Raw genomic sequence first — 144,179 nt, forward strand, 5'->3', positions numbered from 1 at the left:
TTGGCTAATTATTTTTTGGTGATTATCCTGTGTATGGTAACATCTTTTGTTTTGTTTTATATTCCAGAAGAAGTTGGAAATCTAACATGAAATCTCTCATATGAAAAACTTTGGTATCAGTTTTTAAAAATAGCTGGATGTTGGGAATATGGGAAGCAAAAATCTACATCTGAGAGTAAATTAGCCTGCAGGTCACTGGTTTCAGGACTTTGTTATAAAAGTTCTCTGAACAGTCAGCTTCCCCTTGTCATTCCGTGCCCCAGAGAAATTAGAACTCCATGACTTTCTGAGTGTCCCTAGAATCAACTCAGACCAAAGCATTGGTAAATAATGTAGTTTCTACTGAAGATTTTGAAGAATAGAAGGAGAGGGGGTTTAATGTATGTTCATACATTAAAACACAAGAAAAACTATAGATTACAGATCCCCCATTATACACATTCCTCCAGTCTTTTATACTGCTGCCCTGCTTGGGAAGCAGAATGGTTTTCCCTCTTCCTCTCTTCACACAGGACTCAATAAAACAGGCTTCTTTCTGTTCCCTTCCCTGATTGTCTTTGTTGTTGTTGTTCAGTCATTAAGTTGTGTCTGACTCTTTGCGACCCCATGGATTGTAGGCAAGCAGGCTCCTCTCTCCATGGGATTTCCCAGGCAAGAATACTGGAGTGGGTTGCCATTTCCTTCTCCAGGGGATCTTCATGACCCGGGGATTGAACCTGAGGCTCCTGTACTGGCATATGGATTCTTCACTGCTGAGCCACCAGGAAAGCCCCTGATTCTCTTAGAGTTCTTCAAATTCCACTCCCCTTTATTAAGCAGGGCAGTCCAGTTTCATCCCATACATAGGCGTCTGGGGCACTCAGCAGTGGTAGTGGTGGGTGCTGCTGAGACGGATAGAAGTCCAACAAATACCATTATCTGGATATTGAGCACTCACAGCCCGTGCTTTCTGGTTTCTTGTAGTCCACCCCGCCTCCTTCCTGGCTTTTGTTCTTGTAGCCGCAGCTATAATTGCTGCTCTTCCTACATCCCCTGGCCTGTGCCGTGTCGGTGCACACTGAGCTTGACTTCCCATGGCAGCACCAGCTTCTCTTCTCACCGCTGTCTCCCACTGCTGCAGATGGGCAGGCTGGGGGTGTCTGGCGAGTAAGACCCCTCCCTCCACCCCAGGCAGGACACATGATGAGAGTTCGTATTTGGAAACACCAGCCCCTCCTTACTCAGGTGGAAGGAGTATGAGGCTCTTCTCAAAATTCCTCAGTGGGCTTGAATTCCAGTTGCCTATCCTGGTAACCAGTTAATGATGACACCTTGAATATCTCTCTTCCTTTTCCTTGTCTCATGTTTTTATTGATGTTTCCCTGAATTACTTCTTGTTATGTTCTGATACCCACCTCTAGGGAGGTTCCCAGGTGGCTCAAGTGGTAAAGAATCCACCTGCCAAAACAGGAGCCTCAGGAGATGCAGGTTCAATTCCTGGGTCAGGATGATCCCCTGGAAGAGGGTATGACAGCCCACTCCAGTATTCTTGCCAGGAGAATTCCGTGGACAGAAGAGCGTGGTGAGCTACAGTGTATGGTTGGACGTGACTGAGCATATACTCATGATCCACCTCTAGACCTACTTCCGGTGGAACCTAAACTGCAATGCGGGAGACCGTGGTTCAGTTCCTGGGTTGGAAAGATCTGCTAGAGAAGGGATAGGCTACCCACTCCAGTATTCTTGGGCTTCCCTGGTGGCTTAGCTGGTAAAGAATCTGCGTGCAATGTGGGAGGCATGGGTTCGACCCTGGGTTGGAAAGATCCATTGGAGAAGGGAACAGCTACCCACTCCAGTATTCTAGTCTGGAGAATTCCATGGACTGTATATCCATGGGTCGTAAAGAGTTGGACATGATTGAGTGACTTTCACTTTCACACTAAAATAACCTCAAACCAAATGCCACTTTAATGAGATAAATTAGGCTTGGAATTTAGTTCTTAGCAGTCTCCAGAGAAGACATATGCATTGCCAGCAGGATGCTACTGTGTTTGGTACTTAGACCCAGCTCTTCTCTGACTCACTGGAAAGAAAAACGTACTCTGATAATAGCCTGCCCTTGATCACGGGCCTGGATGTTAGAAAAGGATGTTTTTCTCTCTGGAAGTTTTGGTTCAGCAATTCGAATTTTAATAAATGGTGCCAACCCCTGTTTTTCTGACAAAATTAATTCCCAGGAATCCCACCCCAACTTAAGGTAGAAGATAATGATGTTCTGGGCAAGGGGAGGGTTTCCTCTTTAAACTCTTTCACGGCCGTCTTCTCGCAGCTTCAGGATGGGCTGCACTAACGGTTTTCTGCTCAGCTCTATTCAGAGGCCAAGTATACTCCTGAGCCTAGTGGATGCATATGAAGTAGTTCATTATTCCTTGCTTAAGGTTTTCTGTCTGCCTCTAAATCACCTTATTGGTGATTCAACCACCCCCAGGAAATTTGCTTCGGGGAAGACATTTAAAATTTTCTAACCGCTGACCAGGGAGTGGCTTACTCACGCAAAGGATACAATCTATTCATGCTGACTAGGCTCTAATGCAAACATTATAAAGTATTCATAAGCTTCCCTTTGCCTCAAAATAGAACCCATTTCTCCATTTGGATAAGGTATGAGAGCTTTAAATGCCTCCACCGTGAATCTGCTCGTTTCTGGGTTCTAATTTTTTCTCTCTCCTCGGAGGGTGACTCTGGTGCACTCTGCTTTTCTTGGCCATCTGTCCGTTTGCATTTACTCTTGCCTTGTCTCCCTGTCTCACTTTTCCCTTCAGCCTTGTTTACATCGCTTTTTCCGGAGGGGTACTTGCGGAGTTAACTTCCCAGGGAAAAAAAAAATTAAATATTCATGAGAAAGATAGTGCAGGCTTATGGGATCTGGAAGAAGGCAAACCGAATATATAGTAAATGAAAAAATTTAAACATGTTAATTTTAATAGTTGAACAAGCACTGGCATGTCTGTAGCCCCTCACAAGACGTAGTCTCCTGGATAGCCTGTGCTATACTTACTTTAGTCATGCATGATTCTTCAACCCCCTCTGTCATTAAATTAGAATGTGATTACCTCCCGCAGCCAAAATAGCTCCCTTTGGTACTAAGTAATATAATTTATTTCATAAATAGGATCAAAACACCTTTATTAGATGGTGGTGACTGGGGAAAAACAGCATTTTATTAACATTTTAGTATTGACTCTATTTTATTACGTTTAATCAGAGTGGGATTTTGACAGCTACTGGGAGATGTATTCTAAACTTTCATCTGTGCTTCAGCTACCTTACTTGAAAGATGCTTGTTTTCTCTTTTAACACAGAAACCAGACTGTTGGTGACAGATTCTTTTCAAAACCACAAGGGCTGCATGTTGAGTTTGTCTGGGATCTGGGTCCCTATGGCTTTCTTTCTCTTGGTAGGTTCACGTGAACAGGGTCACAGAGAGCATGATGTGCAGAGCTCTGGGGAGAGGACCCCTGAAGATAACTTCTCCCCACTTCCCTTCTTCCCGTTCTTTTCTGTTTTCCACAAATATTTATTTAACACCTGAGTATCCAGCAGTCAACAAAACAGACATCTTCCCTTGTGGGTCTGGAATATAGGAAATAGACAATTAAAATAAAGCCACGTGGGCTGTGCCGTGGGGCACGTCCCTCGTTCAGCCCAGGTGTTCTGGACCTGGTTTCTGGGTGAGTGCTGCGTGAGGCGCCACCTACAGCTTTCCCCGCGTGGTGGCCGGCAGCCATGTTTAGTTGTTCTGTCACGGTTTTCCCTGGGGATGACAAAAATAGAATATCACCTCATTTCTAGTTGATGGCATACTGTGAAACCTAGAGGAGACATTAAAGGTCATTAAAAAAAACCCAAAAAGAACCACTGCCACTTACCAGAGAGATGATCTTGGTCATGTTATTGGGCTTCTGCATCCCAGTTTTTTCTACTATAAAATGATGATAGTACCTGCCTCCATGGGTTGTCATGAGGGTTAAATAAGTTGTTATTTTTGATAGACCTCCAGTAACGCTGCTGGCATGCAATAGGTGACATCCACACGGTGGTGTTTTGGTCTCATCTCCTGCACAAAGCTTGAGCTTTTTTCTCTGTTGGGTTGGTTGGCCAGTTTCTGCTAAACGGCTCTGCTGATGAAAGTCAGCGCCTTCTGAAGGGCCTTGTGAACCTTACCTGTTTGTGCCCTTTCTCGTGTAGAGCTGACATCTGTCTTTCACTCACGTGGCTTCTACCCCATGGCCTTTCCCCTTGGGGATCAGTTCAGAGGAATTTCAGTTCTTCTTCCACATGATGCCTTCCTGATATTTGGAAAGTGTACACCATTGGAGAGTATTTTTCACTAGGCTAAATATCCCAGGTCCTACAATTTTCTCTCAAAAGACCTAGTTTGTGAGTTAGTTCTAGTGTCCTCCCAGGCTACTGGAAGGACACACACCAGATTCTCCTTCATATTCTCCTTCACACATCCAGTGTGGCTTGGGGTGTCCTAGTTATCCCAGGTGCTCGCCTTGGATCTATTTTCTCCGTATCTATTACCTGGCATGGAATGGGATGTCTAGATGTGAATGAATAGCCCACAGAGTACTGCCTACAGTACACAGGTAACAACATGCAAGAGCCCCTGCACTCATAGAGCTGCATTCTCGTGATGAAGACAGATAATTCTGTTTCCTGTTTGATGGACAGGGAGGAGGAGATCACAAGTGGAGAAGGAACCAAGCATGTGACTATCTAGGAAGGAGTGTTTCAGGCAAAGGGAAGAACATATGCAGCTACCCTGTGGTGGGAACCAGCTTAGCCATCAGATCAAGCAGCAGAAAGGAGGTGCCTATTGCTGGAGTGGATGCGAAGGAGGAGGAGAGTCCAGTAGACAGCCATCTAGATTTCTGCTCATCAAATGGGATCCCAGTAACAACTCTCCTCTTGCATCCAGAAAGTTTAAAGATTCTCAGGGTTGGAAGGGACATTTCCCAGATGCTTCCAGTATCTCTTCTCCATATACTCATATTCAGCCTTCACTCAAGCTGTACTTAGGTTCTTCAAGATGCCCTCTGTGGCGGTGTTATAAACACTAACATTGTTTTAAAAACATGCAGATACCCATATGTAACTATTGCAAAAAATTTTTTTCCTGATTTGCTCTCCTGGAATTCTAGCACCATGTTCCCTCACACTTCTGTTCCTTTACTCAGTGTTTTCTCTACTTGAAACTCCTTCCAATTTACTCTTTGTGTTTTTTTATACTCTTCATGGGGTTCTTGTGGCAAGAATACTGGAGTGGTTTGCCATTCCCTTCTCATTGAAAAAGACCTTGATGCTGGGAAAGATGGAAGGCAAAAGGAGAAGCAGCAGAGGATGAGATGATTGGATAGCATCACCAACTCAATGGACATGAACTTGGGCAAACTCCAAGAGATGGTGAAGGACAAGGAATCCTGGCATGCTGCAGTCTGTGGGGTCACAAAGAGCCGGATGTGACTTAGAGACTGAACAGCAACAACAAGTGCATATTCTGTAAAACCGAAGGGGAGGGCACCACACCTCTGAGAGGGCTTTCCCACTCTTTGTATAACCACACTGACGCTTGGATAGTTAGAGGAGTCTGCTATTCTTTCAGTACCTGTTCAGATTTCTGGATTAGCCATGTATCACTCTCTTGAAATTGCTTACTTATTTCCTTATCTCCCTCCACTAGTCTTAAGCCTCTTGCCAGAAAGAGATGCATCTTGTGCTAGTAACTGTAGCATTTAGCAAGGTGCTTGAAACTTAGTTCCTCAACCACATCCTTGCTGCATGATGGCTTATTGAGCATGAACTAAAACATGCCCTCCAGGATTTGTCTAGCCCACTATTTCTCAGTGGGAGAACGATTTGCATGTTGGGTAGTAGAGTTATTTGTTGGGTGGGGTCATCCCTTGCCTTGCATCCCGTCCCCTTCACTGAGTGCCTCCGTGAATTTCCCAGCACTTCCTAGGGGGCAGTGGTGGCCGCAGTTGAGAACCTTTGCTTGCCCCTTAACTTACTTATTCATCCAAGCCCTGTGACCAGTCTCCGTGTTTGAGTCACACTAAGGCAGAATTCACTGCTGCTTGTTCGGCCCATCCTCAGTCATCTCTGTAGGACACTTCTTCCTGTTTATATCAAAATGTGCCTCTCCTTGTTACAGAACCAGACTTGGGTCTGCTCTCCTAATCTACTGACACTGGATTGTGGTGGAAGAAAGTGCAGTGTTTATGGTAAGGTGCTGTACAAGGAGTCTGGGACAGGTAGTACTCAAAACACCCAAACTCCTCAATAGGTTTTAGCAAAGTTTTTCAAGGCAAGGTGAGGGAGGGGTGGCCCAGGGTGTGTGATCTGTTAGCACTCAGTTCTCTGATTGGTTCATGGTGAGGCAACAGGGTGGTATCACAGGGGTGAACATTATCAATCTCTACACATCAGTAGAGGGGGGGAGGTTCATGGCCATCAAGTAGTTAATTCCATTTAGTTGCTGGTTTTCTCATCTGTGAAACAACAGTAAGTGTGCATCAGCTGCTGTTAGTGAGCTAGAGCAGAGGATATGGGCAAGGGCTCTGTCTGGGGAAGGCCCCATAGGGTCCGACTCAGTTACATCCTAACTTCTAAACATTGATTCTTGTATTATTGTCTAGTGTACTACAGAACATGCCCAGTGTTTTTCTTTTGTGATAGCCTTTCAACCATTTGGAGACATTTTTACTGCCCTCCATGCATTTACAATTTTTCCTTTCTCTGAGTGAAACAGTACAGATTTTTTTGGACTGTTCCCTCTGACGGGCATTTGAGTGATCTCAGCTCTTTGTGTCAGTATGCATTCACTTTGACTGTCAGGCTATAATATGTTTACTCTGCTTTCATGTTTAGTGTTTTCTCCATTGTTTACAACTCAAGCAGTGATAGACCTGCAGGGTTTTGTGTGGGTAATATTTTTAAATGCAGCAGGTCACATGGATGTAGCTGTAGCAAACGCTTCTTTGTAAAATTGATTGTCTCTTTCTAGGCTTCTGGCAGGTGGCAAAATATTAGCACCTACTGTGTATGCAGTGCTGTGCTGAACAACACAGAGGACAAAGAGAAATGTAAACCTCCACTGTTGTCAAGAGGATAATGAACTCGTTAGAGCAGTTTACAAACATGGAAAAGTTAAAACCAGTGGTATATCAGTAAATGGTTAGCAACTGACTGTGCATGTTGGGAGTGGAGGGAAAGCCCTGATCTGCGTTTGCTGATTTCCCTGATGAAAACTCTACTGTCATGATCGATTGCAAGCTGCCAGTATGATGTCATAGCATGTGGAGTTGGAAAGAGAAGCAAGTAACCCTCATTTTAGACTATTTCTTCATATGCATATAACAGACATTCATAATGTGGAGGGCATTGGTCATAGTAAAATACAACGCAAATAGCTAAACTCACTGCAGGTGGTGACTGCAGCCATGAAATTAAAAGACGCTCCTCCTTGGAAGAAAATCTATGACAAACCTAGGCAGAATATTAAAAAGCAGAGATATCACTTTGGCAGCAAAGGTCCGTATAGTCAAAGCTATGGTTTTACCAGTAATCAGGTACGGTTGTGAGAGTCGAACCATAAAGAAAGCTGAGCGCCAAAGAATTGATGCTTGCAAACTGTGGTGCTTGAGAAGACTCTTGAAAATCCTTTAGACAGCAAGGAGATCAAACCAGTCAATCCTAAAGGAAGTCAACCCTGATTATTCTTTGGAAGAACTGATGCTGAACCTGAAGCTCCAATACTTTGGCCATCTGATAGGAAGATCCAACTCGTTGGAAAAAAACCCTGATACAGGAAAAGATTGAAGGCAAACAGAGAAGGGACTGCAGAAGATGAGATGGTTAGATAGCAACACCTACTCAGTGGACATGAGTTTGAGCAAACTCTGGGAGATAGTGGAGGACAGGGGAGCCTGGTGGGCTTCAGTCCATATGGTCACAAGAGTCAGACACCAGTTAGTGACTAAACAACAAGTAGAGGGAACCATACCTGTGAGCATCCTCTGGCTTGTCAAATCATCTATTTACACACCAGTGTTCATAATTATAGTCATCAACTAGTTGTTTCAAATACTCCTGGCACTTAAACATTGCCATCTACTTTTCAGTGATGGACCAAGCACCAGAGTATGCTTTCCCATGGCTGTCGTTGGGTCTTTTGGAAGATGCATGCTCATCGCTTCAGTCATGTCCGATTCTTTGTGACTCTATGGACTGTAGCCTGGAAGGCTCCTCTGTCCATGGGATTCTTCAGGCAAGAATACTGGAATGTGTTGCCATTTCCTTCGCCAGGGTATCTTCCCGACCCAGGGATCAAACCCGCATCTCCTACATGTCCTGCATTACAGGTAGATTCTTTACCACTGAGCCACCTGGAGAGCCCCTTTGGGGAGATGGCAAGTGACAAAAAACCGAGATGAAATTAAGTTAATGAAAAGTGACATTTATTGGTCACAAAACTGAAAGTACAGAGATAGGTTGAAGGTCAGGCACGTCTGGACTCAGGAATTCCCACTCTATTCTTCCATCTCCTCTACAGGTTGGTACTCTTATAGGCAGGCTTTCCCTTGGTGGGGCAAATGCATGGACTCAGTTCATGCCTATGTCCTCACCATGCTAAGCCAGGCAGAAAAGAAAAGCAGCTCTTTCTCCACAGTCTAGGAAACTGGGATCCTCAGGCCATATTTGTGTTGGCCCTGGCTGGGCTGTACCTTCATCAGTGGCCTACCCATTCTGGCCCAGAAGATGTTCACTTAGGAGAATTACATAAGCTGTACATATTGGTACTTAAAATACACACTTATATCCGACATACGCATACACCCATGAAACCATCACCACATTTAGAAAACAAGCATTTCCATCTCCCCCGAAAGGTTCCCTAGTGCTCATTTGTCATGGTGCCCAGTGCCCTTCATTCCTTCTGCAGACAACTTCTTGAATGTGCTTTCTACCACTACAGATCAGTGACTTGTATTTTCTAGAATCTTATGTAAAAAGGAGAATATAGTATACTTTTTATATAAGTTTTTCTACATGGTGTAATGGTTTTGAGATTTCATCTATGTTGGATATATCAATACTGTGTTCTTTTTTGTGGCTGAGTAGCATTCCAGTTGCATGGATATACTCTGGTTTGTTTTTCTGTTCACTTCCTAGTAGCTGTGTGGGTTGTTTCTAGTTTTTATGCTGTTAACAGATAAAGCTGCAGTGAACATTCATGCACATCTCTGTGTGTGAACATATATTCTGACTTATTTTTGTAATATCTAGGAGCAGAATACCTCAGTCATATGGCAGGTGTTGTTTAACTTTATAAGATGTGGATAGATGGTTTTCCTAAGTGGTTGTACCATTTTACATTCCTGCTATCAGTGCATGAGAGTTCCAGTTCTTCCACTTCTTGGTCCATTGTATGAAAATGTATGTATAGTCATTTTTTTAAACTTTATTTATTCTAATGTGTGCGTGTGCTTTTTAAATCTACATTTTCCTGATAACGAGTGACACAGTCTCATTTTGACGTCGTGTCTTGCTTAGAGATGATGGAGACGCAAGAGACTCAGTTTTGATCCCTGGAATGAGAAGATCCCCTGGAGTAGGAAATGGCAACGTGCTCTGACGTTCTTTCTTGGAAAATTCCATGGAAAGAGGAGCCTAGCGGGTTACAGGCTGTGGGGTTGCAAAGAGTCGGACACAACTGACCGCGCACACACAGATGCTAAGGCTTTCCTGTTGGGTAAAATTTCCCTGTATATAGACTAAACTCCCTTGAACTCCCTGGGCACAAAAGATGTTATTTCTATGTAGAATAATGACAGTCCAGTCATACAGCATGTCTCTTAACTTATATTTGTGAAACTTTTATAAAGAAACTAGTTAGAGAGAATCTCTCTCAACATTTTTTGATTCTTAAAACTGTTGCTTGAAATCCGAGTAGTTTAAAATAATGTAATTTTAGCAGACTAGAGCTGACCTTCCTTTCTTTATGTGATTCAAATTTTACAAACTAGAAATTTATTAGGAAGTCTGTCTTTAGAAATAGTCAAGGCAAAATCTCAAGTATCTTCTCTCTGGAAAATTCTGGACTCGCAGCTGGAGATAAAATGACATAGTGAGGGAGAGGAAATTTGCATTACTGTCAAACGGTGCAGTTATATTTCTGGATCTGCTCATATTCACACATGTGCAATATCAAGACTTTTTAGAAATAACCACTTGATTACTGTGCTTTCCTCAGTTCTGATGCTGTATCTCCCTTTTTCTAATCTTAATTGAATGCTTATAATTAAGTCAGTATTTTCTGGTGCACATACATGCACACAAAGCTCTAATTTGAAGGAGAAAATCCGATTATTTGTCTTTGTTTTCCAGTTTCCAACTTCCTGGCATTCACATCAGAGGCCTGCCTTTGAATGGTGTTTCTGAGGCAGTCATCAATCATTATTTTCTGTCCAGCAGTCTCTCTACTCACCTCCAGAATCAGTGGTGTTTCTCAGGTGGCTGCCCTGATGGCAGAAGGAAGGAGGAAGAGAAAGGACGAGTGGAGTCAGGAGTGTTTTTTAAAAACAGACTTCAGGGCTATGCTGGCAGTGTGTTTTAAAGATTGCACCTAAGTTTTGGTAAAGTTATGGTGATCACCTCTAACACGAAGTGTCTGGTATGTGGCAGCTGTAGGGCTAGGTTATTTACTGGCATCCTCTGTTTTAGTGAGGGTGAGTGGTGGCTCTAGCCCCTTGTTTGTGGATGTGGAAGTTGAGGTTCAAAGACTTTTATTTTTCAAAGGTCATTGTGTATGTCTTGGTGGAGCCTGGGTTTGAATCTGGGCCTGTGTGTTCTATAATACATTTTAATCCCTACATTGTACTGACTTGACTGGGCTCAACACTTACTGCTTTATCAGAAAATATGGAAGAAGATCCATTTTTATCGTCTTGGAAATATTTGCCATTCATGTCTCTAAAAAGCTTGTTTTATGCTGGATGAGTGAGGAGAATTTACGAAAAATGTGCTAAGCACTTTCTGCATCCGTACATGTTCCACTGAGGGTCAACATAGGCTGGCTTCCACTGAAATAGTCCTAGAAAGAAACATCAACTAATACTAAGATGAGGCGGATGTGAGCCTTAACAAATTCCCCCACTTCCTTTTCCTCTTTTTCTAGTTCTGGATGCCTTTATGCCCTCCTGATGAAACTAGAATCCTAGTTTTGGAATTGCCCTTTTATTGAGACCTTTGTGTTCATTTTAGATGTCATCTTGACTTGGTAACAGGGAGTAGCGCCCAGATGGTTGTCAAACATTATTCCAGGTGTGTTTGTGAGGATGCATCTCGGTGACAATAACATTTGTTAATAGATGGAGTGCTGGCCTTTGCAAAACTGTGCTGACCCTGCAAATACTAGGATTTGTCAGCCTCTATTAGTGAGCCAGTTCCTGATAACAAGTCTCTACATTATATGCACGTACACTGTGTTGATTCTGTTTCTCTGGAGAACCCTGGCTCATACAGACCGTTAATGTGTTCCTGTACATCAGCAGTCCCCTACTTTTGTGGCTCCAGGGACCGGTTTCATGGAAGACAGTTTTTCTGCCAGGCGAGGAGTGTGGGGTTGGTGGACAACACATGAAGGTTCCTGGTTGGCCCATAGTTAGCCTCTTGATATGCAGTCCGGTTCCTGACTGGCCGTGGACTGGTACCAGTCGATGGCCTGGGGGTCGGAGTGCCCTGCTCTGCATAACTCCGTGCTAAGTGATCATTCCGTCTACAGGTCACCAGAAAGCATTTCCCACTCTCCCGGCTCAGGGAGGAGTGAGGTTGGTCCATTCAGCTCTGTCAAAATCTGATAGTTATGTTGCAGAAGGAAGGACCGCCTTCCAGGGGCCGAGGCAGGGTGGGGGGCTCTTGTCTTAACACTGGGCAATGAACCGTGCGAGAAGACACACCTGCTGTCAAGAGACTTTATTGGGAAAGGCGCCCAGGTGGAAATCAGGAGTGTTGCTCTATCACCTGGCACGCAGTCCCATGTTTTAAGGTGATAGAATGAGTTTCTCATTGTCTCTGCCCAATCACTCTGACTCAGATGCTGGGGGCGCGCACATCACTCAGCCAAGATGGAGTCCAGTGAGGAGGATTCTCCTAGGCTGGTAGGACATGTGAACTGGTGTCTCCTTTTGACCTTTCCAAATTCTTCTGGTTGGTGATGGCTTGTTAGTTCTGCGTTCCTTACCAGGGCCTCCGGTTGTAAAATAACTCAAGCAGATGGTTACTGCGGCACCTGGCCAGGGTGGGCGGTTTCAGTCAGCGTGCCCCCTAACAGACCTTCTCTTTCCAGCTTCTGCCCTTTCGTCTCTGGAGCTGAGAGTATCTAGGACATTTTAAGGCTGTCACGGGAGTGAGTTTTCTCAGGGACTGCATCCGGGGGGCTGAGCAGAGACTCTGGGTCTGAGTGGGTCTCTGCGTGCAGTGCTGGTGGGGTCCCCGAAATGGCAACAGGCAGCACCCTGAGGCCCAGGCAGTGTCTGCAGCTTGTTCCGGGGAGCTCATGCCGTCTGTAAAGGTGGCCGTGGTTCTCACCTGCAGGGTCTCTCCAGGCGCACATTGCTTTCCCGAATGCCGGTCTCCAGCTTCTGCCCAGAACGCGGTTCTGTTTTCTAATCCTAGGTTTGTTTGTTTGACGCCCCCTCCTCAGTCCCTGAAGAGTTTTGTTGTTCAGTCACTCAGTTGTGTCCGACTCTTTGTGACCTCATGGACTGCAGCGTGCTAGGCTTCCCTGTCCTTCAGCTTCTCCCGGAGCTTGTTCAAACTCCTGGTTATTGAGTTTAGGCTTTTGGAATGCAGATGCAGGAAATGGCTCCATTTTTCTCTGCTCTCTGTGTCCCCTGAGGCAATGAGCACAGGCCGCCTGGATCAGAAGGAAACCCCGAAGGAAGGGTTAAGAAGGAAAGCTTTCGAGGTGGGTGGAGTCAATTAACATTTCAGAAATACCATCTCCACCTCTGATTTAGGCCAAAAAAGTGACCAGCTCCTTTTCCTCCTCCCTGCCCAGGGAAGATCCTTTACGTTTTTGGAATGTGGTGTTTACATGAACTCGGTTTCCTCCAGGTCTAACATCTCCAGTTCCTTTCTTCATTCTTTATTCAGCTATTCGTTCTCATGTGACATCCGTTTAAGTCTCTTTCTTGTCCTGCCTGATCACTTTCTTTGAATGAGCTTCATTTTGCTGTTTTAAGAGTTTTGACTGAGCCTGGGCACCACCTGTGGCCTGAGCAGGCTGCGTGCATAATTTCAGGTGATTTCTGTTTTAGTGATAAAACCACACTCCTACCCCCAGTACCAGTGTCCTTACATGTGTGTATTTACACACACACACACACACACCACCAACCCCCCACCCCCAGTACCAGTTTCCTTGCGTGTGTACACAAACATACAGGCACACACATACCCTCACAGCCTCCTGCTGTAAGAGCAAAAGCAGATACTGTGTATTTTCCTGCAGCTTCACTTGGTCCTCAGAGTCTCTAATGGGTGGGGAGGCAGCTTGCAGCCCCCCCGGGAATACTGTCCACATAAAATTAGGTCCTGCAGAATCTAAGAATCTAATTTTACCCTGGGTCCAACTCACTTTATATTGTGTCTTTCATCACCATTTAAAAAGAACTTACATACTCACTAAAGATCTCTCTGTATAATTCTTCCACTTGAGAGCATATTTGCAAACTTTTAAGCTCTGCTGGTTGCCGAACCAAACTTCTTTCGGGGGGTTCCATCTTCAGCTGGGAGCAGTCAGGGAGCAGGCTTTCTGAGCTGTGTGTCTTCCTCTGCTCCTGCCCATCCCGGAAAGTGCATTTGTTCACAGTGCAGTGGAGCACATTACTCTTATTACAGGGATAGTGGCGAGGTTGGCGTCATGCATTATGGAGCACTGGTAGACCTGGCTTTGCCAAACAGCCCAGAATGTAAAGCTTTTTTTCCCCTCATATTTTCCCCACCCTAAATCCCTTCATACCCAGGGTTTAAGAACTTTAAAATTCTGATGAGAGTTTTTCCAGAGGAAGGTACACCAGGGCATCTCTGTCAGTGTGAGAGTAGACCCACCACCCACTTTGGAACATGCAAGATGGAACACTCAGAGGGCCAATGGCCCCGTGATGTATGAGAACCCTGACCCACATCCTCCACAGCAGTTAGCCATTAAGGTCAGGACTTGGTCAGTGACTACCAGCTCCTCTCTTTTTTGCCCATTTCCAATTCAGGATCAATCAGAGAAGGTCAAATATGCTTTTCGAACCAATCAGTTAAGAGGCTCTGATTCTACTTAGCCTACCACCAGATTTCCCATGCCAACAGCCTCCTATCAAAGCATTTCTGAAGCCTTCCCTTTTTTATTACAAGGCTGTCCATGGCCTGCCTGCCTGAGTCTCTGCTTGTATGCTGGTGATGGTGTGTGACTCCTTGCTATACCCAGCCTGTGTTGGTTCTCACTGGGCTTGTCTTTTTTGTACACATTTTATCATTTAATCCTTTGTCTCCATTGTTCTGATGATGCATAGAGGGGATAAGTAATCTGCATAAGATCCAACCACTGCTAAATGATGGGTCAGGATTTGAATCTAAGCCCCCTTGTGGCTCAGCTGGTAAAGAATCCGCCTGGAATGAGGGAGACCTGGGTTTAATCCCTGGGTTGGGAAGATCCCCTGGAGAAGGGAAAGGCTACCCACTCCAGTATTCCAGCCTGGAGAATTCCATGGCCTGTATAGTTCATGGGGTTGCAAAGAGCTGGACATGATGGTGACTTTCACTTCACTTCAGGCTCTTATTTTGTGTTTAAACGGGTACCTCTTGCTGGCTCTCTGAGCACTTAGCAGCCGAGTGTTGGTATCTGCTGTCAGATGGAGAGGAATTGAGATTTGTTTTTTGTTTTGTTTTTTTTTTTTTAATATATGTCTATTTTAGGTCTTCAGGCCACAGATGGGTAGCTGATCACCAGCCTGGTGCTCCCCTATGATGTAGACTTGTGAAGTGCTGTTCAGCTGGGAGTGCCTTTTCCAAGGCTCTCATGTCTAGCTGAGGTTATGTGGCAACTTCTGGCTAATGAAATGTCAGCCTAAGTGACGTGTGTTCATTTGGAAGAGGAGGTTAAGTTGGTAATATGCTGTGTCCACACTCTCTTCCACATCCTTCCATGTAAGTCATGTGCTGGTCATATCACAGATGGGAGCAACAAAATTTGTACTTAAAGCAGATCCACCCAGGAGGGCTGCCAGACCAAGGATATTCCACTGGACTTGGCATAAATGTGAAATAAATGTTTTTTCTCTGAAGTCATTGAAGTTTGGGGGTTCTTTTAACAGTCAGCCTATTGTGACTAATACATTTCTCTTAAAAAATACTTTTAGGGGGAGAGTTAAGCACTCAGATCACTTTCGAGAAGCAATTAGATTCCATCTGGATCAGTAAAATGTCCACGCTGATGTTTTTTGTAAAAGCATGTGTAGACTTTTTAGCTCGTAGAGCTTGAAGTGCACAGTAGACTGTTGTATGAGGAGCTGACATTGAATACAATTGATTGCAGCCACACCAGGAGCAAGACAGATGAGGTAAATAAATTATGAATTCCGGGGGAAAGGAGCTCACCGTGGCTGCTGTTTCATTTCCCTCCTAACCCCCTGTGAGTATAAACATGCTTATAGATATATTTTATTAATCATTGTTTTGATGTGTTTGGATTTTGCAAGTGGCTATTGTAGCTAAGGGATGTCTGGACACCCCTCTAGCTAATCAGATTAAGGACATGACTGCCGTGGTGACAAACCAGTGGATGTGTGAGAAGACAAGTGGAGACACCCTCCCATACCGGCACTTGTAACCAGCTGTTTGTTTAAAATACCAGCTTTAGACCTCTTTCCAACTGTGCTTTCCTCACTTCTGGCTACAAATGATGGACTTTAGACTGCAAATTGCATGAGAAATATTTAACAAATAGATATCTTTCAAGGAACATCAGAATAAAACACTTCAAAATTCACTTTATGCTGCTTCGAAGAAAGATAGCACTGATAGGATATCTTGAAAGAGCCATCACTGCCAGAACCTTAAAAGACTTGTTCATTTTATAGAGATGGGGAAGCAAAGCATCTGTATCATTAATAGCAGCATAGGCTCTGCATGTACGGAGGACAAGATAGGCTTTGCATGAGCTCAGACATACCCCCACATGTTTCTCTGTGTGTGTGTGTGTGTGTGAGCTCCTGGTTTATTTCTATCTTGTTCTTCATAGGATGTAGATAGTGATCACGACAAGTCTCAAACTTTGGTTCTATTCAAAAACCACACAGTGGAGTCTGACCCAAGATCCCAGGAAACTTGAGATCGCTTTTCATTCTGATAGTCCTTCCTAGACAGTCATCTTGTGGTGGTACCTTTTGCTATGGAAATTTGTTTCATTTTTCTGTTCTTCTGGCTCTGCCTTCTTTACCACTTGCCTGTTTTGATCATTGCTACATCTCCAGCACCCAACACCCTGCCGGGCACAGAGAATACCTTCAGTATTTGTGGAATATAGTCAAGCATGAGCAAGGTGACAGGAGATGACAGAGGTTGGGAAAGTCTGAAACATTTAAACAGAAGATGGGACTTGGGATAAGGTGTGAAGGTTGGACAGTTGTGACTAGGTAAAGAGGAGCAGAAGTGTTGCAGGTGGGAGATGGAACACACCCTGGGTTTAAGTCTGGGAGTCAGGAATGGTTTCAGTATGTTTTTCAGAACAGTAAGGAAACGTTGGGGAGATAGGGTTGGCAATGTGGGAGATGTGCTCCATGGCTGAGTACTGCTTTCAGATGCCAAGGCTGAATATAAGTATGGAAAATTCATCCAGAGTTTTAGGATAGTCTTGTCTTCACTCAAAAGTTGTTGTAAAATGTCTTTTGTGAGTTAGTTTTACTAGTTATGACCACACACTTTGAATCCTGTTTGCATGTTTGGTTCATCTGCATGGAATTCTCATTAATACTGTACATGTAAAACCAGACTATATGAGCATTTATTGGTTTCGTGTTCCCAGAGAAAAGAATGGAAATTCATTTGTCACTCAGCCTTTGTACTTTCCCATCCCTAGCCCCAGGATGGAAGATTCTTGAGTCTAAAAGTATTTCCTGGAATGGATGAGATTCTGTCAGACATACTTCATGGACCAGCATTCAGTCACTTGGGTTCTGGATTGTCCAGCCTGGGGAGAGCTGGAGGAGCAGGGCTGGGTCTTGCATCACTCTGATTTTTTTTTTTCTTTAATTTTGTCACCATATTTCCCCAGCTCATTAAAAAAAAATATATATATGATTAACTTAATTAACAGTATGACATTTTCATGTATTCTTTAACTTTATTCTAGTTCTAATATTCACAGTGTTTAAGTTCAGATCAACAGATGTTCAAGCCTATATGAGAAAAGACTGAAAATAGATTATCTTTTAATATCATCAGCTAAATTATTTTTAGGAGTAAAAAGTTAATGTTGTTATTTAGGTGCTCAGTTGTGTCTAACTCTTTTGCACCCCATGACTATAGCCCACTAGGCTCTATAGTCCATGGGTTTCCCAGGCAAGAATACTGGAGTAGGTTGCCACTTCCTTCTCCAAGGGATCTTCCCAATCCAGGGATTGAACCTGTGTCTCCTGCATTGGCAGGCAGATTCTTTACTGTTGAGCAACCAGGGAATACTGGGATTTAAAAGCCTAAATTTCCACTGTTACTGTTAATTTAGTCATATGACCAGTTGCAGCAGTTTCTCCAGCTCAGCTCCTTATGGTCAGAGAAAAAGAAGCTTTTCATTGGTCACTCTCCCATAAAGTGCTTACTTGTGAAGTTGGGAGTCTTACCTCTCTGACATTTTCTTCTTACACAGGAGCAGAGGAGTAGGTAGTCTGGCTGCCTCAGCTCAGCTGTTTTGCTCACTTAGGAAGACTAATAAATCAGAATATTCTTCCACCTCAGTCCTTAATAACAATAACTACTAGCAATTAATAACAGTACTAACTAATATGTATTTCAGTCGTCAGTCAATGACTCCTTTCAGTCATGTCCAACTCTTCAGGTCACCAAGGACCGTAGCCCGCCAGGTTCTACAGTCATGCCATGGAGAATGCCATGGGATTCTCCAGGCAAGAATACTGGATCGGGTTGCCATTTCATCCTCCAAGGGATCTTCCTGACCCAGGGATTGAACCTGCATCTCCTGCATTGCAGGTGGATTCTTTACCCACTGAGCCACTAAATGCTTAGAAGCACACTAAATTGTTCAACTATATTACTTTATTCTCCAAGAACCAGAAGTTTTATGATCGTTAGATCTAGAGAGATTGCCCTGAGAATTTAGGGAATGTGCCCAGTGTTATTGAGCCAGTGAGTGATTGGGTTGCCTGTGGATTCCTGGTATGTTTTGATCCAAACTATAATCACTATCTAATGCTAGCTTTTGCCTCCATTTAAAAAAAAATATTTATTTATTTGGCTGTACAGGAGTCTTAGTTGTGACATGCAGGATCTTTAGTTGACGCATGTGGGGAGCTAGTTCCTTGACCAAGGATTGAGCCCAGGCTCCCTGCATTGGGAGCAGAGTCTTAGCCACTGGACCATCAGGTAAGTCCCTTTGCCTCCATTTTTAAAGGCAATGATTCTCACACATATTTAGACTAAAGTCTTCTTCACAGGTTTCTGTTAGACCTCCAAGTTTAGATAATCACAGACCTAACTTTAAGAGATACTGTCTGCAGAGATTATTCAGGTAGAACTAGGAACTACAAGCAGAGAAGGCAATGGCACCCCACTCCAGTACTCTTGCCTGGAAAATCCCACAGATGGAGGAGCCTGGTAGGCTGCAGTCCATGGGGTCGCGAAGAGTCAGACATGACTGAGTGACTTCACATTTACTTTTCACTTTCCTGCACTGGAGAAGGAAATGGCAACCCACTCCAGTGTTCTTGCCTGGAGAATCCCAGGGACGTGGGAGCCTGGTGGGCTGCTGTCTATGGGGTCACACAGAGTCGGACATGACTGAAGTGACTTAGCAGCAGCAGCAGCGGCAACCCCCAAATCCCCAGCTCACTCTGGGCTCTTTACTTATTTCCTGTTCCTTATTCTTTATCCTATTGAAAGCTTCCTGCCTTCTGTCCCATTTTGCACTTGTTTTGGAGGACTTGCAGTTCCTTGGAGATGGAGACTGATCATGAAAGGTCAGAGTTTGTTCTTATCACCTAAATTATCATCTTTAATAATTTTTAACAGAGAGGAGGACATAGCAATAAAGGGGATTTTGTGGATGAACTTGAGAAAGAGTGAAAGTGAATGGTAGAGTGTCTTAGGGAATAGAAAACAGGCTGAGACTCAAAGAAAAAGTGTTAGTCACTCAGTTGTGTCTGACTCTTTGTGACCCCATGGACTGTAGCCCACTGGGCTCCTCTGCCTATGGGATTTCCCAGGCAAGAATACTGGAGTGGGGTGCCATTTCCTTCTCCACAGGATCTTCCCCACACAGGGATTGAACCCCTATCTGCCACACTGCAGGCGGATTCTTTACCGTTTGAGCCAGAGACTACAGATAACTGTTTTTCCTTTCATGCTGAGGAATTTTTGTCTCATCCACAGAGACTGATCATTTTCAGAGCATTACAGGCCTGGGATGTGGCAAATCAGGGGTGGGGAGGTCATCTCAGTGTCCCTATCACAGTTGTAACTGGAATAGCTGCACATTATGGCTTAAATGTAATGTTTAGTCTGGATTAAGGATCTGGAGCTACCCCGTGTGCTAGGGCGGGGCAGTGGCCGAGAGGGCCGGGCTGCGACAGCGCAGGAGCAGCCAAGAGGAGCTGCCCCACGCCCAAGGTCAGGGGCGGCAGCCGGGAGGAGTAACCCCACATCCAAGGAGCGCTGGCTGCGTGGGCGCAGGAGGGCCTAGAGGAGCTACTCCACGTTCAAGGTCAAGAGGGGCGGCAGTGAGGAGATACCCCTCGTCCAAGGTAAGGAGGAGAAGCTGTGCTTTCCTGGAGCAGCTGTGAAGAGATACCCCACGTCCAAGGTAAGAGAAACCCAAGTAAGACGGTAGGTGTTGCAAGAGGGCATCAGAGGGCAGACACACAAACTGTAATCACAGAAAACTAGTCAATCTAATCACACTAGGACCACAGCCTTGTCTAATTCAGTGAAACTAAGCCATGCCGTGTGGGGCCACCCAAGATGGGCAGGTCATGGCGGAGAGGTCTGACAGAATGTGGTCCACTGGAGAAGGGAATGGCAAACCACTTCAGTATTCTTGCCTTGAGAACCCCATGAACAGTATGAAAAGGCAAAATGATAGGATACTGAAAGAGGAACTCCCCAGGTCAGTAGGTGCCCAATATGTTACTGGAGATGAGTGGAGAAATAACTCCAGAAAGAAAGAAGGGATGGAGCCAAAGCAAAACAATAGCCAGTTGTGGATGTGACTGGTGATAGAAGCAAGGTCCAATGCTGTAAAGAGCAATATTGCATAGGAACCTAGAATGTCAGGTCCATGAATCAAGGCAAATTGGAAGTGGTTAAACAGGAGATGGCAAGAGTGAACATCAACATTCTAGGAATCAGCGAACTAAAATGGACTGGAGTGGGTGAATTTAACTCAGATGACCATTATATCTACTACTGTGGGCAGGAATCCCTCAGAAGAAATGGAGTAGCCATCATGGTCAACAAAAGAGTCCAAAATGTAGTACTTGGATGCAGTCTCAAAAATGAGAGAATGATCTCTGTTCATTTCCAAGGCAAACCATTCAGTATCACAGTAATCCAAGTCTGTGCCCCAACCAGTAATGCTGAAGAAGCTGAAGTTGAACGGTTCTTTGAAGATCTATAAGACCTTTTAGAACTAACACCCAAAAAAGATGTCCTTTTCATTATAGGGTACTGGAATGCAAAAGTAGGAAGTCAAGAAACACCTGGAGTAACAGGCAAATTTGGCCTTGGAATATGGAAGGAAGCATGGCAAAGGCTAATACAATTTTGCCAAGAGAACACACTGGTCCTAGCAAACACCCTCTTCCAACAACACAAGAGAAGACTACACATGGACATCACCAGATGGTCAACATCGAAATCAGATTGATTATATTCTTTGCAGCCAAAGATGGAGAAGCTCTATATAGTCAGCAAAAACAAGACCGGAAGCTGACTGTGAGCTCCTTATTGCCAAATTCAGACTTAAATTGAAGAAAATAGGGAAAACCACTAGACCATTCAGGTATGACCTAAATCAAATCCCTTATGATTATACATGGAAGTGAGAAATATATATAAGGGACTAGATCTGATAGGTAGAATGCCTGATGAACTATGGACTGAGGTTCGTGACATTGTACCGGAGACAGGGATCAAGACCATCCCCATGGAAAAGAAATGCAAAAAAGCAAAATAGCTGTCTGGGGAGGCCTTACAAATAGCTGTGAAAAGAGAAGCGAAAAGCAAAGGAGAAAAGGAAAGATATAAGCATCTGAATGCAGAGTTCCAAAGAAGAGCAAGAAGAGATAAGAAAGCCTTCCTCAGCAATCAATGCAAAGAAATAGAGGAAAACAACAGAATGGGAAAGACTAGAGATCTCTTCAAGAAGATTACAGATACCAAGGGAACATTCCATCCAAAGATGGTCTCGATAAAGGACAGAAATGGTATGGGCCTAACAGAAGCAGAAGATATTAAGAAGAGGTGGCGAGAATACACAGAAGAACTGTACAGAAAAGATCTTCAAAACCAAGATAATCACGATGGTATGATCACTCACCTAGAGCCAGACATCCTGGAATGTGAAGTCAAGTGGGCCTTAGAAAGCATCACTATAAACAAAGCTAGTGGAGGTGATCAATTCCAGTTGATCTCTTTCAAATCCTTAAAGATGATGCTGCAAATGCTCAATATGCCAGCAAATTTGGAAAACTCAGCAATGGCCACAGGACAATGGCCACAGGACTGGAAAAGGTCAGTGTTCATTCCAATCCCAAAGAAAGGCAATGCCAAAGAATGCTCAAACTACTGCACAATTGCACTCGTCTCACATGCTAGTAAAGTAATGCTCAAAATTCTACAAGCCAGGCTTCAGCAATACGTGAAGCATGAACTTCCAGATGTTCAAGCTGGTTTCAGAAAAGGCAGAGGAACTGGAGATCAAATTGCCAACATCTGCTGGATCATCGGAAAAGCAAGCGAGTTCCAGAAAAACATCTATTTCTGCTTTATTGGCTATGCCAAAGCCTTTGACTGTGTGGATCACAATCAACTGTGGAAGATTCTGAAAGAGATGGGAATACCAGATCACCTGACCTGCCTCTTGAGAAACCTGTATGCAGGTCAGGAAGCAACAGTTAGAACTGAACATGGAACAACAGACTGGTTACAAATAGGAAAAGGAGTTCGTCAAGGCTGTATATTGTCACCCTGCTTATTTAACTTCTATGCAGATTACATCATGAGAAATGCTGGATTGGAAGAAGCACAAGCTGGAATCAAGATTGCCGGGAGAAATATCAATAACCTCAGATATGCAGATGACACCACCTTTATGGCAGAAAATGAAGAGGAACAAAAAAGCCTCTTGATGAGAGTGAAAGAGGAGAGTGAAAAAGTTGGTTTAAAGCTCAACATTCAGAAAATGAAGATCATGTCATCTGGTCCCATTGCTTCATGGGAAATAAATGGGGAAACAGTGGAAACAGTGTCAGACTTTATTTTTTGGGGCTCCAAAATCACTGCAGATGGTGATTGCAGCCATGAAATTAAAAGACGCTTACTCCTTGGAAGAAAAGTTATGACAAATCTAGATAGCATATTGAAAAGCAGAGACATTACTTTGCCAACAAAGGTCCGTCTAGTCAAGGCTATGGTTTTTCCAGCAGTCATGTGTGGATGTGAGAGTTGGACTGTGAAGAAAGCTGAGCACCGAAGAATTGATGCTTTTGAACTGTGGTGTTGGAGAAGACTCTTGAGAGTCCCTTGGACTGCAAGGAGATCCAACCAGTCCATCCTAATGGAGATCAGCCCTGGGTGTTCTTTGGAAGGACTGATGCTGAAGCTGAAACTCCAGTACTTTGGCCACCTCATGCGAAGAGTTGACTCATTGGAAAAGACTCTGATGCTGGGAGGGATTGGGGGCAGGAGGAGAAGGGGACGACAGAGGATGAGATGGCTGGATGGCATCACTGACTCGATGGATGTGAGTCTGAGTGAACTCTGGGAGATGGTGATAGACAGGGAAGCCTGGTGTGCTGCGATTCATGGGGTCGCACAGAGTCGGACACGACTGAGTGACTGAACTGAATGAACTGAACTGAAGGATTTTATAGATTTAAAGCATTGGATCAAAGTCTGTTATAGGCCAAAGAATCCCAAGAAAACTTTAAGGCAAGGAATTGATGTGAGGCAGTACTTGAAAGGGTAATGTTGACCGCAAGGCTTAATGAGGACACCCGTCAGGAGGCCAGGATGAGTCTTGGCTCTGGATGCCCACTGTCCTGTTGAGTTTCCAGCTGTGATGAAAACATCTCATAACTGTGCTGTCCAGAAGAGAAGCCAGTGGCCATGTGTGGCTGTTGAACACTGGAAATGTGGCTAGATTTGTAAAGGAGCTGGGTTTGCAATATTACTTTTATTAGTGTAAATTTAAGTAGCCATGTATGGCAGGTGGCTAGCATATAGGACATTCCCAACTCTAGATGGATGATGTATCGCCCGAAAGAATGTAGCCCTCCCTGCACCTTGATTTTAGCCCAGTGAGACCTGTGTCACATTTTACACGTACTGAACTGTAAGATAATAAATTTCTATTGTTTTAAACCACTGAGTTTGTGCTACTTTGTTATGGCAGCAATAGAAAAGTCCTAGTTATAAACCTCGAATGGCGTCGTTAAAAGGGCTTTGGGACAGTCATTAATTCGGACTACAAGTCGCCAACTGAGACAGTTTTTTTCTTTTTGAAAGTATATTCTTTGGTGATCTAAGTAGTCTGTGGTCATTACAGGAAATTTGGAGAAAGCACAGGACATTATAAAGAGGAAGAAAGCAGGTAGCTACATGTTCTGTTCTGGAGGCAGATACTAATAATATTGGGTGATAGTGCCTCGTGGTTTTATATTCATATTTTTATGATGATGGTGATGATTATGATCTTAGAGCTGTTGAACAACTACTATGTGTCAGGTCCTGTTCTAAACCTTTTTGTAATACTTAGTCATTTACTCCTCATGACAGTCTGTGAGATAGGCAGTTTTCACACTGCACAGACAGAGAAACTGAGGCAGGGAGATACATATGCATGTATGATACACCTCATATCTATATGTGCTTCTGTCTCAGGTTCTGAGTTTCAGGGCACAGCTTAATCCTGTGCTTTACTGTCTATATTTTGAATATGCCATTTTTAATCTTGATTTTTTCACTTAGCCTTTAAAAATTTTCTCATGTTATTAACAACTGCTAAGGACAAACATGGTTAGCACAAGTGTTACCCTTTTGGAGCCACGTGCATATGTGTGTGTTAAGGCACTTTAGTCGTGTTGGACTCTTTACGACCCTATGGACAGTGGCCCACCAGGCTCCTCTGTCCATGGCACTCTCCACCAAGAATACTGGAGTGGGTTGCCATGCCCTCCTCCAGGGGATCTTCCCGACCCAGAGATCAAAGTCCTGTCTCTTATGTCTCCTGCATTGGCAGGTGGGTTCTTTACCACTAGCGCCACCTGATGCCAAAATATTTACAGTGACCTTCTTTATTACGAAAGAAAAGACTAGTACAAATAGAAATCCTGCTGCTTAAAGGTGAAATTAGCAGGCTGCTCCCTTATGAATGGAGGTGAGGAGTAGGGGGCAAGAGTCTAGTAAATTTGTAAATTCATTTACTTGGAATGTGAAGTTAGTTTTCCTTTAATTTGACCCATTGTTGGATTTCCACCAACATCCCCTTCCCACATGCCTGTTTTTCATGTAATGCAACTGTACTAAATGTTGCCAGTCCACTGAGATTTATCTTAACAACTTGTATGTGAGGGGGAAAAAATGTCCCCCAGGGAGGTATAAAATTGATCAGAACAGAGATATGCAAAGTTATCTTTAAACAATCAATATAGAATCTGGGCCTCTAAGATGTGACCGAGGAAAGGAAGAGTTAGTCAGAAGCTTCTTCATCAGCCCTGGGAGAACTGAGAGGGGAGTGTCTGGGACACCCACTGGCAGGCCCAGGGCAGCGCCTCACAGGTTGGAGGGAGCTTTATTTAGCTAACGGCCTCTGAAGGGACTGGCCTCTTTGCAAGACAGATGCATCAGGTTATTTTAGGCGATGGAGTTAACATCAGCTCATTCTCTTATTTGCATATCCACCCAACAATTTCTGGTTAAAATTTGGCTTCTTAAATGGGTCTACCAATAGGAAGAGATTTCTCTGGTCTTGTTGTCACAAGTATTATCAGCCTGTTACAATTGTGTTTACCATTATAAAGTGAAAGGTAAGGGTAGTGGTTCTAGAAATGATTCCTAAGTTTGGTTAAATCAAATATACCTCTCAGATATGGGTCCATTCTTGGCAGGCTGACGAAATCAGACCCCGGAAAGTGCTTGCGAGGCCCTGTCTGGCCCTGAACCAGCAACTCACCAGGTCTTCCCCTCTGTTACCTCCTTTGACTTTTCATTGACTAAGGTTTGGCTCCCGTGTTATTTAAGCAATTGCAGTGTACATTTGTAGTAAAACAACAGAAGTACAGTTGGGATCTTAGTAGTTACTGCAAAAAGATGCTAAGGTCCAAATAAGAACAGTTTAATTAGAGAAGGATATAGATGCTGCTGCTCATAATGACGAATATCATTAATTGGGGACTTAAAATTGGGTCAGGCATTGTATTATACAGTTTAACTGAATTATTTCATTTACTTCTAACAACCCCCTGAGGAAGGTACATTATTATATACAATTTACCACTGGGGAAATTCAGGGTCTAGAAGTCTAATGACTCAGCCAAGGCTAGACATTTGGTATAAGTGGAGCCAGATTTGCAAGTCCAGGAAGGTCAAGTCTTTGCTCCAACTCTTAGACATAATGTTCCACGGAGGAGCTGAAAGGAGGCTGTGGAAGAGAAGCTAAGGAGAACTTGCATTTCAGCTTCAGGAGCTGATGTTCCTTGTTTCTTTGTGATCCAGGTACAGGCAAACCTTGGAGATAGGGCAGGTTGAGTTGCAGACCCCACTAGTAAAGGGAATATCTGCAATAAAGTGAGTCACAAGAGTTTTTTGGTTTCCCATTGCATCCAAAAGATATGTTTACACTGTACTGTAGTCTATTTAGTTTACCATTATGTCCTAAGAAAACAGTGTACATACCTTAATTAAAATTAAAACACTTTATCGCTGAAAAATGCTAACCATCATCTGAGCCTTCAGTGGGCTGTAGTCTTTTTGCAGTTATAAAATGTTAAGGGCCACTGATCACAGATCACCATAGCAAACATAATAATAAGAAAAAAGTTTGAAATATTTTGAGAATTAACCAGAATGTGACACAGAGATAGGATGTGAGCAAATGCCAACGAAAAGAAGATGCCATTAGACTTGCTTGAGCAAAGTTGTCACAGACCTTCAGTTTGTAAAAACAAACAAACAAAATATCTGTGAAGTGTAATAAATGCCTGTATTTGTTGTTATTGTTTAGTTGCTCAGTCATGTCCAACTCTTGTGACCCCATGGACTGTAGCCCACCAGGCTCTCTGTCCATGAGATTTTCCCGGCAAGAATATGGAGTGGGTTGCTATTCCCTTCTCCAGATGATCTTCCCCATCCAGGGATCGAACCTGCCTGTTCTGCATTGGCAGGAGGATTCTTTACTGCTGAGCCAAATGCCTGTATATTATTAACTTTTCCTTCCAGCCAGTCAGGGTTTGATTCCATTCATGGCTTACCACTTAGGAGAGAATCTTCTAAGAGAACTAGATGAGAATTGAAAGAGGCAGGGACATACTGATGAGGAAGGGGTCAAAGAAGATACATGTGTGCAGAAAAGATAAAAAATTTAAGAAGTGGTGAACATAGCAGAAAAAAGGGGGAAAGTGAGTTTGACCACTCCTAACCTTATTGAGGGAGGAAAAAAAGAGTAGATCAGAGTCAGTTATTAGAAAAATCTGTGTTTCTGTCTGGCCAGGAGGTGAGGGGTAGGAGAAGTGTGCTCAGCTGCCTGTCAGTCTGTATGTTCCCTGGTTTGTAACTGCAAGTCCTTGCTCTTGCTTTTGAGCTCTTGAAGGGTTTTATTGCTTTTATAAACTACTAGCTCTCTTCTTTTAGGGGGAAATAACAGATGGTCATGTTGGAACTGAGCTTTTCATCTGAATCTTCAAAACCTTTTTGTACACAATTTATGAGGTTCACTTCTTTGCAAATTCAGGGCTTTCTTGTAGCTTTTCCTTTTGAGATGAGCCACGAGAGCCTCATTTTGTTGGGCATTGCCTATTAGCAGCAAAACTCCTTTCTTATTTAATCAGCTTCTCCAAAGGAATAAGGCTCAGTCCAGATACGTTCTATTTATAAGGGTGAAAAGATTTTGGCGGTCTGACTAAAAATAACATGTGGAATCTGCCACCTGGGTCTCCCTTCCATATTCATCCTGTGTTTTTATGCTTTTTTGCTCATGGAGTTCAAGCTGACAGGTCAGCCCCTGGGCGTGTGGAAGATACTTGACTGGGTCAAGTGTTTGCGGCTGAGGTATGGAGACCACAGCAGTGCTGCCGAGAGGCTGACCCCGACCTGGCTGCATGTTCGGGAGGCCAGGCTGCCAAAGCCCCAAATCTTGGTCTTTTGGAGTTCAGAATGTACTGAGGATTGTTGCATCTGCTCTCTGTTGAGTGGAAAAATAGATAGGAGTGAAATAGTATTGCCTATGAAAAAAACCCTAGGAAGTGTATGTTTTTTCATAATTACTAAAAATCTGAAAAATAGTTGGATACACACTAGGCTCAGAAAACAACCAACCAAACCAAACCAAAATCAACTTTGCAGAGTTAAGCACATTCAGAGCTCATTTTGTTCTCCAAGCTAATTTCCAAAATCACTTGGAATTAATACCGTTCTGATATATTATTCAGATCCCTGAGTCGACCAGAGATACTTGCAGCCAGCTTTTGTGCAGTCTCTGAATACTGCCTAGGCTTGAGGATGGCAGGATGGTTTAGTGGCTAAGAACCCAGGCTCTGGAGTCCAACTTTGGGTATCATGTAGGGTTTGACACTTAAGAGCTGTGTGACTTCGGGTTAATGATTCAGGTCCTTTAAGCCCTTCAGATCTTTTCTACTGCAAAGTAGACATAACAGGGATCTCTAGGGTTGTTACAAGGGTGAAGTCATATACATAAACATATGCATATATACACCCACATACACTTGATCCTTGAACAATGTGGAGGGCTGAGGATGGTAACACCCATGTGGTCAAAAGTCTTCCTGTAACTTTACAGTCTGCCCTCTTGATGTGTGATTCTGTGCCCACAGATTCAACCAACCTCAGTTAGTACTGTTTGTTCAAATTTAGTGAAAAAAGAACCTTTGTAAGTGGACCCATGCAGTTCAGATTTGGGTGGTTCAGGTGTCAACTGTATATGTGTATATATGTTGCATAACATATATATGTGTATATATGTTGCATAACATATATATGTGTGTTATTAACATATATAAAGTGTTGGCATATAGAGTATAGACACAGTAAACTACAGCTGTTTTGTTGTTCAGTTGCAGACTTTGCTCCTGTGTTATCTTTGTGAAGGAAGAAATACTGTTTGTAGGGTTGGGGACTGCTTGCTTTAATTATTTTGGCTAAAGGGAGAAGACTAAGTCTATGGTAAAAATCTCTTCTGGAAATTCTGTAAACTGCCCTTCCGTTTTGAAGAATCATGAAGGGATCTGAAAAATCCGGCATTAAAGAAACCTATTTAAATTCTTATATGGTGATTTGATCACTAAAACCATTCCCCACCCCCCACCCCCCCAGTTATATCTATTAATGTCCTGTGGATTCACTGCTTTGCAAACACACTTTAGGAAATTCTGATCAGTTGATATAGCCATGGTCTTGAACAGAGAAATATGTCTTTGAACCCTTGTTCTACCCTTTTCTGCCTCTCTGTCTCTGGTAAGGCACCGAACTTGGCTGTGTCCTATTAATTGACTCAGCTTGGATGTTCTCAGCCCCAGGACCTTCAGTTCCCAGAACACTAGGTAAGAAACACTTCCTATCTGTGCTCCTAATAGGTGCCATATTAGAAGCCAAAGTAAAAATCAGGTAACCTGATGCTGTCTTCATTTAATGTGAAGTTCCTCACTTGTCTCACCCTCTTCCTGGCCCTGCTTATAATGCCATGAACATGCATCTCTCATATGATAATAATTTATTTATATGTGTCTCCACAAATAGAAAGCTCCTGGTGAGTCAAGGCCATACCATATTAATCTTTATATCTATGACACTTAGCACTGGCATGAAGTCAGTTTTTAATAAATGTGTCTCAGACTAGAATGCTCTTCCCCTGGAGATGCACTCCTTCACTTCCTTCATGTTTCTGCTTTAAATATCATCAGAGAAGGCTTTCCTGTAAGTTGCATCACCCGCTTTACCACCTCAACATGTATGCCTTACGTCATTTGATTTTTCTTCATAGCACTTCTCATGATCTGACATCTTTTTATTTTTTTATTTTGTATCTCTCTGGACTTAAACCTTGGTCTGTTTTTTTCATGTCTGCATTCCTAATGCCTAGGATAGTACCAGGTATATAACATAATAAATATTGGCTGAATAAATGAATTGCTGAAGCAGTGAAGGAATGGATGAGTAAGTTTCTTTGTCCTTCATTGCCTCTTTTGGCAAATGAGAATGATGCAGCTGTCCTCATCTGCTGATAGGACTGAACAAGAATGTGCATGGGTGGCACTTAATATAGTGCTGTGAGCATTGGTGATATTTGATCAATGTTTCTTTGATAAACCTGAATCTAACTGAATGTGAAAAGAAAATGGAAATTCATATGAGGGTACTGGGGGGCTAATGATAACTTTTGTGCCAGAGTTTTCCAGTACCACAAAGAGAATGCTAGATATCATGATGCCATTTATTGAGTAGTAATTTTATAAACAGAATACTAATGAAACAAGAGTCACACGCCTTCTCTGAAATAGAGTGTATGTTTAATCAGAGACTGAGATAATGGTTTCTTATCCTACGGTTCATCCTCTTATAGGACAGTTTCGTGAGACGACCTTAGGTATTTAGACACTAGCATCCGAGCTTGAATTCTGGCTCTGCCATTTAGTGAAAGTAGGTGATTTCAGAGAAGTCACGTACCCTCTTTTTGAGCCTTAGCTTCTTCATTGGTAGGAGAGCGTTGTTATAAATAGCCGTGTCTCAGATTTGATGTAAGAATTGCGTGTGCTCATTTTATACAACAGTGAGTGTTGCTGCTGCTCTTACTACTGCTATTACCGTGATTGCCACTGCCGCTGCTACCAGCGCTACCACAACGACTACTGAGCAGCAGCCACCGGGAATTTCCAAGCCGAGCTGTAAGGGAAAAATGTTACCCACTATTTATATCTCTCATAAACTTTTATCAGGTCTCAAAGTCCAAAGGGAAGCTGGAACCAAGACCAATTGCAGTCACTGATCGTATATACTGACAGAACCTGGAGGCTGCTATTGCCACCAGTAAGCCACCCTTCAGGGCCTGTGACTCTGATCTCCATGCCCCCTTAGGACTCTGCTGCTTTCTCAGGGAGGTCCCAGCACAGTCTGACTATCTTTTGGACCATGCCCCTTAGCGAGCAAGAAGGTTGTTGGCTTGCACATGTAGATCTACAGATGTTGCATGTTGCTGGTTTATTAATGCTCCATTTCTGTTTCCCATGTATGTGTGTGTTTTTCAGAAGGTAAGCAAGCAACTTTGCGTAAATCAGTCTTTCCTATTGAGCCAAAACCATTTCAAGAAAAAGTTTGGAGGAGTGACCTCTGCACCACTTGGAAGGGGTCAGTAAGATGGTGGGACCCTGAACAGAAAGCAGAGTCCAAGGAACTATTCTTGAAAGTGGGTCATGGATTTTTAAGTGTATGTAAAGATTCCACAGCTAAGAAGGTGTGTTTGTTTAATGCTCTGTGTTCCTGAGGACTTGAAAAGAGCTAACAGCTTCTCTTGGGAGCTTTCTCTTGCCCACCTCTGCTCCCTTTCTTTCACTCTTCCTTCATTTCTTTTTGGAGAGATCACAGCAAACGTGTGTCTGTGTGTGTGTGTGTGTGTGTTCTCAGTAAGCAATGGAAAGAAAAGATAGCCCCCTTAAAATAGAATTACTGGGAACATATCTCCTTAAAAGAAGCTGAGATAACAGATTTCATTAAAACTGCACTTTAATGAAATTAAAGGGAACTCTATCATTAAGATATGTTTGCAGAAGGTAAGTAGAAAGTGATTTTAATTATTGAATGTTTCTAAATATATCCACCCACTCCTCTCCAGCCAAGTCATACAGATCTGGGATTCTAGGAGAAAGGATACAATATCGTTGAAGGGTGACTAGAGACATTCAAACTGACCATGGTTTGGTAAGGTCTCTGGTTCATTCACCAAAACAGAAGCAAAACTAGAATTTTCAACCTGCAGAATAAAGTGATATTTTGAAATATGATAACTGTGCTTATTTTCTGCTGAATTGGTCATGTTCCTTTTCGGGCACTAGTGAAGTTTCCATGTTTCCTCTCTAGGATAAATTTGTTATAGCCTATGTGCAGAAGTATAGGCTAGACAGTGTTCACATTTCAGGATTCATAATTGGATGCTGCAGTTGCAAGGCACAGATACACCTCCTTACAGTTCTGGAGATTTTGGGTTTTTTTGAGTATCCTGTTTTCCAGGAAGTCAAGCCCTAGGGGGTGAGGAAATCTCATGGTGAAACCGCGGTGGCCAGAGTCATGGGCTAGTAGGTTAGAATGGCTGCAGGAGGCGCCCAGGCAGATGTGGGCAGGTTCAGAGAGTTCCCACGCCTTCGTGGTCTGGAGTGCAGAGCAGGATGTCGTTTGCAGTGGCGTGTAGCCTGCAGTGGTGCGATGTGATCTGAGAGCTTGGAGCTGCAACAGGACGATGGTCGTGAGCACCAGATGGGAGCATGTGTGTCTTAGCAGATGGGTGACCTGAGAGCATGATCTTGGCTTAAGAAACATCCCTTCAGAAAAGAGTCCTCATCTCATGAGTGTGTGACAGTTCTAAGTGCTGTTTGGGAAATGATGGATAATGATTCAGTAAGTTGATTTAGGTAAGTTGAATACAGTAGAACCTGGAATGCTTGGCATGAGATTTTGACTTGGTACATTTGGCAACTAGGAATGATTGCAGTTTTCCTGGAAGAGGATTAGCATGGAAAAAAAAATGCTTACATTGGAAGAATGCAAAAAATATCGTGCTCAGTTGTATCTGGCTCTTTGTGATCCCATGGACTATATAGCCCACCAGGCTCCTCTGTCCGTGGAATTCTCCAGGCAAGAATACTGGAGTGGGTTGCCATTCCCTCCTCCAGGGGATCTTCCTGACCCAGGGATCAAACTTTGGTCTCCTGCATTGCAGGCAGAGTCTCCAGGGAAGCCCACAAACATTTAGATTTTTAAGGAAATGACTGGATCTTACACATTTTGAAACCCCTGGTGCCTAAAGTCTGGCACACAATTGCTGCTCAGTAGTAGATGCTTGTTGATGAGAAAAAGAGCAATGCTATCTCACAGATATCCATATGGATTCCTGAAGTTTAGGGTGATATGAGAAAGGTTTTGTTTTTTTTTTCCTGGTGAGAAATTATTACCCCATAAAATAAAAACTGAGGGGAAATGTGCAACATCTCTATGGCTTCGACTTGTTCTAGCCTGAATGTCAGAGGTAATTTTGCTGACTTTTCAACTCTAAGATGTATGTGACTTACTTAACTTTATTATTCAGAGGAAGAGTGTTTAAAAATCCCTATAACTAGCCATGAACAGACACAGAGGAACATTAAATGCCTATTGCTAAGTGAGAGGAGCCAGTCTAATTATACTGTGTAGTTCCAACTATCTGACATTATGGAAAAGGCAAATCTATAGCAACAGTGGAAAAGAAAAATCAAAGGTTGGGCGGGGAGAGCAGGAAGGTAATATATGTGGAGCACGGAGAATTTTTAGGACAACATTCTGTATGATACTGCAGCGGTGGATTCATGGTGGGTTCATGGTAGTGTACATTTGTCAAAACCCGGACAACTGTATAAACCCAAAGAATGAACTAATGTAAGCTATGGACTTCATTTAATCATAATACATTCATTCATCAGTTGTAAATAATATGTTGCACTAATGCAAGGTAATAATAGGGGAAGATAATGTAGGAGAATATCTGTATTTTCTGATCATTTTTTTCCGTAAACCTAAAACTGCTCAAAAAATTCTAACAGTTATTTTTTTTAAACTGTAAATCATCAAGACATAGAGGAATGAGGTATCTCTTAACTTGAGGGCCTGTTTTCTTTCTAAAATGTTAGAACTGATGCACTGCTCTTTCTTTAACTAATTAGAAAGGAACTAGGAGGAATTGAGAAGAGAACCATTATTCTCCTCTATCAGACAGAAATAAAAGTGAATTGTAACCATCAGTTCCTTTCTGCACACTCCAGGCTGGGAGATACAGGAGAAAAAAGATCCTTCTTTGACTTTTCTCCCGGGTAATTGATGGCTTATGTTCTTGGCAGTTAAAAGCAACAGACATGTGAGTGGGCATATGGAAATCAAAGGGCAGAATGTAGTTGAGTCCAGGCCTCATTCAACATTTTACAAAAGCAGGAAGTCCAGCATTCAGAAGGAAATGGCAAACCCTGTTCCCGTGTTTGATCGTGCCCCCTTCTCCCGCGTTTCCCGGGGTTTGTCCCGGGGATGTGTGCCCCCTCATGTGGGGGCACATGTTGGTTCTTTTGGTGCCACCCCGGCCTGCTTTATAATGCCAAGTGGTATTTCTAGTTTGTATTTCATTCTTATCCAGCTATTAGAGCGGACCTAGCCTTCTGTTGAATTTTTCTTGTAACTTTGTCGGAAATTGAGCAGATGGATTTGAATTCCTAATTTTCCTCAAAGACATGCCAAGTACTTGTTCCTTTGTCCCTCATTTTCCCCTTGACCAATTCCTTGTGGCTTGCATTTTTCCTCTTTAAAAGCATCTCACTCATGAGTCTTGTCTCTCTGTGTCCTTTGGCATCTCGTCGGTAGCTAAGTTCTCTAGAATCCGCTCCCCTTTTGTTTTCATACATTATCCTGGTTTCACACACCTAGGATATGTAGGGGTACACACAGATATTACCACTGAAATAATTAAAAGTCACATTAAAATGCTGAAATATTTATACTTCTTGAGATTGCTTATGAGAAAGAAAGACATATTTGTCTAGTGTTTTATTGAATACTATGACCAGTTAATTTGCAGAGTGTTTAAGATAAATTATCTCAATTTAACCTCATTGAATCTGCTAATGGGAGAATCTAATAGTTCCATTTTATGGAATAAGGTAGTGCGACTACAGAACAGACTTGCCCAAGGTCAGTCACCAAGTAAGCAATAGAGCTGCAAGCAAATTCATTTTATCCTATAGTCTTCTTTTCTTATAATCAAAAGAGCATTGGCTTTGTCTATGAAGGCTTTAGGTTTCAATTTTTCCTTTTGGGGAACAGGGATGTTCTTTAAGTTGCTTACCTAAACCATTGTGTTTTTGTCTTATAAAATGAGTATGATGTTAATTTACTTTCAGTAGTGCTCTGAGAATTAGATAATGAAGGCAAGTTCCTTGCAAGGGGACTGATATGCAGTAATTTTTGGACTTCAAATTTTTTTATATTCAAGTTATTCTTTTTAATGATGATACTGTAATTTATCTTGGGGCAGAAACCAAACTGTACTAAGTTAAGGCATATAAATTACCATATGTTGCTAGATCTGTGTCCTTAAATTTTTGCCCATGTAGGTCTCTCCTGACATCTACTATTCCATTGTCCAGCCCTGTGGCAGGAAGTTTATTTGGAGACCTGATGGTTTTGTTCCCTTTTCTTGGAGGCCATGTTTTTCTGGTCAGCAGCTTCCTATACAATTTAGTGCCAGCCTTTCTCCTTCCATTGGCACAACTGTCTGAAACCTTCCTGCCAGACTGATCTATTTTCCGTCCTTAGTGAGACTGTTTTTTGGATTAAAGGTCAGCCATCCACACCTGCACCCGCCTGGGCAAATAGCACTGTTACATTGACTTGTCTTGCCGTCTTCCTTCTGCTTCTCCTATTACCAGTCAGATATTAAAGCCTTTCCTGGGCGGGCTGCTTCCCTGCCTCTGCCATCAGTTTAGGAGTTGAAGTGCAGACCCAAAATTATCAAAATAAAACAAAAGTAATAATGAACAACACAAGCAAGCAACCTGTGACCTTTCACTCTATAACAGATGGCATATATGATATTTTTAATTCAACACATGTTAAAATTCCTTTTTTGTTGTAGTGTAGAGTTGCTTTTCTTTTTTATTTTCTTTAAAGAAAATCCATTTTCAACCTTGGAAAGTCTTTCTTGTTTCCAGGAAACAGAATCTAGATCAATCAGTAACAACTTAATGGTGTGTATGTGGAGGGGCTTGTTGCTGGTAGGTAGTTTCCTGTATTTTGGTACTTTATTTGTATCAATTCAATATACATGGAACAAGTATCTGAATGTCTGTGATGTGCCGAGTGAAACTTGCATGGCATTGGGCATGAATTAGCCACATGGAAAAGCAACAGGGAGCTGTGGGTGGGTGGGCATGAGAAAGGAAACATAAGGACGCTACACTTCAGCCCAATGGGAGGCCAGCTTCTAGTCCTAATACAACCAGGACGTTTTAGTTCCCACTAAAGAGCCAGCAAGTGAAGATCACCCCACTCCCAGCAACCTCTGTGCCCCAAAGAACACGGGGTAGCCGGGTAGAGAATGCTTAGAGAGGGAGATGACACAGAAAGGCATCTAGCAAATAGTATTGCTGGAGAGCAGTCTCCTTAGAGGTATTATGGGCTTGGTTGCCGATTTAAACCCTGAACTTTGATCACTTGCAGAGACGGATTTGCAATGAGAACTCTGATACAATGAGGCGGTGTCCTCCTGCCCTCTGATAGGATGAGACCAGAGAAGGAGTGCAAAAGCCCATCAAGCATCCAAATTGGACCAGCCACATGTCTTTCTCAGGTTTGCTTGGCTCGGGGTTCACCAATGGAGTTAGATGTATGGAAATTGAATTTTGTTGTATATTAACTATGTTTAAACATGATGAACAAATGAAAGCACTCCTCTGGGTTTTGTGATTGATGGCTGTTTAGGCAAAGATGTGGTCCAGCCTGTGCATTGCAGTCAAGGGCCCACAAAGGGCGAAACCAGACTCCAGCCACTGTTTATGGATTGCGGTTTATCCGAGCGGGCTTCTGTTTCCTGCACCATCTGACACAATAGCCCAGTAAAGAATATGAAAGACCAAATCCCTGCCGTGGAAGAGCTCACAGTATAGGGGGAGCCAGGATACATTAAAATGAAACAAATACACGGAATTATTTATATTTTATTATCAAAGTAATGCATGTTCATGGTAAAAGCAAGAAAAATATTAAAATAGCAGAGCAGACTCTGATTTCAAATTACAGTCCACTATCCTGCCACTCAACACTCCCCACTTCAGCCTCACTACCAGAGACAGCCTCTTCTAACTGCTTCAGTTTTTAGATCTTCTGGTAGTTGGGATCACAGCACTAAAACCCATATGTTGATAAACATCCTATATTATCTATTCTTCCCCCTGGCAATAGCATTTAGCACACCTCCTCCCTTCCTCTTTTCCTAATTCCTTATTGTATTACTGTGTTTGTATTTTATACAGATTATTTTTATAGCTCTTATTTTTCTATTCCATCATTTTTTGATGGAATCATCTTTTGTTTCATTCTTTCAAGCCTCCTTCATCCGTTGCCTAACTCCATTGTCAGAGCCTGAACTTTTACAGCGTAAGACTGATAAATTTTACTTTGTGTTCCGTAAGGAGACTTGAGTCCCCGAGCTTTGTATGTAAGTTATTTAAATAACAAGGTAAAATTCTTCATAGTGAAGTGCAATGGCATAGTCTCGTATTATTCTAATTACTTGACCAATTCTGAGACCTGAGAAATCAGTCAAGGTAAAATAGTGGAGAACGATTCATGAAGGCATTCGGACATATTCTGAGTCTTGAAAAAATGTGGAAGATAGGCAGAGAGAGGTGGAAGGTGTGGAGAGGAAAGAGAACAGGACCTGCACAGAGTCAGCATACTCAGGTGATGGGCAAGTGACAGGGCTATATGGAGAAGATGATTTCTTTTGGTGGATAAAGTTGGAAAGGTAATTTAGAACCAGATGGTTGGCGATGAGCCTCAGTCTGTCTGCTTCCCCAAAGTTGTAGCCTACACTCTCCCTGCCTCCACTTCCTGCTCGCTCTCTCTCTGCAACCTCTTTCAATCTGGTGCAAGCCCACACAGCTCTGTTAAAATTGCTCTCAAAGACCACCAGAAACTCATCTAATAGTTCAGTCTTAACCCACATCCTCCTTTATGTCTTTGTGGGATTTGATGCAATTGGCTGGTCCTTCTCAGCCCCTCTGTCCTGTGACGCCGCATTCTTCATGTTTTTCTCCTGCGCCTCTTCCTGTTCTTCTGTGGTCTCTTTCAGTGTGTGTTCTTTGCGGGTCTGTTGGGTTTCTGCACTTGACCCTGTCTCTCTCCATCGGCTGTCCTGTTCACTTTTATCTTCCGTGTGCTTTGATTCCCTGGTCTCCAGCTTTGATTTGCTTCCCATGTTCCAGATTACTTCAGGTCACCACTAGTCTACTGAGCGTCTCAATCTGAATGATCATTCAGAACTTCCACTCAGCATGTGCAAGACTTACACTGTTCCCTTCCATACCAGTGCCTCTTCCTATTTGTTTGTTTTTTTTCCCCCTTTTATCTTCCTTATTTCTGTCATTATCCTTTAAGTTAGCTGGATTCAAACCCTCATGAGAGCTCTAGATTTCAGCCCCTGACCAACTGGTCAGTGACTGGCTTCTGTCAGTGTTCGACCTCTGCGTTTCCCTAGCATTTCACCCCATCTTTGTATTCCCAGTGATATAACCCTAGCAGGGCCCCCGCTGGGTCATAGCTGTGTTGAGGCAATGTCTCCTCAGTAGTTTCTGGTCCGTCACCGTTTCAGTCAACCCTTCACAATAAACCCATCTAGGATAGGTTAGATCGTTTTATCCCTTGCTCAGAACTTTCAGTGTTCCCACTAATCAGCAGAATAAAGGTCTCATGCTTTTCTTTCTTTTTTTTTTTTTTATCTAGATTGGCCATTTAAGATCATCCATGTCAACCTTTCCATCACTGTCATCCACTCTTTGCTGTCATGAAACCAACCCATGCTCGAGCAATATTAGATTCCTCAGTTTTCCCGCAATGTACCTTTCTTCACTCCACTGCCTGAATTCCTGATCTGAATGCTTGACATCTTTCACACAAAACTCAATTCAGTTGCTGCCTATGTCACAAGCCTTTCCTGTGTATCACCACTCTCCCTGCCATCCCACCTCCCTTCCATTGGGATGAAATGATTGCTTCTATTTCTTTCATAGGAGATACAACATTTTTCTTTTTTACTACTCAAGTCTTATCCAGAATAAGACAGTATCTTTATATGGACTGTAGCCCTCCAGGCTGCTCTGTCCATGGGATTCTCCAGGCAAGAATACTGGAGTGGGTTTCCATTTCTTTCTCCTGGGGATCTTCCCGATCCAGGGATCAAACCCACGTCTCTTGCATCTCCTGCACTGGCAGGCGGGGTCCTTACCACTAGTGCCACCTGGGAGGCCCACTTTTATACCACCTCCACCCTTTTCTTGTTTCTGATAGGAGTTTGTTATCTGAGATAATTAGAAAGTCAGTGTTTTAATGAGAAAGACATGCCTTTTGAGGATCGAGTATCTAGTCAGAGCATGGTTCATGTTGACCATTTTATCTTAAGTCACTAAACTTCTTACGGTTCTGTAAAATGGAGGTAATATTTGTTTCTTCAATTCCTCTGGGAACCAATGAGTTAACATCTATGGAAAGTCTACCATTCTATGTTTCTTTTCCCTTTAAAAGAGTTAATAGTTACAATTTTTCCTGAAATACTTTCCACCAGCCTGTAAGATGGTGGTCCATTTTACTATAAGATGGACATTACTCACCAGTTCTGTTCTACAGAGAGGAGGACTATGAGAAAAGGACACAACAGACAACTATCTATTATCTAAATAGATATTCTGTCTCTTAAAAGGATTAATATCCCCGAAGAAGGATTTGTCCTGAAATTTTTGTCAAGCACACTGTAGTACTTAGAATCATTGAGCCAGGCCCAGAAATTCCCCAATTGCCTCAGAGTCTCTTTCAAACCAGGTGGATTCCTGACAACCAGGAAGCTGAGACAGGGCTTTTCAGGCCTCTCCCCATGGACAGAGGAGCCTGGAGGGCTACAGTCCAAGTGCTCAGTCAGTCATGTCCGATTCTTTGCAACGCCAAGGACTGTGGCCCACCAGGCTCCTCTGTCCATGGGGACTCTCCAGGCAAGAATACACCCTCCTCCAGAGGATCTTCCTAACCCAGGGATCAAACCCAGGTCTCCCTCATTGCAGGCAGATTTTTTTTACCATCTGAGCCACTATAGGGTCACACAGAGTCAGACATCACTGTGTCTGGCTAGGTATGCCCCTAATCACCAGAGGGTGCTCTACAGAGGCAGTGAGCCGTAGCAATGGAAAGACATGGAGGAGACATTGGAGCCCTGGGTTAGAATCTCTAATTTTTTACTTTAACCAAGTTGTCCATCATTTTAGAACATGAAACACGGATAATACCCGCTTTGCATAATTGTTAGGCTGAAATGAGGTCAGTGAAGGAGAGACCAAGCTCTAGCACGGACATAATGTTTCTTCGTGAGGTCCCTCTTTCTGTTCTTCTCCACCTACCCTTCCCTCTCAACACTGAGTCTGCTTTCTTGATCTGGGTCATGAGAGGCTTCCTGCAAGGTGACTGTTGATCAGAGCAGGATGGTATCCCTTGACCTGTTTCAGGGTCCCCCAGATCTCTAGGGGTTGTCACTCTAAATATAGCTTTTGGATGAACAAGGAAATGCAGCCAGTCAGCAGCAGCTCCTGGTGGCTTCACAAAAGCAGTTGTTGGCAGGGAGCCCACAGTAGGAGAGCATGGAGACAGGAATAGTACTCAAGGCTAGTTCAGGGCTCTTTCCGCTGGTTTCTGCTGCCACTGCACATGTGGCACAATTGGGGATTCACTCTCCTCTTTTCTGCAGCATAGTCACAGTCTCTAAGCAGGAGCTGAATTTTGGGTCCTCCTAGAAAAATCGTTTTCCTTTGTTCAATAAAGTGGCACATTAAACCCATCTTATGTACAATTCCTTTGTTTACCATTCCCGAATTAGAAATATTGATTGCAGGCTTTTCAACTTGATTACCAGGTTGACCTCCTGTATCCAGTCAAGTGGATTTTGTATAAATCACCACCACTGAACTGAGACTTTAGACCTCTTGAAAAAGCACAGATTCTGCTTTAGCAGACACTTGCTCAGTTATTCTTCTGGTTACTTTTAGGCATGGTTGCTGCCTTGCCATGCTTTCCCCAACTACTTAGCTCTATTGTAACTGATTGCATAGATGTAAGGTATCATGTTAGGTATCATCTTAGACCTAAAGTATCTTCCCTGAGTCAGGAAGATCCCCTGGAGAAGGGAATGAGAGCCCACTCCAGTATTCTTGCCTGGAGAATCCCATGGACAGAGGATCCTGGTGGGCTACAATCCATAGGGTCTCAAAAAAGTCAGACAGGACTGAACAACTAACACCAAGATACCATATTCCATTGCATCTGTTTCAGTGCTTAATTCATTAGTCTCCCCTAAACAGAAAAGGGGAAGTATCTGTTCCCTCACCGACTGGCTGGTGGCAGTTGATGTAGGTTGTTGCCTTTCTGTGTCCAGGTTATCCTCCAAATAGCCTTGTGAGGCAGGCATTATAACTCTGTTTCACAGAAGAGGAAACTGAAGTTTAGAGAGACTGTTTTACTTGACCAAAGTCATCCAGCAATAAATCGAAGGCCTCTTTATCGCACAGTATCAATCATTTTACCAATTAAAAATATTAAGTATATTTTACTTAATTATCAAAGCACTTCCCTTGTGACTCAGCTGGTAAAAAATCTGCCCGCAATGAGGGAGACCTGGGTTTGATCCCTGGGTTGGGAAGATCCCCTGGAGAAGGGAAAGGCTACCCACTCCAGTGTTCTGGCCTGGAGGATTCCATAGACTGTATAGTCCATGGGGTCGCAAAGAGTTGGACACAACTGAGTGGCCTTCACTTTCATACTGTACTTAATTGTTACTTCTTAGTAGGATCAGTCAATCACGTTGATTCAGTGCCTGCTACTCCAAAGGGTGCTATAGTCCCTGACCAGGCTCAGTCCTGAATTTACCTCAAGAAAGGCTTTTATTACCCCATTCAGGCTAATGTACTGACAGTCCCCTCCACCCCATAATCTCCCCCCTCACCACCTGTACTTTAGCATCTCCACACTACACTGTAATTGCCTGTTGGTCAGACCAGCCCCTTAGATTGTGAGAGACCTAATGGAGAAGTGGGAATGAGTCCTCTTCATCTGTCTGTCCTAACAGAGGGCACAAGAACTGTGATACAGTAGCTGTTCAGCAAAAGTTTATTGGCGGAAAACCGAGTGCTCAGAGAGCCAGTCAGGTTTTAGGGTGAATAAATTTCAGATTATTTAAGTATAGTTGGGCCAACAGGAATTTAGCCCGAAGTATGAGGAAAGAGAAATGTCTCCTTGAATTTTTTGAAACTATAATGAAACCACAGATGCCCATATGGAAAAGCTTGTTGAATTTTTTTTTAAAGTAGAGTTTTATGGAAATATGTGAATGCAAAGTTCACATTGCATCATTCTCTATCTGACACCTTCTCTAAGGGAATGTTGGTATGTTCCACCAATCAGTAAGCATTGAATGCTAGACAATCTCTGGGAGAGACTGGGGAGTATGGGGATTGCCCATCCTCCTCAAGATGTGTGCTAGGATGTTGTCTTAGTCTGTTTAGACTGCTGTAACAAAATACTGTAGACCAGTTGGTTTACAAACAACAGGAAGTTATTGCTCACAGATGTGGAGGCTGAAACTCCAAGATCAGGATGGCAGCATGACTTTCTGGTGCAGAGCCACTTCTGGGTTGCAGATTCCACCTTCTCTGTATGCCCCCATGTGGTGGAAGGGGCTCAGGATTTCTCTGGGCCTCTTTTATAAAGGCACTAATCCCTTTAATGGGGGCTTCACCCCTTATGACCTAATCACCTCCCAAAGGACCCACTTCCTGATTCTATCACCATGGGGGTTAGGATTTCAATATATGCATTTGAGAAGGAAACATTCAGACCACAGTTGATGTATTTTTCAAAGCACTATCTCAAAATGACTGAAACTGTTACCATCAGTCAGAAAGGGACCACAACAAAAGATGGCAGCCGCTCTGGGATTGGGTTTGAAGCACCAACATAAATCTGGCCAGATTCTGAAAGGGAACTCATACCAAGGCTCAGCTCAGCCATTTGTCATTTGAGTGTCTGCATCCTGACTGTCGCCTTGGATTAAGAAATACACATGGAAGCCTCAGGAAATTGAATATCAAGAAGGCATTTGTGATGCTGGACTGTGATTTCATTCTCCTTATCATTTTTGCCAGGTGCCTACTATAGTACTGTGGAAACAGAAATAAACGCATCCATGGTTTGGCATAGGATCTTGACATGTATCTATTTGCAGAGGCTTGGGCTTAGAATGCTTTGTTATCACTGGGGGTTTCAGGGTTTGCAGTGTGTGTCCTGTTAGGGTTTCAGGGTTTTCAGTGTGCAATCTATTAGGGTAAAGTGTTTAGGATCAAGGTCAGCTGCTTGCCAGTAGGTCACAGGAAAAGCCTCTCATTTTTAATAAAACCCTTAAAGTAGAGTCTACCATGGTTTGTGCATAGAAAACGTGCTCCTTGGACCTTCGGTATTTATTGCCGGCAGAGTCATGTTCTGTCTCTTTGTTCTCCATACAGATACAGATTGATTAGAGAGGAAGACTGATTTAGGAAGGAGTCTGACCACCTTATGTACTTCTACTTTCTGGCTTCATAGCTGGGGTGAGAGTGAAGACCCACACAGTGTCAATCTGACCTTTATTCTACAGTGAAGAACAGTCAGAAATTGAGCTGTTGTTTCTCCAGATGTGCTGGTTTATGGTAGTTGTTTTGCCCTGCCTTCTTTTCTCGTTGCTCTCTATTCTTTCCCTTCCTCGTCTTTTCCCTGTCTTTCCTTGGTTTCCCGTCTTCCTACTCTCCCCTTTCCTTTTCAAGAGAATATATTTAAATTGGTCCAGAAAGCTTCCCTAAGGAAATGAGTATTGAGAGTTTAGAATAGCAAGATGCAGGAGGAAGACACAGGTTCCATGTTGTTTGCCTTTCAACTTTTGAGTTTCAATTTTTATTACTTGTAAAATGGGGATATGATAACTTTTGTGAATTCAGTTACAAAAGTTAGAGATCTGGAAAGTGCCTGCCATTATTAATAATTAGCATCAAGGAGCTCAAATAAATTGTTGATGAAAAACTTGGAAATTTACAAGGTTTTGTTTTTTTACTAAACATTACTAAAATACTGCTAGTCATTTTACCAAACCCTTAAGGCAGTTGAGTACCACACAAGGCCTCCAATTCCATCTCAAGAATGTCTTCCGTATACTTTTGTAGCTGACAGGAACAGACCCTGCAAAGAGCATACTGTGTTTTGTGGTATGCAGGTAACGCAGACTAATCATCTATTTTCTCATATTATTCATTAAGTGTTTTAGATTTCTTGAATGTGATAAACCAGTCTTTTTGCTTTTAAATGAGTGTTTGGAAAGCACAATATTTAAATCCCCAATATTTGTGCATATGTGGGTGAATCTCTGCGTGAATGACAAATGTGAAAGCTACTATGAAATATTAGCTGAATCTTAACCTGCAGTTAGTAACAAGCAATTGAGGGAGAACAAAGCCTTACCTGTTTGACAGGCTTTAGCCTTTGAAGGGTAAACATGCAATGAAAGCGCTGAGCATGATTATTCAGAATGAGAAAAACAAATTTCTCAAGCCTCATTTTCTTGATTACCAGCTTTCAGATGATGTGACTTTGACACAGGATATTTCTACTTGGTGCACATCTCAAAATATCTTGTACTAATATAGCCTTTCATTCAAACTTTTAAAAGATTTGATTCATCAGAAGGAAGTTTATTAGAGCAATATGGAGTTCAGAGACAGACAGACCTGAGTTTGAAATACAGCTACACCATCACTAACAGTGTGATCTTATGGTGTAATAAAAAATAAATCTGTGGTCTTTGTCCACTTTTCCTAAGATAGCTACAGAACCCTTGGAATTTACTGTTTTGTATGCTACTGAGATGACCTGTAGGAGAAGGGAGGCCCTAGATGGTCATTAGTGGTTTAAAACTTTTATCCTCAACCCCTCAACTTCCTGGGAACGGAAAGGAGCTAGAGATTGGGTTAAGTTACCAATGGCCAGTCATTTAATTGATCAGTTTGACAAAAGTAATGAAACAGCCATGGGTGTATGCCAAGTCCCTTCAGTTGTGTCTGACTCTTTGTGACCCAGTGGACTGTAGCCCGCCAGGCTCCTCTGTCCGTGGGATTCTCCATGCAGGAATACTTGAGTGGGTTGCCATCTCCTCCTTCAGGGGATCTTCTCCACCCAGGGATCGAACCCACATCTCTTGCATCTCCTGCATCGACAAGTGGGTTCTTTACCAATTGCCCCACCTGGGAATCCGCCCAATGAAACCTTCATAAAAACCTCTAAGCAGTAGGAGCTTCTAGGTTGGTGAGCTCTTTGATGTACTAGGAAGGCGGCCAGCCTGCAGACTGCATGGAAGTTCTTCACCACCCTCCCACCACCTCGTACCTTGTCCAAGCATCTCTTCCATTTGTCTATCCCTGAGTGGTATCCTTTAAGTATAGCATTTTCCTGAATTCTGTGAGTCCTTCTAGGGAATAATCAGACTTGACAGTGAGGTAACGGGAACCCTGACCTGTCACAGACCAGCCAGAAGTGTGGGTAGCCTCAGGGCCCCATTGATAGGTGGCATCTGAAGTGGAGGCAGTCTTGTAGAACTGAGCACTTAACCTGCGGGGTCTGCACTAACTCTGGGCATTTTTTATTGGAATTGAATTGATTGTTGGGTACCTAGCTGGTATTGGAGAATTGATGTGGAAATATGCCTTGTGTTTGGTATCAGAAAAAGCAACACAGATCTTAAGGATTTTTTTTTTAAACTACAATGAACTTTGTTTTGGAATCTCTGAAAAGGAGAGAAGGCATTATAAAACCTCAAAGTGTGGCTAGGAGAAATGAGGGGGATGAGGTATATAAATCTCAGAGCACTATGTTTGTTATTTAGTAATTGTACATAAATGCTAGCACCCTTCCTTCATTTTTCCACCTCCCAGTTGTTGAGAGAGTGTTTAGAATGCGGTGGAGAACGTGGCAAATAAATGGCTATGATGGTTCTAAATTGCTGAGTGGAGATAGTAAAGGAAAATTGTGAGAACTTTACATGAAATGGAGAAAGAGTTCAACAGCAGATTGACCCAAATATTAGTGGCTTGATAACCTAAACGGAATGTTCTCATTGCATATTATCCCTATCTTTTGAGCTTTTTTTTTTTTTTTCCTAGTGACTTGGATGCAATTATGAAGGGCTTGCTTGGAAAGTATGTCACGAGAGAGAACATGTGTGTATGTGATAAGTGAGGATATCAAATAATTCTTCGTAGGCCCAGAGCTGTGGACCAAAATCAAAAGGACAGAGTTTTGCTGCTAAAAGGTTGTTGTAGATGCCTACTTGCGGTGGTCAGATCCCACCCACAGTATTGTCTCGTTGCAGGAGCTGAACCCAGGACAGTGTGCCCAGAAAAGGGCAGTGAGGTTGAAGAAGGGGTGGAGATGGGGGGCTGTGGAAGCTATGCCAGCTAAAGAAGAATCCTAGAGCCTGAATTGTTTGACTAAGAGAACAGGTATCTTGTGGATTTATATAAAGGGCTGTCGTGCTTGGAAAGACTGAAGGCAGGAGAAGGGCATGACAGAGGACGAGATGGTTAGATGGCATCACCAACTCAATGGACATAGGTTTGAGCAAGCTCGGGATGGTGAGGGACAGGGAAGCCTGGCGTGCTGCAGTCCATGGGTCACAAAGAGTCAGACACAACTGAGTGACTAAACAACAAATGTGCAAGGAGTGTGTGTTAATTGCTCAGTCGTGTCCAACTCTTGGAGATCCAGTGGAATGTAGCCCGCCAGGCTCCTCTGCCCATGGAATTCTCCAGGCATGAATACTGAAGTGCGTAGCCAATCCCTTCTCCAGGGGATCGTCCCTACCCAGGGATTGAACTAGGTCTCTCACTTTGCAGGCAGATTCTTTACCATCTGAGCCACCAGGGAAGCCCTTGTGCAAGGAAAACCAAGCTAATTCTGACCACTCTAGAAAACAGTGTTAAAGCAGTGTTAAATGAGTTTATAATAGTCAGAGGTAAAACCCAGTTTTAATTAGGAAAGACTTTTCTGATAATTCAAGGAATTTGAAAGTTGAATGGGCCACCTCACAGACTAGAAAGCTCCTCATTGCTGAAAATTTCCAGCAGAAGCTGCATGATGCAATGAAAAGGAGGCTGGAAAGGGTCTCCTCCAATTCCCACTCTGAATCCTCTGGATTTTTTAAAATATTAGACTATGTTAGGAACAAACAAGACAAGACATTCATAATTCAGCTAACTTTGGCAAATCCAACTTGTTGGAGTTCTGTCCTGTATTAGACCCACTCCCAAAGAGACAATTCCATGGACAGAGGAGCCTGGTGGGCTACAGTCCATGGAGTCGCAAAGAGTTGGATACAACTGAGCACAAGTACAGACAATATACATAAATATATGGAGATACATATATGCTGCTGCTGCTGCTGCTAAGTCGCTCCAGTTGTGTCTGACTCTGTGCGACCCCATAGACGGCAGCCCACCAGGCTCCTCCATCCGTGGGATTTTCCAGGCAGGAGTACTGGAGTGGGTTGCCATTGCCTTCTCCGAGATACATATATACATAATCTTTTTTTGGATTCTTTTCCCTTATAGGTTATTACAAAATATTGAGTATAAATTCCTGTGCTATACAATAGGTTCTTGTTGGTTGTTTAGTTCATGTACTAGTGTATATACTAGTTGGTTATCTAGTTCATATATACTAGTGTATACTGAGCGACCAACACCAAGAGAGGATGTCCTGACACAGGATTGCTTAAGTTCATCACTCAAGGCATGTACATTCTCCTTTGAACTATTCATACCACCAGTTCAGCAAATCACTGTCATTGAAAGCACTTGTCAATGTGTGATCACCCCCTCCACAAAGAATTTTGCAGTGAAATGAATATGCTTTTATTATCTTATACTGTTTTCGGTGGGTGTTTATTTAGACTTTAAACATTTGGGAAGAATATTTGTTGAGGCAGACACTGCTAGTTGTCTCTCCAGTGTTCATTTCTTCCTTCTTCCTTGTTAACAGAATCCATAGTTGTTTTTTTTTTCCCCAGCTCCAGGAAAGAGAATCACTTTCCCAGGCCTTCTTGCAACTAGGGGCATCAGGTGATACCTGATAATGAGACTTAACTGGAAGTCACCTTAGGGACTTTTCAAGGTTCATTCTTGCTTTCAACATGGCTTCATGATTGGAACTAATACAGCTATCTTGAAGGCTAAGAGAATTTTAGAGACATCAAACTTGACATTGCTTTGCCACTGAACAAACTCCAACAACTGCATTGCTCTGGACTTCTTGCTATATAAAAGTAAAAAACACCTATTTGTTTGTTTAAATCATCGCTTTTGTGTTTTCTGCTACTTGCAATGAAAGTTGTCTTAATTGGTCATTTGACCATGGCCTTTATGCAACTAAGGCAGCTTTGACCAAGTGCTCTGTGAAGTGCTAGTCACTGGAGACAAAGGTGTATGACACATGGGCCCTTGAGAGATCTCAGCCTCAGTCTTTAGGTCTTAAAGAACCTTGGGCAGCAGTCTAATGGGGAAAGTTCATGCCCTGTGTCTTATTCCATTGTCCTGTGGGCTAGAACTGTGAGATGGATCCACTCATCTGTGGGCTTGGGTTTAGAGGGCAGATGGGTTTGGAGGGCAGTTGGGTCAGGAAGAATGGCCTGGGAGAGCTTACCACATGAACTCTGCTCTTCCTGTGCTGCTCTGAGGTTGTGGGGCTGAGATTTTGGTGGCATCTGTACTTGGTGATTTAGCTGTTGAGAGAGAAGAGGTGTTGGTAGTGTTTACATCAATTTAATGAGATAAATAGCATTAATTTTCTGAGTACTTTATTTAACTTTATTTATTTAAAAGGTACATTACCACTGTAAACTGTGAATAAGATATTTAAAGATTTCTATTTAAAAACCATGTGAATATATTTTGTAAAATATGTTTTTGAAGCAACAATTTAATCCCAAATACCTTTCTGATTGTATATTAATATTTTCAGGGGAGATGATAGATTCTTTTCAAAAATTATATATAAACTATATGCTTAGATAACCTCTGTAAAAAATAACAATTTTAAGAGAAATCCAAAAAGGAAATACACCAAGGAATCATCTAATACCCCTGAATTTTGAAATTTTGTGTGATCAAGAGCTACTTTCTACTTTTCTGACTTTATTCTAATTTTATTGTACTTAGTGTTATTTTTATACTCTAAAAAGAATGAGTGTAAGGAATTATGTACCGACTCATGACAAATGAATTGACATGGAAACAGCAGAAGCATTTTAATGTGTTTATATAAATAGTTCTGTATAATTATCATTAAGCCTTATAAGCAGATACTGCTAAAAAGAACAGTTCTGTTTACTCAAATCAAAGTTGAATTTTATTACAATATATACCACAATAAATTAAATCACATTCCAAAGAGAATGAGATAATGGTGACAGGAAAGCCATTACTTTAGTCCATCTCTGTATTAGGTATCTGTGCATTAGTACCTATCTATTTATTAAGCAAGGAGTGTTACATGTCCACAGCTTTGCTATCAGTAACCTGAAAGTGCTGACAATCTGTTTCTGGGACCTTGCAAAGGGAGAGGAGACTATATTCTCACTTATCCTTTTTATGTAACTGACTTCAGAATCTTCTGTTAGTGAATGAGCCTTTTCCCTAAATTTGATTCCCAAATTAAATTCTTGACTCCTTAAAGCCACTATAAGATCATCATGCAATTAAGTGTTTTAGAGTTTGAAGTCCAAACTTTTAATTGGAAGAGATTAAAAAAAAATAGGGGCTTAGTGATTTTAAAAAGTATTTCATTTTTTGAACACTATTTAGACGCTTACCTGAGGTACTCAGATGATTGAGGGATGGGTCCCATGTTAGCAGAATTTAGTGCTGGGGAGTGGCTCTAGTGGAGGAGAAACAAGCAAATTTGGTTCATGGGCAACCAAGAGAGGAAAAGGGTCCCATGTTAAGACTAAAAATACCCACAGATGGCAACTGTGGCAAGGAGTCGTTGGTGACCTTCACTTGAGTGAGTAAGTAGATTTGATTGAGTAGATTTGTTAGAAGGGCAGAAGCAAAAATCAGCTTTGGAGAAGCAGAGAGGTGAGAAGGGACCAGCATTAAATTTGGGAATCTTCTCCTTCAAGGGTGAACAAGGTGCTGGGACCAGAAATCAAGTCTCCTGACTCCCAGGTTATTACTTATTCTCCTAAAGCATGTTGAAAGTTTATTGAATGCAGAATTCCATCAAGGTTGGAATTTAGTAATATGATTTTGTATTCCTCAGAAAGAGTAGTATGTTCAGTCTTTATAACCCCTTGAGAGAGTTCATGGACCCATTCCCTAATGGTGCCAAGCTCCACGGCAGCAGCGTGGGGGCTCAGCAGAAACAGGGACTTGAGTTTTATGTACTCTTTAGGAGATATGTGCATGGTCCTCTCCTTCCACTCCAAGTACTGTTTCATTTTCTCTAAAAATAAACCACAGACCTCTTCTCTGCCCCTGCCAGTGCGTACACTTGTCATTGCATGGCAGTTGCCACTCTCTCTCTCTTGAACTTTGAAAAGTTTAGCTTATTGGTCAGAGTTAGGCCAGTGAAGCTAGTCACTTCCAACAAGCTGTGCCCTTCTATTTCTGTCAAATGGTCCATCCTCTCTTAAGCCCAAATTCCCTGATTACCATTCCTTACCTCTGGTTCTTCCAAATACTAAGACTCCTATGGATTTTTTCCATTTTGCATTCAAAACCATTCCTTGCTTTGTTAACAATTACTTATATCTTCAACCTTTTTTTTTTTAAGATTTTTTAGAATGTGGACCATTGGTTTATGCTGGCTGTGTGGCCTTTCTCCAGGAGCTGCTCCTCCTTGCAGTGTACAGGCTTCTCACTGCAGTGAGCTCTCTTGTTGTGGAGCATGGCCCCTGGGGTGCACGGGCTTCAGTACTTGTGGCACACGGGCTAAGCTGCTGCTTCACCTGTGGGATCTTCCCAGACCAGGGATCGAACCTGTGTCTCCTGCACTGGCAGGCAGATTCTATTTTTTTTTTTTTTTAATATTTATGTATTTGGCTGCATCAGGTCTTATTTGCTACACAGGGGATCTTCGTTGGGGTGCAAAGGCTCAGTAATTGTGGCCCAGGGGGACTTAGTTGCCCCACAGTACATGAGATCTTAGTTCACCTGGCAGCGATCAAACCTTCTGCTGCTGCACTGGAAGGCAGATTCTTAACCACTGGATGATCAGGGAAGTCCCAGCAGGCAGATTCTTTACTGTTGAGCCACCAGGGAAGCCCCTACCCTCAACCTTTCATCAAAATGCTATTCAGCCAGAATTTAAAATCTTCATCTTCCTCAGGATAGTTTCTGCCAAGTTGTTCTGCCATGGAGGTGGATTTTCCCATCTACAGCCAATTTCATGCACCAGGAAGGAGGGTGGCCACTCCCCTGATTTCCAAAAACTTTCTCAGCGACCCCCCCCAATTTCCCTCATTTAAAACATCTCCTCCTTTGAGGATCCAGTGTCCTAGTTCTATCCCTTTGACCCTTTTCCTTCACTGTTGTCCACCAGCGTGCCTCTCTATTTCATTGAAACTTTGAGATTGAATCATAGAGATTTTGCCCTCTGTTTGGACTCCAGCATCCTTGCCTGGAAAATTCCATGGACGTAGGAGCCTGACGGGCTACAGTCCACGGGGTCGTGAAGAGTCGGACACGACTGAGCGTGCACAGTACGACTACCCTTAGTTCAGGCTTCCCAGGTGGCGCTAGTGGTAAAGAACCTGCCAGGCAATGCAGTAGATATAAGAGACACGGGTTCGATCCCTGGGTCAGAAGCATGCCCTGGAGGAGGAAATGGCAAAACCCACTCCAGTATTCTTGCCTGGGAAACCCCATGGACAGAGGAACCTGGCGGGTTACAGTCTGAGGGATGGCAAAGAGTCAGATACGACTGAAGCGACTTAGCACTGAGCTCTCAGAGTATTGTTCTATCCCCAACGGCTGAAGAAGCCTCAACTGTGACAGCCCACGCTTCTGCTGCCCAGACAGGCATTTCCATTCCCATTTTGAGCGGGACTGTGAGAGGAAGCCAGATCTGGCTGAGCCCCGTGTGCCTTCCATGGTGTGTGTTCTGCCAGATGGCAGATCCCTGGTCACTTTCTTTCTGAAGCAGCCCTGGGACTCCAGGGAGGCAGGAGACTTTTCAGATAAATCCAGTGCTATTGAGGTGGGTGCTTCAACTCCCGGACCACAATGAGAAAAAGAAACTTTGTTTCAGACTGTCCTCAGGGCTCTGGTGGACCACTGTATAGTATGACAGAAGGTTCTGAAAAGAGCAAGAATATTCTGGCTAATCAAGGAATAGTTGTTTAGCAAGTTGAAAACAAATCTTTTCAGTAATAAATGAAATGATTAATAAAGAAAAGCCAATGAGTTCCAGGCAGCTCTGATAAAAAAACACAAGTATGTTACAGTTTTTGGTGAAAGGAACTTGAAATAGTTTTCTCCTATAATTTCAGCTGCTTACGAGTCGGCCTTTTCTCTCTCAGCTCAGCATTATCTGTGTTGTGTCGATTAGATTTGACCTGTGAAGGAGGATCTTTGCTTTTCATTTCTGCCAGCTGCAGGAGTTTCTTGCTGGGCATGGCTTTTGCTTCATCCCTTTTAACGGTTGACCAGAAAGATAAGTGTTGGAGGTGAAAAAGGGAAGCATCTTATTTAGAAACCAGAATAATTGTGAGAGTCCAGTGAATGGAGAGGCTGGAATAAAGGTCTGCCTTGAATGGTCACTACCTTGGCTTTTGTTATCCAGTGACTGGACTGAGTGAGGGGGGAGCAAAGAAAGAGATACCTTTTCTCTCCTGAATATTGAATTTTTCTCTCAGGCACAGATAGCAGTTCCAAAGAGAAAACAGCTCTTTAAAATGTCCTAGTCAGATAACTAAAAATCTAGAACTCCCAAGTTCTAATTTTAGTTTCGTTAATTCGTAAATGTTATAGCCAGAAAGAGACCTCTACGTGCATGCTCAGTCACTTCAGTCTTGTCTGACTCTTTGCTGTCCTATGGACTGTAGCCTGCCCAGCTCCTCTGACCATGGGATTTTCCTGCCAAGAATACTGGAGTGGGTTGCCATGTCTTCCTCCATGGGATCTTCCCAACCCAGGAATTGAACCTGTGTCTCCTGCATTGCAGGTAGATTCTTTACCACTGAGCCACCAGGGAAACCCAGAAAGATACTTAGGGGTACTCACAAAGCTGAACATCTCCATTTTACAGATGAGCAAACTGAGGCCCTGGGAGAATATACTGACTTGTTCAAGGCAGTGCAGCTATGCTGTTTTTTCATCAATACCATCTTTGTATCATTCTCCTTCCAAAAACAAACTCAAATTCTCTAAGATTCATCCACTTAAATGGTAAAATTCTTTTATCTCTACTAAAACACCTAAAACTTTTTATAGACTAATTTTTTCCAAGAGATCAGGGCACTTTATAGTCCTTTTCTCTCATTTCACAACATGCTAAGTCAGGGACACAGGCTCCTAGGGACATTTAATACTCAGAAGGCACAGAAGGTGTGGTATGACTTGTTCAAAATAAAAAGGAATTGAGAACATGAGCTGGAGATGACTTAGGAACTCTATTTTTAATAGAAGAGGTGACTTTCTGGAGGAGACTCAGCTAAGAAGAGGCCTTAAATGTGGGAAATCAATATCATTAATCAGACTGTGTGTAGGTTTTCAGAGATGATGACTAAGTTGAGTCCATGAAACATAGAACCAGTGTATTTTCTTACTCGAACACTTCTTCTTCCAGGTCTAATCACGGCTAAGCCACACCACACGTCTTCTTGCTTTTAAATGATTTCCTCACTGTTTGTACTTAATTCTTCAGTTTGCCATCTTGTGTTACATAAAGCAACCCAATCAACCTACAAATAAATAAAGGCTGATCTCTGTTTCTCATCTCTTTTGCTCTAATGTCCCTACTTTCTTCTGTCTTCAGCTGAACAAGAAACAGGGTCTCCATAAATCATCTGGTCTTTCCCTGGACTTGGCCAGACAGAATGTGAGGTCTCTTCTCAGAGATAGGCCATTTGTTCTGTTGTACTTATCTTCACTATTCCTTGATGAACTGTATTTGTTAAATCTTCCGGTTTTGCTCTGTATCTTAGTATTTGACCCTAAAAGCCAATATTCTGCTGCTTTTGTTTTGTCTTGACAATTTCCCTTTGGTCTGAATGGAAAATGTCACAAAATTAAAAACAATGGAGATTAGAGCAAAACATCAGTTGTAGGAACTGGAAGATTTATAATCTTAGGTAGAAAGTCATAGGAAAACCTTGCTGCAGAAAAAAACAAACAAACCAACCCCAGAATAATCCCAGGAAAGTCATACAGTTATCTGAGATCTGTGAGACTGTAGCAATGTATATAGACAAGACACTTGAAGAGAAGGCTGTTGACCAGAAGATCTGAGTGATGGCTAAGCCTTCATTTTTTACTTTAATTTTAATTCCCTCTGGCATACATGACACAGTGATAAAATGCTGGTAGTGGTTTTTGTTGAGGGAGCAGTTTTGGCTTCTCCCTACTTAGTCCTTACATGAAAAGGTTATTTTTCTACCACTAGAGGCGAGAATACGTAGATGGTATTCTCTGTTTTATTTTCAGTAGTATATCTGTGATCTTTCCAAATGAATCATGAAAAATATTAACATTGCAGGGTGGGGGAATTTTCTTCTTTCCATTTTTAAAGAGTTTTTAAGTAGCAATGGTTCCCAGTTCTATAGTGTGACTTTGGGCAGATAATTACTATAAAATACTGCAGACCTTTTTTTTTCCCCGTAGAGTGATTGATTTTAACCTTTCTCCCCTGCCAAACCTCTGTTCCGTGCATGACATTTCAACCCCCACCACTTCCTATGTTCTCTTTTGCCGAAGAAAATTGCATTTTCTATTTCTGGATAAAGCATGGTTGTTTGTGTCAGTCAATTTAACACAATACACCACTTCTTATTTGTGCAGAGGAAGCACTAATAAGATTCCAGCAGGAGATGGGTCCTGAGCCCATGACCAAGCCTCCCATTGGGCCCGGAAGACAGAAGCCACAATAATCCATTACCGACAAGGCTACTTAGTGATGATGCAGCGCCTTCTTGTCTCGGAGACCTCCAGGTAGTATGAAGTTCTATTTCCTGCCTGTACCCTCATCCTGCAAATGACACCCGAGCAGGAAAGAAAGTGGTCGTGCGGCTGCATGGAAAGAACAGGTCTGAAGAGTCTGACCTTGTTCTTGATCCTTGCTCCATTTACCAGCTCTGAACATTTAATCTTATTACATACCCTTTCTGAGCCTCTGATTCCTTGTGGAAAATGGGGTAAAGATACAGTTTCTGAGTTGTGGGATTCGTAGGAGAATGAAATAAGATACTCAACACGAGAGTCTTAGCACAGGGCACACTCCACGGAAGGCACGCTAGAAGTAGCTGTTGTCATGAAAGCGCTCCTCTTAATAAGAATAGATTACATTTTGATGAAGGAAGCAGTTCTTACTCTGAGATGTCTGTTGGTTAAAATGGAGGTATAGCCCTCCCACCTTTGTGTTCCATACAGTATATCAGCTGTGGGAAAAGTTTATAAACTATCTGATTCCACTGCTGTGCTAAGTCGATTCGGTCATGGCCAGCTCTTTGTGACCCTATGGACTGTAGCCTGCCAGGCTTCTCTGTCCCTGAGTTTCACTGTTGCTTATACTTTAACTCATTAAACTATTTAATGAAGGCTTATTGGATGCAATGAACTGTTCTGGATGTGTGAATCTAGAAGAAAAAACGAAGAGGAAACAGGCAAAGTGATGGTGAGAAAAGAATACAGGTTCTGGTGTGGGTGAACATAGCATCCCATTCTCACTCTACTGTCTGGGAGTACTCTGTGACTGGGGTGTGTTATTTAGCTTCTCTGAGCCTAGTTTGTGAATCTCCAAATTTTAGATAATAATACATACCTCACAAGGCTGTGATAATAGACAGAAGGCAGTTGTAATATGGAATTATGTTCAGAATATTCACTAACCAGAATGGGAAGGGCATTGACTAATCAGAAAGAACCAGCTGTAGAAAACCAGTCAGCTAGACCATAGCAATGTATCCATGGAATCCGAGCCCTTCTAGAAGCTGCGCTAAAAGCCCAGGGCCTAGCATATTCCTAGTAGGAAAGAGCCCAGGTTTTAGTTTGGGGTTTGGGAGTTATACTGCTTGTATTTTTAGTTTTCTGTATATTATGGTATTTTAACATCTTAAAACGCTTTCTGGCTGGAGGGAGACTGGCCCTTCAGCAACTAGCCAGTTCTTAGAGATTGCAAAGGGCTCAGGCGAGAGCTTACCTTTGATAAAGTAGACTTACCAAGGCACACCAAACCTGGACACCCCAGGATGCAATGTCCCTCTACCCTCATCATCCCAGAGCCTCCTGTCAGATAACTAGGGACCATGTTATAACTTAAAGCTGAAGAGACTGTTCAAAGTAGCCAATCCTAAAATGTTTACCCTGCCTTACCTTTTCTGAAAGTGATTGTATTAGTCACTCAGTCATGTCCAACTCTTTGTGACCCCATGGACTGTAACCCACCAGGCTCCTCTGTCCACGGAATTCTCCAGGCAAGCATACTGGAGTGGGTTGCCATTTCTTACTTCAGGGGAGCTTCCTGACCCAGGGATTGAACCCAGGTCTTCCATACTGCAGGCAAATTCTTTTACCGACTGCCTTTTCTGAGGAAATCTCCAATTAAGACTCTGTCCTAGACTTTCCTTCCTTCTGTCTTCTGCCTCCCAACAGAAACCCAGCACTGCCACCTGAGACCCTGCGTGGTACACAGGGCTTCCTGTTCCTGGGACTCGTTAAGTATATTCAGCTTAGTTTTCGTGAGCCTCTCCTGACTGACCGTCACATAAAAAGCAAAGAACAGGAATGGACTTGACAAATGATTGTCATATGGTTCGAAATATGCTGTAATGAAAGTACAGAAATGAACCAAGAAAGCACGGGTAGGGAACCCCTGAACCTAACTGGGAGAATCCCGAAATGATAACGCAAAGGAAAGCTGAGCACTGAAGGTTGAGGAGGAGGGTGTGTCAGGCCTGAGATAACCACACAGAGAGAAAAGCATACCCCACAGCGTGAGTGTACACGTGCACAACGTGTTTCAGGAGGAATGGGATATGGTGGGCTGGAGGGGGGCGGTTCGGGGCTGGGCAAGGGATAGAACTGGAAACGTAGGTAGGGCCAGATCTCAAAGGCTCTCTGAAGCCACCCTGCTGCCGTGTGAGAAGCCATTGCAGGGGGGAGATGGGAACTGGAGGATGTGATGGAGGTGGGCTGTGTCGGCCAGTGGGGAGATACGAGGGCTTGAATTGCGGAGGGCACCCTCCAGGCAAGGAGGGCTCAGACTGCCGAGATGGGTGACACATGAACTAGATGGAACCAAGTCAGTGATTGGGTGTGGCAGGAAGGAAGAAAGCAGCTGAAAACATCTGAGCTTTAGCTTATGTGATGGATGCACGTAGCAGCTGTCCCCAGCCTTTCAGCGCCAGGAACTGGTTTCTCAGAAGACAATTTTTCCATGGACCAGGGTGGGAGGAGATGATTCAAGTGTGTTACATTTATTGTGTACTTTATTTCTATTATTCTTATTATTACATTAGCTCCACCTCAGATCATTAGGCATTAGATTCCAGAGGTTGGGGACCCCTGCAGATAGGGGGTCCCAGAAAAGAGAACAGTTTTGGGATGAAGCGCTTCCCTCCTGTTTGTGTAACAGCATCATTCCCCTGCCTGTCGGGTCAAGTGAGGCTTTTTTTTTTTTTTGGTCTCACAGCTGTAAATATTTCATGCCAGTGGCCGTGTTTCTGTTTTATTTTGGGAATGGCACTTTAGCTGGTGTTTCAGTTTAAACGACTCAGGAACTGACGGGCCATTTTTGTCTTCCGGGGAATGTTTGGTGCCGAAGATGGTAGACAGTTGGGTGTGGGTGAGGACAGATAGCGCCTGAGGTCTTGCAGCTTAGAAGTAACATCTTGTCGTTTGAGGATAACACTGCCAAAGGTGTGTGGGTGTATCTTTGAAGAAACAAAACAAGAAAAGCATGACCGGCAATCTGATCTGTGCTAGGTGTCTATAAAAATCATTCTTTTATTTATTGCCTTGCGTCTTACGGAGCTGCCTTACTGGCCTCGCAGATGGCCCCTTTGTTCAAGTAAACCACCCCACTGCTCTCCTGGGCTGCGGGTTCAACTTGTCAGTCAGTGGGGTTGTGGGGAGGGGTTTGGAGCCACTCTCCTGGTGGTGGTGGTGGTTCAATCGCTTAGTTGTGTCCAACTCTTGTCATCCTGTGGACTGTAGCCTGCCGGGCTCCTCTGTCCATGGAATTCTCAGGGCAAAAATACTGGAGTGGATTGCCATTTCCTTTTCTGGGGGATCTTCCTGACCCAGGGATCAAAACCATGTCTCCTGTATTACATGTGAATTCTTTACTACTGAGCCACCTGGGAAGCCCCCTACTGTCCTGTGATACCAATTCATTTAAAATTGGGCTTTTTTTTGCTTCCTCTCTTCTCCATCCTTGGCAGCACTTAGTAACCATTCCCTCCCGGGGCTGAGGAATGTGCAGAAATCCCCTGGTTTGTGTTTCCCAGCAGAATCATTTCAGAATAGAGGGGCTGCACACAGGCCAGGCTATGCTTTCCCCTGACTGCTCTGAGTGTTGAAACAATTACACTGAGAAGATGGATTTATAAGAGGGTCCCTTTCTAATCATAATAGGAGCCTATCCAACTCTTTGAGGAGGTTTGCTGTGGTGTCTGGGGAATTTTCTTGACAACACACTTTTCCATCGTTTAAAGTTTCCGTTTTTCAAAACACCTAGGATCCAGGCCATCATATCATTTCCCACTGCTACAGTGACTGTGTCGGGCGCATTTATTGAGCCCCACCATGTGTCAGACCCTGAGCCAAGCACTTCACATAGATCATCTGAACTCAGCTTCCCAGCAGCTCCACGAGGCAACACTGTGATCACCTCCAGCCCTCACATGAGGACCCGGGGGCTCAAAGAGGTAAAGACACTTTGGTCAAGGTCACTCAGCTTCGAGATCAGCTCAGGAGGCCAACCCAGATACTCCTAACTGTAGAGTTGGCACTCTCAGCTGTCATGTTCTGCAGCTTGGCAAGGTAAATAACACACGTTATCAATTTTAAAGAAGATGAACCCGAGGCTTAGAAAGCCTTAGATTCCAGAATCCAGGTCTCTCTGACTTTAAAGTCATGTTGTCACTGGTTGTCAGTTAGCCCTGCTTATACCCTATGAACAAAGCAAAACTTTATATGAACTGTTTTATCACACACTGGGCCTGAGTCCTGGGGTCTTCAGCATGAGCTGATGAAAGTGCTATTGGTTTGTGATATGGTGATGCTTTTGGTCTTACATCTGATTGCACCATTCTTTCTCATCCTCAGTGGTAGAAAGAACATTTGTTGTTATTGTTCAGTCACTAAGTCTCATTCAACTCTTTGCGACCCCATGGATTGCAGCATGCCGAGCTTCCCTGCCCTTCACTATCTCCCAGAGTTTGCTCAAACTCATATCCATTGAGTTGGTATCGTCCAACCATCATATCCTCTGTCGTTCCCTTCTCCTCCTGCCCTCAATCTTTCCCAGCATCAGGGTTTTTTCCAATGAGTCATCTCATAAAATGAGAATGTTCAAATCACATCTTATTAACTGTTAAATCCCAAAGTCAGTTTGGGCCACATTACTGATTGCTCTGTATCAAGTGAGGTGCTATTAAGGCCAGTATATGGAAAGATTGCTACCTCTTTGGAGTTTACAACCTTCAGAGAATCACAGGATAGCTATTTATTTTTGTATTTATGCAAATTATATACATACATACAGAGTGTTAAAACATAAAAACAACATATGGTTTAGAAGAATTTCCCTAAGTGCTTGAGGCATCTCTGGATACAGAAATGGCATGGCTGCTAATAACACAGATTCCTCAGTGAACAGAGATCACACCCTCAGCCACTCTCAGAATCTGTGACATGAGGGGCTCTTTAGGAAAGGGTACCATTCTACATTCACACCCCGGCTTTCCAGTTCCACTCATGGTGATACTTTGCCATTTTTAAAGAAGGCTGGGGCTTCCCAGGTGGCTCAATGGTGAAGAATCCACCTGCCAATGCAGGAGACGCGGGAGATGCAGGTCTGACCCCTGGGTCAGGAAGATCCCCTGGAGGAGGAAACAGCAGCCCACTCCAGTATTCTTGCCTGGAGAATCCCATGGACCGAGGAGCCTGGCAGGCTGCAGTCCAGGGGTTCGCAAAGAGTCATACATGACTGAACAACTGAGCACGCACAAAGAAAATTGATCTGGTGGATAAGCAGAGAAACTGAAAGTGACAGACAGGAGAGAACAAAACCTGCTTAACGGATCCAGCCTGTCCTTGTGACTTGAAACTAGCCTAAAATACTGACCTGTATCATCCAGAAAATTTGACGAATTTAGCAGAACTTGAGGCTTAAGCTTGCAAATCAGAAATGTTTAGAGGACTGCATAGAACCAGCTCCTAATGAGTCTAATCATCTCTCTTGCTAATCAAGCAGAAACAGATAAAAAATAAAAAGTTAAAGAAAACCAAAGAGGGAGGAAAAATAAGAGGTAGAATGAACTGAGAGCTACCAGATTCTGTCTACCTGCCAGGGTTGTGATTTAATACCATTTTGGTAACAGCCAAGGGGAAGAGACTTTTTTTTTTTAACTTTTTATTCTGTATTGGGTTATAGCTGATTAACAATGTTGTGATAGTTTCAAGTGAACAGTTGTACATATGCATGTATCCATTGTCCCCCAAACTCCCCTCCCAGCCAGGCTGCCACATAACACTGAGCAGAGTTCCACATGTTAGGTCCTTGTTGATTACCCGCTTTAAATATAGCAGCATCACTCAGTCATGTCCAACTCTTTGCGACCCCTTGGACTGTAGCCCTCCAGGCTCCTCTGTCCATGGAATTCTCCAGGCAAGAATGCTAGAATGGGTTGCCATACCCTTCTCCAGGGGATCTTCCTGACCCAGGGATTGAACCTGGGTCTCCCACATTGCAGACAGATTCTTTACTATTTGAGCCACCTGGGAAGCTAACACACACATGTCCATCCCAAACTCCCTCTGTATTCCTTTCTCCTTCCCTCAGGCAACCATAGGGCTGTTCTCCAAGTCTATGAGGAGAGACTATTCTTAATTTCATGTCATAGATGGGGAAACTGAGGTTTTAGGGTTGAAGGGATTTGCCCAGGGTCGTGCAGCTAGGACGTGGTACTAAGAGTCTGTATCCGACTCTTTGACGCAAGGAAAAGCTTGTTCTTTTCCAACCCTAAGTGGAAAGCTTTCTTGAGAGACTCCACAGCGCTGCCAAATGGCCTTTGCAGTCTCTGGGTACATCTTGCATTGATGCTTGGCAGAAACCGTGGAAACCAAAGGTGAGCAGTGTGGCCAGAGCTCGGCTGGTGGCTTTGCTTCTCCCTCCTCACTGCTGCTGGGCAAGAAGCACACTCACCGCTTCACACATTAGGCCTCGTTGGTTCTTTGCACCACAATGCAACCCCAGTGCCTATCGTGCACAAGGCAATTGATTTTCCCAATATTCTCTCATTTTGGGCATGGACTGAATGCAACCAGGGAGACTAAGCCAGGATTGTATCAAGGACTTCTGCCTGGGTCTGTGCAGAGCGATGTGCGGTTGCCATAGCAGCAATCAATCTGCTGAATAACTGGTAACATAAACTGATTCAAAGGCAAAGACTGATTTGGGTCAGGGAATCGCACTGTATTAAAAAAAACAACTTCTCTGTGACTTCTAAGGATTTTTTAGCCTTCATGGTTGGCCCTAGAAATGCAGGTGAGTGAATGCTCAGAGGGAAGAGGCGTGTGTGTGCCTCAGGAGATGAGACATGTGTGGTTTCCAGGCAGTTAGAACCGGTAATTCCATGGCACATGCTGTAAACTTGCTCTTCTGCTGCATAGTAATTCCCAGGGGCTTAAGATCAGGAACCAGTCAGAAATCATGGTGTCCAGTTACTGAGTTCTCCCCATGTCCTGGGATGCCTCTCACTGCACTACAGGCTTTTGGTCAAGAATCTTGCCACATGGGATTTATCAGCATGTGTCTACAGTTGTGGACACTGACAGTTGCGGACACTGATGCCCAGACTCGAGGCGCCAGCTACCGGTGGGTTCAGAATTCAGTCTGAGATGTGCTTAACGTAGCTACTAGGCCCTCCCCATCCTGCCACACAGCTTCTCTTCCTTGAACTTCCTAAAAAAGGAAAGGACATTTCTTCTTGGCCACTCCCATAGCAAGATTGCCCTGTTCTGATTATGCGTGGTATATTGTGAAATGTTTGCTAATTATTTTTTACCCCACAGGAACACTAAGTCTTGGACCAAGAGGACTTGACATTCCCAGAGTTAATGCCGCTCAGTTTGGGCAATTCAAGTTGTCATTGCTAAAAAGGAAAAAAAGCTATTTTTAAATTTTATTATGGATTTTAGAACAATACAGGGGCTTCCCTCATAGCTCAGTTGTTAAACAATATGCCTGCAATGCAGGAGACCTCAGTTCGATTCCTGGGTTGGGAAGATCCTCTGGAGAAGGGATCGGCTACCCACTCCAGTATTCTTGGGCTTCCCTTGTGGCTCAGCTGGTAAAGAATCTGCCTGAAATGCAGGAGACCTGGGTTCAATCCCTGGGTTTGGAAGATCCCCTGGAGAAGGGAAAGGCTACCTACTCCAGTCTTATGGTCTGTAGAATTTGGTGGATTCTATCGTCCTTGGAGTAACAAAGAGTTGGACATGACTGAGCGACTTTCATCGTTGTTCGTTGTTAGAACAGTACCAAGTATTCTGCTCTCTCCATTGTAATCTAGCCAAGCTCTTAAGTAAACCTGGACTATGAGAAAGCATTTCTGAACCATAGTAAGAGGTTCAGTTCAGTTGCTCAGTTGTGTCCAACTCTGCGACCCCATGAACTGCAACACACCAGGCCTCCCTGTCCATCACCAACCCCTGGAGCCTGCTCAAACTCATGTCCATTGGTAGGTGATGCCATCCAACCATCTCATCCTCTGTCGTCCCCTTCTCCCGCCTTCAGTCTTTTCCAGCATGGCATGTGATAAAGCAGAAAACACTGACTTAATGTCTATGTTGAGTTATGGGCTTTTTCACTTTCTAGCAGTGTGATCTTGGGCATTGTACTTCTATTACTTAGGCCTAGACTCCACTCCGTAAAAAGAGGATGATGTTGGCCGTGGTGGTTGTTATGACGATGGTGATACCACCACCTGACTCTCAGTTGCCTGGAATGCTCTTCAGAGTGAGATGAAAGTAAAAATTGTCACACAGCTTGAGAAGTAAAGATGTCTGCAGATTTCTTTGTATCAGGGCATATATTCCCTCATCCCTGAATTGTAATTTTCATTCTTTTGCTTAGTGGCTCTGAGTGAAGTGTTTGTAGGATGAATGAAATCTAGGAAAGCACTTCACAGAGTGCCCATCACATGGTTATGGTTTGATATAAATTAGTTTCTTATTTAAACAGAGCTTAACAATTATTGGGGGCTTCCCTGGTGGCTTAGATGGTAAAGCATCTGTCTGCAGTATGAGAGACCTGGGTTCTATCCCTTAGTTGGGAAGATCTCCTGGAGAAGGAAATGGCAACCTACTCCAGTACTCTTGACTGGAAAATCCCATGGACAGAGGAGCCTAGTAGGCTACAGCCCATGGGGTCGCAGAGTTGGACACGACTGAGCAACTTAACTTTCACTTTAACAGTTATTAGATCATTCTTCATCTTTAGATCTAGTTTGTAGGCGCTGGTTAGGTTTGGTAGTCCAGAGGAATTTGAGCCCTGGGAGCCCAGAGGAAGGAGATTAAGACCTGCCTTTGCGTTTTCTGTTCCCTTCTTTCTGACTCTGTGACTAAATGTCAGGAGTCGAGGAGAGCGCTGTGAACTGCTATCCCGTCTGGAAGTCTCACCTTTCCCAGGTCCGCAGCCACAAAGCTGGGTCAAGTACCCTGGAAGTGAACTTTATGCGGCGTGCGGTTTGACTCTGCCGTGCCAGCTGGAATACACCTTTAGGAGCTGCATAGGTGAGTTCATTTGGGGGATCTGACTGTTTGGCAGCCTCTCAGCTGAATGACAATTTCTGGTGGAAAGGCAGTCTTCACGCCAGCTCTTTTCACATGGACTGTCAGTGGGTTATGAGCATCATACCGGCAGGGCTGGGCTGCATTTTCAGCTTGTGATCTGGAGGTGAAAGTTCTGCCCCTTCCTTCTCATCATTCTTCCCCATGAGGTGGTGGTTTTGCATTGACCTCTAGCCCCTCAACTGGTTTTCTGTGCAGGGCACTGCTATAATTTGCGGCTTCAAAATAAGTGCTCCATTTTTTTTTTTTTTTTTGCTGTGTGTGGACATTGCTTTTTTTTTTTTTTTCTTTGTAAACCTGGAATATAAGCGGAACCTGTGCCTGCTATCTGAATATCTCTAATTAGACTGACTTGCACAGATCTTCCAATTGACTTTCATAGATTGAATCCAAGTCTGCCACTGTGTCGGAGGGGAAATGAGATGTCCTGGCCTCCCAAGTTATCTTCAGTGCTTTTGTCTGAAAAGCAGACAGATTTCCCAAATTCAAGATCCAGCGGTAGGTAGGCAAGAGTTGCTGAGAGCCTGGAGGCAGGATGTAACCATCACACAGGTAAATTATCTCTGCTGTGAGAAAATGGAGCCGTCAATGAAGCGTGAGTCTCCTTCCTGGGGAGGTCATGTATGTTACAGTGCCCCACCAGCCTGCGTCTCTGATGATGGTTAGAGTTGAGGCTGCCACTCAGGCCTTCCTATCTTTTTTCCATTTTGGTTCCTTTTTCTCTTATAGTCTACTGAGCTTTGTTTTACTTCAGCTTCTCTGTATTCTACCAATTAAGCCCCAAACTGGCAGCTAAGACAAAATAGAAATGAAAGGAAGGGGGCGGTGAGAAAATGGACAAAGGCAAATGAGAATAAAGATGAAAATTACTCCTGTCTTCCTTCCCACGCTGTTTCTCTCCTGGCGGCTGCATTGAGCAAAGGAGCTTTGCGTGGCAAGGAACCAGTAACTTACCAGGTTTGAGTCCCAGGCAGTCTGGATTAAAACTGCAGCAGGCAACATCTATGATTTGAGCATATCTTCCCACCTTCCCTTTGCTGCTCCCGAACACACCTGGGCTCCTCCACCTGAAACAGTATTGAGCAACACTATAACACTGATCAAGGCTTATTCTCTCCCTGTGCGTGTTTCCTAAGGAGGCCAGGTTTCAGCCTTAGCTTGAAAGGATGATTGTGAATTTTGGAGGCAGATAAGGGGTGAAGGGCACGCCTTAGGAGGGGAGATTGTGCATAAAGGCATAAAGGTGGGATTTGTGAGGGATGGCCATGCAGTGCGGGATGGTTCAAGCAGAGGATGGATCGTGGTTGAAGATGGAGTTGAGGTAGGTGAGAATGACACCAAGGAGAGTAAGGTGCCAGTTTTAGAGGTTTGGGGCTTTATTCTGTAGACTCATCAGTGTCTAGTGAAACCATTTAGGTCCTCTGCTGCTGACTCATTCATGGCTTATAGGATTGTAGTCTACTCTGGAGTAGCCTGTTTCCTTTCTCGCTCTAGGAGGTCTCCCTTAAGGTTGGCCCACTGCTGTAAAAACAGCCCCCAGCTCAGTCATTTTGTGCATTTGCTCCCTCCCATTGAGTCTAACGCAGGTCAGGGCAGACGTGTGTGGAGGGTTGCGATGAGTGTGCTCCTTGCAGTCATTCCTGGCCCCAGACTCCCCTAGGAATTCCACTCACATGGCAATGGCCAGAACTCAGTTTCAAGTTCTGCACTTGATCCAGGGGGAGCTGGAAATGTGAGGAGGGAAGGTGTGTGCCAGGATAAAAGCAGATGAAGTTTGGGGAACACCTGGCTGGAGTGTGCATGCATATGACTATAGTAATCTAAGACATTCACCTTTAAGAGAGGCGTCACCCAACCACAAGTTGGGCTTTCTGGTTCTGGGACATTGTGTGATCACAACTATTTATTCCTTTGTGAAATTTAACTAATTCAGTTTGGGCTTATGGTTGGGCTTATTTGCCTAGATTTTCTATATCTGCTCCTTATGCAGAGTTTGTTTTTTTGTTTTTTTGTTTTTTTCTTTTAACGTGCTGGACCTCAGTTTCGATGAGGAGACGGTAGTGAGTTCATATGCAGAGTTTGTTTTTTCATCTTTGTCCCTTCCCTATTTAGCAAAGCTCTTATAGAGTGAAAGTGTTTCTACCTTCTTCTTTCACTCTGTTGTAAAAGTGAGGATTGTGAAGCAACCTTCAAATTGCAAATGCAACATGCAATAGTCTGTCAAAATAGTTTCCTCTATTACTTTAGTGGAATCTTAAATAGAAGATAAATCAGAAGCCCGTGAAAGGCTGAAAAGCAGGAAGATACTGTGTTCAGATTGCATTTATAATAGAAGGAACTGGAGAAATTATTTCAATTTGATTGTGTTTATAAACGTGACTTTGTTGTGCCTTTTATCCTGATCTTCATATGTAACATTTGCTGTTTTTTCCCTGTGCCCAACGAACAGATAAGTCTGTCAAATAAGTCACATATTTTGTTTTGTTCTGTCACCCCCACACCTCTTTATTTAATCTATACAATCAGGAATGTGTTATGGAGAACATAATTAGCACTGCCCATGGACCAGCAATGAGATTGCATCTGTGTGTGTGTGTGTGTGTGGAAAAACAAAGAGACGCTTCTGGGAAAAGAAATAGATTTTAGTTTCAAATTACACAGGGACTGTTACAAACTCAAAGAACAGGAATTGTTAAAATACGAAATGTATTTCTCTTTTCATCTCTTCCATCTTCCCTCTCTCCTCTCCCCTGCTCATCAGTGTAGGAGAATCACAGTGAGACACAAGATGCTGGGCAGCTCCTTTGCCCACCAGAATTGTGGTTTAGTCGGTAAGTTGTGCCTGCCTCTTTTGCAACCCCATGCACTGTAGCCCTCCAGGCTCCTCTGTCCATGGGATTTCTCAGGCTAGAATACTAGAATACTAGAGTGGGTTGCCATTTCTTTCTCCAGAAGATATTCCCGACCCTAGGATAGAACCCACGTCTCCTGCATTGGTAGGTGGGTTCTTTACCACTGAGCCACCAGGGAAGCCCTTGCCACCAGGATAACTTTCCTTAAACGCGGGGCATTAAACTCCTGTTCATCCTTCAGATATCAACTCAGATGACACTGCCTTGGGGAGGGCTTCCCTGACCAATGAGGCTAGGCTTGCAACTCCTGTGCCCTATTTCCTTAGCCCCCACGTTCTCCATACAATATGGAACATGCTTCGTTGGCTCATGGCACTCTTTTATTTTTTATTTTTATATTATATCAGAGTATAGTTGATTGATAAGGCTGTGTTAGTTTCAAGTGTGCAGCAGAGTGATTCAGTTATACATTTACATATATATATATCTTTTCTCTTTGAGGTTATTACAGAGTATTGAGCTGAGTTCCCTACTGTATAGCACAGGGAACTCTGTTCATATACTCTTAAAATTGTTCTCCAGTGAATGGTCTGTTGTCATTGATCCATCCTGTACCTAGTGCGGTGCCTAGTACATGGTTGACACTCATGTTTGAAGGAATGAGTGAATGAATGTGTAGTGTAAATAGGAGAGGTTCTAGAAACAGGTACAGCTGCAGTTCTACTTTGACTCTGCTGATTCCTAGCTTCAGGTTGGTGGGTAATTTATTCCGTCTCTACATGACCCAGTCTCCAGAGCTACAGAATAAAAATGGCAGGTCCTAAGTGCATGGTGGTTCTGAGGATTAATGGAGATAATGGACATGCAGCCCCGTGAGAATTTCTATCACAGGTTTGTGACTCAAATGTCGTTCTGTAGTCTGTGGACAACAGTGCAGAATTTGGAGCGGGAAGGTGACAGGATGAAAGTGGTGCTTTGTGAAAGTTGGATCTGATGGCCTGATGCAGTGGAGCTGAGGAAGAGGGTAAAGAAACTTCTGCAGGGTTCTTAACGTGAGGCAAAGAGGCCTGATCTTGTTTATAGTTACAGTCTGAGACGCTACCTCTGGATGGGCTGGGTCACTTTGTCCAGCTATGTACGTGGCATATGAATGTGACATCCAGAGCCCCCTTACTGAGCTATTGGCTGATTTGCCAGCAGATGCTGGCTTAGGTTAGTCGGGCTCAACCAAATGGGGAACAGGGACTCATTTAGACCTTCTTGAAAAATGAGTTTATTTTAAGGATATTTTGCAAATTAAACAGGAAGATTGTAAGGCTCCAAGACAGTTACTCTGTGCCTCTGGACTCTGCCCACTTCACTGCCTTGGTGGGCTGGCTTCTGTCTATTTACTATTTTATTTCTTGTCTATTTACTTTATTTCTTGTCTGTTTACTCTTTTATTTCTTGCTAGTGACTTGTCAAACTTCTCTAGTCCAAATCGCACAGCGTGGTTGTTTGTCTTAGTTCCCATCAACCACATTTAGAGTGTGTTTTATGCTAGACCAGCTCGTTGGTCTTCAGCTAGACTGGAAATGAACGTCCTTTGGGATTTTTCTTTTCCTTCACAAAGAAAGCCACTGGGATAAACTAGAAAGGGACATCGAGGGTAGAAGATAGCATGACCACTATGCCCAGGACAGAGCAGTTGAGAAGGCCTCACGACATCCCTGATGTGACTGGAAAAACTGGTCCTAACTGTTGACATAAACATGGCCTGGTGTGACGGCAGGGGCCCAGCGGCATAAGCAAGGAAAGGAACAGGGCTTCAGGAACATCTCACAGGAGATAAGAGATCATCAGAGTATTCTGTGAAAAATGCATCTAGTAATTAAAAAAATAATTACTGGTGCCTTCTTTGTGCCAAACACGGTACTAGGTACTGAAGACACAGTGGTGGACAAGACAGAGTGCCTGCCCTGTTGCAGCTTATGCTGTAATGCTGGAAGGCAATGAAAAGATGAGCAAATACATATGTGATGTCATATCAGGTGGAGATAAGCCTAGGAAGACAAACACGGTAACATAAGGGGCCACTGAATGAGGTTGATCCCCAGTCCCATTTACTCTTCCACAGGGACACAAAGACTATATTCCCCAACTTTTTCTTGAAGTTCAGCTGTGACCATTTGACTGAGTTCTGGCCACTGAAATGTGGGGGAAAGTGATGTATGCCACTTCCAGGCCTGGCGCCTGAAGACGCCCCACTTGCAGGCCTGTGGGTTCTTCTCTGCTTTGGCTGGCCTGAATGGAGACAACTCCCAGGACAACCATGGGCATCCTGTGTTAAAAATAGTGGAGCCACACGTCCATCACTGCATGGAGGAAAGCGATCCTTCTAGGAGTGCCTGCATCTTATGGTTAGGCTGATGAGACACCAGCTGTCATGCTGTTAAACCCAGTGACTCTCAGAGTAGGGTCCTTTGACCAACAGCATCAGCATCCCTTGGGATGGTGTTATAAATGCAAATTCTTGGGCCCTACCCTAGACATACTGGATCAGAAGCTTGGAGGGGTGAGCCCTGCTATCTGGGTTTTATCTATTATATCAGTTGATATTATTTTTAATTAATACAGAGAGTAATTTGAGTGGTGGGGGTGGGGTTAGCAACTTGAAATGGCATGGACATGGAAAGCTGTTCTGGGGTGTGCCATTTTAATTGAGGGTAGGAGGGAGCCACCTGAAGATATAGGCAGATCATTTTAAGCGACAGAAAGCAAAATTGCAGTGAACTTAAGGGAACAAGTCTGCTTGCATAAAAAAGGAGATCAGCGTGGTAGAGTAGAACGATGGTAGAGAAAGAGCGGGAGAGATCAGAGTGGAAAGCCAAGGCTGATCACACAGGGCCCGAGATGGCAGGGCTGGGGCTTCTTCAGTGACCCTTTCTAAGTGCAATGTGACTTACATGTTGAACAGATTTTTTTGTTAATGTTTTTACTGTGGTAAAATATTGTTGTAGTCACTAAGTTGTGTCCGACTCTTTGGGACCCCAGGGATTGCAGCACTCCAGGCCTCTCTGCCCCTCACTATCTCCTGGAGTTTGCCCAAGTTCATGTCCATTGAGTCAGTGATGCTATCCAACCATCTCATCCTCTGGAGCCTCTGATTAAGTACATAACACGAAACTCATCATTCTAACCATTTTTAAATGTACAATTTAATGACATGAAGTACATTCAAGGTGTTGTGCATCCATCACCACTATACATTTCCAGAACCTTTTTATCATCCCAAAGAGAAACTCTGTATCTATTAGACAGTAAGTCCCCATTCCCCTGTCCTTCCTAGCCTCTGGAAACTTCTATTATATTTTCTCTCACTCTGAATTTGAGTATTCTCGGTACTTCATAGAAGTAGAATCATAATATTTGCTCTTTTTTGACTGGCTTATTTCACTTAGCATTAATGTTTTCAAGGTTCATTCCTGACTTACCTGGTGGTTCAGATGGTCAACAATCTGCCTGCAATGCAGGAGACCTGGGTTCTATCCCTGGGTTGGGAAGATCCCCTGGAGGAGGGCATGGAAATCCACTCCAGCATTCTTGCCTGGAGAATCCTATGGACAAGGAGCCTGGCGGGCTACAGTCCATGGGGTCACAAAGAGTCAGACACGACTGAGTGACTAAGCACAGCAGGTTATGTGTGCCAGTATTTTCTCCCTCTTTAATGCTGAAGAATGTTTCATTGCATTTTCTCTTTACTCACTCATCTGGTGATGGAAATTGGGTCATTTCCCCGTTTTGGCTATTGTGAATAATGCTGTTATGAACGTGGGTACACAGGTAGGTCTGTGCGTCTGGACTTTTCATTTTTCTGGGCCAGCAGACTCCGTAAGTGCTCTGGCGCTGTGTCCATCCTGAGGATGAGGTGGTGTGTAGGATCTGAGCCAGCTGTGGCACTGGCTTGGGTGAGGGAGGAGACAAGTGAAGGTCAGTGGTGATCTCTTGGAGTGACAGGGCATGCTCATGTAAAGTACCTAGACGATCACCAGGTGGGGTCAGGGAAGGCCTCCTTCCTGGAGGAGGTGGTGCTAAAGTCAGTCTGAAAGAAAAGAATAGAAATTAGGTGAAGAGGAGAGAGAAGGGCATTCTAGGGAGATAGTGGGGCACCAAAGCAAAATAGGGGTGTGTGTGTGTGTGTGTGTGTGTGTGTGTGTGTGTGTGTGTGTGTGTGTTCCTCTGCAGAAGCCCCTGTCAGCCCGGAAGGATGAAGCACTGATGGGAGAGAGGGTAAGAGATGAGGCCGAAGAGATAAGCGAGGGCCTGGCTGCATAGAACCTGGCCAGAGATGTTAAGGAGCTTGACACAAATCCCTTAGGACATCAGTGCTCCTTCTTGACTGCTTTGAGAATCACTCAACAGCTTTCAAAAACAAACAAACAAACCAGTGCCGAGCCTGAATTCTACCCTCCATAGATTCTGGCTTAATTGGTCTGTGTTGGAGCCAGGACACTAGCATTCCTGAAATTTCCCCAGGTATTTCTAGTGTGTAGCCAGCATTGAGAAATACAGCCTCTGGCCATGGGGAAGCTCTTAGAAGGCTTTAAGCAAGAGAGGAGCAAGATAAGATTCTTTCTTCACGATGTATTTCAATGGAAAGTGAAGTTTATGGCTGATGAGCCTTTGGGGAAAGAGGTCCTTTCCTGTTCTGTGAGGCTCAGTTTGTTCCACTCTGAAATGAAGACATGACTTCCGTCCCTCAAAGGCTGCTGGAAGGAGTAGATGGGGAGTAGACAGTGACAGAAAGAAACCCCAGGTAGGAGCCCCTTTATACAAACAGCTTTCCATTGACATGGCAGAATCCCCTAGAATCAGTGACGGAACCTGGGGCTGAATCCCCAGGGCCCAGTGCTAGCCGGGGGTCCAGAGCTTCTCTGGCCTTGGTGCTCTGCCAGCATCAAAAAGCTCTGCCTGCTTTCCTTAGCGGGAGACCTCCTGGTGCGTGGGCTACAGTTAGAGTTGGTTTGAGGGCAATGAGAAGCACAGGCTGATGCAGCTGTGTATGCGTGCTGACTTCATCTCAGGCTGCATGCTGTGGTATTTGCTTGTTTTTGTCTCAATCTGGAGGAAAACTCCTACCACGGAGCCCTTCACCTGCTCCCTTCCCATCCCATCCCAGGAGAGAGGCTGGTGACTGGGTTCAAGCCGCAGAGGGAGCAGCCAGATTCTGCTTTGGATCTTGGGATGTGGCATGGCAGTCCTTGGTTTTCTGGGGTAGGGGAGGTGATCTTTTTTCTCTACCTTTACTGCTCCTCGAGAGCCTGAACCACACCTGAGGTCATTTTGTGCTTCGAACATCTTGAAAGTAGAAAGTGTTAATTGCTCAGTCATGTCCAACTCTTTGTGACCCCAGAGTAGCCCTCCAGGCTTCTCTGTCCATGGGATTTCCCAGGCAAGGATACTGGAGTGGGTTGTCGTCTCCTTCTCTAGGGAACAAAGCTGGGTCTCCTGCATTGCAGGCAGATTCATTACTGTCTGAGCCACTTTTACCACTCCTGGAGGGCCTGAACCATGCCTGTAGTTATTTTGTGATTTGAACAACTTAGGTGGACAGAAAATTGTGTGTTCAATAGACCAAGGATCCGTTAGGATTTGTTATGCTGAAAAGAGAAGAAGGGAGATGAAGATGACTTCAGTGACATTGAGACCTGCAGAGAAATGGAGTGAGATGCAGTCTCTGTACTCATGCAAGTTAATATAATGACTTAGCCTTGTCCTGGAGAAGGCGATGGCACCCCACTCCAGTACTCTTGCCTAGAAAATCCCATGGACAGAGGAGCCTGGTAGGCTGCAGTCCATGGGGTCACGAAGAATTGGACACTTACTGAGTGACTTTACTTTCAGTTTTCACTTTCATGCATTGGAGAAGGAGATGGCAACCCACTTTAGTGTTCTTGCCTGGAGAATCCCAGGGATGGGGGAGCCTGGTGGGCTGCCGTCTATGGGGTTGCACAGAGTTGGACACGACAAAAGCAACTTAGCAGCAGCAGCAGCAGCCCTGTCCTGTGTTTGTGATCATTATGTGTTGAAACTGCACCCAGAGTAGTGAAATTCAAAGCCTCTCCTGCCCACTGACAGTAAAGCCAAGGTTGATGTGAGAATGTCTGGGGTGGGGCACCCCAAATCACCAGTGGAGTCAAGTATACATCTAAATCTTGCATAGCCTTTACAATGAGGTCATGTGTAAAATCTAAATCATTGCAAAGCTCAGCCCTCTTCCATTCATCTTGATAATTGAGTGCATACTTGCTCACTCAGTCATGTCCAACTCTTTTCGACCCCATGGACTGCAGCCCACCAGGCTCCTCTATCCATAGGATTTCCTAGGCAAGAATACTGGAGTGGGTTGCCATTTCCTCCTCCAGGGGATCTTTCCAACCCAGGGATCGAACCCACGTCTCCTGTGTCTCCGACATTGCAGGCTTCTTTACCACTGAGCCATGAGGGAAGCCCAGATAATTGAGCAGTTGAGGGTAATTTGGGGGGAACCTAGATCCAAAGGCCTAAATGTTAGAGGACAGCCCTTCTGTTCTTTCCAGTTGGGAAACTTCATCTCGTTAGCTGGATTTATTTTGAGATTTTGTACTATCCTTTCCCAGTGTAACTGATTCACCCTTATTTTAAAATAGCATCATGGGGTTAATAGTGCATTCCGGGCAAGCGTTGCAGCCTGGGGCTATCTGTGGGGTTGTCCTGGAGCCGTGGCCTGGCAGGGGGCCCCGTGATTCCTCACCTCTGTAACAGGGCCTGGCCATGCATGCATGCTCAGATGATGGGCCATCTGTGCCCTGCCTGGCACCAACTCACAGAGCACCTCACTTGACAAATGAAAGGTGAGGAAGCCTTAGGCTCTCTTGCTTCTTAAGAAGAGTGTGGGAATCAGTCCCTTTAGAGTCAGGCCAGCATGAAGAACTAAGAGAAAGAACTCTACTGCAAATATACTAGACGTGTTTTTTTCTATGTTACTTCATTGAACCCTCACTAACATTGTAAGGTGGATATTTTTATCCTTGTTTTATAGATGGAGATATCAAAATTCCAAATGACTGATAAACCTATCCCAGCTTGCACAGCTGGACTGGTGGCACCCCGGATTCAAAGCCAGGCCTGATGTGCTCCATACCTGGGTTTTTCAAAATGTCAACTGCTGACATTGATGGATGATAGTTCTTTGTTGTTTGGGGCTGCCCTGTGCTTATAGAAGTTCTAGCAGTGTCCTTGGTTTTTATTCTAGATGATAATTCCCCCCTCCCCCCCCAAAAACCCGCTTGAAATAACCAAAAATGCCCCCTGATAAACAAAACCCTTCCAGTCCCAGCTGAGAACCACTGTCTTACAATAATACATGTGTTCGTGCATGCTAAGTCGCTTCAGTTGTGTCCGACTCTTTGCAACGCTATGGACTGCAGCCTGCTGGGCTCCTCTGTCCGTGGGATTCTCCAGGCAAAAATACTGGAGTGGGTTCGCCTTGCCCTCCCAACCCTGGGATCGAACCCGAGTCTCTTATATCTCCTCCGTTGGCAGCCAGGTTCTCTACCACTAGTGCCACCTGGGAAGCCCACAATAAAACTTAAGTTTTCTCAATTCTCAGAACAACCCCGAATACCAGGTCTATCATCATTTCCCTTTTGAAGATAAATGTACAGAATCTAGAAAAACTCTGAGTTGATCCATGTCATACAGCTTGTAAATCAATTGAGAATGCATAGCATCTCTGTCTTGTTTTTTCTTTCCAGGTTTCTAAGGTGGTGGATCCTATATTAAGACTCAGTGTAATGCTAAAGTCCTTTTTTCCTTGCCACTTTACCAGGAATCTGAAAAATGTAGTGTTCGTGAGAATAACCTGGGCGAGCTTGTTAAAATTCATATTCCTGATAGATAGATTTGAATCCAGTAGACCTGTGGGGGTGCAGGGTTGTGTATTATAAAACACTCTCACAGGGCTTGGGGGGTGCTGTGGTTCAGGGAACCTTCTTTAAGAAGCACTGAATTACTTGGCTGTGTCTGAAGTGACCCCAAGATAAAAATTGAGGAGAAAGAATGGAGATGGCAAGTGGAAGTGGAAGGAGTTTGAGATGAGACCTGATGAGCAGCTCCTTGTCGAGTTCTGTTTAATTACCATAACGGGTGCTAAACGTGTAGTTTACTGAGGGACCCCTTGGGATGATACGTCCTATACATTCAAATCTCTATCCATCCCCAACTAAGGTTGCCTGGGCTGCCTAATTTGGAAGCTTAGTGCATCCTGAAATTCTAAAAATGGTTACATTTAAACAAAAACAGCTGTGTCAATTCCCAATTTCCGCTCCATTCAATTCACAGCCTCCCCTCTTCTCTTAGAGGTGCCGGGAGGGACACAAATGCGTGTGTGCGTGCACACACACACACACACACACACAGCTGCCTCTCTCTCACTCTCACTGGAGTTCATTTCTCCATGGAGAGGGAATGTTTCTAGTTTTCCAAAAAGGAATCACAAACACGAGAAGCTACAAGAGCGCAGACTACAATAAAATGCTGCAATATGCTTTCAAGCTGGAGCAACTCAAAAGCTGGGAAGAGAAAGCGGCAGTATGAGGCCTATTTTTATCTTCAACTATAATCTACCCACTTGTAGTTTCATAGCTGTCAGGAGGCAGAAAAGGGCATGTAATCAGCCTAACGTTCTCTGCTCGCATCCTCCACCCGTGTGACACGGATGTGGGTGTGTGTGCACACTTATTTTAAAACAGCTGTCAGAGGATTTGACTGAACTCACACCTAAAGCCAGACTCTTTTTTTTTTTTTTTTTCTTTTAGAACCCATCCTTTTATCCATTATTTCTTGGCAACCGGTCAGGAGGTGAAACATGATGAAAACCGAATTTCTGAACGTCTAGAAATAATGGTGACCATGGGATGGTTGGAAGGAACAGCTGCTAACCTCCTGGACACTAGTCACTGATCCAGTGACTGCCTGTCCTCTTTAGAGTGGGGACAGAAATGGGCTGGTGCGAACTGCACAGCCCTGGGATCAGGAGGCCTGAGCATCTGGCCTCATTCTGTTGTGTACAAGCTCTGTGTCCTCTCTAGTTTCAGTGCACGTGAATACCAAGCGTTGCCACATGGCAGAGGCTAAGGAGATGCTACCTATTAGTACTAGTATTTCTGTTATTGCTGCTTTACTTGTATTAATATTTTAGAGATCGTAGTAGCAGCAGCAGCAATAGTAGTAATGGAAGTTGTTTGGGGTTTGATTTCGAAATCCGTTTTGCATGCTCTCTAGTCTTCTGTGGTTACTCTCAGGTATTGGTAGCAGAGAGTGTCACGTGAGTATTCCTCTCCGTGTTCCTGCAGTGTCCACAAAGGCAAGTCAGAAGAGCCACTTCCTTTATGATGTGATGGTAGAATTTGAAAAACTCTATGATGCCCTCGTGTTTCCCCTTAACTTTCTGGCAGATAAGGGACTTAACATCTTCACAGAGAAGCTGAGTCCCTTGGAAGCTCCTGCTCTCAGCGGCTTCCCTTTAGCTGTTGCAGTGACATCTCAATAGATGGAGGAGCTGGGAGTAAGTTTGGTGCTGATTCTTCAGAAAGGCTTGAATTAGAGTCACACAGACCTCGCTTGGCACACTGCCCTGCCTTTTATTAGCCACATGAACTTGTGCATGTTGCTGAACCTTTCAAGGACTCAGTTTCCTCATCTGTAAAATAATACCCTTCAGAGGTTTATAGTCAGGTTCAAAGTGTGAAGACACTCTGTAAACTCCATGCCAGATAACCGTTCGCTGGCTTTCCTGATGGTTCAAGACAGCAGAGGGATGGTCCAGCCCTTTCTAAATCTGAAGTTTTAGGGAATCTATTCGCTCACTGGGTTCCAAACCGTTTTCTGCACCTGAGGTAGTAGGGTTTTAGAGTGTAACTTTCCCTCTGTGCTCTGCTCTAGCCTGCATGTGGACCTCGAGCCACCTAATGCATAGTCAGTTCTTTGTGTGCAAGCTCATTAATGCAGCCACAGCTCCCACAGAAGAGCAGCTGTCTGGGAGGGGGGCTCTAGCTGGCCGAGGGGCACACAGGTAGTGCTGCTGCTCTGGAGCGTGTGCAGGGCGCCATATGCCTGCATGGAGTGTCCATGTGCTTCTCCTTATGATGCCTCGGGTCGAGAAAAAAAAGCCTGGACACGGCGAAAAGCTTTCACAGATTGGAAAGTGCACAGTTTGGGGGTGTTTAGCACTTCAGCACACGCTCTGTGACTGTGCGTTCAAGGCAGCATGTCAGGAGGAATTAGTCTGCAGTGGCCACATATGTCAGCCAGCCGTTGGGAGCATTTGCCTGACACCCAGCCTCGGGATGTGGAAGCAAAGGCGGCTTACCTGTAAGTCCCCTCAAGGTTAGCACATCAGCAAGGTAGTCCAGCCTCTCGCGCTCCAGGCAGATATTGGCGAGGAGCAGCGTGAGTGTGCTTGAGGAGGAAGTAGCCAGGCAGTGTGAAGAGAAAGCGGAATCTCGTGTCATTTGCTCTGAGTCAGGCAAACAGAGATGTCCCCTGCACATACTATCACACTGCTGATGATAGCCCTGCCAGGTGGGCAGTATTAGTATCTGAATTTGCAGATGGGATGATCAAAGCTTAAAGAGGCCTTGTGGCTTGAAAAATCAAAATCAGAGGCTCGTCCAAAGATCTCTTAGAATCTGAAGTGTATCAACACTCCTTTGATTCCACAGGGCATGTGCTTAAACAAAAATGTTATGGTTGACATTATGATGTCATTTAAGAAAAAGAGAATAAGAACAATAGGGAAGTCCCCAGAGCATATTTTTCTTGTAATTTTCACTTTCAGAAGAGATTCTTAGCATTTATCTCTTACTGAATATAGCACAAGATTGATAAATTACCAAAAGTGGAAGTGATGGAGTTCCAGCTGAGCTATTTCAAATCCTAAGAGATGATGCTGTTAAAGGGCTGCACTCAATATGCCAGCAAATTTGGAAAACACAGCAGTGGTCACAGGACTGGAAAAGGTCAGTTTTCATTCTAATCCTCAAGAAAGGCAATGCCAAAGATGTTTAAACTACCATACAGTTGCCCTCATTTCACATGCTAGCATGGTAACGCTCAGAATCCTTCAAGCTAGGTTTCAGCAGTATTTGAACCAAGAACTTCCAGATATAAAGCTGGATTTCGAAAAGGCAGAGGAACCAGAGGTCAAATTGCCAGCATCCATTGGATCATAGAAAAAACTGAAGGATATTGTGTTAAATTCTCAAGCTTCACTCATTTTTAAAATGATAGAAGATATAATAAAGATATACTCACTACAAGGGTGAGCATTTTTAAAGCAAGCAGTAACAGGAAATGTAGCCCCTATTAAAACAACAGTGCTTTAAAAACAGTGGCTTTTCTTTCCTCAACAGGCATACCAGAACTTACTTATGTGACTGTCATCTTCAAAGAGGAACCCCTGGCAGGCCCTGTTCCACAAGCAGTGTCCCTGTTCACACTTTATTGGATTCCTGTTGGGAGTTTCCTTCATTCTCGTGAAGAAAGTCACTAACAGTGTGTTACTGCCACTTGCCAGGTGGGTTTGACGAGCGGTCGAGGGCATGGTTAGGATTCTGTTGTCAAAGTCTAGGCAGGAGATGAGCTGAGGTCAAGAGCAGCCGTGGCAGAGGTGAGAGCAGACGTGAGAGAGAATTGAAAGCATGCAGTGACTGATCTGACAAGAGAGGGGAGGGGAGAAGCGTTTCCAGCTTGGGAAATTGTGTTGATGGTGCTACCACGGCTTCCTAACTAGGTGTGGGAGGAATAGGCACGATTTTCTTGAGAGGTGGGAGTGGACAGGATGCGTGCTCCCTTCAAGACCTAAGGCATGCTGCACTGGCATTTGAAGTTAGGAGGGCGTTCAGAACAGCTGTCCAAGAGCTGGGAGCTGGTGGTAGATGAGTGATCCGAGGAACCAAGTGTGATGGTTAATTTTATGTGTTAATCTGACTGGGCTAAGGCATGCCCAGTCAGCTGGTAAAGCATTATTTCTGGGTTCGTCTTGTGAAGGAGTTCCTGGAGGAAACTCCCTCGGCCTCCGGACTCTGACTTATACCAGCAGCCTGTCCACTCCCATCCCGTTCCCCCATCCAGCTTCTCAGGACTTTGGCCTCACACCAGGTGTTACGTCATCAGCAGCCCTGGTTCTAAAGTCTTCAGACTTGGACTGAATTTTACCACTGTGTCTCCTCAGTCTTCATCCTGCAGACGGCAGAGCTTGGGACTTCTCGGCCTCCACGGTTACGTGAGCCAATTCCTACGGGAAATCTCTCTCTTCTATATTTATGTGTATATGTGCCTAGTTGCTCAGTCATGTCTGACTCTTTGTGACCCCATGTACTGTAGCCAGGCTCCTCTGTCTCCAGGCAAGAATACTGGAGTGGGTTGCCATGCCCTCCTCCAAGGGAATCTTCCCAACCCAGGGATTGAACCCAGGTCTTCTGCATTGCAGGTGGATTCCTTACCATCTGAGCCACAAGGGAAGCCCAAGAATACTGGAGTGGGGTAACTTATCCTTTCTCCAGGGGAACTTCCCAACCCAGGGATCGACCCCAGTCTCCTGCATTGCAGGTGGATTCTTTACCAGCTGAGCTGCCAGGGAAGCCCATATGTGTATGTACATACACATATATAGAGAGAGTGATACACATACATATGTGTATTAATATATTTATATATAAGCATTTGCATTTTATATATATCTCTTTGGTTCTATGTATAGAGATATAGCTAAATACACTCACACATATATATGTGTATGTTTATACGTGTGTGCATATGTTTATATATTTCTGTATATCTCCTTTGGTTCTGCTGTCTCTCTGGAGTGTCCTGACTAATACACCATGAAAGGAGAGTGAATGGATAGGAGAGTCAGAAATGAAGAGGAAGAAACAGTGAAGCTTAGTAATGTTTAAAGGGCATGTGAGGAAGGGGAGGGCTATTAATAAGTCTTGAATTGCCTCCCTGCAGTTTCAAGCATATCCTTGAAGACAGCCGGATTTAAGATGACTAAACCTTTGTCAGAAGAGGGAGACAAGCAGGATCACGGTACTTAGATCAGTCATCTCATCCAGGCGTGGCCATGCTAAAACTGTCAAAGAAGACCTGCTGATGCTAAGTGAAAACCGGATGCCAGCAGGCTCGTGTGCGTGCACGCGCACACACAGAGCACCCCTCAGCCACACAGTCAGCTGGTTTGCGCCACATAGTCTGGACTCTGCTTTGAAGAGTAAATTTGGAAGAGAAGATTTTAAGCAAATATTTAACTCTGCTTTGCCTACTGAGGAGATCTCCGTTCTCTGGGATTCTGTGTTGTCAGAGAGTTCCAGAATAGTCTTAGAGCGTGGAAGGAAGTAACAGCGTGGTGCAGAACAGAGCAAGAAAAGGTTTTGCATCAGCGCCCCCCCCCCCCCCCCCCGCCTCCCTCATGTTAGGTTCGGTGGCACCCAGGTGGCAGTTCAGGGAATTCTCCCTGATGCTCACATGTTGCTCCCTTCCTTGGCTGGCTGTGTCCTGTGCCACACTGTGTGGACTGAGTGTGATAATCAGGGATCAGAGCTATAACCTGGAGGAGCTCGTTCAAGGGAAGACAGAGGCAGGAATCGATTAGTCTTGGATTCCTGAGCCCTGTGGGCACTTAGCCCAGTGACATCATTCTCCGGGCCTTAGTTTCCTCCATGTAAAGGAAGGACCTAGTGTGATGCCATGTCTGTCTCCGGGCTTCCCAGGTGGCACTAGTAGTAAAGAACTCAGCTGCCAATGCAGGAGACATAAGAGACCCAAGTTTGATCCCTGGATTGGGAAGATCCCCTGGAGGAGGGCATGGCAGCCCACTCCAGTATTCTTGCCTGGAGAATCCTGTGAACAGAGAAGCCTGGAGGGCTACAGTGGGGGCAACAGGGGGTCTCAAAGAGTCAGACAGGACTGAAGTGACTGAGCATGTATATTTGTCCCCATTGAGACCATCATAGAGTAAGTGTCTGTAAGACTTCATAGCATGGATTCACATAGACTCTCACCACAGTGAACACACAGACCTATTCAGTTGTATGTTTCACAAATAACCCATTGTCAGTTATCTGAGATTACCTAAACAAGGTCAGGGTAAGCCCTAAATTCCTTTAATAGCTGAACCACAGGCTTTTTACCTCTAGCTGATTCCCTTCCCTGTGACCCGTCAGGATTGCCACCTTTCTACAGAGGACTTCTCCTTGCTTATTTGCCACCTCTTTCCAGGAGGATAGAAATCTACTGCAGCCTTGAAGGCTGCTTGCCAGAAATGTGGACGTCTGATCAAGCAATGACATTCATGCTGAAACGCTGGATGTCCCAAAGAGATTGACCAGGCCTCAAAGCCCTGCCTTCCAGGGACTTGCTTGATTCCCTGAAGACCCGAGTGTGAGCCTCCATGGCTCCTCTCTGATGACCTGACCCTACTAATCATCTAGCATCATTTTCTACCTCTGCTCCCTTGTCGCCAGTGAAATTAAGGATCTCTCTTCATCACGAAAGAATTTGGAGATGAAGCAGAGAGGTTAAAAAAGTAAAGTGAGAGTTTATTTAAGCAAGAATACAGTCTCAGAGGGCTTCCCTGCTGGCTCAATCGATAAAGAAGCTGCCTGCAATTCAGGTGACCTAGGTTTATTCCCTGGGTCAGCAGTATCCCCTGGAGAAGGAAATGTTTGCAAATCAGACATGATTTAGCAACTAAACCATCAGCACGCTTTCCAAGGGAGAGTGGGCAGGCAGGTGAGAAGCTGCCCTCGGTCCATTTGGCAAGCCGGTTATGAAGAAAGGTACAAATATTATTCATTTAGTCGTGTCCAACTCTCTGCGACCTCATGGACTATAGCCCGCCAGACTCCTCTGTCCATGGGTATTCTCCCGGCAAGCATACTGGAGTGGATTGCCATGCCCTCCTCCAGGGAATCTTCCCAACCCAGGGATCAAACCCAGGCCTCCTGCATTGAAGGTGGGTTCTTTACTATCTGAGGCACCAGGGAAGCTCAAGAATACTGGAGAGGGTAGCCTATGCCTTCTTCAGGGGATCTTCCCAACCCAGAAATTGAATCAGGGTCTCCTGCATTGCAGGTGGATTCTTTACCAGCTGAGCTACCGGAAAGCCCACTTATGAGGAGCATACAGATGAAGGAGTGGAATATTCACTGGGGAAAGGGGCATTTGGGCATCATATTCTGTAATTTTTCACCCCAGTTCCAATTTCCCAAGGGGAGGAGGGATTTTTGTTCTTACTGAACTTAGATCAGAAGTGTCATGGCATCGGTTCATCATGGGTACTTCTTATCCAGAAGGTTATTTTTATTGTAATGAGAGCATAATGAGCAACAGGTTCCATTCAGAAGCAAGAGGTTCTCACCTTTCTTTGTCTGCTACCCAAAACTTTGTCACCCAGTATGTGTGGTTTCCTATCAGTCTGGAGGTTCCTGCTTTTCTTCATCTGCCTATGGACCTACTCTGTTTACAAGACGCATGATTTCCTGCCATCTGGCCCCTCCTCGCACTTCTCTGCTTGGTACATAGCTGCCTGCCTGCTCTGACACCCTCAGTGCGCCCTGCCTCACCCACACACAGTCCACCCTGGCCCCTCGCTGTTCCTTGACTGTGCTCGCACCACAGTTCAGTTCATTTCAGTTCAGTTCCGTTGCTCAGTTGTGTTCAATTCTTTGCGACCCCATGAATCACAGCACACCAGGCCTCCCTGTCCTTCACCAACTCCCGGAGTTCACTCAGACTCAACGTCCATCGAGTCAGTGATGCCATCCAGCCATCCAACCATCTCATCCTCTGTCGTCCCCTTCTCCTCCTGCCCCCAATCCCTCCCAGCATAGAGTCTTTTCCAGTGATTCAGCTCTTTGCATGAGGTGGCCCAAGTACTGGAGTTTCAGCTTTAGCATCATTCCTTCCAAAGAAATCCCAGGGCTGATCTCCTTCAGAATGGACTGGTTGGATCTCCTTGCAGTCCAAGAGACTCTCAAGAGTCTTCTCCAACACCACAGTTCAAAAGCATCAATTCTTCGGCGCTCAGCTTTCTTCACAGTCCAACTCTCACATCCATACATGACCACTGGAAAAACCATAGCCTTGACTAGACGGACCTTTGTTGGCAAAGTAATGTCTCTGCTTTTGAATATGCTATCTAGGTTGGTCATAACTTTCCTTCTGAGGAGTAAGCATCTTTTAATTTCATGGCTGCAGTCACCATCTGCAGTGATTTTGGAGCCCAAAAAATAAAGTCTGACACTGTTTCCACTGTGTGGCTCTCATTACAAGGCCTGGAGAAATATTGACTCTTGTCTGGTGTCACATAGTCTCTTCCTCATTTCTTTTAGGTCACTAGTTAAGTGTCACTTCCCTAGAAAAGTCTTTGCTGAACATCCCATATGAAATACCAACTGAAACCTCTTTTTTTCCATGCCCAGCTTTATTTTTCTTCATGGTGTATCTGACATTGTTATATTTATGTACTTGCTATCTCTGCATACTGAATGTCAGCTCCAGGGGAACAGGGATTTTATTCATTGCTTTATCCCCAGCACCTAGAGTAGTGCCTGACACAGGGCAGATTTGTTTCAAATGAGTGAAAGAATAAATGATCAAGTAGTCAAGGAGGCATGTATGACTTCAGGAGTTCTCTCTTTAGTTGGTACATACTTTCATTCATGTCATCTCTGAGAAAGATCCTCATTTTCGTGGAGTTTATGTTCTAGTGGTAGAGACAGATGGTTTGTACATACTTTAATTTCAGATGTTGGTAAGTGCTCTGAAGAAAATAAAGGCAAGAGGCAGGCAAGAGAGTGGCTGGGCTGGGTGATGGAAATTCTTTTACATGGAGTATTTGGAGAAGTCAGTCTGTTTCAAAAGACGTGGGCAAGTGAAGAATTGAGAAAAGAGCAGGTGTCAGGTCTCTGAGGCTGGAGTAAGTTTAGTGCATTTGAGCTACACTGAGAAATCCAGAGTGGCTGGAGCTTAGAAAATAGGAAAGGAGCCTGGAGTGGCGGGTGGAAGTCTAATCGCTTATTTCTTGCAGTTCCATGGTGTGGAACTTAGATTTCATTGTAAGACTATGGAAACATCCTCCATGGAACCCGGCCAGCAGGGTCCCGGTGGCTCAGGTTTAAGTATCCACTGTGTATACTTGGCCTATAACTCCACTGAACTTGACCTTGACTGTTGGGTCTGAGTCACAGAGTCCAGAGTCTGTTCCCTGGAGAATTTCCTTTCTGAGGGTATGTGATGTCCTATTTTCTATCATCTGGTTTTGCTTATAGCAGGACAGTCCATCACATAAGTTTCAAAATAAATATATTCAACATTGGGAACAGTCAAGGTCCCATTCCCATATTTTCCAGAGGACTTCCTTACCCCCCTGCATGTGTTTTTACATTCTTAGGAGAGGGCTTGCTAGTGGTAAAGAACCCACCTGCCAATGCAGGAGATGGAACAGATGTAGGTTTGATCCCTGGGTTGGGAACATCCCCTGGAGGAGGGCATGGCAACCCACTCCAGTATTCTTGCCTGGAGAATCCCATGGACAGAGGAGCCTGGGGGGCTACAGTCCACAGGGTCTCACAGAGTTGGATGCAACTGAAGCGACTTAGCATATGGCACACAGGAGAGGGCTCCACTTCATTTCTCCCTTAAAACCAATAGTTACGTCAAGGAAGCTAATGATAGATCAAAGTCTAAACTCCAGGCCATGCCCTTGCGCTGCATGCCTGAGTACATCTTCTCTGTCTCTCTCCCTCTCTTAGCTCTCAGTGTCTATCCTTATTCTGCTTTTCTGGTCGAAGACCCTTTTTTAACTTCCCCCATTGTGGGTTTCTTATGTAGGGTTGGTGACATTTGTCTGCTAGTTCAGAAGATTTCCATGGAGCCACTTATAAGAGCTTTTTAGCATGGGACTTGTAGAGATGTACAGTTCATGGAATCTTATTAGGCTTGGAAAAATCTGTAAAGATTCCCACCTTTCAATGTCACTTCTTTAGGAACAGTTTATTGGGGTAATTGGGTGACAAGATACTACCATTGTTTTGCCTGTAAAATATTTTTTAGGCCAGCACTTTAATACTTTTCAGGTGGTTGACCCAAATCCATTGCATTGTAACAAACGGCCCAGGGGAACACAGAGCTGGAGTGGCCTGGGGTTAGTCCAGGATAGTGGGAATTCTTTCAAAATTTGCAGGGGGAAAATACCCTGTCATTTTAAAGAAGATCATTTTCTCTCAAATTTATCCCAAAAGTTACTCTTAAACTTTGATGCCTGCTCCCACTTGTCTGGTAGCAGGCACTAGCAGACGACCAAAGAAATGAACAAGCGGCAAATGAATATTAATGGAAAAATTCTGAAACAGTTGATAATGCTTGGCTTGACAGCTTGTTTCTTTGTGGACATGCGGGTTCCCAGTTCTACATATAGAATTTTTCTCCTAGGAAAATTATTGGTACTTCGCCTGATGGAGTTCACGCCGGTGATATTTTAAGGCGTTCGGCAGAGTGTGGCATTTTGCAAAGAGCATCATTACTTCCAGATTCTTCTTTTCATAATTTGGGAACCATTGAGTTTTAAGGGTCAGCTGAAGTCTCTCTCTTAGAAAGTCTGCAAATAAGTTTCTCTCAGCTACCAGAACCTTAGAATGTTTCTGACTAGTTCTTATTTGTTTTTTAGTTTTTACAATTTTTGTTGGTTTCTTCCATACAACACAAATCAACCATAATTATATATATATATCCCCTCCCTCTTGAGCCTCCCTCCTTTCCCCCAACCCACCCCTCTGGGTCATCGCAGACCTCCAGACTGGGCTCCCTGTGTTATGCAGCAGCTTCTCACCGACTCTCCATTCTGCATATGATAATGTATACATGTTGATGCAACTTTTTCCATCCGTCCTACTCACTGTGTCCCCACTGTATCCACGAGTCCATGTTCTACATCTGCATCTCCATTCCTTCCCTGCAAACAGGTTCATCAGTACCATTTTTCTGGATTCCATATATATATATATGTGTGTGTGTGTGAGTGTGTGTTAATATACTGTATTTGTTTTTCTCTTTCTGACTGATTTCACTTTGTTTAACAGGCTCTAGGTTCATCCACCTCACTAGAACTGACTCCAATTTGTTCTTTTTAATGGCTGAGTAATATTCCATTGTATATATGTACCACAGCTTCTTTATCTGTTCATCTGTCAATGGGCATCTAGGTTACTCTCATGTCCTGGCTATTGTAAATAGAGTTACTATGAACATTGGAATACATGTGTCTTTTAGAATTGTCGTTTTCTTAGGGTATATGCCTAGTAGTGGGGTTGCTGGGTCATATGGTAGATTTATTCCTAGTTTTTTGAGGAATCTCCATACTGTTTTCCATAATGGCTGTATCTGTTTACACTCCCACCAACAGTGTAGGAGGGTTCCCTTTTCTCCACACCCTCTCCAGCATTTATTGTTTGTAGATTTATTGATCATGGCCATTCTGACTGGTATGAGATGATACCTTATTGTAGTTTTGATTTGCATTTCTCTAACAATACTTTGGTCACCTCATGCAAAGAGTTGACTCATTGGAAAAGACCCTGATGCTGGGAGGGATTGGGGGCAGGAGGAGAAGGGACCACAGAGAATGAGATGGCTGGATGGCATCACCAACCTGATGGACATGAGTTTGAGTAAACTCCGGGAGTTGGTGATGGACAGGGAGGCCTGGCATGCTGCAGTTCATCTGGTCACAAAGAGTCGGACACAACTGAGCGACTGAACTGAACTGAATAATTTGTTTTGTTGAACATTTTTTTTTTGCGGGGGGCGGGGGGGGCAGCCATCTGTATGTCTGACCAGTTTTAAAAGGCTATGTGAAGATGTGACCACTTAGGGTATTCAGGGTGGAAGTTTCAAGTTCTTGTACTAATTTATTCAGCAAACATGGCCTACTGTGTTGTGCTGAGTTATTTTTGTTGTCAGCTCGAAATCAACATCCTTCCGCATCTAAGGTCTTACAGAAGAGAAGCTGGGAGTCATATTTCCCAGGATCCCCTTCCCTAAGTGATTCCTAGTTAGAGTCTGCCAATGAGAGCCACTCACATGAGATTTAGAAAGTGGATAGAAAAACAAAAGGCCATTACACTCCAGAGGCAGTTCAGGCAGATGTGTGGACAGCTAGCAGACTCAAGGCTTGCAGAATCTTCTGGCAAGCACCTGTGAATTACCTGCTTTGTGCTCTAGGCAGTGGGGATGATCAGTGTGGCTGTTTCTGAGTCCTTGGTTCCCTGTCACCAGCCTAGACCGTTGTGTCTTCTAGGGAGCTTCTTCTAGGTTCTTGGTGCTTGCAGCAGCTTCTTGGCGCTTGCAGCAGCTTCCTGGGAAGCTGTTGTTTTCCTGCAGCAGGTGGAGGTCTTCATTGCCGGCTTCTGTATTCTTTGCTGCCCTAGCCCTGAGGCCGAATCTGGCCTCTATACCCTGACACCAAATTAAATCTCAGGGACAGAGTTTTGGGTGAAGTTGAAAAGAATAGCTACCAGGGCTTCCCTGGTGGCTCAGATGGGAAAGAATCTGCCTGCAATGCAGGAGACTGGGGTTTGATCCCTGGGTTGGGAAGATCCCCTGGGAAAGAGATAGGCTACCCACTCCAGTATTGCCTGGAGAAGAATTCTATGGACAGAGGAGCCTAGCGGACTACAGTCTACAGGGTCCCAAAGAGTTGGACACTACTGAACGAATAACACATACACACACAGAAAAGAATAGCTTTGTTGTTTTGCCAGACAAAGGGGACCCAGCAGGCTAATGACCAGAAAACAAATGTCCCATCTTGGAGGGGGTAGTGAGAAGTTTTATAGTAGTGGTTCAAAGAAGATGTGGTCAGCTCATGGACATTCTTTTGATTAGTTGGTGGTGAGGTAAGTGGGAGTCAGCAGCATCAACCTTCCCGTTTCAACCTGTCCGGATCTCTGTGCTTGTGGGCAGCACCTGGTGGGGGAGCTTCAATATTTGTGGAACAGCTCACAGTTATTGTTATATCCCTTGAGGGGGAACTGTCTCTGAGGCTACACTATTGTTTCTTTTGACTGTTCCTCCACATCCCCTCCCTTCCCTAATTAGTAACTATTTGAACCTGCTCTTGGAACATAGGGAAGGCCTTGGAGGCTAAATGAAGCCTATTTCCTGTAATCAAGAAGTGGGGGGACACAGAAGCCCTTCTGTGGCCTGGAGCTCCACAGGGTCCTGCTTGATATGAGCCCGTTCAGTGACAGTGCAAGCCTCCGAATCTCTGGATTCAAACCCCTCATGTCTGGAACACTTAAAGGTTGGATGTTTAGACACTGGGGTGTGGGCTTGGTTCTGTTAGCTAGTTTGACTACAGCTTCCATGGTCCCATAGGATGTCATCAGATGGGTCCAATTTCCTCTTTTAATGTGCTCCCTGGTTGCCTGGTGGTTAGGATTTGGCATCTTATTCTTCAGCCAGCCCAGTAATCCCCCTTGATAGCACCATCTTTCTGAAAGACAGTATCTCTCTATCACGTAAATGTCAGAGGACTTGAGAAGACACTAATCTGCTCAGATTTGACATCCTTGGCCTCATCAAACCCTCCTTGAACCTGTTAACATTTTCAGCATTACCAACGCTAAGGAAATAATTCCACTTGTCTTCTTTTATTTTTCCTTATAACTCAAATTTAATGTAAGACTTGGCTGGTGTCACCCTAACAGTTCTTTCAAGACTCACCAGATTAAACATATGAGGCATGGCAAAATCAAGCTTTTCCAGGGAATATCCCCTCGCCCAATATCTGTGTCAGTTATTGGGCTTAAACTTGATTGGGGAAGGGTGCTGAAGCAGAGATGGTATTCCTACTTCTTTCACGTTAGCTCAACATGCACTTGACTGTATAAAAATATTTTCATCTTAGCTATTTCACAGAGCAAAAGCAGCAGAGAAGTTCAAACAAAACATTTTAAAACAGATATGGAAATAGAATGTTATGTAGCTTGAGTGTTTAATAGATACAGGTGCAGAGAGCAAGCTGGGTCAGTTTCCACCGTTGATTAGTCTTGCTGAATGGACCAAAATCTCTTTAGATTAGAGAAATTAAATCAGCATCAGAATGGGCCTGGATACTGGCATTTGACTCTGTGACTAACCACCTCCCTCGTCTGATCAATATACTCCTGTTGAGTGTTAAAATGTTCAGTCCAGTAACGTTATTGGGAACATCTCCAGGGCTGATATCGCACTGCTGTACCACCTTCATGGCCCTACCAGTTTCTAAAATATTGAAATACTTTCTTACTCGAGGGTGCAGTCACTGTCCTGAGCTCTCCCATTGCACCCCACCATCCTGCCACATTTCTCCATAATTCAGCAGTCTGTAGTTTCATGATGTCTGCCACAGCATGGGAGCTTCCAGGATCTCATTGTTTGACACCTGTTTCGTATTGCAATTGAAGAGTTGAAATCTCAGACAATGATCTAATTTTCTTCGCACTGTCTCCTACTCCCACCAGTGAACAGCCTATCAATAACATATGTTTCATGAAATCATATCTACTGCTGGTTGAAAACAACCAGAGACAGACTCCACAAGAGGCTTTTAATAGCCTGGTTAGTTACTACCTGGATCAGAGAATAAAACCTCAAATAAGAGTCCCTTAGATTCTTTGGTGTTGCAGAGAGTGAAACTGTAGAGGTGGGTCATCTCTCTGGTTCTGTTACCAGACCCCAACAGGGCACGCAGAGCAGTCAGCATGGGCCAGGGGTAAAGATGACCCTCAAAACTTCAGGCCACAGAGAGGAAAGGAAGGGACATACTTGGTCCTCAAAGTCTTCTGGGTGCTCAGATGATTTATCCCCAAGGTGGACTTCCAGTGTGTGGGGAGAAGACGTTGGCTTTGTTGTGATGGACCTGCTCTCAGTACTGATCTGGCCACTTTAGTTTCTGTGACTGTGGGCACTTTAGTCCCATTGGATCTGCATGGACTCATTTCAGAATAGGGGGAATTCACAGGATGGTTGTGGGGGTCAAATGAGTTAAGGTGTGTATGCAAAACACATAACACTCAATTTATAACTGAAACAAAAACTGCAAAACAAGCAACTTGCTCTTCAGTTTTTTTATTCTAGGCAATGTGAAGAGAGGACTGGGAAGACGATCCTGACGTGAGGCACTCTTTATGTTGTGTTGCCTGTTTCTGTGATGGCCTTTGTAATGTATGGGCATATTGACTGAGGGCCTTCACGTGTTGAAAAGGTCATGTCCCAGGAGAAAGGAAATGAGACCCAATGTTTTGCCTTGTCACTTCTAGAAAGAGATGGTCAGGGAGAGAATGGACCTCCTGTTCCTATCCTGCAGCCTGCTAATCCTGAGAAATGACCTCCTTGGAAATTGTTCTAGGCTTCCCTGGTTTCCTGAATGCAGCTGAATACTCCACAGTGCCACAGGGACACGCACTAAGGCTAGTGCAAGCTTACCAAGTTGCCACCCGAGCAAGCTCTTCCTTGAATGTTGACTCCTATCCCCATCCCCCAGGGTGTATTGTATGGACTGTGGGAACCAGCAATGGTAGACAATGCCCTTTTAACAGTAAAGGCTGCGTCATAGGTTATTCTCAGTACCTCTTGAGCAATGAAGTTCATTTTCTATGTTTTAATCTTTGGTGTGCTTAGTTGCTTCAGTTATCTGACTCTCTGCAACCCTATGGACAGTAGCCCCCAGGCTCCTCTGTCCATGGGATTCTCCAGGCAAGAATACTGGAGTAGATTGCCATGCCCTCCTCTAGGGGATCTTCCTGACCCAGAGATCTAACCCACTTTCCTGTGGCTTGTGCATTGCAGGTGGATTCTTTACCACTGAGCCACCAGGGAAGCCTCTTTAATCTTTGGAGTATAAGATTATTATCTTTAAAGTGAATGTGACAAATAGGAGTAAACTCACATACCAGCACAGATTGCTTGATAGAGAAGCTGCTGCTTTATTGTGCTTTATCAGGATTCTAAGGCTACAATCCATGCCTTGATTGATTAGCAATGTCTGTAATGGATATGGGAAGGGTTGATGGCAGTGTGCCCATAATGCATTTGCCAATCCTATTTTACAGTCTTTTTTATTCTTGTGCAAACAATAACCTTTTTTTAAGGTACAAAATAGCAGACTGAATGGCTTAGAGGAGCTTTTCTTAGAAAAGTGATAAAACATAAACTAAAGAGATACTCATCCTTACCTAAGCAGAGTGTTTTATGATTTCAAATTGGAGGGTTCATTGTTATGTGTGCAAGATGGATTTTCTTGGTGCTTATGTCTACATGCAATGAAAAGGAAAACTTGTGTGTTTAAGTGTACATAATCAATGTCCTAGCTTTTACCTCTGCCTGCTAAAGTTAAGGTTTATACGCTTCAAGTTTTCAATCAAGTTTTTACTTTCCTTGGGGGGTGTTTGCAACAGTATTCTCTCCCATAGTGGGACACATCCATTTCTCCCTTTTCTCTCCTGACCCTCATCTTGCTGATGTCTGGGAAGCCACTTGATGGTGTCGTGCTGCTCCAGGTACCCATGGAAAAAGTTTGATGTCAGTGCCAAGGATGCCATCTACAGATGCTCTGAAACCATAAATCTTTGCGGGCTTGTGGCAGTTGCTATTCAGTGACGGGATGGACACATTTCACATTCTGGGCACTAAGGCAGCAGCATTTCACGTAGTGAATATACAGCTTCTGCACTGCAGCCCTTGTCTGCAGAGGGCTCACATGGCAGACTAGGTGGGGTCCAGAAGCTGCACTAAGCTCCCATTCCATCTCCCCCAGGTGTATCCCTGGTGCTTCTTGCAACACAGCTTCTAAAGATTGCCAGTTGGGGGGCTGGTCTCCTTGGGACATTAGCAAGAGTCCAGTCTCCTTGGACACCTGAGTTCTTAGATAGTTTGGGCCATGAATATTCCAGTGATTTCAGGTGTTCTCTCTAATTCCTGACTGCTATTTTACTTAGAAGTAAAATGTAGTTTTTACTACAGGACTACCTGAAGTAGTTGGTATTTGGAGGAAATATGTGACAGACATACTCTTCTTTCATATTTCACTATATTCCCTTTTGTTAATGTCTATCATTTTTAAATTTCATTTATTCATTCAGTATTTACTGCACTGCTTGGTTGTACCAGGGAATTAATACTGAATCCTGAACTGATGAATATGAATACTACAAGCCTGGTCTTCACAGCCTTCACAATTTTAGGAAGAAGGGAAGACATATGAAACGGAAATTCTGTTGGTGAGTGCAAAATGAAACATTGAAGCATTTAAGCCTAGAGAATAGTACTGGGGAGGAAAAGATTAATCCCAGGCAGATGAGGGGGAATAGATGGTATTTCTGACTTTATTTTTGCCACTCAACCCCAGACAGCAGTCTTCTGGGCTTATGTTGACTCTGTCCAGCTCATAGAGACAACATTAGCAAAGCACCAGGCTGCCAGTATGGTTTAAAAACGAAAACAAATTTAACACCCTGAGCTGCAGGAAATCTGAATTGAGAACTGCTAGGGAGAGCTGCCTTGGCATAAGCTGTGTGGCATCTTGAAATGGAGTAGGTTTTGAGGCCAAGATTTATGTTCAACAGCTAATACTTTAGAGACAACAGTTATGTATACAGAGGCTCCTGTTTGTCCTTTACAGATGCAAATAAGAGTTGCATCTGTAACCCAGGCTTTATTTATTTACTTTTTTAGCCGCTGACATTACTATGAAAGGAGAGCATCAGGTCAAACCAAAGTAGGAGGTCGTTCTACTCACTCCATTGCAGGACTGAAATAAAAGGAAGGAAGACTGTGCAAGTCATTCACCACATCGCCCCTAACTGTAGGGGTTGGTTAGCTGTAAATGTCAATAGTCCTAACAAGGACTGTGGAGTAATTTGTTAAATAACCGAGTGAGCATGCCACTCGGAAGCCCGCCGGATGAGAGCGCGGCATCAATTAGAGACAAAGGGAACCGCTAGCTTTTCTCTGCATCAAGTGGGCCCTCGGAGGCTTGGAACTAGCTAGTCCAGAAAAATCAAGAGGAAGCAGAAGGAAGGAATGGGGGAAGGAGGCAGCAACTCGGCCTCCTTGAAATGTGAGGGGCGATAAAGAAAGAGCGCCCTTGCTCACATTGAGAAAACATGACCAGAGTGGAGCCTGGAAAGAAAGCCCCGCAGCCCCCAGGGACACGGGCAGAGAGCGTCTGCCAACAGACTGAGTGACCAGCCTCACCATCTGCTTCCACACGTCGCTCCCCAACAATAGGGACTTGTGCGGACCTTCTGCCCCTCCCCTCCCCCACCGTGAGCACTCATTTAAATGAGGCTGGGTAGGGGGCGGGGAGCCGCTGCTGGCGCTGTGATCGTTCGCATCCTGGGAGCCCGTCCAGCATCCCCAACAGAAGGCCCTGGGGTGAGAGGTTAGACTCTCAGCTGCCCGGAGAGATGATTACCGAGCTGCTCCCAAACGAAGCTGCTTCACCGCTGGTGCTTGGGCATGTGTGGGGGTAATTGTGCTTGAATACTTAATGCTTGATTGACTTGGCTGTTTTGTGTTTGACCATATTTTGAAATGCGATCTCACTGTTGGGGTGGCAATTAGCATCAAGCCCACAGGGTTGGAAAGAGTGAAACGGAGTTGCTTCTGTGGTGATGTCTGCTTCTTTCCTGGAATCAGCGCAGAAAACTGAGTGTTCTGCTGGGGCTCATTTGCCTATATTTGGATCATCTGGAATTTTGATCCTAAAGAGGAAATCTTTTAATCTGAACTTCAGTGTCGCTGCCAACTTTGATCTTTACATCTTTGGTTACAGCTGAGTTTTACATCCATTCCAAGGGACCTTTGTTCCCTGTGCAGCCATGGGAGAAGAGAATAGGAGAGGAGAGGTCATGGCTGAGAACAGGAAAAATTCATGCCAAGTAGGAGAAAGGCTAGGGCTGAATGTGAGTGATAAGTTAGTTATGACACAGAATCCAGAATTTCAAGATGACGGTTAGCTAAGTAGCTCTGGTGCCCTGTCTGGTTCAGTTCCTTGAGGATATGTCTTAATTATCTTTGTATCTCTAGCACCTTGCACAAGGCCTGGCTTTTAGTAGGTATTTAGTATTTATATTTCTGGAACATGTATATTAAAGCCAGCACAACTTCTAGGAAAAAAGAGAAGGGCAATCAGCTAATGTTTAAAAATCTTTTTAATTTCATTTTCAAATGGTGAACTTACGCATCCCTCAGGCTGTGTCTCACATTATTGGAATAAAGTGTTCCAGTTAAAAGTTACCAGAGGCTGGCAATGGATCTCACAGATTCAAGGTCACTTCGGGGATATTTGAAATTGCTGACTCCCTATAATAAAGGATGGGCCAGGTTTCTGTTCATTTAATCTCATTAAAAGTAGCACAAGCAGGTACTGATTTATTTGAAGAGAAGTAATCTGCCTGCAATGCTGGAGACACGGGAGATGCAAGTTTGATCCCTGGGTCAGAAAGATCCCCTGGAGGAGGAAATGGTAACTCATTGCAGTATTCTTGCCTGAAGAATCCCATGGACACAGGAGCCTGGTGGGCTACAGTCCAGTGGGTCGCAAAGCGTTGGACACAACTGAGCACCTGAGGACACAGACACAAGAGGGAAGTTAACTATGGATTAGCCAGATGACTTAGTGTGTATCACTAATTCCATAAATGAAGGCATCACAACCCATTGTTAAGTTTTATAAGAAAAATGAGAACAAGTACTGATGAAGATTACGAAACCTAAGTGACAGGTCTTATAAAACAATTCCAGAAGTACAGAAAAGTGTGGTGGATGTCTAAGACCAAATATTAATAATAGGTGTGCAGTCGAAATTTCTGAGAAGTCAATCTTAGCAAAATGAAAGGGTTTGATGACTTTGGCTCAGTGGTGTCCACAAACCTGTGATACACAAACTCAATTTATTTGTAAATTGATCATTAATGTCCCTTGGTCAAGGCACAACTCCTATGTTGTCCTTGTTCTCAGTTAAAAATGAAGAATGATTCTTGGATTTGCATTTTTTCTGTGTTCTTACTAAAGACTTCTTCCTGTCCTTCATGTTAAACAACTCTTTTAAAATTAGTTATTTATACTTATTTTGTCTTTGTTTCCTCATCTGGAGAATGGGAATTTTAATAGTATCTACTTTATAAAATTATTGTAAGGATTAAATTAAATCATATGTGTAAGATATTTATAATTGTGCCTGGCACTTAGTGTTTGCTCATATATATTTCCATTGACAATATTTGCAGTTATTAATTTGAGAATCTTCTTTGTTGAGGATATAGTCTCATTCATACTCCTTTTCTGTTTTAAGTATGCATGACTCTGTTTAAGAAGACTATAGACTTCTGCAAAAGATAGTGCAGACAAACTTATTATAGTAAATACTTTTGTAAGGTCACATAATGAAGTATAATAATTTTCAGTCACTGCCCTAAATTTGAAATTCTAATTATATAATTATCATAAATTTTTAGCAGCTGGGGAGTCTGAGTTAAGTATTAAACAAGGCTAAGTATTTTAGTGCATTACATAAGGCAGAGTAGAGTAGTGAATAAGCAAGTGAGCTTGAATCTGGCTATTCTGGTTATTAACCTCTTTGAAACTTGAGATTTTTATCTTTTAATAAAGTAATAATATCTATCTCACAAAATTGAAGAAAAGATGAAATAAGATAATATATGTAAAGGACTTAGTACAATGCTTGGCCTATATAGAGAGGACCCAATAATTGAATAAGTGATAAGCATAATTATTATAGTAATTCTTATTATAGCTATGATCACCATTTTCTGTTACAAAAGTTAGAAGATGGGCCTTTTACTCCTCACAGGGAAACTCATGGAGGACAGTTTGGCGTCTCAGAGGGTATACTGTGGTCTGTTGCAAAGAAACCAGAGGACATGGACTGAAGTTCTCAAAATGCATGGCAGGCTTCCAGGTCCCTCTTGGGAGGCTCTACAACACTGAGTTGACTTTGCTACTGTAGGAACCAAGGATTACCTCCTCCTTCGTTGCTCTCTCTCTGCTCCCCACAGCTGTTGTCATAATAGAGGTATCATTGTCTTTCTTCCCTATATGTGCAGCAATTTTATTTGCATTATTTTTAATCACTATTGAAAATCTGATCTGTAATCTAGATGTTACCCAGTTTACAGCTGTATAAAAGTCACTAGCTGGTGGGTAGCAGAACCAAGGATTCAACCTGGGTCTTTCTGGCCACTGAGCCTGCCCTTTTTCCATTGTCCTCTGGCCTCGTTTACCACTTTAGCACTATCTCCAACTCTAATCTTAACAAAGGTCTCTAAAAACATTTATAAAGAAATATTCTTGAGGATAATTTTTTTCTCAACTTGAGATGTGTTTTTCTTCCTCCCCTACAGAGTACAAAATTATGAGAATCCACACATATACACACTTGTGAAACTGCAGTGCGAGTCACTACTCTTGAGTGATATTACATATAGTTTGGCTGCAAGAAAATTAAACCCTGTCAAGAAATAGTTCCCAAGACCAGTAACTTGTGGGGAAAGAAAGGAAGAAAGAAAGTGAAGTCCCTCAGTTGTGTCTGACTTTTTGAGACCCCATGGACTGTAGCCTATGAGACTCCTCTGGCCATGGAATTTTCCAGGCAAAAGTGCTGGAGTGGGTTGCCATTTCCTTTGTGGGGAGGGGATGTATAAAAACAGATGCCAAAAAAAAAGAGTGAAGAAAATAAAGCCTCCCAATCCCAGAGAATAAATAAGTATAATATATATAATATTTAGTTCAGTGTTCTGAAAAGGTTGAGACATATTCAAGGTCAGTCACACAGTAAATCAGTAATGGAATCATATCCAGCCTTTGGACATTCATTCCAGTACTTTTTCATGATTCTACTTTTTCCTCTGCAGCTTCTCAGGTATCAGGAGAGAAAAACTTTTTAATCAAAATGAATGGTGGAGGAAAAAGTGTTTAAGACACTCCAGGAATAGTGTTAACTGTAGAGGGAGGGTCTGTAAGTTGTGAGCCCTTTTGAGGTTGCCTACATCCTTGAATCCATGTATCGCGCATATGTATCGTGCATACACAGCATCTTTCGCTCCAGGCCTCCTCTCAGTCCTGAGCATATACTCCATGGACGTGTTGCAAGGACCATTCGTTCCAAAGAACACCTGCAGGGGCAACTTACGACGGAGCAAAATGTGTCTCTGTCAACATCCCCCTTTCCCTCTCATGCCCTCTAACTCCTTTTGATATACGTACGAGCCCTCTTACAGCCCCCCAAATCCTCTTTGTATGTTTTATTACCAAACATTTTGTTCTGATGTGTTAACTTTTATACAATTCTGCAAAAAATTATCTGCTGATAGTAATCACTTGTATTTGTGTAACTCATTGTATTAAGTACCATCATATGCACTGTTTTATTTTTCTTGTTAACTGCCAAGTGGAACAGACAGGTAGGTTATCCACATTTTACAAACAGTAATAATACAGGGCTGCTGCTGCTGCTGCTGCTAAGTCGCTTCAGTCGTGTCCGACTTTGCGCGACCCCATAGATGGCAGCCCACCAGGCTCTGCCATCCCTGGGATTCTCCAGGCAAGAACACTGGAGTGGGTTGCCATTTCCTTCTCCAATGCATGAAAGTGAAAAGTGAAAGTGAAGTCACTCAGCCGTGTCCGACTCTTCGCGACCCCATGGACTGCAGCCTACCAGGCTCCTCCATCCATGGGATTTTCCAGGCAAGAGTACTGTAGTGGGGTGCCATCACCTTCTCCAAATACAGGGCTGGAGGGGTTAAAAGACTTGCCCAAAGTCACACTGGGCAGTGAGCAGTGGTGTCAGATGGACCTGGTGTTTTCTGAGTCCTAACGGCATTCATCACAGAGCAGCATTTCCTCATTGAGTAGTTTCACGTTGAGAGAAGACGTACCTGATGATGGAAAGGTGTTTAATGCAGAAAGACTCTGACTGTGTAATTTCAGGTTTTATGGCAGCAATTAGCCAAAGGTATACTTTGGTAGCACCTCTTGATTTATACCATGGAAGCCAAAATCTTAAGGAAGATCATCAGAAGCATTTCTCCCTCTGAAGTCTTATCCCGTGGTAAGCATTTGACAAATACTTTTATTCAGAAAAGAAGTACACTTTTATATGTCAGAGGTAAACAAAAGTCAGTACCAAGGCAAAATACTCAGGATTTCTTTTATTTACTATGTTCTAGAGCTACTGGGCTTCCCTAGTAGCTCAGCTGGTAAAGAATCTGCCTGCAATGCAGGAGACCCTGGTTTGATTCCTGGGTTGGGACGATCCCCTGGAGAAGGGATAGGCTACCCACTCCAGTATTCTTGGGCTTCCCTGGTGGCTCAGATGGTAAAGAATCCACCTGCAATGCGGGAGACCTGGGTTCGATCCCTGAGTGACGAAGATTCCCTGGGGGAGGGCATGGCAACCTACTCCAGTATTCTTGCCTGGAGAATCCCCATGGACACAGGAGCCTGGCAGGCTACAGTCCATGGGGTTGCAAAGAGTTGGACATGCCTGAGCAACTAAGCACAGCACAGAGCATCTTAATTAGAGGTTTTTAAGTTTTGAGAGAGATGTTAAGCAGATAAATACAGGGCATGAAATTTGTAGGAAATTGGTGAGTAGCTAACATGACAATGGAATTCATTACTGGGCATATGTTGTGCATTTACTGCTTCAAAAACTGAGGAATTTCCCAGGTGAAATCTAAAACTGGCCCCTATACATGGAGGGCAAGGAGAGAGAAGAGAAAGGCAAATCACTCCAGAATGGTAGGTGGAGGTTTAATAAGCAAGGCAACTTACACACGAGGCTTGTCTTGGGCAGTCACAAGACAGGGCAATCTTGTCCACCTGCCAGAATCTTAAAAGTTTACATGGAGGCTTTAACTGCTTCAGTTGCTATGCAGTTCATATGGTCTTAAAAACACCTCACTCTCTCTAGACTATGTCCTTGAAACTCCTAGAGTGGGAATGGTGGGCAGAGGGTCCATTCCAAGGATGGGAGGTTGTAAGGAGCCTCCAATTTCCCACATCTAACTTGCTGTTCAACTGGTGGTCACATCCCCTTGATGAACTTCTGCAACAGCATCACGTTGGCTATGGGTTCTTTAGAAGATTCAGTTGCATAATAATGTCTTTAGAAAATGAAGACCAGAACTATAAATACTTTCAATTGGATACAGTATTCTTATGGTTAAGGAGCAAACAACTAGTGTATCTCCAGCAGAAAAGGTGCCAGTTATATAAACTTAGTAACTTAAGAGACAATGTGGTTGATAATAATTGTTTTTTTAATTTGTCCAAAGGGAATTTGTAATTTCTATGAAGCGTTTTTATAAATGGTTGCTTTAAAATCCTTGTAGATAATTCCAGTATCTGATTAATTTCCAGTGTTGGTGACTAGAGTTTTCAGTTCAGTTCAGTCGCTCAGATGTGTCCAACTCTTTGCAACCCCATGGACTGCAGCACGCCAGGCCTCCCTGTCTATCACCAACACCTGAAATCTATTCAAACTCATGTCCATTGAGTCGGTGATGCCATCCAACCATCTCATCCTCTGTCATCCCCTTCTCCTCCTGCCCTCAACCTTTCCCAGCATCGGGGTCTTTTCAAATGAGTCAGTTCTTTGCATCAGGTGGCCAAAGGATTGGAGTTTACCTTCAGCATCAGTCCTTCTAATGAATATTCAGGACTGATCTCCTTTAGGATGGACTGGTTGGATCTCCTTGCAGTCCAAGGGACTCTCAAGAGTCTTCTCTACATCACAGTTCAAAAGCATCAGTTCTTTGGTGCTCAGCTTTCTTTATAGTCCAACTCTCACATCCGTATATGACTACTAGAAAAACGATAGCTATGACTAGATGCACCTTTGTTAGCAAAGTAATGTCTCTGCTTTTTAATATGCTGTCTAGCTTGGTCATAACTTTTCTTCCAAGGAGCAAGCGTCTTTTAATTTGATTGCTGCAATCACCATCTACAGTGATTTTAGAGCCCAAGAAAATAAGGTCTGACACTGTTTCCCCATCTATTTGCCATGAAGTGATGGGACCAGATGCTATGATCTTCGTTTTCTGAATGATGAGTCTGAAGCCAACTTTTTCAGTCTCCTCTTTCACTTTCATCATAGGTTCTTTAGTTCTTCACTTTCTGCCATAAGGGTGGTGTCATCTGCATATCTGAGGTTATTGATATTTCTCCCAGCAATCTTGATTCCAGCTTGTGCTTCATCCAGCCCAGTGTTTCTCATGATATACTCAGGACATAAGTTAAACAATATACAGCCTTGATATACTCCTTTCCCTATTTGGAACCAGTCTGTTGTTCGATATCCAGTTCTCACTGTTGCTTCCTGACCTGCGTACAGATTTCTCAGGAGGCAGATCAGATGGTCTGGTATTCCCATCTCTTTAAGAATTTTCCAGAGTTTGTGGTGATCCACACAGTCAAAGGCTTTGGCATAGTCAATAAAGCAGAAATAGATGTTTTTTTGGAACTCTCCTGCTTTCTCGATGATCCAGTGGATGTTGGCAATTTGATCTCTGGTTCCTCTGCCATTTGTAAAACCAGCTTGAATATCTGGAGGTTCATGGTTCACGTACTGTTGAAGCCTGGCTTGGAGAATTTTAAGCATTACTTTACTAGCCTGTGAGATGAGTGCAATTGTGCGGTAGTTTGAGCATTCTTTGGCATTGCCTTTTTTGGGGATTGGAATGAAAACTGACCTTTTTCAGTCCTGTGGCCACTGCTAAGTTTTCCAAATTTGTTGGCGTATTGAGTGCAGCACTTTCACAGCATCATCTTTTAGGATTTGAAATAGCTCAACTGGAATTCCATCACCTCCACTAGGTATGTTCATAGTGATGCTTCCGAAGGCCCACTTGACTTCACATTCCAGGATGTCTGGCTCTTGGTGAGTGATCACACAATCATGGTTATCTGGGTCATGAAGATCTTTTTTGTATAGTTCTTCTGGGTATTCTTGCCATGTTTTCTTAATATCTACTGCTTCTGTTAGGTCCATACCATTCTGTCCTTTATTGTGCTTATCTTTGCATGAAATGTTCCCTTGGTATCTCTAATTTTCTTGAAGAAATCTCTAGTCTTTCCCATTCTATTGTTTTCCTCTATGTCTTTGCATTGATTGCTGAGGAAGGCTTTCTTATCACTCCTTGCTATTCTTTGGAACTTTGCATTCAAATGGGTATATCTTTCCTTTTCTCCTTTGCCTTTAGCTTCTCTTCTTTTCACAACTATTTGTAAGGCCTCCTCAGACAACCATTTTGCCTTTTTGCATTTCTTTTTCTTGAGGTTTATCTTTACTCATTTACCTTGTGGTTTTCCTGGTTCTTGGTATAATAAGTGATTTTTGATTGTATCCTGGACAATTTGGATATCATGAGAACTGAATCCTTTTTCATCTTTATGAGGTAATCTCCCTGCTAAGGTGTAGCTTAAGGGCAGACTGGACGGGTGTATGTGTCAGGTGTCCTAAAGGGTCTCTGCTGATACAGGAAGTAGAGGACTGGCTTACACGTTTCCTTGCAAGTGGATGCTTGCCACTTGGTCCTACCGACACCTTCCCAGTGAAAGTGGGACATCAATTGATACCACCTCATTGCCTCCAAGTGGTGAAGAACCAGGTCTTGCTGACATCAGGGATGGGGGTGCAGAGGGCTGATTCACCTGCTTTGTTGCTACAGGAAAGTGAAAGTGAAGTCGCTCAGTCGTGTCCAACTCTTTGCAACCCCATGGACTGTAGCCTACCAGGCTCCTCTGTCCATGGGATTTTCCAGGCAATAGTACTGGAGTGGATTGCCATTTCCTTCTCCAGGGGAATCTTCCCAACCCAGGGATCGAACCAAGGTCTGCCTCGTTGTAGACAGACGCTTTACTGCCTGAGCCACCAGGGAAGTCCTTTGTTGCTACAGGGGAGGGAGGCAATTCAACAAGGCATCCTTGACAATGAGGGAGAGGAAGGGAGTTGAGTGCCAAGAGACTGCATCTCACACCTCATTGTTGCCAGGTAGGCATGGAGGTTCAGCCATCTACTGGGCTCTAGTGACATGAGTGATGGTGAAAGCAGGTACCGACTAGATGTGCCTCACTGTTCATTGAGTTTCATTGCTGCCTGATGGGGGTGGGATGATCTGCTCGCTGCTGGACCTCACTGGATGCTATCCTGATGGAAGAGTCTGAGGGTTACCAGAATGGTGTAGGGTGGCAGATCAGCTTTCTACTCAGTCCCCCCTAAACTGTGGGGTGGGAGAAATGCAGTTTTTCTTTAGGAATTTGCCTGGAGTAAGGCAACATTACCCAAAGGCTTTCTGTTGATAGGCCACCTCTTTTCAAGTATTTTGACTTGGGAATAGGCTTTTCTTCAAGTAATTTTTTTTTGTCCATGCTTGTTGGTGATTTCTGGCTTGAGGCTTCTGCCATGTCTGGAATATATGTTTTTGAAATCTTAGTTTGAAGAGGGAGGAACTCTGCCTCTCTAAGAGGTGGAAATGCTGCTGCTGCTAAGTCACTTCAGTCATGTCCGTCTGTTTGACCCCACAGATGGGGACCCACCAGGCTCCCCTGTCCCTGGGATTCTCCAGGCAAGAACACTAGAGTGGGTTGCCATTTCCTTCTCCAATGCATGACAGTGAAAAGTGAAAGTGAGGTCACTCAGTCATGTCTGACTCTTAGCGACCCCATGGACTGCTGCCTACCAGGCTTCTCTGTCCATGGGATTTTCCAGGCAAGAGTAATGGAGTGGGTTGCCACTGCCTTCTGCAGAGGTGGAAATGGGGCTACTCCAATATTGGAACTAAACGTCTCAGTAACTATTTTTAAATAATTAACTGCCAACATTCACTGGATCATTGAAAAAGCAAGAGAGTTCCAGAAAAACATCTGCTGCTAAGTCACTTCAGTCGTGTCCGACTCTGTGCTACCCCATAGATGGCAGCCCACCAGGCTCCCCCATCCCTGGGATTCTCCAGGCAAGAACACTGGAGTGGGTTGCCATTTCCTTCTCCAATGCCTGAAGGTGAAAAGTGAAAGTGAAGTCACTCAGTCGTGTCCGACTCCCAGCGACCCCATGGACTGCAGCCCACCAGGCTCCCATCTCTGTCCATGGGATTTTCCAGGCAAGAGTACTGGAGTGGGGTGCCATTGCCTTCTCCAAGAAAAACATCTATTTCTGCTTTATTGACTATGCCAAAGCCTTTGACTGTGTGGATCACAAGAAACTGTGGAAAATTCTGAAAAAGATGGGCATACCAGACCACCTGAACTACCTCAAGAAACCTGTATGCAGGTCAGGAAGCAACAGTTAGAACTGGACATGGAACAACAGACTGGTTCCAAATAGGAAAAGGTGTACATCAAGGCTGTATATTGTCACCATGCTTAATTAACTTATATGCAGAGTACATCATGAGAAACACTGGGCTAGAAGAAGCACAAGCTGGAATCAAGATTGCTAGGAGAAATATCAATAACCTCAGACATGCAGATGATACCACCCTTATGGCAGAAAGTGAAGAGGAACTAAAGAACCTATGATAAAAGTGAAAGAGGAGAGTGAAAAAGTTGACTTAAAGCTCAACATTAAGAAAACTAAGATCATAGCATCCGGTCCCGTCACTTCCTGGCAGATAGATGGGGAAACAGTGGAAACAGTAGCTGACTTTATTTTTCTGGGCTCCAAAATCACTGCAGATGGTGATTGCAGCCATGAAATTAAAAGACGCTTACTCTTTGGAAGGAAAATTATGACCAAGCTGGACAGCATATTAAAAAGCAGAGACATTACTTTGCCAACAAAGGTCCGTCTAGTCATAGCTATGGTTTTTCCAGTGGTCATGTATGGATGTGAGAGTTGGACTATAAAGAAAGCTGAGTGCTGAAGAATTGATGCTTTTGAACTGTGGTGTTGGAGAAGACTCTTGAGAGTCCCTTGGACTGCAAGGAGATCCAACCTGTCCATCCTAAAGGAAATCAGTCTTGGGTGTTCATTGGAAGGACTGATGCTGAAACTGAAACTCCAATACTTTGGCCACCTGATGGGAAGAGCTGACTCATTTGTGAAGACCCTGGTGCTGGGAAAAATTGAGGGCAGGAGAAGGGGACGGCAGAGGATGAGACGGGTGGGTGGCATCACCGACTCGGTGGACATGTGTTTGGGTGGACTCCAGGAGTTGGTGATGGATAGGGAGGCCTGGTGTACTGTGGTTCATGGGGTCGCAACGAGTCGGACACGACTGAGCGACTGAACTGAACTGAACTGACATGCTATTTTGTAAGAATATTTCCATGGACCTTGTCATTAGAGTATTGTGTGTGTGTGTGTGTGTGTGTCTATGTGCATGCATGTGTGTGTATGGTTGCATGTACTAAGACATATTTGAATGGCTTAAATTTCCTTGCCCTAATACCCATTTAACATATTTTGCCTTCCTTTCTTAAACACATGTGTACACACACGCACACACACACTTCTTTTGTGTTGTTGTTGATCTACCCTGCAAGCTTACTTGCACTATTCTATTACCCCCACTACAGTTTATTTCAAATCTTGCCCAGTAATTCCTTGCCTTAGGGTGGATGTAAAAAATCAAGAGCATTAACTTTTTTTTTCCCCCTGAAAAAATCTTTATTGTCTACCTTTAGTTCAGAGCTTGGGAGAAGGCTCCAAGGCTTCCTTGACGTCTCAGACAGTAAAAAAATCTGCCCTGAATATGGGAGATCGGGGTTCAGTCCATGGGTTGAGGAGATCCCCTGGAGAAGAAAATGGCAGCTCACTCCAGTATTCTTGCCTGGAGAATCCCATGGACAGAGGAGCCTGGCGAGCTATAATCCTTCGGGTTGCAGTCAGATACGACTGAGCTACTAACACTTTCTTCACTTGGGAGAAGGCCCCAGGGTGGTTAAAAAGCTGCCCAGTGTCTGCAAAGGGAGGCTTCTAACAGAAGCCCTGACACAAAGGGGATGTCAAAGGGGCCTCTCAAGGCCCGCTGGGCCGTGGAGGCTTCTGTACGTGCCTGCTGCTGCTGCTAAGTCGCTTCAGTCGTGTCCAACTCTGTGCGACCCCATAGATGGCAGCCCGCCAGGCTCCCCCGTCCCGGCATTCTCCAGGCAAGAACACTGGAGTGGGTTGCCCTTTCTTTCTCCAATACATGGAAGTAAAAAGTGAAAGTGAAGTCGCTCAGTCGTGTCCGACTCTTAGCGAGCCCATGGAGTGTAGCCTACCACGCTCCTCCGTTCATGGGATTTTCCAGGCAAGAGTGCTGGAGTGGGTTGCCATTTCCTTCTCCAGTACGTTCTTGAAGCTGAGCCTATTGAGCAGATACTCACTCAGACTGTGGGCTGCCAGCTGACGGAGATTAGTCACGTGGTTGCTATCTTGGTGAGTTTCACCTCTCAACCCGGAAGTCCTTCATCCCGGAAGTTAGAGAGCTAGAGGCCTGCCGCCTGAACCTGGGGCGTTCGGATCCAAAAGGGCCTTGTTCAGGTTCTTCTCCATAACGACAGTAGGTTACATAGTGTCGAAGGTTTTGTCCCACTTGTCTTGGATATGGCTTCCCCATGGCAAGTTCTGGAAGAGGGCTCAGCTGCAGGCGTTTGTGTGTTAAAGAGAGGCTTAGCATTCTCGCTTTTCTCCTCGGCCAACGCAATGAAGTGGCCCATGTCTTCCCAAGTCACGTGGTCGTAGTCAAAATAGAAGCCCAGCAAGAGGTAAGTGGAAGGGGGCCTGCAGATACATGTGGACCAGGCAGTTGCCTGAGTCCTCCACCTCGGTGGAATAATTCAGGGAGAATCTGGGAGGACCATGGTTGAGTGAGGATACGAAACTCAGCTTAGGTTCCAAATTTTGCATTTGGAAAGGGGGTTGGAATGGAGTCGGGGGCCAGGAGCCAGGGCGGCCCTGGGTCTCTTCCTTCTAAACACTGTTGAAACCAGAGACTAAACTGGTGGGCCACCTGGCTGCAGTGCCAAGAGTATTAACTTTTTGAAAAAGCTTTTACTTTATTTGCTTATTGTTTTTATTTTTGGCTGTGCTTGGTCTTCATTGTTGTGCGCTGGATTTCTCTAGTTTCAGAGAGTAGTGCGGTGGAGGGCGGGCTACTCTCTAGCTGCAGCGGCTTCCCTCCTTGCAGAGCACAGGCTCTAGGGTGCTCAGGTTTCAGTAGTTGCAGCCAGCATGCTCTAGAGCACAGGGGCCTAGTTGCGGCAAGGAATGTGAGATCTTCCCAGACCTGGGAAGGAGCCGGTGTCCCTTGCATTGCAAGGTGGATTCTTAACCACTGGACCACCAGGGAAGCCCGGCAGTATTAACTTTTTAACTCAGATCCCCAGTTTCCTGTAGTATTGAAATTTTGACTTAGTGGCCTTGCATGGAGAATTTCTTGAGCTCAGGTCTCTTGACTACTCAGCTTTTTATCTGTAGCATCTAGCCTCAGTTCCTGGCACCTCCCAGGTTCTCAGTGACTATTTGTTGGCATAAACTGTCCATATAAATATTTTTTCCCCCAGTACCCTTGCCTCTGATTGGAAATCCTTTCTTCACACATCCTCAGATGCAGCTTGTTAATTTGTATGAAAGAGAAAGGCATGGCCTACCTGGTGTTGGGCCATCTCACTATGTAACTTGGTAGCTTAGTGTTTCAGTTGTCTGTTGCTGTGTAATACACTGCCTCAAAGCTTGGTGACTTAAAACAACAATGATTTTGCAATTTGGATAGGATTTGGTAGAGCTTAGCTCTGTTCCATGTGTCACCAGCTGGGGTGTTTTAACTGGGGTTGTAGGATATACTTTCAAGATGGGACACTCAGGTAACTGGCAAGTTGGTACTGGCTATTGTTCAGTTCAGTTCACTCGCTCAGTCGTGTCTGACTCTTTGCGACCCCATGAATCACAGCACGCCAGGCCTCCCAGTACATCACCAATTCCCAGAGTTCACTCAGACTCACGTCCATCGAGTCAGTGATGCCATCCAGCCATCTCATCCTCTGACTAGGAGCTCAAATGAAGACTGTCAGCCAGCGGTTTGGATTATATTTCACAAGAGCTGTTTGGGCTTTCTTACAACACAGTGGCTAGATTTCAAGATGTAGAAACTACCTGGCGTTCTTAATACCTTGCTTTGAATACTCATAATATTTCTTTCTCTGCATTTTATTGGCTAAATTAGTCTTAGACTCAGCAGATTCGAAGGGAAAGAAGGTAAGTACCACCTGTTTATGGGAGAAACACCATGTACATATACGGAGGGGCAGAATTATTAGAGACTCACTTTGGAGAATAATTTTCTGCCATAAAATTTCTTTATAAAATAGGAAATTGAAAGAGGGTGAAAAATAACACATACATCACAGAATTGGTATAAAAATCATATTCCTGGCACATAGGAAGTAGTTGATACCTTTTTAGAAAGATTTTTTTGATGTGGACCATTTTTAAAGTCTTTAAAATTGTTGCAATATTACTTCTGTTTTGTTTTGGGGTTTTTTTTGGCCACGAGGCATGTGGGATCTTAGTTGCATGATCAGGGATCGAACACACAACCCATGCATTGAAAGATGAAGTCTTAACCACTGGACCACCAGGGAAGTCCCACTACATTTTAACTAATTTAACTAATTTTCATCACTATGAGAAAATGAAAATTTCCTGCAATACATGAAGTTGGAGAAGAACATAATTTTTCCTCCATGGAAATTATGATATCTTCTCATAATTCCAGTTAGATGATTTTACTGGTTAGTATTTCCTTTGACATCTTTAATTGCCATATTCTCTTTGCTTCTACTTAACTGACACATTTTCTTTTTTAAAGATCTGAATCAAACCAGTAGTCCTTAAATGAAAGGACTAACCCACAGTTTTGTAGGGTAATGACTTTTGGTGTCTCTGTTGGAATCCTTTTTCTTTTTATACTTTGTTGCAGATTTTTTTCTCTTCTTGATATCACTTTTCATTCCCGCCACATTATGCTTTGAAAAAGCAGTTCTCCGTGGAGATACAATGAATGATATTGGAATGACATGCCCTGGAAGCTGCTCCTGGTTCTCTCTTTGGAAACTCCTGTGCAGTTAGTCCTTTAGGAAGTTTACAGGTCAGCAGAGGTCATCAGCCAGATAAATCTGAAGAATAACCAGTGGAGCTAGATAAATTCAAGTCAGGTAACCTCTACATTTTAGCAGTTTCAACAAGATAATTTCTTATTTATACACCAAAGATGGGAATTGATGCTAAACAATATGCAACTACAATTATGTAAATTTATTTTTAGTGGTTGAGATGTTAGCCAGACTTTTTATTCACCAGTGCATGGTGTCTTTGTAACTGGCTTTTTTTGTATATGAAAAAAGCAATCAGGTTTGTGCCGTATTCTCATAACACTGCTAATTTCCGTTCTTTTCTTTTGATTCTGTGTCCAGACCTGTGATTCCTTCAAGTGATTAAGACCGCAAGTTTTTCCTTCTACAGCTGACATTTCCTTTCTATGATTACTCATCTCTTTAGTTCTTTTAATAGCCACGTTTTATTAATGATCATTTACCATTGCAGTAATAAACTCTGTGTCATTTAGTCCTTCCGGAATTTTCTGATCCTTGATTACAGTGTAACATATTGCCTGATTAATTGCTCATCATTGCTGTTTTCAGCTTCTGCATGCACTAGTTAGGCTTATTTCTTCCCTTTTTGGCTTTTCTAGCCCCTGAATATTGTCATTTATGAAAACCTTATTAGTTATCTCCAACTCCTCTCACTTCCTTTTGGCATTCCCTGATAACACAGAGCATATGCAGAATCCATATATATATATAGTTACTATTTACTCTTATTTGAGTCTAGCACAGAAGATCTCAGATTTTAGTGTAACTTAGAAGCACCTAGAAAGCTTTTTAAAACATAGCTTTCTGGGCACCTCTCCCAGAGTAGATCTGGTTGTGGACAGAGAATTCACATGGCTAACAAGTTCCTAGGTAAGCTGATGCTACCTAGCCAGGACCAAGCCTTGAGAACCCCTGGTGGTTTAGAGTCTAGGCTCTAGGTTTTGCTGATACGGGTTCAGATCACAGTTCTGCCACTTAACTTTCTTAATCATGTGACCTTGAGACAGCTAAGGCCTCACAATTTAATCTTTGTAAATCACAGTTTCCACTTTTATAAAATGGAAAGAGAAGTAACCTTCTAAACTTGTAACTATGAGGTGAATTGATCCATATAAAGCACTGAGTGCAGTTGCTGCTGCTGCTGCTGCTGCTAAGTGGCTTCAGTCATGTCCGACTCTGTGCAACCCCATAGACGGCAGCCACCAGGCTCCGCCGTCCCTGGGATTCTCCAGGCAAGAACACTGGAGTGGGTTGCCATTTCCTTCTCCAGTGCATGAACGTGAAAAGTGACAGTGAAGTCGCTCAGTCGTGTCCGACTCTGTGTGACCCCATGGACTGTAGCCCACCGGGCTCCTCCGTCCATGGGATTTTCCAGGCAAGAGTACTGGAGTGGGGTGCCATTTCCTACTGAGTGTAGTGGCAAGGTGTAAATACTCAGAATGTTAGCTGGTGGTATTTTTTAACCAGATGTGAGAAATTAATGTTCAAGCTCAATTACTAAAATTAAGAAAATATGCCCCCTCTATTAAGTTAATCATTTATCTCTGGATCTTGATTTTCTTTTTCATACTGATGAGGTAGAAATTTTTCTGTTTTTTTCTTTTTTGTTGTTGTTTTTAAGATTGGCCATGTGGACAGAAAGATTTGGTAGAAAGATCATGAGATTTGGAATCAGGAAAATGCCTGGGTTCCAGTCTAGACTCTGCTATTCCTAGCTTTGTGAGTCATAGCAATTTTCTTCATCTCTCTGATCCAAGTTTCCTCTAAATATCTTCAAAAGTGGTGATATAAATGGTAAGGACTGTTACATGGATCAGATGAACTAGATCATTTAAAAGTTTTTTTTTTCTTAATATTCAGCACAGGTATTGTTATTTTTATTGAGAATAAGGGTCTAGAGCAATTTTTTAAAATTTTTATTGGGGTATAGTTGATTTACAATGTTGTGGTTAGTTTCAGGTATACAGCTGGAACAATTCTTATTGTACCTATTATCATGAAAAATTATGCTTCTGTGGAGTGACAATTATGGAAAAATTTTTTCCATTGTAATTATTTTGAGTTGGTGGTGACTCTAACTGGGAATTGTGGAACACTTAGGTATGTGAGTGTGTTATCTTTTATTAGTAATCGAGCCAGATTGCTTTCTTATTGGCTGAAATGCTGGTTTATTTTTCAGACATTTTACTTGAAAGGAATTAACATCTGAATGACCATATTTCAGAATGATGCAAGGAGAAAAAAAATGTGTCTGGTAATGACTGGACCAAAAGTATATTTTAGAAAACTTTGCCCCATGGTGTGAGTTGCTGAGTTTTGGTCATGGATTTTGGATGAAAATCAGGGGCTTATTTTCAGTTTGGGACTGTATGATTCTTTCAGAAGAGGAAAGAAGAGAAAATAAAAAATTTTAAAATGTAGCACTGAACACTCTGTTAGGCGCTGTGGGAGATATGAAAATGACCCACACACATTTCATCTTTTAATTGTGTTTCTCTTTTGGAAAGCACAACAACATACAAAAATCACTGCTTATGTCATAAAGAAGGTCAAGTCAGAAGGCTGAGAGCATTTAGAGGAGGAAGAGATTATGTCCGGCTGGAGGATCAGCCCCCTCCCAATTTTAGGCCCCACTCTGAGCCACATTAAGCTCATGTATCTGAGTATCATATGAAATCTGGAAAGGACTTGGTGAGCCCAATTTATTGACCTTCACAGAGGATTATATTTCAACCATCTCAGACAGATGAGAATCTATCCCCCGTTGGGGGAAGAAATCCTTCCCTTGAAAGAGATTCTATAACCTTCTTTATTAACTCATTTCAGTATTTAACAGCCTTCACTGGCAGCTGAGAAACCTGCTTTAACTCCCACACGCACATCAAAATTTGTCCTTTCTGGGCTTGCTGAACGCAGACTTGTATCTCAGTGTTAGGCAACCATCATCCTAACTCCAGGGATCCTCATGTCATTGCCTCATTAGGTGATTAAACAATTAAATAAACAATTTGGGAGTTCGGATATAGCCCTGGTTAAGAGCATTGAGAGGCAGTGGTTTTGGATTAGAGTCCTGACTCCCATCGGGTTTCCCTGGTGGCTCAGACAGTAAAGAATCTGCCTTCAATGCAGGAGACCTAGGTTCAGTCCCCGGGTAGGGACAATCCCTTGGAGAAGGAAATGGCAACGTACTGCAGTATTCTTGCCTAGAGAATTCTATGTGAAGAGGAGCCTGGCGGGCTGCAGTCCATGGGGTTACAGAAGAGTTGGACACACTTTCACTTTATTTTTCACTTTCCTGACTGTCACTTTGTTGTCCTGGAACCTAGGACAAAGTTACTTGAAACCTCTGAGTCTCAATTTTCTTCTCCATAGAATGGAAATAGCATCATATTTATCTCTTAATAAATATCATCTCTACCTCTTAGGGTTGTTGTGAAGATTAAATTTAAAAAATCGATGTTTGGGTTGCAGTACATGAAATCATCAATGTGTGACCATCTTGACCAATTAATAACTAGCAATTTTATGTCGTCCAAGCTAATCATGGCTTAGCAAAGTACCTAGACTCTACCAAAGACTCAACATTAATAGCATTTTTTAGAAACAAAGGATTTCTTATGGTTGTTATTACATTGTTCTCATTAGTGTTATCATGGCATACGTATTCAGGCTTAGTGCTGGAGGATATTCCTGCGAACAAACCACTACAAAATGGTAAGCACATTGATTATGGAGCTGCATATGAGACCATACATGTGCAGAAGATAGAGCATCTGGGTCGGCCTGCAGAAGGTATTGAAGGCTCCAGAGACATGGCAGCATTTGAAATGGGGCCTTGTAGGGTGAGCTGGAGTTTTCTAGGTAGAAACCAATGAAGAATCCCACACAGAAGCAAGAGCCTGCGCCCAAGGCACAGAGGTGGGAGAGAGTGTGGGAGCTTGAGGAACCTGTCTTGATTCCATATGGCGCATGTAAAATAAGACTGTGGGGGTGGAAGGAATTGAGAGCAGAGAGAGGAGGAGGGGTGCGCCTTGAAAGACGCTGGAGATTTCACTGGAGAAGTGTCCTGGTTGGTTTTGCAAGCTGGAAAGGTTCCTCTGGAGATTTTGAAGAGAATGATTGGCCTGGAGAAAGCGTGGAAGATTTGTAAGAAGAGAGACTTGTAAGAAGCCTGTTACAGCTGCTAAGCCAAGAGAGAGTATAGGGGAGCAGCAGTGTGCTGGGAGTGAATGGAAGCGATGTTTTAAAGGTCCTTGTGATGGGAGGGCCAAGGGATGAGGGTGATGGGGAAGTTGTCTGCTGGGTGTATAGTACAGAAAATAGGAGCAGGACTAGGGTGTGGAAAACGGGGTGGGAGAGGGGTGAGAAGGTTGAGAAGGTGAGAAGTTGAGTTTGGAATTTCTTGCATCCTTGTGTGTGAGGGCTTTCCATTTCCTCGGACTTCCGGGAGCCTGTTGAATTTGTTCTGGCTGCTGCAGCACGAGTTGTTACGTTCTCACTGGGACCACAGGGGTTCATGAGACCCTTCTTTGTTGGCAGATTTTGAGAGCACAAATAACACTTTGCTTTTCTGGTTTCACCAGTGTCTTGCCTTCACAAGGACATTGGTCATGTGCCTTTGCTGAGGCAATGGATGATAAGTTTATTTTTTTTTAAATAGCTAATTTTAATGAAATTTAAAAAAAATTTAATGATTTTTTTTTAATTGTTTGACTACTGTGGGTCTTTGTTGCTGCACAAGGGCTTTCTCTAGTCACAGTGAGCAGGGCTACTCTTCATTGCATTGAGTGGGCTTCTCATTGTGGAGGTTTGTCTTGTTGCAGACCACAGGCTCAAGGCACATGGGCTTCACTTGTTGCAGCTTGTGGGCTCCAGAGCGCATGCTCAGTAGCTGTGGCACGCAGGCTTAGTTGCTCCCAAGTGTGTGGGATCTCCTCTGACCTGGGATCCAACTGATGTCCCCTGCATTTCAAGGTGAATTCTTAATGATTGGACCACCAGGGAAGCCCCCCTTTTTAAATTTCTTAAGGTATAGTTGATTCACAATATTGTGTTAATTTCTGATGTATAACAAAATGATTGATTTATATGTGTATATTTATGATATATGCACACACAGTAGGACCTTGTTGTTTATCCATTCTCTGTATAATACTTCGCATCTGCTAACTCCAAATTCCCAACACATCCCTCCCCCATCCTTCACCCCTTGGCAACCACAAGTGTGTTCTCTATGTCTTTGATTCTGTTTCTGTTTCACAGGTAGATCCATTTTATAGAATGCATATAAAATGACATATAGAATGTCATTTAATGCCGTATTACAGAATCCACATATAAGTGATGTCATATGGTATCTCTCTTTGTTTCTGATTTACTTCACTTAGTATGATAATCTCTAGGTTCATCCATGTTGCTGCAAATGGCATGTTGTTTCATCCTTTTTGATGGCTGAGTAGTATTCCATTGTATATATGTACCACACTTTTTTATCCATTCGTCAGTTGATGGGCATTTATATTGTTTCCATGACTTGGCTGTTGTAAATAGTGCTGCTGTGAACATTAGGGTACATGTATCTTTTTGAATTATGCTTTCATATGAATATATGCCCATGAGTGGGATTGCTGGATCATAAGGAAAGCTATTTTAGTTTTCTGAAGAACTTCATACTGTTCTCTACAGTGGCTGCACCAACGTACGGTCCCACCAACAGTGTGAGAGGGCTCCCTTTTCTCCACATGCTCTCCAACTTGTGTTATTTTTAGATTTTTAAATGATTTCCTTTCTGACTGGTGTGAGGTGATTCCTTATTGTAGTTTTGATTTGCATTTCTCTAATAATTAGTGTTGTTGAACATCTTTTTGTGTGTCTATTGGCCATCTGTATGCCTTCTTTGCAGAAATGTCTATTTAGAATTTCAGCCCGTTTTTGGATAGAGTTTTTTGATTTTTGCTATCGAGTTGCATGAGTTGTTTGCATATTTTGCAAATTAAGCCCTTTCAGTCACATCATTTGCAAATATTTTCTCCTATTTTGTAGGTTGTCTTTTCATTTTGTTTATATTTCCTTTGTGATGCAAAAGATTTTAAGTTTGAGTAGGTCCCATTTCTTTGTTTCTGTTGCCATGGGATGGCTTCTAGGCCTTTTGGCTACGGTAAAGTGTATTGCCTTGGGAGACTGACCTAAGAAAACATTGGTATGATGTATGTCAGAGACTGTTTTACCTACATTCTCTTCTAGGAGTTCTATGGTGTCATGTCTGTGTTTAAGTCTTTTAGCCATTTTGTGTTTTTTTTGTTTTTTTGTTTTTTTTTTTGAGATTACTGAGAAGGGTGTGTTCTAACTTCATTGATTTACATGTGGAAGTCCAAATTTCTCAACATCACTTGTTGTAGAGACAGATTTTTTCCCATTGTATATTCTTTTTTAAGAAAATTTTATTGCTGTGTAGCTGTGTACAGTGTTGTGTTAGTTTTAGGTGTACAGCACAGTGAATCAGGCATTTGTTATTGCTCAATCGCTAAGTCATGTCCAACTCGTTGTGACTATATGGACTGCAACACACCAGGCTTCCCTGTCCTTCACTATCTCCTGGAGTTTGCTCAAATTCATGTTTGTTGAGTCAGTGATGCTGTCTAACCATCTTATCCTCTACTGCCCCCTTCTCCTTGTGCCTTCAACCTTTCCCAGCATCAGGGTCTTTTCCAGTGAGTCGGCTCTTGGCATCAAGTTGCCAAAGTAGTGGAGCTTTAGCATCAGTCCTTGCAATGAATATTCAGGGTTGATTTCCTTTAGGATTGACTGATTTGATCTCCTTGCAATCCAAGGGACTCTCAGGGATCTTCTACAATACCACAATTAGAAAGCATCAATTCTTCAGCGCATATGTTCACTTTTTTGCCATATAGGTCATTACAGAATATTGATTGGAGTTGCCTGTGCTGTACAATAGGTCCTTATTTCTATCTATTTTATATATAGTAGTGTGTTTGTTGGAGAAGGCAATGGCACCCCACTCCAGTACTGTTGTCTGGAAAATCCCATGGATGGAGGAGCCTTGGAAGACTGTAGTCCATGGGGTTGCTGAGGGTTGGACACGACTGAGCGACTTCACTTCCACTTTTCACTTTCATGCATTGGAGAAGGAAATGGCAGCCCACTCCAGTGTTCTTGCCTGGAGAATCCCAGGGACGGGGGAGCCTGGTGGGCTGCCGTCTATGGGGTCGCACAGAGTTGGACACAACTGAAGTGACTTAGCAGCAGCAGCAGTGTGTTTGTGTCAATCCCAGCTCTCTTAATTTATCCCCCCTGTACCACCTGGTAACTCTGTTTCTTTTCTACATCTGTAAGTCTATTTCTGTTTTGTAGATAAGTTCATTGGTACCCTTTTTTTTTTAGATTCCACAAACTGTTGTTCCTGTTCAGTCACTCAGTTGTGTATGACTCTTTGAGACCCCATGAACTGCAGTATGCCATGCTTCCCTGTCCTTTGCTGTCTCCCTGAGTTTCCTCAAACCCATGTCCATTGAGTTGATGATGCCATCCCACCATCTTATTTTCTGTCACCACACTTCTCCTACCTCAGTCTTTCCCAGCATCAGGATCTTTTCTAATGAGTTGGCTTTTCACATCAGATGGACAAAGTTTTGGAGCTTCAGCTTCAGCATCAGTCCATCCAATGAACATTTAGGGTTAATTTCCTTCAGGATTGACTGGTTGGATCTCCTTGTAGTCCAAGGGATTCTCAAGAGTCTTCTCCAACACCACAGTTCAAAAGCATCAATTTTTTGTGTTCAGCCTTCTTTATGGTTCAACTCTCAAATCTGTACATGACTACTGGAAAAACCATAGCTTTGGCTACACAGACTTTGGTCGGAAAAGTGATGTCTCTGCTTCTTAATATGCTGTCTGGTTTATCATAGCTTTTTTTCCAAGGAGCAAACATCTTTTAATTTCATGGCTGCAGTCACTGTCTGAAGTGGTTTTGGAGCCCAAGAAAAGAAAGTCTGTCACTGTTTCCATGTTTCGCCATCTGTTTGCCATGGAGTGATAGGACTGGGTGCCATGATCTTAGTTATTTGAATGTTGAGTTTTAAGCCAACTTTTTCACTCTCTTATTTCACCTTCATCAAGGGGCTCTTTACTTTGCATTTTCTTCTATTAAGGTGGTGTCATCTGCATATCTGAGGTTATTGATATTTCTCCCAGCAATCTTGATTTCAGTTTGAGCTTCATCCAGCCTGGCATTTCTCATGATGCATATAAGTTAAATAAGCAGGGTGACAATATACAGCTTGATGTACTCCTTTCCCAATTTTGAACCAGTCCATTGTTCTATGTCGGATTCTCACTGTTACTTTTTGAAGTCCATACAGGTTTCTCAGGAGGCAGATAAGGAGGTTTTGTATTCTCATCTCTTTAAGAATGTTCCACAGTTTGTTGTGATCCATATAAAGGCTTTAGCGAAGTCACTGAAGCAGAAGTAGATGTTTTTCTGGAATTCTCTTGCTTTTTCGGTGATCCAAAGTATGTTGGCAATTTGATGTCTAGTTCCTCTGCCTTTTCCAAATCCAGCTTGAACATCTGGAAGTTCATGGTTCACATACTGTTGAAGCCTGGCTTGGAGAATTTTGAGCATTACTTTGCTAACATGTGAGATGAGTGCTGTTGTGCAGTAGGTTGAACATTCTTTGGCATTGCCTTTCTTTGGGATTGGAATGAAAACTGACCTTTTCTAGTCCTGTGACCACTGCTGTGTTTTCCAAATTTGTTGACATATTGAGTGCAGTACTTCACAGTATCATCTTTTAGGACTTGAGTTAGCTCAGCTGGAATTTCATCACCTCCACTAGCTTTGTTCGTAGTGATGTTTCCTAAGGCCCACTTGACTTCACACTCCAAGAAGTCTGGCTCTAGAAGAGTGATCACACCATTGTGGTTACCTGGGTCATGAAGATCAATTTTGTATAGTTCTTCTGTGTATTCTTGCCACCTCTTCTTAATATCGTCTGCTTCTGTTAGGTCCGTACCGTTTCTTTCCTTTATTGTGCCCATCTTTGCATTAAATGTTCCCTTGGTATCTCTAATTTTCTTGAGTTCTCTCATCTTTCCAAAGAATTTTTATCTCTCCTTGCTATTCTTTGGAACTGTGCATTTAGATGGGTATACCTTTCCTTTTCTCCTTTCCCTTTCACTTCTCTTTTCTCAGCTGCTTGTAAGGCCTCCTCAGACAACCATTTTGCCTTTTTGCATTTTTTTTTTCTTGAGTATGGTTTTGATCACTACTTCCTGTACATCTTACATCAAAAAAGCAAGAGAGTTCGAGAAAAACATCTACTTCTGCTGTATTGCCTACACCAAAGCCTTTGACTATGTGGATCACAACAAACTGTGGAAAATTCTTAAAGAGATGGGAATGCCAGACCACGTCACCTGTCTTCTGAGAAATCTGTATGCAGTTAGAAGCAACAGTTAGAACTGGACATGGAACAACAGACTGGTTCCAAATCGGGAAAGGAGTACATCAAAATTATATATTGTCACCCTGATTATTTAACTTATGTGCAGAGTGTATCATGCGAAATGCCAGGCTAGATGAAGCACAAGCTGGAATCAAGATTGCCGGGAGAAATATCAATAACCTCAGATACACAGATGACACCACTTTAATGGCAGAAAATGAAGAAGAACTAAAGAGCCTCTTGATGAAAGTGAAAGAGGAGAGTGAAAAAGCTGTCTTTAAACTCAACATTCAGAAAACTAAGATCATGGCATCTGGTCCCGTCACTTCATGGCAAATAGATGAGGAAACAAGGAAAACAGTAGGAGACTTTATTTTCTTGTGCTCCAAAATCACTGCAGATGGTGACTTCAGCCATGAAATTAAAAGACGCTTACTCCTTGGAAGAAAAGCTATGACCAACCTAGACAGCATATTAAAAAGCAGAGACATTACTTTGCCAACAAAGGTCTGTCTTATCAAAGCTATGGTTTTTCCAGTAGTTATGTATGGATGTGAGAGTTGGACTATAGAGAAAGCTGAGCGCCAAAGAATTGATGCTTTTGAACTGTGGTGTTGGAGAAGACTCTTGAGGGTCCCTTGAACTGCAAGGAGATCCAACCAGTCCATCCTAAAGGAAATCAGTCCTGAATATTCATTGGAAGGACTGATGGTTGAAGCTGAAACTACAATACTTTGGCCACCTAATGCAAAGAACTGACTTATTAGAAAAGACCCTGAGGCTGGGAAAGATTGAAGACAGGAGGAGAAGGGGACAACAGAGGATGAGATGGTTGGATGGCATCACCGATTTGATGGACATGAGTTTGAGCTAGCTTTGGGAGTTAGTGGTGGACAGGGAAGCCTCAAGTGCTTCCATGGGGTCACAAAGAGTGGGCAACTTGAGAGATTAAACTGAACTGAACTCTCATACAGTGTTATGAACCTCTGTCCATGGTTCTTCAGGCACTGTGTCTATCAGATCTAATCCCTTGAATCTGTCACTTCCACTATATAGTCATAAGAGATTCGATTTAGGTCATGCCTGAATGGTCTAGTGATTTTCCCTACTTTCTTCAATTTAAGTCTCAATTTGGCAATAAGGAATTCATGATCTGAGCCACAGTCAGCTACTGGTCTTGTTTTTCCTGACTGTATAGAGCTTCTCCCTCTTTGACTGCAAAGAATATAATCAATCTCATTTCAGTATTGACCATCTGGTGATGTCCATGTGTAGAGTTGTCTCTTGCATTGTTGGAAGAGGGTATTTGCTATGATTGGTACGTACTCTTGGCAAAATCGTTAGCCTTTGCCCTGCTTCATTTTGTACTCTGAGGCCAAGCTTGCCTGTTACTCAAGGTATGTCTTGTTTCCTGCTTTTGCATTCCAGTCCCCTATGATGAAAAGGACATCTTTTTTTTTTTTTGGTATTACTTCTAGAAGGTCTTATAGTCTTCATAGCACTGTTCAACTTCAGCTTCTTCGGCATTAGTGGTTGGGGCGTAATCTAGGATTACACCGATATTGAATGGCTTGCCTTGGAAATGAACAGAGATCATCCTGTCATCTTTGAGATTGCACCCAAGTACTGCCTTTTGGACCCTTTTATTGATTGTGAGGGCTACTCCATTTCTTCTATGTGATTCTTGCCCACAGTAGTAGATACAATGGTCATCTCCCATTCTGTTCCATTTTCATTCATTGATTCCTAAAGTGTCAGTGTTCACTTTTGCCATCACCTGTTTGACCACTTTGAATTTACCTTGAATCATGGACCTAACATTCCAGTTCCTATGTAATATTGTTCTTTTTTTTTTTTTTAATTTTATTTTATTTTTAAACTTTACATAATTGTATTAGTTTTGCCAAATATCAAAATGAATCCACCACAGGTATACATATGTTCCCCATCCTGAACCCTCCTCCCTCCTCCCTCCCCATTCCATCCCTCTGGGTCGTCCCAGTGCACCAGCCCCAAGCATCCAGTATCATGCATCGAACCTGGGCTGGCAACTCGTTTCATACATGATTTTTTACATGTTTCAATGCCATTCTCCCAAATCTTCCCACCCTCTCCCTCTCTCACAGAGTCCATAGGACTGTTCTATACATCAGTGTCTCTTTTGCTGTCTCGTACACACGGTTATTGTTACCATCTTTCTAAATTCCATATATATGCATTAGTATACTGTATTGGTGTTTTTCTTTCTGGCTTACTTCACTCTGTATAATAGGCTCCAGTTTCATCCACCTCATTAGAACTGATTCAAATGTATTCTTTTTAATGGCTGAGTAATACTCCATTGTGTATATGTAATATTGTTCTTTACAGCATTGGACTTTCCTTCCAACACCAGACACTTCCAAACAGAGGTTGTTTCCGCTTTGGTTCAGCCTCTTCATTCCTTCTGGAGTTATTTCTCCACTCTTCTCCATTAGCATATTGGGTTCCTACTAACTTGGGAAGTTTATCTTTCACTGTCATATCTTTTTGCCTTTTCGTACTGTTTATGGGATTCTCACGGTAAGAACTGAAGTGGTCTGCCATTCCCTTCTCCAGTGCACATTTTGTCAGAACTCTTCACCATAACCCATCTGTCTTGGGTGGCCACAGCATGGCTCATAGTTTCATTGGGTTAGACGATGTCATGATCCATGTGATCAGTTTGGTTTGTTTTCTATAATTGTGGTTTTCATTCTGTCTTCCCCTCTGATGGATGAGGATAAGAGGCTTGTGGAAGCTTCCTGAAAGAAGGGACTGGCTGTGGGTAAAACTGGGTCTTGCTCTGCTCTGGTGGGCAGAGCCATGTTCAGTAATTCTTTAATCCAATTTTCTGCTAATGGGGCTGTGTTCCCTCCCTGTAGTTTGTTCAGAGGCCAAACCATGGTGGGGTAATGGTGATACAGGCGACCTCCTTCAAAAGTACTTAATGGCTGCACGCCATGGCTCCCAGGACTGTCCTAGTCAGTGCCCCCGACCCTGCCGCAGGCCACTGTCAACCCACAGCTCTGCTGGAGACTCCCAGACACTCACAGGCAAGTCTGGCTGTCTCTTGTGGGTTCACTGTTCCTTTCTCCTGGGTCCGGGTCACACAAGGTTTTGTTGTGCCCTCCGAGAGTCTGTTTCCCTGGAGGTTCTCAGTCCTTTTGCTGGATACCCAGGCTGGGAAGTTTGCTGTGGGCCCTGGAACTTTCACAACAGCGAGAGAACTTTTTTGGTATAATTGTTCTCCGGATTGTGGGTCCTCTGCTCAGTTGCTCCATAGTGGAGCTAATGGCGACCTCCTCCAAGAATACTTAAGCCAGACTCTGTTCCTCACACGTCTGCTGCAGCCAGAGCCCCTATCCCCACGGCAGATCACTGCTGACCCATGTCTCCCCAGGAGACGCTCAAACATTCCAAGGCAGGTCTGGCTCAGTCTCCTGTGGGGATGAGTAGTATTCCATTGTGTGTGTATATCTACATACCACATCTTTATCCATTCTTTCCTTCCTTGTATTTTAAATGTTTACTTATCTTTTGGTTGTGCGAGGTCTTGGTTGTTGCATGTGGGATCTTCAGTCTTTATTACATGCTGGATGTGTTAGTTATGGTGTGTGGAGTCTTCAGTTGTGCCATGTGAACTCTTAGTTGCAACATGGAGGATCTCGTTCCCTGACCAGGCCCCCTGCATTGGGAGCAAAGCGTCTTAGCCACTGAACCACCAGGGAAGTCCCTATCCATTCCTTTGTTGATGGACATTAAGATTGCTTCCATCTTGTGGCTACTGTAAATAGTACCTCAGTGGACGTTGTAGTTCATGTTTCTTTTTGAATTATACTGTTTGAATTACAGTGTAATTCAAACTGTAATTTTGAATTATAGCAATTACAACAAAACCTTGTGCACACCAGGACCCAGAAGAAAGGAACAGTGGTTTTCTCTCAGTATATACTTAGGACTGGGATTGCTGGATTATATGGTAGCTATATTTTTACTCTTTTAAGGAACCTCTATGATGTTCTTCATAGTGGCCATATCCAACTGACATTACCCCCAAGAGTGTAGGAGGGTTCCCTTTCCTCCATATCCTCTTCAGCATTTATTGTTTGTAAATTTTTTGGTGAGCACCATTCTAACTGGTATGAAGTAAGGTCTGTCTAGTCAAGGCTATGGTTTTTCCAGTGATCATGTATGCATGTGAGAGTTGGACTGTGAAGAAGGCTGAGCACCGAAGAACTGATGCTTTTGAACTGTGGTGTTGGAGAAGACTCTTGAGAGTCCCTTGGACTGCAAGGAGATCCAACCAGTCCATCGTAAAGGATATCAGTCCTGAATATTCATTGGAAGGACTGATGCTGAAGCTGAAACTCCAATACTTTGGCCACCTGTTGTAAAGAGCTGACTCATTGGAAAAGACCCTGATGCTGGGAAAGATTGAGGGCAGGAGGAGAAGGGGATGACAGAGGATGAGATGGTTGGATGGCATCACCGACTCGATGGACATGGGTTTGGGTGGACTCTGGGAGTTGGTGATGGACAGGGAGGCCTGGTGTGCTGTGGTCATGGGTCACGAAGAGTCAGACACGACTGAGCAACTGAACTGAACTGATGCCATGTTGTAGTTTTGATTTGCATTTCACTAATAATTAGTGATGTTGAGCATCTTTTCATTTGGTTTTTAGCCATCTGTATGTTTCACTTTTCACTTTCATGCATTGGAGAAGGAAATGGCAACCCACTCCAGTGTTCTTGCCTGGAGAATCCCAGGGACGGCGGAGCCCGGTGGGCTGCTGTCTATGGGGTCGCACAGAGTCGGACACGACTGAAGTGACTTAGCAGCAGCAGCATGTCTTCTTTATAGAAATGTCTATTTAGGTATGCTGTCTGTCTTTTGATGTTTTTTTGTTTTTTTTTTTTTTTTTAATATTGAGCTACTTGAGCTGTTTGCACATTTGGAGGTTAATCCCTTGTTGGTTGCTTTGTTTTCAGTTTTTTTCCCCCCATTTTGAGGTTTGTCTTTTTGTTTATGGTTTCCTTTGCTGTGCAAAATTAAATTTAATTAGGTCCCATTTTTAATTTTTGTTTTTATTTTCATTACTCTAGGAGGTGGGGCATAAACAGTGTTGCTGTGATTTATGTCAGTGCTCTGGCTCTGTTTTCCTCTAAGAGATCTATAGTATCAGGCCCTACATTTAGGTCTTTAATTCATTTTGAGTTTATTTTTGTGTATGATGTTAGAGAGTATTCTAATTTCATTCTTTTACATGTAGCTGTCCAGTTTTCCTAGCACCACTATCGAAGAGGCTTTCTCTCCATTGTATATTCTTGCTTCCTTTATCATAGATTAGGTGACCATAGGTTGGTGAGTTAATCTCTGGACTCTCTAACCTGTTCCATTGTTCTATATTTCAGTTTTTGTGTCAGTAATACACTGTCTTGATGACTCCAGCTTTGTGGTATAGTCAGGGAGCCTGATAACTTCAGTTCCATTTTTCTTTCTCAGGATTGCTTTGGCTATTCTGGGTCTTTAGTGTTTCCATACAAATTGTAAAATTTTTTGTCCTAGTTATGTGAAGAATGCCGTTGGTAGTTTGATGGGGATTTCATTGAATCTGTAAATTGCCTTGGGTAGTATAGTCATTTTTGCAATATTGATTTTTCCAATCCAAGAACATGGTATATTTTTCCTTCTGTTTGTGGTTGTCTTAGATTTCTTTCATCAGCATCTTGTAGGTTTTGGAGTACAAGTCTTTTGTCTCCTTAGGTAGGTATATTCCCAAGTGTTTTATTCTTTCAATGCAATGGTAAATGGATTGTCTTCTTAATTTCTCTTGCTGATCTTTAATTTTTAGCGTATTGACATGCAACAGACTTCTGTGGATTAGTTTTGTATCCTGAAACTTTACTCAAATTTATCAATGAACTCTGGTAGTTTTCTGGCAATGTGTTTAGGATTTTATATGTATAGTATCATGTTGTCTGTAAACAGTGACAGTTTTACTTCTTATTTTCCAATTTGGATTCCTTTTATTTCTTTTTCTTCTGTGATTGTCATGGCTAGGACTTCCAAAACTATTTTGTATAATAGTGGTAATAGTGGGCTCCCTTGTTTTGTTCCTGATCTTAGAGGAAATGCTTTCAGTTTTTCACCATTGAGAATAATGTTTGCTGTGGTTTTGTTGTATATAGCCTTTATTATTTTGAGGTAGGTTCCCTCTATGCCCTCTTTCTAGAGATTTTTTTTTTTTTTGATTATAAATTTGTGTTGAATTTTGTCAGAACCTATTTTTGCTTCTGTTGAGATTATCATATGGTTTTTATTATTCAGTTTGTTAATACGGTGTATCACATTGATTGATATGCCTATACTGAAGAATCCTTGCATCCCTGGGATAAACCTGACTTGATCATGGTGTATGCTCTGTTTAATGTGTTGTTAGAATCTGTTTGCTACTGTTTTGTTAAGGATTTATATATCCATGTTCATCAGTGATATTGGCCTATAATTTTCATTTTTGTGTTATCTTTGTCTGGTTTTGGTGTCAGGAAGATTGTGGCCTCTAGAAAGAGTTTGGAAGTGTTTCTTCCTCTGTAGTTTTGGCAAACAGTGGTTGTTAACTCTTCTCTAAATGTTTGGTGAAATTTGCCTGTGAAGCCATCTGGTCCAGGACTTTGGTTTGTTGGAAAATTTTAATCAGTTTCAATTTCAGTATTTGATTGGTCTGCTCATATTTTCTGTTTCTTCCTGGTTCAGTCTTGGAAGGTTGTACTTTTCTAAGAATTTGTCCATTTCAACCAGGTTGTCCATGTAATTGGCAGATAGTTGCTTGACTCTTATGATCCTTTGTGTTTCTGTGGTGTCTTTTGTAACTTCTCCTTTTTTCATTTCGAATTTTATTGATTTGAGTCCTCTTCCTTTTTTTCTTGATGAGAATTTTTTGTTGTTCAGTTGTTCAGTCGTGTCTGACTCTTTGCAACCCCATGAACTGCAGCATGCCCCTCACAGATTCAGTGGATGGCATCAGTGAATGCCAGTCTCTGTCATCTCATCCTCTTGTCATCCCCTTCTCCTCCTGCTTTCAGTCTTTCCCAACATCGGGATCTTTCCCAGTGAGTCGGCTCTTCTCATCAGGTGGCCAAAGTATTGGAGCATCAGCTTCAGCATCAGTCCTTCCAATGAATATTCAGGACTGATTTCCTTTAGGATTGACTGGTTTGATTTCCTTGCTGTCCAAGGGGCTCTCAAGTGGCTTCTGCAGCCCCACAGTTTGAAAGCATTAATTCTTTGGCACTCAGCCTCTTTTATGGTCCAGCTGTCACATCCATACATGGCTACTGGGAAAACCATTGCTTTGACTATACAGACCTTCGTCAGCAAAGTGATATCTCTGCTTTTTAATATGCTGTCTGGGTTGGTCGTAGCTTTTCTTCCAAGGAGCAAGCATCTTTTAATTTCATAACTTCAGTCACCATCTGCAGTGATTTTTGGAGCCCAGGAATTTAAAGTCTGTCACTGTTTTCATTGTTTCCCCATCTATTTGGATGAAATGATGGGACCAGATGCTATGATCTTAATTATTTGAATGTTGAGTTTTAAACTAACTTTTTCACTCTCTTCTTTCACCTTTGTCAAGAGGCTCTTTCCTCTTCGTTTTCTGCCATTAAGGTGGTGTCATCTGCATATCTGAAAATGTTGATGTTTCTCCTGGCAATCTTGACTCCAGCTGGAAAAAATCATACAGCCCAGAATTTCTCATGATGTATTTTGCATATAGGTTAAATAAGCAGGGTGACAATATACAGCCTTGAAGTACTGCTTTCCCAATTTGAAACCAGTCTGTTGTTCCATGTCTGGTTCTAACTGTTGCTTTTTGGCCTGCATACAGGTTTCTCAGGAGGCAGGTAAGGTGATCTGGTATTCCTGTCTCTTTAAGAATTTTCCAGTTTGTGGTGATCTACACAGCCAAAGGCTTTAGCGTATTCAGTGAAGCAGAAGTAGATGTTTTTGTGGAATACCCTTCCTTTTTCTGTGATCCGTTAGATGTTGGCAATCTGATGTCTAGTTCCTCTGCCTTTTCCAAATCCAGCTTGAACATCTGGAAGTTCATGGTTCACGTACTGTTGAAGCCTAGCTTGAAGGGTTTTGAGCATTACCTTCCTAGCATATAAAATGAGTGCTGTTGCCTGGTAGCTTGAACATTCTTTGGCATTGTCCTTCTTTGGGTTTGGAATGAAAACTGACCTTTTCCAGTCCTGTGGCCACTGCTGTGTTTTCCATATTGCATGCAGTACTTTAACAGCATCATCTTTTAGGATTTGAAATATCTCAGCTGAAATTCCATCACTTCCACTAGCTTTGTTTGTGGTAATGCTTACTGAGGTCCACTTGACTTTACACTCCAGGATGTCTGGCTCTGGGTGAGTGATTACACCATTGTGGGTATCCAGGTCATTAAGACTTTTTCGTATTGTTCTTCTGTGTATTCTTGTCAGTACTTCTTAATATCTTCTGCTCCTGGTAGGTCCATACTGTTTGTCCTTTATTGTGCCCATCTTCACATGAAACATTCCCTTGGTATCTCTAATTTTCTTGAAGAGATCTCTAGTCTTTCCCATTCTATTGTTTTCCTCTGTTTCTTTGCATTGTTTACTTAAGAAGCCTTTCTTATCTCTCCTTGCTATTCTTTGTGTGTTCAGATGAGTATCTCTTTCCTTTTCTCCTTTGCCTTTCACTTCTCTTCTTTTCTCAGCTGTTGTAAGGCCTCCTCAGATAACCATTTTGCCTTTTTTTTTCTTGGGGATGGTTTTGATTACCGCCTCCTGAACAATGTTATGAACCTCTGTCCATAGTTCTGGCACTCTATCAGATCTAATCCCTTGAATCAATTTTTCACTTCCACTGTATAATCATAAGGGATTTGATTTAGGTCATAACTGAATGGCCCTGTGATTTCCCCTACTTTCTTCAACTTAAGTCTGAATTTGGCAATAGTGAGTTCATGATCTGAGCCACAGTCAGCTCCTGGTCTTATTTTTGCTGACTATATATATAGAGCTTCTCCATCTTCGATTGCAAAGAATATAATCAATCTGATTTCAATATCACCATCTGGTGATGTCCACGTGTAGAGTCGTCTCTTGTGTTGTGGGAAAGGGTATTTGCTATGACCAGTGCGTTCTCTTGGCAAAACTGTTAGCCTTTGCCCTGCTTCATTTACTCTAAAGCCAAACTTGCCTGTTGATAAGTCTGGCTAAAGGTTTGTCAATTTTGTTTATCTTCTCAAAACCAGCTCTGATTTTCACTAATCTTTGCTATTGTTTTCTTCATTTCTCTTTCACTTATTTCTGTCATGATCTTTATTGTTTCTTTCCTTCTACTTACTTTTGTTTTTTTGTTTGTTTGCTTGTTTTTGTTTTTTTCCCTAATTGTCTTAAGTGTAAGGGTAGGTTGTTTATTTGAGATTTTTCTTACTTCTTGCGGTAGGATTGTATTGCTGTAAACTCCCCTCTTAGAACTGCATTTGCTGCCTCTCAGGTTTTGAGTCATGTTTTCATTTTTTTCTTAGGTATTTTTTAATTTCATTTTTCATTTCTTCAGTGCTCTCTTGGTTATTTAGTAGTGGGTTGTTTAGCCTCCATGCATGTGTTTTTTATAGGTTTATTTTTCCTGTAATTGATTTCTAGTCTTACAGCATAGTGGTCAGAAAATGCTTGATAGGATTTCATTCTTAAATTTACTGGGGCTTGATTTTTGACTGAAGATGTAATCTTTCCAGCAGAATGTTGCATGTGCACTTGAGAATAAAGTGTGTTCTGCTGTTTTCAGATGAAATGTCACTTGTCTTTAGGTATCTTTTAATTTCCTCTTTGACTTCATCTTTAACCTGTTAGTTTTTTAGTCTCATGTTGTTTTGTCTCCATGAAATAGCTATATTCTCATTTCTTTTTTTGTGGTTCATGTCTAGCTTCATCCCCTTGTAGTTAGATGCTTGCAATAATTTCTGTACTCTTAAACTTGTTGAGGCATGTTTTCTGCCCTAGTATGTGGTCATTCCTAGAGAATGTTTAATGTGCACTTGAAAAGAATGTTTATTCTGGGTTTTTTTTGGATGTAATGTCCTGAAAATATCAATTAAGCCTGACTGTTCTATTGTATCATTTAGTGCCTCTGTTGCCTTATTGATTCTCTGTCTGGAAGATCTGTTCGTTCATGTGAGTGGGGTGTTAATGTCTCTTATTTATATTGTATTCCTCTGAACATTAACAGAACCTCTATGTGTGTTAATATTTATGTATTGGGTGTTTCCATTACACACATTTTTTTTCTTTTTCTGACTTACTTAGTAGGATAGTCTCTGTGTCCATCATCCTTGGTGCCACAGATGACATTTCCCATTCTACTTTTCATGGGTGAGTAGTATTCCATTGCGTGTATGTACCACATATTCTTTATGCATTTATATGTTGATAGAGATTTAGGTTATTTTATGTCTTGGCTACTGTGACTAGTGCTTCTGTGAACATAGAGGTGCATGTATCTTTTTGAAATATAGCTTTGTGTAGATATATGTTCAGGATTGGGATTGCTAGATTATATGGTATCTCTTTTTTTAGTTTTTTGAGGAACATCTATACTGTTTTCTGTTAGAACTGGACATGGAACAACAGACTGGTTCCAGATAGGAAAAGGAGTATGTCAAGCCTGTATATTGTCACCCTGATTATTTAACTTATATGCAGAGTACATCATGAGAAACACTGGGCTGGAAGAAGCACAAGCTGGAATCAAGATTGCCGGGAGAAATATCAATACCTCAGATATGCAGATGACACCACCCTTATGGCAGAAAGTGAAGAGGAACTCAAAAGCTTCTTGATGAAAGTGAAAGAGGAGAGTGAAAAAGTTGGCTTAAAGCTCAACATTCAGAAAACGAAGATCATGGCATCTGGTCCCATCACTTCCTGGCAAATAGATGGGGAAACAGTGGCTGACTTTAATTTTTTGGGCTCCAAAATCACTGCAGATGGTGATTGCAGCCATGAAATTAAGACGCTTACTCCTTGGACGGAAAGTTATGATCAACCTAGATGGCATATTAAAAAGCAGACATTACTTTGTCAACAAAGGTCTGTTTAGTCAAGGCTATGGTTTTTCCAGTAGCCATGGATGGATGTGAGAGTTGACTATAAAGAAAGCTGAGGGCCAACGAATTGATTCTTTTGAACTGTGGTGTTGGAAAAGACTCTTGAGAGTTCCTTGGACTACAAGGAGATCCAACCAGTCCATCCTAAAGGAGATCAGTCCTGGGTGTTCATTGGAAGGACTGATGTTGAAGCTGAAACTCCAATACTTTGGCCACCTGATGTGAAGAGCTGACTCATTTGAAAAGACCCTGATGCTGGGAAAAATTGAGGGCAGGAGGAGAAGAGGGCGACAGAGTTTGAGATGGTTGGATGGCATCACCAACTCAATGGACTTGAGTTTGGGTAAACTCTGGGAGTTGGTGATGGACAGAGAGGCCTTGCGTGCTGCGGTTCATGGGGTTGCAAAGAGGTGGACATGACTCAGCGACTGAACTGAACTGAACCTATACTATTTTCTACTGTGGCTATGCCAACTTACATACCCACCAACAGTGTAGGAGGGTTCCCTTTTATTTACATCATCTCCAGCATTTATTTTTTATAGGGTTTTTTTTAAAATGATGGTCCTTCTGACCTGTGTGATGTTGTATTTCACTATGGTTTTGTAGTCCCTTTCTCTAATAGAGTACTTACTCTTTTTTAGGCACTACTGGAAATGCTTTCTGTTCAAGTTTTGTTTAATTTTAGCATCAACTCTAAAGGTGGGTAGTACTATTAAGGCCATTTTATATGTGAGGACATGGAAGTTCATGGAGGTCAACTAACATGTGCAAGGTCATGTAACTAATGAGTGGTGCAGGCGGGATGCAGATGGAGGTGGAGGGCTCCAGGACCTAAACTTTATGCTGGGATATGTCATTTGGTCTAGGCAATCCTCGGTGTCCTGTCCATGAGGGTGTTTTATAATAGGGTTGTTTGTTTTTTAAAAATCATTCTTATTTGGTCCAAACTATTTTAATAATACATAGTGTTCAGAGGTTTGCAGATTCAAAGACTAATTTTTTAAAAAACATTTTATTGAAGTGTAGTCTATTTGCATGTAAATTTCTGTACAGCAAAGTAACTCAGTCATACATACACACACACACACATTCTCTTACATAATCTTTTTCATTATGATTTCTCATAGGATACTGAATCCCCATGTTATACAGTTGTACCTTGCCGTTTATCTGTTCTATATATAATAGTTTGCATTTGCTAATTCCAAACTCCTAATTCATCCATCTCCCAGCCTCCCCTCACCCTTGGCAACCACAAGTCTGTTCTTCGTCTGTTTTTAGGTAAATTCATTTGTGTGATATTTTAGATTCCACATATTAGGGATATCATATGGTATTTACCTCAGGCTAATTTTTTTTCCATGGATTAAAAATTCTTCTGTCTAATCTATGGTCTCCAATGGGAATGATTCTGGATTTTGGTTCTAAATAATTGTATTTGGCCTATTATTTCATTCTAGATAATCTTACTGTATTTGGTCTGTTATTTTTTTTTCACTTTTTAGTTTGGGGGAGCCCCTCCTTAGGAGGAGTCATATAGGATTATAGTTACAGGTGGTATTTTCTCTCTAAGGTAAAGTAAATTTATTGCCTATTTTTAATACTGACCTAAATAAAGTTTTATGTTTTCTGGGTATTTTTTGGGAAGTCACCCATATGATATGCTGGTGTTCTGCATTGTTACAATCCCACCATTCATCCTTGCTGTGGATGGAATCTGTGTGTCCTCAGAATTCATATATGGAGGCCTCAATCTCTGATGCAATGGTATTTGGAGGTGGGGGCCTTTGGGAAATAATTAGCTTTAGATGAGTTCATGAGGGGAAGCTCTGTGATGGGATTAGAGCTCACTCTCCTTTTCTCTGCCATGTGAGGACATAGCAAGAAAGCAGTGCCCTTTAAGCCACCCATTGTTTGGTATTTTTGTATAGCAGCCTGAGGAGACTTAGCACAGTACTCCTGTGGGTCTTCAGTAAGATGACTCATCTCTGCTGTGGGCCCCACAGTGGTGTGACAGTCCGCACTGTAAGGCAGCCTCTTACCTTGGTTGCAGCCTAGTCACGGACTGATGGAAAAACCAAGCTAAAGTTTTCTTTCTGTAGATGTGTTTTTATGAATTACTTAACTGGGCTTTGTCCCTGCCTTTGTTAATTGCCCTCACCGGAAAGAACTATGGAGTGCTGGCATTAAGAACCCTTTAAAAGACAAAGCAGTTGATTATTCTTATCATCAAAGTAGGTACTCACATCAGCACACTAAGTACTGCATAGAAATAGCTTGTTGGTAGAATTGCACTCTCAAGGGCAGATATCTTCAAGCCATCCTTAACTCTCCAGCAGAAAGGCAACCACATACAATGCTGAGGAGTAGGGAAAATGTTGAACTGAAGGTAGAAGGATCTCATGTGAAATTGCAAGTGGCCTTTAATGATGGCTGTCAGAGAAGAGTCACAGTGCTTCACTCTTCTTTCCAATGTTGGAACTGCTATCCTCAGGAAAGCCCAGTTCGCTTCCTGGCACAGGTATTAGCTAATGGTTTGAATGAACATAATCTTTTTACCTACTTGCCTTCATATGCACTGTTTCCTCTCTGAGGAAAGCCTACCCCTCATTCCCCAGCCCTACCCCCACCTCACTTCTAGAGAATTTCCTACATGTGGCCTTCCTTACCTAAGTAATAATGATACTAGTATTCTTGCCTGGAGAATCCCAGGGATGGCGGAGCCTGGTGGGCTGCCATCTAGGGGTCGCACAGAGTTGGACACGACTGAAGTAACTTAGCAGCAGCAGCAGCTAGCCTTTGTATAGTACTTACTATGCATCTGGTAGTGTAGAGGGTTGAATGGTGTGGCGGTGGGAATACCTGCTTCAGATCTTGCTGATAAGGAGTTGCATTGTCTACAGAGAATTAAAAAACATATTAAAAGCAAAAAATGGATTCTGCTTTTTTCTGACCAACCTATTTTGGCAGTCCTAAACAACGTCAGTAATAAAACACTCCTCCCCATGAGGGCAGACTTCTCAGCCCCCTTCATCCTTGGTACCCACTCTGTGTGCCCAGCACTTTCCTAAGCTTTTATATCTATTAACTTCCATGATTTGTCCCCATTTTACAGCTGAGGGAACTGAAGCACAGAGATCATGTGACTAAGTTTACGTGCAGTTTGGTCATACTGCCTAATCCAGCAGTATTGCATGATTTCACCTAAATATCTGCCTTGTGAAATATCTAATACACAATATAAATACATATGTCTGTGAAGACACCCTGATCCACCCAGGGGGTAATTAATAGCTCCCTACATATGTTCCTCACCCCCTGTTTATATTTCTGTCATAGTATCGCTGTACTGCAGGGAGGAGACGGAGCTCCCTAAGCCTAGTCCAGTGGTTGCCTTGTAATAGATGTTGAAAGAATGACTGAATGCAGTCTTTGGTCCCAGAGCTAGGGGATCTGCATATATTTATGTATATTACATGTATTTCATGGCAGATTGGAAGGCTCTAGATTTTGGTTTGCATTCAAGAACAGCTTTCAGTTCTGACTCTGTTACTAATTATCTGTGAAACTCAGAATCAGGAATTGAATACATGTGAATATTTATTTCCTAGTCTGTGAAGTAGGAGGTAGGATAGTCTATCAGTGATTTTCAGTAGTGGTAACCCACCTTTAAACTAAACTCAAGTGGATTTCTTTTTTTTTTTCCATCCCCTTGTTAACAGTCATTTTTGTAAGAAAAAACCTTTTCATTTATGTATAATATACTACAGAAAGCACACCAACTAGAAGTGTACAGCTTACTCAATTATCAGGGTGAGCACATCCATGTGACACCACCGGCATCAAGAAACAGAGTGTTACCAGTTTTCTGGTACCCGCCTTCTTAGGCAATGAGAAGCTCCTCTGTCAACATCATAGAGTTCCTCATAAATGCAAAAATTTAGCATATATTATTTTTTTCTAGTTTTTCTTACTGTGTTTGTGGGCTTCATCCATGCTGTTATAACCACATTTGCCTTGCTGTATAGTATTCCATCATGTAAACAGACTATAATTTATCTATTCTACTGTTTATGTGAATATTTTGATTTTTATTGAATTTTTGTATAGTTGATTTACAATGTTTCAGGTGTTCTGCATGATATCGTGATATATATATATATATCTATCTCATTTTGCATATTTTTTCCATTATAGGTTATTATAAGATGTTGAATATAGTTCCCTATGTTATGTGCAATAGGTCTTTATCTGTTTTTTGAAATTTGTGTTTTATACCGGAGTATAGTTGATTAACAGTGTTGTTAGTCTCAGGTGTTCAGTGAAGTGATTCAGTTATACACACACATACACCTATTCTTTTTCAAATTCTTTTCCCATTTAGGTTATTCTGGAATATTTAGCAGAGTTCCCTGTGCTGTACAGTAAGTCCTTGTGGGTTATCTGTTTTAAATATAGTAGTGTGTATATGTCAGTCCCAGACTCCCAATTTATCCCCTTCCCCACCTTTCCTCTTTGATAACCATCAGTTTTTTTTTTTTTTAATGTCTGTGAGTCTGTTTCTATTTTTTTAAATTAGTTTAGTCATATCATTTTTTTAAGATTCTGCATATAAGTGATACCATATATTTGTCTTTCTCTGATTTACTTCATTCAGTATGACAAGCTCTAGGTCCATCCATGTTGCTTCAAATCCATTATTTCATTCTTTTTAATGTCTAAGTAACATTCCACTGTATACATGTATTACCATGTTCTTTACCTGTTTACCTGTTCTTCCGTCAGTGGCCATTTAGACTGCTTCTTTGTCTTGGCTGTTGTAAACAGTGCTGCGGTGTACAAAGGGGTGAATGTATCCTGGATTGTTGGATCATATAGTAGCTCTAGTTTTAATTTTTTAAGGAACATCCATACTGTTCTCCATAGTGACTGTGCCAGTTTACATTCAAACCAACAGTGTAGGAGGATTCTGTTTTCTTCACATTCTGTCCAGCTTTATTTATATGTTTATAGAGGTTTGGTAATGGCCATTCTCACTGGTGTGTGGTGATACCTCATTTTAGTTTTGATTTGCATTCTCTGATAATTAGCGATGTTGAGCATCTTTTCATATACCTCTTGGCCATCTGTATGCCTTCTTTGGAGAAATGTCTATTTAGGTCTTCTGCCTAGTTTTTTATTGGGTTGTTTGTTTTTTGGATCTTGATCTGCATGAGCCGTTTGTAGATTTTGGAGATTAATCCCTTGTCACTTGCATCATTTGCAAATATTTTCTCCATGCTGTAGGTTGTCTTTTCATTTTGTCTATGGTTTCTTTTGCTGTGCAAAAGCTTTTGAGTTTATTTAGGTCCCATTTGTTTATTTTTGTTTTTATTTCCATTATGGTAGGAGATGGCTTGAAAAAGATATTGCTGTGATTTATGTCAAGGAGTGTTCTGCCTATGTTTTCCTCTAAGGGTTTTATAGAATCATGTCTTACATTAATCCATTTTTAGTTTATTTTTGTGTACGGTGTTAGGGAGTGTTCTAGTTGCATTCATTTACGCGTAGCTATCCCGTTTTTCCCAGCACCATTTATTGAAGAGACTATCTTTCATTGCATATTCTTTGCCTCCTTTGTTGGTAGATCCATTGACCATAGGAATGTGGGTTTATCTCCAGACTTTCCATCCTGTTCCATTGATTTATATTTCTGTTTTTATGCCGGTACCATGTTTTGAGTTCAGTCATAGTTCCTGTGCTCATGCCCACAATCCCTATGTCCAGGACTTATCACAATCAGAGCACTCTTTTAAAGAATCCTGACCTTGGAATCAGGCAGTGATTCATCCTATGAGACTTTGCATCTGACTGGGGCCACTGAGGAACATGTCACTCTGCACAGAGAGAAAGTCTAGCTACCACATGGCAGAACAGTGTGGAGAGAATGCCCTGGTGGTATCCCTGGCTTCATTTATCCCAGAGGCCCTACCAAATCTTCCTATAATTACTTTTATTTGGTCCATTAAATCCCTCCTTAGTTTAAGTCAGTTCAGGTTAGTACTCTGTTATAATCGAAACAAATCTTATTAGTATACACACATGATCCATACTAAAATATATAAAATCGATAGACGTGGAGCTTCAGTGCTTCATTGCCTCACTTCTCAGCAGCCCCACTTAAAAGCAACACTGAACTGAGTGTTATTTAAGATTTGAATGCAGTTTTTGAGGAATGTTGAGGGGGGTGAGTTTTGTCAGTTTAAGAAAAAGAATTAGAATGTCAAACAGTATTTTATGGGAGCCACAATCCTCTGGACGCCTATCTGGCACTTTTTCTTCAATACTGTCCTCAATTCTACTCTAAATAATCCTCTCTCTTGACTCTGCATCCCTGAGTCTGAGTCACAGAGCATTACACTTGAAAGGTGTAAACCCTGTATTCTGGCTTCACGTACATGTGCCTGCCACATAGAAGGAACTCAACAAATATTTGATACCAAAATCAACCCTTACTACTTAGCTGAAGTCCCTTTCCTTATTTGTGGATGATGGCCAGTAGTCTACTCCAGAATCTTTAATTCTCTTGAAATATGCATTTTGACTTGATAAATGACTCCTTACTCCATTTTAATGACAACTTCAGAGGTTCCCTTCCTTTTTTATCAGTTTCAACCATCGTGTTCATCCCTTTTCTCTCCAGTCTGCGGAATCTGTGTCCTTATTTTTCTCTCAAGCCACATCCCCACCTGATACTGTTGCTATATTTATTCCCCCTCTCTCTGGCACCTTCAGACTCTCCCTGTTCATAGAGGTATTTCAGCACAACTTGTGTATTTCTCCTTCACCTTGAGAGAAAATCTTGGTATCCAGAGCAAACTCCAAAATTGTACTATCTTGTCTTTACTGACACAGTTCTTGAATAAGAAACTCAAAGATATATTCATCACCTGTGTTGAAACCTTGAAATACCTTCTACTCATTTCCAAGGTAAGTCACTACCTTCTTGCTTGATCTTTGTCTCTACCCCTGGCTTTTCGTCTCTGTTTGTCCTTAACTCTGAGCATTTCTGAAAGTTCAGCCTGATTGCTGGGCTCTTTCTCCTGTTACAAAGTTCTGTCAGCTTCCTGGATAATGTCTGTACAAATGATACTCAAATCTATTCCTTCCATCTTGTTCTCTCACCTGAGTTCCAGCTGTGTTGTTTGAAATTCCGGCCGAACATTCACTCAGCTGTTCAATTTTCTTCCTTCAAATGAACACTTGCCAAACTAAGCTCATCCTTCTTCCATCCACACTGGGCTCAGCATGCCAAATTCCTTTCCTTCATCAATAACACCAGCATTTCCCCACTTAGGAAGGCTTGGAAACTCCATCATTATTGACATTCCCTATCTTTCATTACACATAGTAATCAGTCACTATGACTCACAGAAATTGTTCCTTGAAAACACTGTGGCAGCCATACCTTTTTCTTTTTCCTACACCCACATACCAATCCATGATTTCGATCAGCTGATGCCATTACAAAACTCCTAGAAAAATGTGGCATCTTCCTTTCCCAATGTTTTCCCTTCTTGATGGACCTGTAAATTTGCCTCTCTCTGAAAAATATTTTTAGCTTTAAACTTTTTTCAGAACCAGGATAACCTAATCACCATGAATTACAGGAATGAACAAGTTTTCCTGTGGTTAACTCTCCCAGATTGGCTCATGGCCTAAATGCTCTTTATAACTTCTCACTTAGAAGATTCTCCCAAAGGGGTGGGTTATTCTAAAAGTAGAATTTTAGAAAATCAAAATATCTTAAACATATTTAACAACAGCCATCATTCTCATCTAGGAAAGCAGAAATGGTTCCCACGCATCCTTATTTGGTGGTCAGAAACGTTGACTACTAACTTACCTTTCTGTATGGTATGGAGCACAGAGACTGTGTTTACTATCCTGGAAACACTGCAGTATCTGCCTCAGAGTTTTGTATGTAGTAAGAATTTTAAACTTTCCGATGAATAGATGGATGACTATCTCAATAATACATATTATTTGTAAAAACTTCATAATTTAATATTTTTAGGGCTGTAAGGAATAATTTTGGGGGGTAACTAGAACACACTGGAGAAGGAAATGGCAACCCACTGCAGTATTCTTGCCTGGAAAATCCTATAAACAGAGGAGCTTGGTGGGCTACAGTACAGGGGGTTACAAGAGTCAGACACAACTTAGTGACTAAACACCACAGAACACATTATTTTTTCCAGTTTTCTGTTGAGGAATCTGATGTAAAGAGGTTATGGATTGCCCACATTCATACTGGTATTTGGCAATATGACTAAGCCCAGAAACTCATCTGTTTTCTGCAAACCACTGCATGAAAGATTGGTAAACCAAGTTTTAAAATGAATAATAATGCATATATATGGAATCTAGAAAAAAGGTGCTAATGTACCTGGCAGGGTAGAGATGCAGACATAGGGAACAGACTGTGGACACGGCAAGGAAAGCAGAGGCTGGAACAAAGAGCGAGGGTAGAATCGACATTCATACACTACCGTGTGTAATACGCATAGCGAGTGGGAAGCTGCCGCACAGCACAGGGGGCCCAGCTCAGGGCCTGTGAGGACCTGCACAGGCAGGAGGAGGCTCGGGATGGAGGGGATACGTGTATACTTAGCGCTGATTCACACTGCTGTATAGCAGAAACTAACACAGCATTGTAAAGCAGTTGTCCTCCTGTTTAAAAAATATGAAAAACCAAATTACAATTAGTAAACTATGCAATATTGCTGTAGCAGTAGTTAGTAGCAAGAATTGTAACCATGCTTAAAATCAGTTTTTATTCAAATGAAAAGATATATGGTTTCTTAATGTAATCTGTATAGCATTAAGGTAAGTAAATAAGATTATTATATGTTGAATAAAGTAGAAGAAAGATTAAAATAGAAAAAAAAGAAAAAAAGAGGGCCCAAGTCAATAAAATTAAAAAGTTAGAACCAATACCACTCTTTTCCACCATGAAAAAAATTGTGGAATTTTCTCAAAAATTTAAAAATAAAGCTATCATATGATTTAGAACTTCCACTCCTGAGTATTTATTCAAATAAAAGAAAAACCCTAATTAGAAAAGATACTTACATATATTCATTCCAATATTATTGACAATAGCCAAGATATGGAAGTAACCTAAGTGCCCATCAATAGATGAAAAGTGGCATATATATAAAGGAATATTAACCATTAAAAAGGATGAAATCTTGCCATTTGTGAAAACATGGATAGACCTAGGGGCTATTGTGCTAAGTGAAGAGGTAGACATTTAAATACTGTATGATTTTACTTATATGTGGAATCTCAAAAACAAAAGAACAAACAGTTGTAGATAAAGAGAACCAACAGGTGGTTGCCAGAGGTGAGGAGGGGTCAGGAAGGAAAGAAGTAGGTGAGATAGATTAAGAGGTACAAACTTCAACACAAAATAAATCACTGGTATATAATGTATAGTGTGGGGAATATAGTCCATAACCATGCAAAATCTTTATATGGTTACATTGTAACTAGCCTTATCATGGTGATCATTTTGAAATGTGTAGAATTATGGAATCACTATGTTGTATTACAGGAGCTAACAGTGTGTTGGTCAATTATACTTCAAAAACAAACTCATAGAAAAATCAGATTTGTGGTTACCAGAGGTGGGCTTGCGAGGCATGGGGAATTGGATGAAGGCAGTGAAAAGCTACAAACTTCCATGTATAAAGATAAATAAGTACTAGGGACATGATAAATATAATTAACACTGCTCTATGTTACATATGAACACTGTTGAGAGTAAATCCTAAGAGTTCTCATCACAAGGGAAAAATTTTTTCTACTTCTTTCATTTTCACTCTATATACAGTTTTGTATATTCATTGTGCTCTGTGTGCTAAGTCACTTCAGTCATGTCCCCATGAACTATAGCCTGCTAGGCTCTTCTGTCCATGGGATTCTTTGGGCAAAGATAACTGGAGTGGGTTGCCATTTCCTCCTCCGGGGGATCTTCCCAACCCAGGGATCAAACCCATGTCTACTCAGTTCAGTCGCTCAGTTGTGTCCGACTCTTTGCGACCCCATGAATCGCAGCACGCCAGGCCTCCCTGTCCATCACCAACTCCCAGAGTTCACTGAAACTCATGTCCATTGAGTCAGTGATGCCATCCAGCCGTCTCAACCTCTGTCTTCCCCTTCTCCTCCTGCCCCCAATCCCTCTCAGCATTAGAGTCTTTTCCAATGAGTCAACTCTTTGCATGAGGTGGCCAAAGTATTGGAGTTTCAGCTTTAGCATCAGTCCTTCCAAAGAACACCCAGGAGTGATCTCCTTTAGAATGGACTGGTTGAATCTCCATGTCTCTTACATATACCTTAAACTAATACAGTGCTGTATGTCAATTATATATTAATAAGAATGAAAGAAAACAATATTTAGAATTGAAACCTCTGCAAAATTTCTCCTTTAGAATATTTAGTAGGTTCATAAATATTAGTAAAACATATAAGTCCAGTTATTTCCTTATGAAATTTGATTGTTCCTCAACTTATGACAGGAAACAGCTTACCTAAGTTAATTGAGTTGCTGAAATTTTATAATATTATCATTGGAATATTGGAATTGTGCACCTGGAAGGAATGTCTAGAAGAATCTCTCTTATAGGACTCCTTTCTGTAAGAGAGAAATATGGAAAGGACTTGAGTGAGTACAATGTACAATTTCTTCAGGGGAACTTCAAAGGTGGGTCATTTGAATGAAATGAGTTTGCACTTCCTCAGCTGGTACTCGCTCTACATTGTGTTGTATCTTGCCTGTTACTTTTGTCTAGTATTTCGTATTTCCTCACTGCAGATAGTATCACCTGGGAATTACCTGATATATTTTAGGAAATTTGTAATTGTCTCTCTAGTAATCCAATCCTTTCTGTTTTCTCTAAACTAGACAGTCTTCAAAATTTCTGGTTCATGGATGTCACTTTGCTCTTACGAATGGGGTTTCTGTTTCTTGAACGGACCAAGCTCAGACCACTCTAGATGTTTGAACTACTTCCTCTATGGGGAATATTCTAAGATTTTTGGAAGTCTGTATCTTTGTATCATTCAAGTCTCAGATCACATATTTGTTGTTGTTGTTTAGTCTCTAAGTTGTGTCCAACTCTTTGCAACCCCATGGTCTGTAGCCCCAAGGCTCCTCTGTCCCTGGGATTTCCCAAGCAGGAATACCGGAGCGGGTTGCCATTTCCTTCTCCAAGGGATCTTCCCAACCCAGGGATGGAACCTGCGTCTCCCTTGGCAGGCAGATTCTTTACCACTAAGCCACATATACCTCATCCAAAAGGATTGAAGGTGGGAGGAGAAGGGGACGACAGAGGATGAGATGGTTGGATGGCATCACAGACTCTATGGACATGAGTTTGAGTAAGCTCCAGGAGTTGGTGTTGGACAGGGAAGCCTGGCTTGGTGCAGTTCATGGGGTCGCGCAGAGTTGGACAAGACTGAGTGACTGAACTGAACTGAAAAGGATTTCCTGGGTGCTATAGGGGAAGCAGTTCCCCAAACCCCTCTACCAGTCCCTCTCAACCGTAGTTACTCTGTTTAATTACTTTTGTAGTGTAGACCTTTGGCTGCAGTTACATTGTTGTTGCATTTTTTCTCTTGCCCTCCCCACCTTGGCCTGTAAGCTCCTGAGATCAGGAACCTGCTTAACCTCTTCACCGCAGTAGCGCCTAGAGCACGGCCCGAGAGAAATGGTGATTTGTCAGATGAATGAAGGACTAATTCTTCTGAAAATTTTTTCTGTCACTTCAAAGGATTTTTGATATTGAGAGGTAAACTTGTAAGCTTAGTCTATCAAATTGATTTGATTTGGTGTACAATGGATTACTGTTCACTCATGAGAAAGAAGGATATTATGCCATTTGTGATAACATGGATGGCCCTTGTGGGAATTATGCTAAGTGAAATAAGACAGAGAAAGAAATATTGTGTGATATATGTAGGATTTGAAAAAGCCAAACTTACAGAAACAGAGGCTAGAATGGTGGTTACTAGTGGCTAGGGCTGGGGGAAAGGATCTGGAAATGTTGGTTGATGTGTATACATTTCCAGTTATAAAATGAATAAGGTATGGAATCTAATGTACAACATCGTGATAATAGTTGTTAATACCTTATTATATACCTATATAAAGTTGCTAGGACAGTAGATCCTAATTAGATGATATAGTACAGGTGTTAGCTAAGGCAGTGGCAGTTAATTAATTTGCAATCAAAATAAAAACTTAATACATTGTACACCTTAAACGTACACACTGCTCTATGTGTTGATATTATTCAGTAAAGCTGGAAAATATGTAGAATCTTAGTAATATTGGTGGTCACTTTGTCATATTGATAATAGATGTTACAGAGAATACTGTTGTTCCACATAGTTGGTATAGAACATCTAAACATACCTGGAACTTTTGATAATACCTAATGGATTATACCATATAAAAAGATGTCTAAAGCCCGGAAGAACAAAAGACACACAGTTCTGGAAAGGAAACATCATCTCACTTGCATATTATCATCTCATTCCTTCTGTAAAATGACCCTGCTTTCCAGTCACTGGATGCGGGATAGTATGGTAATGCGGTCTGCTATTGGAGGTTTCCATGAGATTATGTTCCAAGTGTGAGAAGGGTTTTCTTTTTCTTTCTTTGTCTTTAAAAGCAAAGATTGAAGGTGGGAGGAGAAGGGGGCGACAGAGAATGAGATGGTTGGATGGCATCACTGACTCAATGGACATGAGTTTGAGTAAATTCTGGGAGTTGGTGATGGACAGGGAGGCCTGGCGTGCTGCAGTCCATGGGGTCGCAAAGAGTCAGACAGGACTGATCAACTGAACTGAACTTTTTCCTAAGACTTTTATGAGGCCAACAGGCCTCTGCCCTTACCTTGGTCCCCAGAGGTCAGGGCAGTATTTTGTTTTATTTTTTGGTAGTGGACTGGGGAAGGTTTGTTTAACATTTAATCCTCAGAACAACACTGACCTGGTAGGTACTATTAACACTTATTTTAACATTAAGCAAGCAGACTCGGGTTATGCAGCTTGGCCAAGTTCTTGCCACTGGTAAGTGTAAGAACCAGTATTGAACCCGTTTTCAGGAACCAGAGAGGCTCGGTGTGGTGTCACATGTCAGTACTCAGCAGCCTCCCTTAGAGTGGAGATGAGTTCACGATGTCTAATCTGCTATTGATTGACTTAAAATTGTTGGAAAGCTATTTCAGATACTGAACCCAAAATCTGTTTCTCTTTATGTCTATATAAAATTGCCCTGTGGGAGCAGAACTGAATGTCCACCTTTCCTTTTCCTGACAGTCAATCACTTTGAAATCCCTGAGTAAAATTATCCACTGTGGTAGTGATGGATTCATAAAGAGATGGCTGGCACCTAAAGAAAATTCATAGCATCTGGATTTGTGCAAATGAGAGAGACAGACCTTTTAGGTAATCAGATGTGATGATGATAGAATGATTCACTGAGTGCCTGTTGTGTCCAGCACTGTGCTGGTTACTCTAGATGCACTGTCTCAGCATCGAGTAATTCTCATGATGACTGTGTGCTAGGGGAATGGTATTTCATTTTATAGATGTAAAAAAACACTCAAGAGATGTGAAGTGATCCAGTTCACTCAGGTATTAAAGTGACATGGAATTTGAAGCCAGACTTACGTGATTCCAAAGCATATTCTGCACTAGCCTAGGCTTTATCTTGGTTGCATAAATTATAACAATATAATCTGTTGATCAGTCTGAATTCAGTGGCGTATAAACCAAAAGGCCTTACTGTTTTCTAGTCACTATCTTAAATATGCAGTGCCTGTTTACTCCATTTTTGTCCTCTGTTAACCTTTTAAGAAGATTCCATTGCATTTTGGGCCCTTTTACGACAAAACCCTGCTAATTTAAATCTAACAGTTGTCTCATTTGTTTCTCTCCCTTCATCTTAGACCCAGAAGCCTAAGCCCATGTGACTATAGTGAAGAAGAGCATATTCTGTTTATTTAATTTTTTTCCCCCTTTTTTTCTTTTTCACAAGCATTTAAGGCAGCAAAGAGGGAAATAGTGACGGTCAAGTGACTCTTAACTGATGCTGTTGTAATCCTTTTGACTGTTTCTAGTTCTTCAGGTAACTCATCTGCTACTGATGCAGTCTATAAGGCAAGTGTTTTACCTTTGGGCTTGGTTTAGGAAAATGAAGGAGAAAGGGAAGGCAGGTTAAGGTTTGGATGCGAGGAAAGATGACATTTATGGTAGTGGGAAAACTGGAAGAGAGCTGGTTTAGGATAGGCATAATCCAACAGACATGACAGAAACTCTTACATGGTTATTTAAATTGGAAAGACACGTTTTGCTTTGTGCAACTGATGTGTTCCAGCTATTGATTCTAAAATGAACTCAATTTTCCTTCTTAACTGCTACGATAGAATCAAGGATGTATCCCCACAAGGAAAAAAGAAAATCCTCAAAAGACTCAATTAAAACTTGTGGAGAAGATGTAGTTGCCAGGGTGGCCGGCTCCCTGGGGCCTGTGGGACCGTTGTCCCACTTTGTGGTTCACTTCCCATTGCTGTGGTTTACCGACTCCTTGGTCTCCCCGAGGCCCCTGGGTCCACCCTTGCTTCCTTGGGATAGGATTTTCATGCATGTCTCCTGTCAGAGAAATGAATATTCAATCCTAAAACCCTGGGAGATTTCTTCTGGCTAGCTATGCAAGATGTCACATGTTTGCATTCAGGTTTTATACCTTTACTCCACTGCCATTTCTCACCTTTAGAACATTTCTATAAGTAAAACCCACATCAGAGCATCCATGTGGGATAATTCTGACCTGTATCTCTCTCCCTTTACATGAACAAACATCCTCCCCAGAATTGTCTGTAGACATATATGGCATCTTACATTTAATCAAACACTTAGTTGCCCTATCATTTTGGCGTTCTCTGTGTCTATATAAAACAATCTGTTGGTCTATAAAGAGAAGGCTGTCTTTGGAACCAGTTCTCAGAAAACTCAATCAGGCAAATGCCAAATTATGTCCCTGACTCTGTCCCCTGGGTGATTGGATCTTGGGCACCATGGAAAGTTATTGAGGTTCAGAAGGAGAACATACCCAGCAGAAACCAGGAGAACAGAGAAGTTAGAGACACCATGGGAAAGAGAAGAGGCATAAGGAGAGAGAAAAGGGATACTAGCAAAGATGAAATTGCTTTAGAAATATTCTTCCACTGGTTTCTATGCGGGAAACCTGTAATACCAATCCCGTTGAAAAGACTGGGTCAATAGAGTCACCTCATGAACTCT

The 144,179-nt window shown here is 42.8% G+C and overlaps 1 long non-coding RNA gene across 3 annotated transcripts; it reads left to right on the plus strand.

Moving 5' to 3' along the window:
• The first annotated feature begins 8,572 nt into the window (after positions 1-8,572).
• On the plus strand, positions 8,573-96,757 carry LOC129649912 (uncharacterized). 3 transcript variants are annotated; one of them, XR_008713427.1, is made up of 5 exons: positions 8,573-12,203; positions 54,888-55,037; positions 78,406-78,569; positions 92,176-92,313; positions 95,910-96,757. It is a non-coding gene; the product is annotated as an uncharacterized LOC129649912 (long non-coding RNA). The 3 variants fall into 3 exon arrangements; XR_008713429.1 differs by having other exon boundaries at positions 92,204-92,313; XR_008713428.1 differs by lacking the exon at positions 54,888-55,037.
• The last annotated feature ends 47,422 nt before the right edge of the window (positions 96,758-144,179 follow it).

The sequence above is a fragment of the Bubalus kerabau genome, chromosome 4 (assembly GCF_029407905.1).
Source record: "Bubalus kerabau isolate K-KA32 ecotype Philippines breed swamp buffalo chromosome 4, PCC_UOA_SB_1v2, whole genome shotgun sequence".
Lineage (NCBI taxonomy): Eukaryota > Metazoa > Chordata > Mammalia > Artiodactyla > Bovidae > Bubalus > Bubalus kerabau.